Below are 140,673 nucleotides of genomic sequence, written 5' to 3'. Positions count from 1 at the left end.
GCAAAAGATAAGTGTGAGTTTGGGTTACAAGAGTGAAGAGGCAGGCGCCCCTCTAAAGATTAAACCCAGGGGTTCCCTACTTGTTACACAGCAGGGCTGAGCCTAACGTCACCACAGCTCCGCCAAAGACTATCCCTGACTCCTTAATTCACCCCCAGCACAAGAGTCCTATTCTCCCTCAAAGATTGAGGACAAGATGTTTTCCTGGTTTGACTGGCACGAAGGGAACCTAGGTTCAAGTCCCGATAGACCAGTACCTACCAGTGTCATCCTGTGGCTTAGAACCCACTTGCTTTCTGACAACCCTGTGTACAGGGAGGACCCCTACTGTCACTCTCTCACAGGTGCCAGGCACAAAATGTAGAACACACTGGTGTCAACAACCACTCCTCTCAATGTGACCCCCCGGTAGTGTTCCAAATAGATGGGTGGCTGGGCCTGATCACTGGCCACACTTATCAAGTCCTGCCGTATCCTATCTTCAGAGAAGACCCACTGCTGTGGCCCTGCGGGCAGCACTGAACCACACCGGAGGACCACGCCTACCTTAGAAACGACCATGTTCTCCCCAAAATGGCGGATCAAGTCTCCTCGCATCACCAGCTGCAGCTGTTCTTCTGACAGAAGCGGCAGAGAGGCACCCAGGATGCGGAAACACATGTAGCTAAGGAGGGTTGGGGCAGAGCCCAGTCAGAGGCCGTTTTTTTTGGCCAGGTTTCAGAACAGGTCCCACCCGGGCTGGAGGAGAGGGGAACCAGTGTCACACACACCTGCATGTCCAGGATGGCTTCTTCAGCAGCCCCTCCTCCAAAACCTCCTTCCAGAACAGTTCAAATTTGTTCTCCTTAAGTGCCAGGCGGAGCAGGTCCAGAGCCACATCAGGCAGCTTATGTTCCTTCTTTACAGAGTTGGCTGCCACCTTCAGTATGTTCACCAGACTAGAAGGCAGAGGGGATTCAGTAAACAGTACCCAGAAGACTAGAGAGCATGACACCCCCAGTGAGAGCCTATTCACAATCTCTTCAAACCTGGGAATATTTTCTTCTGAGAATAGGTCAACATGGCCGAACAGTGACTCGAGCTTCGCTGGTACCCTCTGCTTAGCCAAGAGGAAGAGTTCCAAGTACTTGGGAGAGCTGAGGATCACTTTCATGTCCCCCTTGAGGACCTTTGGCAGGATTTCCTGGAACATGGACTCTGGGACCTGGAGTGGGGGCACCGGTGGGAAGAGTGGATCTCCCAGCTTCTACCCACGAGCTTATGATACGCTACTGGCTAGCCACCTTACCAAGCATCCCCCAACCCCCAGCATCCTAACTGGCCTGAAGGCTACATTTAAAATTGCTCCTCTTTTTGTTTTTTATGAAGACTAGCCTGTTTCGTATACACAGAGCCCTATGTGGAGAGCTGCAACTTAAATTCTGGTCCATATTCATTTGTGCAGAAAGGACGGATGAGCTAGTCGCGAATGATTCTAGATAAGAACCTGCCCTCTCTCAAGCGGGATAGTGCATTCTCAGGCTTGACCAAACTGGCAAATGTACTCAGATTGCCTTCTACATACTCAGGCATTGACAAGCACTGTTCCAAACCCACACTACCCACGCAAAAGAAACCAGAGAAAGGGTTATCAGTGTCTCAGGTGCCTAATTGGAGATGGGCTGTGACCCTGAAAGACACGCCAGATTTAAGATATTTGGTGACAGAAGGAATAAATAAAGCTTCTTCTACCAGCTGCACGGTCAAGCCATCTGCCCTAGTGTTCCTCAATGTTTCCCAAACCAGACAGCCTGACCTGCAGTTCTCTACCTGGGAGAGGATGTCCACCAGAGCCTTTATTGGCTGCCCCTGTAAGTGGTTGTGGTGATGGGACAGGATCTTCAGCAATCTCACCGATTTCATCAGGGCCTCTTGGTCCTAGTACCCACAGAGAACAGAGGGTGAAGAGCAGGACATGCTACTGTCTGTTCCCCTCCACCCTTAAAGCAGCCCCTGTGCCCGCTGGGCCCGAGCTCCTACCTTCACCAGGCGTCCTGACTGAAAGAGGGCTAGCACTCCAAACAGGTTTGCAAAGAGAGTGGGTCTCATCATTGCCTAGAAAAAGATCCCAAACACAGGTGAAGAGGGTCCCTCCCGTAACTGCTCAGGGGCAGGTTGTCTGTCTGGGAACCAACCACACGAACCTTGTTCACTGCTTGCAGATTGTATTTTTCTTGTATCTGACTCAGAATGTCACACAACTGGATATCTTCAAAGGACTGCAACAGCTGCCAGCAAGACCAAAAAGAGCTCAGGAGTGGCCATCTAACCAGACCAAGGCCAACTTCCCTTCTTCAGCTTTCCCCAATATAATTTTGGTAGCTCCTCCCATCCCTCGTAAGTGCTAAAGTAAGTATGGTCTACTTTTATCAAGGGACCCAATCTTACATAGCTAAGCCCCATCTCCATCAAAGCTTCAGAAGGCCCAGATTGCTTCTGTACCTCTTTGAAAACCCCATCCCATCCACAGTTCCTGTTCTAAGTTGCCTTGAGGCTGACTCTAGGAGTGAGTTAGTTTTCATTGCTTTTTGTTGTACAAATTTCTATGTGGTCTGTCATCAGTTTCGTTTCTAACCTGGAGGGGGCCCCCAACCCTGCAGAAGACAACCTCAAAACTCACTACGTCCAGTAACTATACCTAATACGCCTGATAAACGTATATTGGAAAGAAAATGTTCAACTCTCCCACCTGCCTGGACTTTGTTGTGGATAGACCACGTTTGGGCGCTTCCTCCCACTCATGTAAGGATGCCTGCATTCTCTCAGAAGCCTCTCGGCTCGGATTTCTCCGAGAGGCTACAGGGCCCCTACCCTTACACTCCACTCTTTGCCCAGCGCGATCGTGCCCTTGCCAGACGCACCGCCTTACCTGCGCCAGCGCCAGACTGTAGCAGGGCCTAGCAGCTTCTCGGCCCACCCCAAGCCCAGTGATCAGGCGCTTCAGGGCATATTTCATCTCCGAATCCTACGGGACCAAAAACATCCCTCGAGTTCAACAGTGATCTGAGGGGCCCACCCCTGCCCCCTTGCATCCAGAGCCGCGACTGCGTCCCAGCCCCTCCATCATACACTGGGCCTTGTGCGCAAGTACTCCAACAACTTCTCCGTGGCCTGGAGCCGCGTTTCCTGGTCCGGCTTCGCGATGTCCCAGAAGAAGTCCAAGAACTCGCGGCTGTGCTCCAACAGGCTGCGGCGGTCGCCTTGCGGCGCTTCTGCGGAAGGCGCAGGCTCAGCTTTCGTGGGGCTCTTCATCTCCGCCATGCTGAACCAAGCACGTGGGCTCGGAAGACAGTCGCTTCCAGGTCAGGTCTCGGCGCCTGCGCACTGAGACATCCGATTAGGGGCGGGGCCTAGCGAGTTAGGCGTGGATTCTGTTTGGTCTCGCCTTTTCGCTGTGGCTGTGGGTGGAGCCGAACCCTCTGTTCACACGTGTGTGTAGAGGCTGCGGCTTTGATCTCTTTACGCTGGCGCTGGCGGAGTTTTTGAGGACCACGAAAAAGACGTAGTATGATCTCTTCCCAGACTCGGGTCTGCTCGTGATCCATTCCGAGACACCGGTGCAGCAGCTCTTCTTCTTCTGTGTGCATCGGAACAAAGCCGTGGCTTCTGTGGACTTCCTTTCTAGTGAGAAGAGATGGTTGATGAACAAGAAGCCAAATACATTTAAAACGATAGTTATGAGGAAGATAAGGGAAGTATGTAGAAGAGGGAGCCCTTTAAATGTTAAAATACGTGAAGACATCACCTGTTAAAAAGTAAAGAGAAAATTCAATAGATCCTAAGATACTGTTTAAGAGACCAAGACAAGACTGACATGTGGGCTGACAGCTGAGGAACAAGATGGGCTTAATTGTCCCCCAGGGCAAAAATCTAAGAACAGGCCAAGGACATTTCTTTTACAAAGGCTGTATGCCTCTTAAGGGAATGAGGTCAGTAAGAAGACATAGGTTCTGGGAAGCAAGGTTGTGTAGCGCCCCCCCCCCCCCGCCCCCTGCCAGGCTCTAGAGTTCAGAATTTCTTCTGCGTGTGTGGGGAAGCATTTACATCAGATTTATATTTTTTAAAGGTCAACTGTTGGCTGAGAGCAGACAAGGAATTGGGCTGGAGTGAGACCTTGGCTAATCTAGAGCTGGTCAAGGTGGGTGATGACTTGGGTCAAAGGAGGTGATTAGCTAGAAAGGACACCAAGCTAAAAGCTGAAATAGTTGGATAGATGGTGGAATCGTTTTGCCTAGGGATGTTTTGTTTCAGAAGTGGAGATGGTACAATCTAGAGTTCCGCTAGCGTGGGCTTGGGGATGTGGTTTGGTAGCAGAATAGCAGCCAAGTATGCCAATGCTCTAAGTTCGATCCCTAGACTGACAGAACAAAACCATTGGCCAAGTGTGTTGGTCCTGTAAGCCCAGTGCCTAGGCCAGACTGGATTACATAGGGAGACTCTGCCTTAAAAAACAAAATCATAGAGATCAGGGATACGGTGCACTGGTTAAAAGTACTTACTACTATTACAGAGGGTCAAGGTTCAGTTCCCAGCACCCATATAGCAACTCACATCTGTAACTCCAGTTACAGGGCATCCAAAGCCCGCTTCTGACCTCAGAAGATACATGGGGCACATGCACATATATGTAGTCACCACACGCACAAGATAAAAGCATCTTTGTTTTTAATTTAAAAAAAAAAATTGAACCCTCAAAACCTTAAATCAGAATTGCCTTTTCTTTGTCACATTAGGGGAATTGCTACTGAATGTTCTTGCCCTTGGCCTGAGGAACTATTTCTAAAGGGATCTCAGGGAAGGTCAGGGTCAACCCAGCTCCAGCCCTTCTGTACCCGGGACACTTCCTGCTCATCTTCCCAGCCCTTCTCTGCTCCGCCATCTGTCCCACATGTGAAGAGATTCACCTTGCACAGATGGAACCCCAGAAAGCAGGAGGTGGCTGGAGCAGGGGAAGCTGAAAGAGACTAGCCCAGGCTCCTCCGCCATTTTTCTCATCTGTGCTGCAAAGGTTAACAGGAAAGGTAACCAAAGAGCATGGAAGGCACTTCGTCCCTGGGAGATTTGAACTTTATTAGCTTCCAGTCCAACTGAGAGAGATCAGCAGGGAGTGGTCCAGTGGAAGATGGAGCTGACTACCCTGCCCAAAGACCAGGTAGGGGGCGGTGACCTCCCCTGGACTGACCCATCACCCTCTAGGTCTTTATTTGATTTTTAAAAGGGGCAGAAGTTCCATCAGTGCAGGTACCAGGAAACGTGGTTGGACCAGCCCTGGATGCCAGAGCTAGAACCAGGTAGTATAACAGGATGTGGGGTTGATGGAGCAGCAAACGCACCACAGATACATTCTCTTCCTACATTCATTGCTGCTAGGCCTTCTCTGTCTGGATCTCAGATTCCAGACACCTTTGCCCCTCTGTTAATACCCCTGAAAGGGGCAGCAGCCACTGGGGACACTGGATACATGGGCGTGTTCTGCATGGACTACTACCTGCAGTAGGGCCCCTTGGCCACAAATGCCAGGGCTCTCTGTGGGTCTTTGTTGGGCTTGATGTTGGAGCTGCTGTTGGCTTTGGGGTGCTGCCAGATGATTAAACAAGGTGCAGGTCATGGCTTTGGCCCCTCTGGGGATCCCTGAAGCCACCAGCCCCAACATATCGGCGTCTGTTTCATCCACGTTGCCTCGGAGAATGAGTGGACAGGCCCAGGCACTAGGTTCAGAGCTGGCTTCCAGGTTACTGAGCAGAACACCAGTACTTGGGGACAGACGTCCAGAACCAAAGGAGCTATTGATTGAGGAGGTTAGAAGGAGCATAGAGCCACTGCTGTCTACGGTGGCCAGGGCACTGCTCACTGGGCTTTCGGCAGTTTGCAGGAGTGATGAGCAGGAAGCGGAGCTGGGTGTCCCGGGGTGAAGAGTGGACGCCAGCAGTTCCAGAAGTTCTGGGCCTGCTGAGGGGCCAGGAGTAGTGAACAGGACACCCTGAGGCAGATGAAGCTGCAGCGCAGGCTCTAAGGAAGGCACAGGCTGAGCAGAGGGTAACTCTACCCCCAGGTCTCTGACCAGCAGGTTCAGCAAGGCATTCCCAGCAAGATCTGGGCTGGAGGCCAGGGCTGCGCGGTGCAACACAGCTGCCAGGTTGGGGTTGGTGGCTTGAGCCCCAAGGCCCAGTGGGGTTCCGTTGGTATGGCAGAACAGTGGACAGAGCCCCTTTGTGCCCTGGGCTGCTAGTGCTCTTGCCAGGGGTGCATCTACTTCAAAGCCCCTTTGAGCCAGCATGGCGGGCTTGGCCAGCAGCTGTGGCCAGGGCAGGCGGCCGAAGTGGGCATGAAGCAAATGCAGGGTAGGCAGAGCTGTGGGCAGCCCCAGGCCGGGGGCCAGGATTTGGGTTGGTCCTGCTGTCAGGGCAGTTGACTTTCCTGAGGAGCTATTGTAGAAGAGACCCCAGAATGTAGCACCTGTTGGGAGACAGAGACCATACAGGGATCAGAGGCACTGACCGGAATTGGGGTCAGGACCCTCCAGTGGTCCCACATGGAGAACCACTGTCTTGCTTGCAATAGGGGTCACTGACAACCTGAAATCAAGAGTTGCTGACCAGGGTCAAAGGTTACTCAAGAGTAGGCCTGGTGCTCAGATCCTACATCCTGATCACTAGCTAGTCTTGAGGTAATGTCATTGACTGCCCAAATAAGTTCCAGGTCACTAACTAGGCCCAAGGTTAGAGTCTTGAGGTTTAGATCACACTGACCTAGCCCTGTTGCATGAGGATGTACCACCGCCAGACATAAAGCTGCTCCAACTCCAGCATCCACGACATTGCCCCCAGCGACAAGCAGCTCTCGGCCCAGTTGGGAACATGTGGCTGCAGTAAGGAAAGGTCTATGTGTGACGGGGGAGGTGCCTTGAACCACTGACCCCTATCCCCTTCCCAAACACTGACCTGCAGGGCTGATAATGGCGCTGTGGTGGTACACACCAGGGTGATGGGAGTGTCTGCTGGCTGGAGGGGCCACAGAGCCCAAGTTTTCTTTTGGGCTGTTCCTACTATGCAGTTGCTTCAGAGCCAGGGAGCTGCTAACAGCCAGTAGCAGCAGGCCTGCCAGCAGGCGGGCCCAGGCTCCTGGTAACCCACCAACCTTGTTCCTGCAGAAAGGGGACTCCTGAGCCAGGGATGGGGTAAAGTGGCACCCAAGAATCCCAAGAGGACCCAAGGAATGTTCCCCTAAAGGTTTGATTTTGCAAGAGTATAAATTGGCAAGAAAGAGAATGAGTGTGTTTGTGTGTGTGTGTGGGGGGGGTGGTGGTGGTGATTCCAGGCCCAGGGCACTGCATTGTCAAAGACACAGAGGTAGGGAAAAGTTAGAGAAACTGAAGCTGACTTGGAGGGAGTGTCTACAGAAGAGCTGTGGGAGGGAGGCCAGTCAGTCAGAGGAAGACCTGGAAGGGGCTTGGCACACAGGAGAGAAGGGTTGAGGAACAGGGTTCCTCTAGGTATTGTCAGGTCCTAACCTGTCCAGCAGGTGCTGTGTTATTGGGCTGGGGTGAGGCTGGCAAAGCTGGGACAGGTAAGGGACTGGTTTGATACAAATGTCTCTTCAGATACACAGACATTTCTCTGACTGACTGGCTCAGTCCCAAGTTGGGTCTGCGCCTAGAGTCCCCCTCCCCCTACTCATCTAGAAAGTCCCTGGGGCTCAGCCAAGTGTGGGATTGCCTGACCCAGCTTAGGGGTTCCAGAGAGAGGACCTTTCCAGCCTTGCCAGCCATCCAGCCTGAGTTATGGGGTTCCCAGGCCCTTGCTGACTCACCCGGGGGTATTTTGGAGTCTCCTTAGGGAGAGGACCAGTGGCTCTGCTATTTCTTCCTCTTCTTCCTCCTCTTCTGACTCCATGCCAGGCTCCCAGAGTTGCAGCTTGTGGTAGTACACAGCCCCTGTGGTGGCATCCATGGCTTGTGCTGCCCCAGATCTTTGCTGAGAGCCTTGACAATTCAGACTGACAGGTAGGCAGGCAAGCAGGCTGTGGCTGGTGCTGGGTGGCCTTGGGGAATGGAGGTGGTGAAACAGAGAACAGGTCTGGGCAGGGCGGGGCTGGGGAGGTTACTATGAGCCTGCCTTATTAGGACAAGGGGCTCTTGTAAAGGTTCCCCAAGTGTCTGTCCTACAAGGGTCATAATTTATACAGGTCTAGGAGGATCCCAACACTAGAGATATAGACTAAAGGGTGGGGTGGGTAGAGCCTCTCTTTGTCTTTGAGATCCCTAACCTACTCAGGTCTCTAGGGTCCATGGACATGAATTAGAACTATGGCTATAAAGGGTGTCCTGGGTGGTGGCTTAGCACAGGGTGTGGCTTCCAGGGGTGTGGCTTCCAGGAAGGGTCATGGTCCAATCTTAGGGACCTACCAGATCCTGGTGGTGTGATGTGTCTTTTGTCCAGAAGGCGGCATCAGAAACTCTGTGGGGAAACAGTCCCAACCTTCTCCCTGGAATGCACATCAAGGGCCTGTCCCTACTTGGAACAGTCCCACATTGGAAACTCCACAAACACCATTGTCAGGAAGACCGCACAAGCCACTCTTCAGTCAATGGGGTATCTTCACCAGAAAGGATGAGCAAACTACGGTTCTGTGTAACACTGTCGGTGAATCAGAGGGAACGTGGCGAGTGGAAGAGGCCAGGAGACGGCACCCACTCTGTGTCTTAAGCAAAGCTCAGATCAAGGTAAAACCAGTCAGCTTTTTAAAGAGTCAGAATGCAGCTGGAGTGGGAAATAGAGACAGGGCACCTGGGAACAAGCTGGAGGGTCTTGTTTTCCCTTCCTTCGTTCCTTCCTTCCTTCCTTCGTTCCTTCCTCCCTCCCTCCCTCCCTCCCTTCTTTCTTTCTTTCTTTTTTCCTTGAGACTATAGCCCCGGCTGTCCTGGAACTCTCTATGTACACCAGGATGGTCTTGAACTCACAGAAACCGTCCTGCCTCTGCCTCTCAGTGCTGGCATTAAAGGCATGGGCCACCACACCTGGAGGTCTTCTCTCTCTCTCTCTCTCTCTCTCTCTCTCTCTCTCTAAAAAGTACTACTAATGTTTACAAAATTAAAAGATTTTTTTTTTTTTTTTAGTTTTTCTTTGTTTATTTGAGACAGGGTCTGACTATGTATACTAAATCGGCCTTGAACTCAGAAATCTGTCTTCCTTTGCCGTCTGTATGCTGGGATTAAAGGTGTGTGCCATTATACCCGCCTTTGATTTTTTTATTACATGTATTTCTTTCGTGTGTGTTTGTATGTGTGTGGTGTGTGGCACACGAGTGTCATGACACGCTTGTGGACGTTAGAGGACAGCTGTGGCAGTTGGTTTTCTCCTATCATCTGGATCCAGGGGACCAAGCCTAATTGTCAGGCTTGACAAGGAGCACCCCCACCCCCTGAGCCATCCCAGTGGCCCTTTGCTTGCTTGCTCGTTTGTTTGTTTGTTTTGAAACAAGGTTTTATGTAGCCCAGACTGTCCTCAGACCCCTCACATAGCTGGGGAGTATAGCCTCGAACTTCTAATTCTCCAGCCTTCACCGCTCCTATGCTGATATTATAGGAGAGCATCACCATGCTTGGCTTAATTAAAAGTTTAATATCAGGGCTGGAGAGATGGCTCAGTGGTTAGGAGCACTGGCTGCTCTTCCAGAGGTCCTGAGTTCAATTCCCAGCAACCACACGGTGGTGCACAACCATCTGTAATGGGATCCAATGCACTGTTCTGGTGTGTCTGAGGACAGTGTACCCACATACATGAAATAAATAAATAAATAAATCTTTAAAAAATGAGTTACTTTCATAGTTTTTGTCTTTTGTTTTTTTCTAGACAGGGTAGCTCTGGCTGTCCTGGAGCTTGCTCTGTAGACCAGACTCAAACTCAGAGATTCCTGGATTGCCTCTGCTTCCCAAGTGCTGGGACTAAAGGTGAGACACCATGCCTGGCAATGATAAAGAATATTTTTTTCCAATACAGGGCTTCTCTGTGTAATTTTGACTGTCTTGGAACTCACTCTGTAGATCAGACTGATATCCACACAGAGATTCTCCTGCCTCTGCTTCCAGAGTCTGGGATTAAAGGCTTGCAACTCCATGCCTGACCAAGCCTAAGTTAATTTTTAAAATAGTAAGTACAGGGGCTGGAGCAATGGCCTAGCAGTTTAGAGCACTTGCTGTAGACAATGTGGGTTCGATTCCCAGCACCTAAATGGTGGCTCAGAACTTCATTTCCAGGGAATCTGGTATGTTTCTCTGGCCTCAGTGGGTACCAGACATACACTGCATATGACACATATATACACAGGCAGGAAAAACACTGATACACATTAAAGTTTTTTTTAAGATTTATTTTATGTATGTGAGTACACTGTCAGTCTGTTCAATCACACCAGAAGAGGGAACTGGATGCCAGTACAGATGGCTCTGAGCCACCATGTGGTTGCTGGGAATTAAACTCCGGACCTCTGGAAGAGCAGTCAGTGCTCTTAACCCCTGAGCCATCTCTCCAGCCCCCCACATGAAATTTTTTTAAAAAAGAGATGCTGGGTACAGACCAGTGTCTGCAATCAGAGCACTCGGAAGTTCCTGGCAAGAGAATTACAAGATCAAAGCTAGCCCTGGCTGCTTAGTGAGAAGACTCTTTTAAGAAACAAAACAAGGGGCTCAGCAGTTAAGAGCAGCCAAACACTGCTCTTGCAGAGAACCTGAGTTCAGTTCCCAGCACCCACATCAGGCAGCTCATAACTGCCTGTAACTCCAGCTTTAGGGGATCGACACCCTCTTCTCTTCTCTTTGGGCCTCTGAGGACACATGCACCCACCCACTTGAACCCATATGTGTGTACCCAAATATACATATACACATCATTAAAAAGAAAAAAGAAACCCAGGCGTGGTGGCCCATGCCTTTAATTCCAGCACTCCACTCAGGAGGCAGAGGCAGGTGGATCTCTGAGTTTCAGGCCGGCTTGGTTTACAGAGCGAGTTCCAAGCTGGCCAGGGCTACACAGAGAAACCCTCTCACAAAAATAAAAACAACAGAAATCAAACAAACAATCAAAAAAATAAGAAAGACAGAAGGAAGGGAGGGAGGGTGAGAGGAAGGGAGGGAGAGAAGGAGGGAGGAAAATCAAGCATGACATCATAGGCAAGTAATTAATCTCTGTACTGAGGAGGTGGAGGCAAGAGGAACAGCAGTTCAAGGTTAGCCTGTGTTGTCTGAAACCTTGTCTCAGACAAAACAAGACAAAAGCAAGCTGAGTGCTCTGCCTTACAAGCACAAGGCCCAGGGTTCTATCATGAGCACTGGATAATAAAAACAAAACAGAAAACCTTTCCCCCTGTTTCAGACAAGCCTGTCATTCCAGCACTCAGGAGACTGAAATAGGAAGGCTGTGAACTCACCGACAGTCTGGGCTACATAGTGAAATCTTGGTTCAAAACTCTCTAAATAGCTAACTGTGGCGGTGCACGCCTTTGATCCCAGCTGGGGGAGACAGGTAGGCGCATCTCTGTGAGTTCCAGGCCAGCCTGGTCTACAGAGTGAGTTCCAGGACAGCCAGGGCTAACAGAGAAATTCTGTGGAGGGGTGGGAGTTGGAGTGGGGGTAGGGATGGGGTAAGTTTCCTAGTTACCTCTGGGCACCAGCCTTTTCTTTTCTTTTTAACTTATTTATTTTTTATTATGTACATAGGTACGTGGAATAAATTTGGGGAGGTGCACGTTGCAGCGCAGTGGGGAAGTCAGAAACAATTTTGATCAGATCTGTTCTTTCATATTTACTCGGGTTCTGGGGATTGTACTTAGGTCTCCAGGCATACACTGAGCCTTCTTATCCAAGTATTTATTTATTTATTTAAAATTTGTTTTTATGATTTTGTTTTATGTGTGTGTGTGTGTGTGTGTCTGTGTTTTCACGTTTAAGTACAGGGGCCTGAGGAGGAGTCAGATTGTTCTGCAGTTGGAGTTATCTCGGTGACTGAACTCAGGTCTTCTTTAAGAGGAGTATGGGTTGTTGTTTTTTTTAAACCGCTGAGGCATCTGCCAAGTCTAGTCTTTCGAGGAAGGATCTCACGGTGTTGGCTTAGGCTGGCCTTGAACCTGTGATCCTCTTGCTTCAGTTTCCAAAGGGCTGAGTTCACAGCTGTGCACTACCACACCTGGCTAAAATCTTCTTACTTGTTAGATCTGAGGTATGGAGGTAAATGTTTGTCGAGTTTTCTCTGACAGCGACAAAACCTTTCTACGGGGGTTTATTATATCTCTCTTATCCCAGTGAGGGGAGAAATGTCTAGAAATTGGGAAGCGCAAACATACGAAAATTGGCCACAAGATGGCAGTGGCACACAGCGAGGCTTGGTTTGGGTGGGGCTTGGACCTGCCTGTCAAGAGGAAGTGCCTCCTACGGGCGGGCGTCCTAGAAAAAGCACTTCAGGCCCATCATCCAGAAAGGGAAGAGAGGGACCCGAAGCGGGATTTACACGGCTGGCTGAAGGGGACAAAGAACTCAAGGGCGGCAGCGCCGTCGGCTCTCTAGAACGGTTGTGTGGTTAGAACAGTACACTTTATGCTGTGTATATTTGCCACAATAAAGCATGCCACCACCCCCAAAAGTACAAGGAAATTAAATCATTTAAAAACAAGCCAAGAAATTTCCCACATTTTCTCAAACTTGTGATTACTTAGAGTTAAAAAAGAGTATTCTTTGCAACTCCTTGTTCTGTTTGAGCAGGCAGCAGGTAAAGATGTGTGTGTGTGGGGGCGTGGGGGGGAGACACACGCACAGAAACAGACAGAGAGAAACCGAAAGACAGACAGAGAGGGAATGTATGTATCTGTTCTTGGGTTCTTTTCGGTCCCTACTTGGTGGCTTTTGTTTCCCCCAGAGCTGGAACTAGCTGGAGGAGGAAGGAGCAGGGAAGCCCAAACCCCCGCTGCACAGTGGCTTCTGCTTTGTGAGTCAGTCACGTGGGTTTGGTCCTCCGGAGCCTCTGGCTGCTGTGAAAGCCTACTTTGCCTCCAGGTGGCGCTCTTGGGCAACCTTTACTAAGTCTTTGTCCTTGAGTCCCTCCCTGGCTCAGTTTGTTTTTATGGGATACAGTCACATCTCCGCTCCCTGACAGATTTTAGGGGTGCTAGTTTTCAGTCAGGCAACGTTCTTCATTTTATTGTCAAAACCATTACTAGTTTACAAGTCTCTGACAAGTTGGAGTGTTTGTTTGATTGTTTGTTTTAGATAGTCTCACCATGTAGCCTGTGGAACTCAATCAGTAGTCCAGGTTGATCCTCAAACTCTGCTCTGCCCAAGTGCTGGAGTTAAAGGTGGGTGCCACACCCTGGGTTTTTAAAATCAAATTTATTGAAGTCTACTTTGCATGAGGTAAAATCTAGTGTTCATCTGTATAAGCATCAATCAACTCCACAACCAATTTCAACAACCACGAAGTTACTCACACTCCTTTGCTTGCTTTTTATTAGTATTTCCAACCTTTGGAGACTGTTGGTCTTATTTCTATCTCTGTATGTTTATAGGAATCATATTTTTGAGGACTTAAATATATATTCAGTAGATTTCTGACTTAGCATGAATGAGGCCCCTGGGTAGTGTTATAAATAAATAAATAAATAAAACATCTAACTGAATGGAGAGACATACCATGTTCATGGACCTTGAAACTCAATATTGTTAGCAGGGTATCATCATCTTGATAAACTGTCATCTGAGTAGGCTGTCTCTCTTAAAAACTGATTCTAAAATCCAGTCCCAAGTGTTTCTGAAGAGGCAGTGTGTGGGAAGACCAAAGCTATCCGCTCTCTAAAGACTTGTTACAGTTTCAGGAATCAATAGATTACTGCATTACCGTAGACAGATAATGGTGGGAGATAACAGTACAGAGAGAGGCTCTCTTCCACTCACAGTCAAAGGGTTTCCTTCGGTTGTAATGAAACAGGGTCTTGGTAGTAGCTCTGGTTGACTTGAACCCGTTTTGTAAAAATGTGTTTTCTTTTATTTATGTGCATGTCTGTATATGTGTGTGCACATGCATGTAGGTGCCTGCCGAGGCCTGAAGAGGGCATTGGATCTGCTGAAACTGGAGTTAAAGATGTTTGTGAGCTGTCTGTGGGTCCTGGGATCGGAAGTTAGGCTCTCTGCAAGAACCCTCATCTGCTGAGCCGTCTCTTCAGAGTAATAATTGCATTTTTTTTCCAGGTAATGGGTAAACTTCTTGGTGTGGTTTGGTTCCTTCCTTTTCTTTCCTTCCTTTTTGAGACAGAGACTTTTTACTTTAAAAAATTTATTTATTTATTTTATGTATGTGAGTACACTGTAGCTGTCTTCAGACATACCAGAAGACGACATCAGATCTCATTACAGATGGTTGTGAGCCACTATGTGGTTGCTGGGCATTGAACTTAGGACCTCTGGAAGAGCAGTCAGTGCTCTTAACCACTGAGCCATCTCTCCAGTCCCCCTCTCCCCTCTTTTTAAAGAAAAAAATTTGCCTTTGGGCTTTTTGTTTGAAAATTTATTTATTTTATGTATACAAGTGTTCTATCTGCATGTACACATCCACACCAGAAGAGGGCATCAGATCCCATTACAGATGGTTGTGAGCCACCATGTGGCTGAAAATTGAACTCAGGACCTCTGGAAGAGCAGTGATCTTAACTACTGAGCCATCTCTCTAGGGTCTTCTTCATCCCAGGATGGTATCAAACTCACAATGTAGCCAGACATGACCTTGAATTTTTAATCCAGTTGCTTCCATTTCCTGGTATTACAGACCCTACATTCAGTTGATGAGATGGAGGTGAAATTAATGCATGGCTCTAACTTTTACTTAATGTGTATGTGTGCTTTGACCTGCAGGCATGTCTGTGCACCATGTATGTACCTAATGCCTAGAGAAGCTGGAACTAGAGGCACGGATGGTCATGAGCCACAATGTGGATGGAGGCTAGGAAATGGATCTTGGTCTTCTGTGAGAGCAGCCAGTACTCTTAACTGTTCACCATCTCTCCAGCCTATAATGCAGGGATTTGTGCATGCTAAGGGAGTATTCTAACAACTGAACTACATCCTCAGCCTACCTGGTGATGCTGTAAATTGTATGTTACTGAGTGCTGTATTTTGATATAGCCCTTTGTAGACTGTTGGATTTTGTTCTGGCATGTTGTAAAACACTTGTGAATGTTCTTGATCCATTCAGACTTCCTTTGAAGCCTCATTACGGTAGGAAGTCTTTATTTTGAGATTAATTAATTCTGCTACTAATGTGTGATCTTTCTGAGGACTCAATCCAGTGATTGATGGGTGACAAGAGCTTTTCATTAGACTATTTCTAGTCCTGTGTGAATTCCAGACATTTTTGGCTTAGTACTTTGTGGCAAACCTTTTCCTGGCCTTGGGCAATTCTCTTCTCACACATGAGAGCATCAGTTCACCAAGATTCAACCCTCCTGGAATACTCTTCTGGAGACGTCTGGATATATATATATATATGATGCTGTATTTCCTCAGGACTTTGTCTTGCAAATTGCTTTCCAGCTAGAACTCCAGCCTTTTCCTCCACAGCTCAGTGGGACTTCATGCTGTTTGGGGTCTTTCTCACTGTATTGTCACTGGACATTCCCTGAGGCTCTGAGGCTATGATTTAGGCTGTCACACAATTAGTTTCTCTCTTCTCGGGGGTCTGGGCTACCTATTACTTAATGTCTAAAATTATGGCTTGTATATTTTCTCCACATTTCTTTCCTCTTCTGTTTCTCTTCATTGCTAGCCAGTTTCTTTCAGCTGGAAGATTTCTAAAGCAGTTCATTCTTCAAAACCAGACATGGAAGTCACTTAATAGGTTTTTGAGACAGAAATTAGAGACCAGCATAATGAGTTCTGTAAGCATCAAATAATAATTCCCTCCTGGCTGTTAAGTCCCCAGTCACCTCTATTCTATATTTCCTCTTGTGTAGAGGAAAGTTTAAGTGCATGATGTCCTTGTCTTGTGAAGGTGTAGGAGGGAAGGAAGGGTGCTCCAGGGGTGGAGCTAAGTTCTGCTGAGAGCATGGGTAGCAGTAGGAGGAAGTGGGGTGTTGCTTTTTTTAACAAAATCTTTTTTCTTTCTTCTTCTTCTTCCTCCTCCTCCTCCTCCTCCTTCTTTTTAAATTTATGTGAGTGCACTGTAGCTGTGTTCAGACACACCAGAAGAGGGCATCTGATCCCATTACAGGTGGTTGTGAACCACCATGTGGTTGCTGGGAATTGAACTCAGGACCTTTGGAAGAGCAGTCAGCGCTCTTAACTAGTAAGCCATCTCTCCAGCCCTTTTTAACAAAATCTTAAATGTTCAAGTTTACCAGTAAAAACTGAGGAGCCAGATGCTGGGGTGAAGCCTGCTAACTCAGAGAGGCAGAGAAAGCACCAAGCTGACCTTCCTTCTCAGCCAATGTCTCGACAGGAAGCTCTCCTCTCCATGCTGTCTCAAAACCCTTCAAACTGAATGTCCCTCCCACTTACTTCCTGTGTATCTGTCTATCTATCCTTCTGACTTCCTTTTACATTCTCTGTTTTTCCCCATATTCACTCGCTGTCAACTCTGCCTCTTGACCTAAGGTTAACTTCATTTAATCCTGTTTACAGTAAACAGAACACTCTTGAATTAAGTGAGCGTGCTATAGTGGAGCCACACCACAACTAGAAACAGGTTTTTCCAGTAATAACACAATCTTGGAGTTCACAGTGTGATCATATATCCTGCAACACTGGGGGAACCTGGATGTAATGAAAGGAGTCTAGGGTACTGGGTATGGGGGGGCGGTGAACAAGGCTAGCCCATTTACAAAGCCACATCCTTCTAAGAATGTGAGACCCTCTCTGGTAGACTCCTGAGGCAGAAACCTCACATTCATTCTAGCTGTGTGAGTTACAGCTGCTGAAACCCTTAGTGGTTGTCAGATGGGCTCTTCCTGACTCTACAGTGCTAGCTCACCTGAGGTGGGAGGCGGGAGGGACTGGATGACTACACCTTTCCCTCACCCTGGGTCTAGAGGTGGTAGAGACCTTCTGAAACATTGTCTGTGTAGTGCACATATCTCGCCAGGCATAGGTCTCAATATAACAGACCGCTTGGGAAGCAGGAAAATGTTCTGTGCTATATGATTTGAATGGAAAATGTCCCTAACAGATTCATGTTTTGAACACTTGTTCCCCAGCCAATAGTACTGTTTTTAGAGGTTGTAGAGCCATTAGAAGGTAGACTCTAACTGGCAGAAGTTGCTTAATAAGGGAAGGCCTCAGAAGGTCATAGCTCCCATGGTCAACTATGATCCTAATCACCTTTGCTGTGTGAACATAACCGTGCCTTCTCTGCCATGGAGGACTGCAATCCCATGAAACCATGAGCCAAAATAAACTTTTTGCCTCTTCCAGTGTTTCTTCTAGTTACATCTGTCTACAAACATCCCCTCTTACGCCCTGGATAAAGTAGGCCTCACCTCTCCTGTCACTGTGAACTACAGACCCTGATGCCATCTTGGCATGCCAGTACCTGGCACCTGCAATTAGAGAACAGTGACTTGTGTGTACATAGCCTATCTGTATTGGGATACAAGCTCCTTGAAACCAAGGTGTTTCTTTTGTTTGTTGCTGTTTTTTCAGATCTTGCCACAGTTTCTAGAAGACAGTCGGATTCTGTAAATGGTTGGTGACTAACTTAATGAATACATTCAAACATGCCCATGGTCACAGTGATGCTTTTACAACAGCCAAAGGCCAGGTGTGACCTAAATGCCTATTGATTGATAATAGATAAACTGTGTGGAATGTCACTGGAGTTTAAATAGGAAAGCCATTGATGCAACACGAGAGAATGCTGGGAATATTTCTATTCTAAGGAAGCCAGCCGCAAAACCGTAAATGTCACTGATTCCCTTAAGTGGGGCACCTAGAGGAGTGACATCCCTCTATCAAGGCCTTGTCAGAAATCCTGGAACAGAAAGGGAGAGTGTGCTCTCCTAGAATGTTGGCTGAAGTCAGAAGTAAGGCTGAGACAATATGAGTTAAGACTCAGACAGCATCTGCTACACAGGGACCTGGGCTGTCCTGCCAACCCTACATGCTGTGGTTTTAGTCACAGCAGACAAAAACCAAAAATCAGTCATCAGAGCTGTCAGGTCCTGACAGCTTCTTCTTCATGTTTGCCAGATGTATTCCATTACTGTTGCTTCCTTCTAGATTCTTCTCTTCTCAGTGATGAACAAGAACACATTTAATCAATCATTTGCTCTTGAAACATAAAATTCTAAGTGTGAGGGGTTGTGTTTTTGTTTGTTTGTTTAGTTTTGGTTTTTTGTTTTGTTTTTTGGTTTGTTTCCAATATTGCTGATGAAGACTCAAATGCTAGTTAGAATCTTGCCTTTTACCTTAGGTAACCCCACCCCCAACCTCTGGCACTATGATTTCAATCCCCCCTCACCCCTTTCTGTTCTTAAGTTTTACTAAAATGTGAATCGGGAGTGTATTTTTGTTGTTGTTGAGACATGGTTTCTCTGTGTAGTCCTGCCAGTCCTGGAACTTGCTTTTGGACCAGGTGGGTCTCCAACCTAGAGATCTGCTGGCCTCTGCCTCTTAAATGCTAGCATTACAGTATGAGCGACCACACCAGGACTGTGTTCTATTTTCTTTCTTCCTTCCTTCCTTCCTTCCTTCCTTCCTTCCTTCCTTCTTTCCTTTTTTCTTTCTTTTTTAATTTGTGTGTCATGTATGTGTGTATGTGTGAATGTAAGCTAGAAGTCAACACTGAATGTTTTCTAGCATTATTATTTTTTTGACAGGGTCTTTTATTGAACGATTTTGGCTATCCACAAGTTGTCCTCTGACCTTTGCATGCATTACTGGCATGTGTCTAAGGACACACACACACACACACACACACACACACACACACAAGTGAATGTGATAGTTTTAAAAATAATAATAATAAAGAGGTTTCTGTTTTGGTTTTTTGTTTGTTTGTTTGTTTGTTTTTCAGGAAGTTTTGCTATTACACCCAGACTGACCTCAAATTTGGAGCAATCCTTCTGTTTCTGCTTCCCATATGGTGGAATCAAAGAGGGATCTACCACACCTGGCAAGAGATTTCCTAAAAGGAAAGAGGCAGAAGCTCTCATAGGACAGAAGGCCAAAGACAAGACAACCCCAAGCGCTGGGACTCCTGAAGACACTGGTACAGGCTGTGGTACAAATGGGAAGCAGGCCTGAGGCCTGGGCTTGCCTAGCACTGGGACCTGTGCTGTCACTTGGGGAACATAAAAACCAGAGTAGCCCTCAAACTCACCACAAAAACAAAGCCACGTGCCTGTGGTTAGATCCTCAGCTAAGCCACCAACCTCATCGGGACTGTCTCAGAATTGGATCACTCACAGGAGGTGGAAGCCACAGTAGACACTCTGAGGAAACCCTAGTCTGGAGTCCAGCCCAATAGAGACCAAGCCAAAGCCTCTAGCAGACAGCCTTAAGTTTTATAGACGTCTTGAAAATGAGGAACCAGGGTCAGCAAAATGATTCTCCAAGCAATGGTGAAAACTACTGAGATCTATGGCCTGAGTTCAATCCCCAGGACCCACAAGTTGAAGGCAAGGACTGACTGCTACAGTTGGTCCTCTGATTTCCACATGTGCCTTGTGAAATGATACATCTATACAATGCCTTCATGTGGGCACACACACATACGTACACACAAATCAACCGAAAGTTTAGTTTGCTTGTTTCTTTTTTAATTAAAAAAAAAAAAAAGTTCAGGGGCTAAAGAGATAGCTCAGCAATTAGGTCCAGGAGCTGGAGAGGTGGTTCAGCAGATAAGAGCACTGGCTGCTCTTCCAAAGGACCCTGGTTCAATTCCCAGCACCCACAGGGTGGTTTACAACTGTCTGTAACTCCAGTTCCAAGGGATGCCCTCTTCTCACTTCCTTTGGTTCCAGGGATGTATGTGATACACAAAACACCCAATCACACGTTAAGAAAAAAATATTGCACGCCTTTAATCCCAGCACTCAGGGGGCAGAGGCAGGTGGATCTCTGTGAGTTCAAGACTAGCCTGGTCTACACAGGGAATTCCAGAACACCAGTGCTCCTAACAGCTGAACTATTTCTCCAACCCCTAAAAAAGGTTTTAAAAGGAAAGAAGGGCTTGCAGCTGTGTACACGGTTTTTCCCTGGACTTATTTTGTTGTTTGCTTGCTTGCTTTTGAGACAAGCAGATCTTTGGCTAGCCAGTTTTGCTGGGAATTTGGTTTTCTCCTTCCACAATGGGCCCTGGGGATTGAATTGTATCAGGCTCGGTGGCGAGCACCTTTACCTGCTGAGCCGTCAGCCACCAGGGCCTTTACAGACTTTACTGCATTCGTTCATATGCATCTGAGTGCAAATGTGTCCCTCTCTGGATCACACATGAGTCATTCTTAATTCTTACACTCCCGACAGCTCTAAGGTGGCTTCAATCCCAGACCTGATGTCTCCCCTGCAACGTTTGGTCACTACAACTACTCACCCCAAGCCTGTTTGGACTTGTTGTCTAGGGTCCGGCTTAGCCCCAGGCAACTGTTTTTGGTGGTGCAGGGGGCTGGATCCTGGCTTCAGGTACTTTAGGAAAGTTGTACTGTTGAGTTATACCTTGTCCCCATTTCATATGTATATGGAAGTCCCCTTTTATCTGTACTGGATGTCGTCAGTGGGTGCTTACAAACATAAGGATTGTACTGAATGGGTGCTTAAAAACCTGGATTGTACAGAATTCTAGGTGCTTTCCTTTTAAGATAGGAAAACGTAACACAAACTGGCCTTGGACTCCCAGCATTCCTCCTACCTCAGCCTCCTACGTGTTAGTATTACAGGTATGTGCTACCACACCTGGTATGTTCTATTTCTCTTTTCTTTTTATTTGTGTGTCCTGAATGTGTGCACGTGTGAGTGTAAGCTAGAAGTCAACACTGGGTTTTCTATCACCCTCTACTATTTTTTTAAATTTATTTATTTAATGTATTTGAGTACAGTGTAGCTGTCAGAAGAGAGAAGTCATCAGATTCCATTACAGATGGTTGTGAGCCACCACGTGGTTGCTGGGAATTGAACCGAGGACCTTTGGAAGAGCAGTCAGTGCTCTTAACCACTGAGCCATCTCTCCAGCCCCCCTCTACTATTTTTTTTTTTTTTTTTTTTAGATGGAGTCTTTCACTGAATCATTTTGGCTAGCTTTCACTGAATCATTTGGGGACCATCAAGACCCCAGGATCTGCCTGTCTCTGCCTGCTTCCCCAAGCACTAGCTCTTCATGGATGCTAGCGATCCAAACGTAGGTCCTCCAGTTTGCATGGTAAATACTGTACTCACACTGAACCATCTCCCCAGTCTCTGTGCCCTGTTTTCCTATAATGAAATGTCACTTGTGTCGGACACAGTGACAGATTAATAAAAATGGTTAGTCACAAAATAGAGCAACAGTAAAGTAATAAAACACATTCGAATATAGCCTCTCAAAATATTTTATGATGTTGTTCCTGCTCTTCTTGTTTATTTCTTCCTTGTCTTCATCCTCTGTCGGAGGCCCCCCTCCCAGGGTCTTTCTTCCTTTTTTGTGTGCTTTGCTATGTGTGTTTCTTCATCCCCACTGAAGGTTTGTCTAACAGTGGATGCTGTCTGCTAACAGTGGATGCTGTCTGCTAACAGTGGATGCTGTCTGCTAACAGTGGATGCTCTCTGATAACAGTGGATGCTGTCTGCTAACAGTGGATGCTGTCTGCTAACAGTGGATGCTGTCTGCTAACAGTGGATGCTCTCTGCTAACAGTGGATGCTGTCTGTTAACAGTGGATGCTCTCTGCTAACAGTGGATGCTGTCTGCTAACAGTGGATGCTCTCTGCTAACAGTGGATGCTCTCTGCTAACAGTGGATGCTCTCTGCTAACAGTGGATGCTGTCTGCTGTAACTGAGATCCCCTCCGCTGCTGTCTGTTGTACTTAAGCTGTTTCCTACCTTTGAATTCTTTAGCTGGAAGAGAAAAATGAGCCCCATCAAGATCCCCAGACAGTTAACACTTCTTAAAGATGGTGCCTCTTGAACTCACAACCTTCCTGCCTCAGCTTCTTGGTGCTAGCATTACAGTTGAGTGTCACCACATCCAGCCCCAACCTTCCTATTGATGGTTGGTAGCTGAAACCTTGGAAATTGAAACCATGGATGAGGGGTACTGCGCGTTCAGGAATGAGGCCCTTGTTTGTAAGGGACTCACAGCATGGAGTCCTTTAAGCTTCCAGTCCTAGGATCAGATGCTCTTGCCATGCTCTCCCGTTTACAAAGATTAGTGAGCCATGACTTGGGATCTGAACCAAGAGACCTCTGCTTCTGAGTGGTGTGTGTCTCTGTGTGCATGTACATGTGCCAGCTTGCATGTGGGGACAGCCGTGGAATCAAGCTCTGAGCCAGGCCTGAGGGTTCATGTCTTTAACTCCAGCACTTGGGAGGCAGTGATTAAGTCTCTGTGAGTTTGAGGCTAGCCTGGTCTGCATATTAAGTTCCAGGGCAGCATAGTGAGACCCTGTCTCAAAACCAAACCAAGCCAAACCAAAATGAAAAACCCTAAACCAAAACAAGAACTAACATGAAGGGACCAGGCCCTGACCGAGGGGTGTGAAGGATGGGGGAGGGGGAATCAGGGAACTCATCCAGTAGCATCTGCCTCCTATCCTAAGCTTTGCCTGCATCCAATCTGTCTGCCTGAGGGTGTAAAGGGGTCCTGGGTTCTTCCCCCTCCGTCCTGTCTTGTATACACCTTACCATCTGAAAAAAAATTTTTTTTACAGTGCACAATACAAGGGTACCAGGGCAGGAAAGAGGGGGAGTGTGCACAGAGCTCCTTCCTGAGAAATACACTCATGTTCTGGGTGTAGTTCTGAGCTCAACTGTTTGCCTCCTGTGTGCAGAAGGCCCTCCCCGTCACCTCTCTTCCCCAGTAAAGCCCGTAACCAAAACCAAAACCTTCACCAACAACACAGAAAGGTGTCTGGAGGGTGACTTAGTAGTAAAATTGCCGGGACACTTGGCCAGGAGGTATCAAGGCTCACTCAAGAGGGGATCCACTGCAACACTGAGTCCCCGTGTAAGCCGTCCCTTGTAAGCCGGGGGCTTGGAGTCTGGCTCAGGCCTCCAGTAGAGGATCTCATACCCATTGTGTAGAGATCCCTTTGGGTGCTGGTTGACTGAGAACATAAATGTGCCTGCCCATATCCCTGCGGCAGAGGACAGGTGCCCAGTCTCTCTCTGCCCTCCCCTGTGTGGGGCCAGCTGCTCTCCCCCTCCCCCCACTACCATGCCAGTGTCAGGTTCCGGGCAGTTCCCTGGGGAAACTTTGATCTGGAAAGAATGAGAGTGACCGATCTGGCTGCTGCCCAAGGCCTAGCCGTGTCACTGAGACCTGGCCTGGGCTGCCCCTGTTACCTTTCCACTCGTGGGACACCAAGTCGTTGCCATGGGTTAGGGGGCTAGCAGGGCGGCTTTCTTGCTTTCCTATTCCTCCTTGAACTAATTCATTACTCTTTGCCTCATTCACTCCCTCCCTCCTTCTGCTCTTAAACTTCATTGTCTCATCCCACAAGCACCGACCGATGGGGGTTGGACTGGTGAGGTAGGGTGGTGACCCTTAGGGACATCCTAGTGTGAAGGCCTACCACCACGTCCCTAACAGACTCACTGCTCGGGAGAAACACCACGAGTGGGGAGACAGAACAGTGAGACTACAGGTTAAGTGAGGCTCTAGGGCCCTAGGAGATGGACAGCAATTTGCCACACAGCATGACTGGCAGTAGGGATGCTTCCGCAGGAGGGGCTAGTTCAGAGATAGACGCAGAACAATGGCAGTTCCTCGTGGGCAGCTGAGAGAGGGGCACTTCGGGCTGGTTGGAAAGAGCCTTAAATGGCTTCCTAAGGCCCCTGTAGCCAGAAAGAAACATGGGCCGGGGGGAGGAGTCTTTAAATGGCTGGTGGGGGAGGTAGCTGACTGTGTGGTGGCATTTCTAGGTTTTCCTGAGGAGGGGGTCTGTGTCCTCTAAGACTTTTCTTCCTAATCCCCCACTTCAGCTCCACTGAGCTCCCCAAATGCTTCCCAGCACATCTGCCCTCTATAAAGGGCTCCTAAGGACCGTGCCAGGCTGAGGCCCAGCCCCCTGCCTTGGCTTCCCCACCCCCACTACCCATTCTGACTGACATGGCCTTTTGCTGGGCTGAAAGCAGACACTGGCCGCCCTGCTGGGCCCCTAGGGAAGACCTGGTGAGCTGGAGCCCTGTAGCCTGGCTCCTCTTGTCTTGGAGGCCACTGAGCCAGGCCCTATAAATAACCCCTCCCCGGGCCCCTTCCTTGGGAAGGGGGAGGGGAAGCAGGCTAATGTAGGGCTAGAGGGACCAGGCTTCTTTGTAGGACATTGTGGAGGGGTAGGACAAAGCCGAGAAGATTGGAGCCTAGAGTTTGAGAATCGTCTGATCTCAACCGATGGCCACTTGGCTCTTGGGTCTTGAGTGTCCTCTTGGCCAAGGTATCTAGCCTGGGCTGGCAGGCAGTGTGTATTCTCAGAGATTTTGGTATAAGAAGAGGGTCGAGTCTCATCCCATCTCTGGACAGGTTTGCAGAAGCTCTGGAGTACAGATAGGAGCTGTGGGCCCACTCAGGCTAGGCCTATCCTGTCCTAGAGACCCCATTCCCAGTCCACGGAGGCTCAGGGTGACTTAGAGCAGGTGTGTGCCCCCTGGTTGCTGAGGTTTTAGCTTAAGGCTTGCTTCTTTGCACCTCAGACTCCATTTCTAGTGCTTTCTGCTATTCTCAGGGCACTGCACTGAGGGAGTGAGGTAAAGTCATTACGGGGGACCAAGTGGAGGATCTTGGAAGTGGAAAATGTGAGCCCAACAGCCTTATCTGGGCTGGAAGCAGCTGTCTCTACACCCTTCGTAACCCCTTCCTCTGTGTGTGTGTGTGTGTGTGTGTATGTGTGTGCCGGGTGTGGTGTGTGTAGGTTGACACAATGCTGCAATCCTTACACTTCAGGATGAAATGGGCCACGGTGTGTTTGTCCTCAGTGTAACCCAGGCCTCAGCAGGAAAGGAAATTCCTCCTCCTCCGGGTCAAGAAACCCAGTGTTGGTCCAGGAGGGCAGGAAGCACAATTCTTATTTACCTCCTCCCCAAACCAGGTTTTCCGTCAGAATTCGATATACCAGAATCTCTTTAAAGAAGATCTCACAGAACTTAGAAACTGTGCCTTCCAGAGAGACTTCTGGATCTCAGCCAGAAATAAGATGTGCATGTGGTATGTGAGTATACATACACACACACACACACGTATACATGTCCAAGTACATGATAATATAGGCCACATGTGTCCTCACATCTGATGTTTATTCTGGTTTACGTACTTCAGATCTACCTACATCTGTGTATATATCAGCCTATACTGACCACCCATGAACAAATCTCTCTTACAGTGGCGAGCATGGTAGAACATGCTTGTAATCCTAGCACTTAGGAAGCAAGAACCAGAAGTTCAAATTTTCTTCAGTTGTGCAGAGCATTTGGGGCCAGCTTGGACTACATGAGACCCTGTCTCAAAAGAAAAGAAAAGAAATTCTCTCTGCAAACATGTATCCTTACAAATGTGCACCCACCACAAATATGAGCAGACATACGTGCAAATAGTAGACTCAGTAACTCCCTAATCTTTCCTTATCATGATGCAGGCACAGACAGACACATCCTCAGGTTTGAGTGCATCCTGCTCTTCCAGAGGTCCTGAGTTCAGTTCCCTGCATCCTCATCAGGAAGCTCAGAACTGTCAGATACTTCAGCTCCAGGAGATCGGATACCCTCTTGGGACCTCTGGGAGCACTATACTCATAATGCACAAACCGGTCTGAAGGTTGAACGCGCGCGCGCGCGCGCGCGCGCACACACACACACACACACACACACACACACACACACACACACTTAAAAATAGAAATTAAAAATGCTCAATCAGTGTGTGGCAGAGTGTTCCTCAGGAGAGAGAAGCAGTTTAAGCAGTCTTTGGTGGAAAGGGTGGGGTTTGCTAGGCTGGGAGGATCTTTTCCCGGTCTGCTAGAGTTCTATGGGCTCCAGGCTCAGTCTCCAAGGCTCTGTGTTAGGTAGGTAGAATGGAGGAGAGGGCATGAGTCTTTCTCTCTCCTGGCTAGTGCCTGGGTTCCCCCCGAGGGTGATAAGACCTGGAGACTCCAACATTTTCCCAAGCTGACGCCTCTGCTACTTGAGTCCAACCACATCTCTATCCCCTCCTTATCTATCGAACTCCACTTGGCTCCTGAACCCAGCAGCCTGGCAGGAAAAGATAAATGGAAGCCCCGCCTCCCCATCGGTATGGATTGCATAATAAGTCACGGTTTCCAGCGATTTCCAGCGACTGAGGGTGGATTTGGGGATTCAGGAGGAGTGGGGGTTGTATATTTGCCATGAGTGATGGGCTTAGTCTTGTAGCTGACTGCTTTCCTGATTTGAGCCTTCATAGCTGCAGGCTTCGAGGAGTGGGGATGTCTGACTGCCTGTACCTCCCAGATGAGATGCTGTGGGCTTGCCAGGCTGTTAGCTGTTACACGGGACATAACAGGTCTAGCCTGGCCCATGGCCTTCCAGCTGGAGTGTTCTCTAGCAGTGCACCTTGGGAGGACTCCAGTGAGATGTACGGCAGCCTCGGACCCAGCCTGATGTGGGTCTGAATGTGATGTGGAGATTGGCTCATGGGCTTCTACAGTTCACTGGAGCACACTCCCACCCCCCCCCCCCGAACTCATTTTTGTGACTGGTGCCCCTGTATCCCTAAGGCCAGAATTTGTAAAACACCCTTGCTTTCCTGTCCTATTTCATCCCCCATCCATACCCCCAACAGTCCTGCTGGGTCCCCTCTTCCCAGACAACCAGCCATCCAGTTTAAAGTATTTACTTATGACAGTTGCTACTCCAGGAGTGGAGGCAGAGGAAGACCTGTGCCTTTGCCTTGTGACCTGATGTCCCATGTACACATACATACATCCATGCATATGGAAGTTGGGGTGAATTGCCACCAGGTGGGTGGGCATAGCCTAGGGAACATAAGAGGAGCAACTGCAGGGGATTTGGGTTTTTAGCCAGACTAGAGAGAAGTATTGCTTAGAACCGCTTAGAACTGGCTGCATCAGACTGTGCCCTGGGAGGTGGGAGAAGAGTTCTCCAGTTAGGACAGGGCCCTTCTCAGTTCTGAGTGTGTCTTCAAATGTCTTGTGGAACAATTTGAGCCATTCTCTGCTCTGTTCCTGGCCTCAGTTTCTCCACATCAGATTTGTGCCGTGAACTTCTCTAACTTTGTGTTTGGGCCTGGCATGGATTTGATTGTGTGAGGTGCAGACTAGACCCTGAGCTGAGGGAGGGAACAGCAGGCTGAGGGGGTCAAGGGGCGGAGCCCGAGGGCGGTACCCGAACACTCTGTGGGAGGTCGGCCTCCACTTGCTTACGCTGACATCAGAGCTGGTGAATGCAGAGGAGTTCAGCTTGATTGGTCTGCCCTCATCTCTCTCACAGCCTGGTACAGGCCAGGAGCTGTCCAGGGGAGGGTGAGAGAGGAGTTTCCAAGGAGGGGTTGAGAGGAGCCCAGGGGTGGGAGCAGAACCCCCCCACACCCCCAGTCCCGCTCCCGCACCTGTGTTGGAGTCAGGGTTCAGGTGGTGTTTGTCCTCTGTCCAGGTTCAAGATGCCCATTTCCCTCATTCCCGATTTCCACATCCTCCTCACCTTCTTCATCCTACTACCATCCCAGGCTTATCTCTAATTTAGAGGTGGTTTAAGTGCTGAGGGACAAGACTGGGGGGAGGGGGCGGTTGGAGGACGGTTTGAATCCTGTTCTCTCTAACCTTCTGGCCTCAGAAGTCCTGCAACACCCTCTTAGGTCTTCTCATAATGTCACAGGAAGGACGTAGCTGAGGTTGGAGAGAGTATGGGTCCTTGGCAGATCTCTACATCTTTGACCTCCTACTCCTTAGGATTTCCACCCTAGAGATCCAGCTACCCACTTTCTCCTGGACGGTCAGAGAAGGCTAGACCCCTGATCATTTTCTACTCTGAACACCCACACCCCAACACACATCCTATGCTGCTGCCCAGGGGGCATACCCAGGAGGTCAGGGACTAATCTGTCTGGGTCCTTCTCAGGCATCCTCTGCTTCCCTGGGAAAGGTTGGGCTTCTCTCACTCCAGGGCTCAGACCTGCAGGGTGGGCAGCACTATCTGGGACATAAGCCCTCGCAGGGGCCCCTCTCCAGGGCTCTATCAAAGATTCCACCCGGAGAAAGAATGCAAGGAGTGGTTTGGCTCACCCTGTCCAGACGGCTGCTTGGAACATACACACAGACATGCAACATGCACGCCTTTTGGCACTTGGCTTTCCCATGAAATAATTGCTGGAAAGCTCCTTGGATTAGGTAACCCAGTGTTCCTTCCTGTCCCTACTCGGGGGAGGGGATCTGCCCTTAGCATCTGTTAGGCTAACACAGCTCCTGGGGAAGGAAAGGCCAGTCCAGGAGGGCGTGGGGGCTCCCGGACATCCTTGGAGGCAGAACACCATTTTGAGAACAAGCCCTGATACTATGGACCGTCTCACTAGGCCTGTCCAGTCTTTGAGCCACTTTTCATAGCCCAGGCCCAGAGAAAGATCATTAGGAAAGCCTTTTTGCACAAAGAATGAGATATTTTCATTTTCATTTTAAATGTCTACGGCATCTATCACACTGTTGTCCTAAGCAACAATTACCTCCATCCTTTCTTCTTTGGTGGTGCTTGGGCTTGGAAGGGGAATAAGAGGAGTGCCGGAGAAAAGAAGAGGTTTGAAGGTTGCCAGGTGAGCTTGGGGAGGAGGAGGGGGCGGTGCACATATTCGTTTTTGATCCCAAAGCTGCTCATAGTAAGATTTTTGGAAATTGGGCCCCAACCTTCCTGTTCATCCTCAGCCTCTCCTAGATTTCTTAACAGAGGCCTTTGTCATCCTGAAGTTCTCACTGGCTGATGATGGGAAAGCGCAGCATTTTACCATTTCCTTTACTCTTCCTGACCTCAGAACTGGTGCAAGAAATCCCAGGCAAAAGTGTCACAGGTGGTGGGTGCAGTGCAGCCCAGCAGTTTAGAGCTTCTTGCTCTTGCAGAGAAGCCCCTGAGCTAAGCTCCTAGCATACACGTGATGGCTCACAACTATCGGAAGCTCCAGTTCTAGAGGATCCCAACACCTTCTTGTGATTTCTATGGGCACCAGGCACACATGCTGTAAATACAGACAAGAAGGCAAAACAGTCACACATAAAATCAGGTAATTTTTTTTTTTTAAAGTCTCACAAGTGAGCATTTGCAAACTGGATGGTACTGGTGGCGACTGGAGATGCGTATAAGGTGAGTCAGAGAGCCGTTATGGTGTGTGTGTGTGTGTGTGTGTGTGTGTGTGTATGTGTGTGTGTGTGCAGTTGCTGTAGTTCCCTGAACAGGGGCAAGAGACCCAACCAAAGTGGAATAAGGACCTACAGTTGGTTTTTTTTTTTTTTTAAGATTTATTTATTTATTATTTGTTTATTATATCTAAGTACACTGTAGCTGTCTTCAGACACACCAGAAGAGGACATCAGATCCAGTTACAAATGGTTGTGAGCCACCATGTGGTTGCTGGGATTTGAACTCAGGACCTTTGGAAGAGCAGTCAGTGCTCTTAACCACTGAGCCATCTCTCCAGCCTTTCAAGGGTCTTCTTTCCAGCTCTTTCCCCGGACTGTACACCACTCTTCTCTGGTCAAGGGGGTATGGGACTCCCCGAGGGATCTGCATCCCTGCAAAGGAGAAAGGGAGAGCTCTCCACTAGTGCCTCTATTCAGTGCCTCCAAAGCCAGGCATCCCGCACCAGCCTGGCGAGTCCCCAGGGGCGGGGTGTCCTGGAGCGGGCTGTCCCGCCCCTCGGCCCCGCCTCCTTACGCGGCGCCCAGTCCTGGGGCTCTAGAGGTCTGCCCCGCCCTGCTCCCGCCCCTTCGGCCGCCCCTCAGGCTCAGCTAGCCTTGGCCTGCCAGTCGTCGGAAGGAGCTGTCGATCTCTCGTCGTCTCCCGCGTTCTGCCGTCTGTCTGATCGGTGCTCACCGCTCCGCCATGGAGCCGACCCCCGACGCCGAGGAGGCGCACACAGTGCGCGAGGCGCTGGGCCGCTACGAGGCGGCGCTGGAGGGTGCGGTGCGTGCGCTGCACGAGGACATGCAGGGGCTGCAGCGCGGCGTGGAGCGGCGCGTGGCCGAGGCGCTGCGCCTGGCTGGCCCCTTGGCTCGCACTGTGGCCGAGCTGCAGCGGGACAATCAGCGGCTGCAGGCGCAGCTCGAACGCTTGACGCGCCAGGTGGAGGCGCTGGGCTTGGCGACTGGTGTGTCCCCTGCACCCGGCACGCCCAGTCCACCTCCAGCGGCCACAGTTACAGACCGCGCCCCCCGCCTGGGCACCGCACGCTTCTCTAGTCATGCCACCTTCTCGCTGTCCGGTCGAAGCCCGGTGAGCCCCGTGGGTGCGGCGCGCGGGTTGTGAGTGTCTGGGAGTGTGCCTGGGGGTGTAGGGCTGGGAAGTTGGTGCCGCCCATCTGCTCTGAGTGCGTGCGCTACCGAGCGTCCTCTAGCCAGAGAGCTATACCTCCACCTGCCGCTGGGACTTGGGAACCGGGATTACATTAGCTCTCCAGAGCTGGAAAGGACAGGAGAAACATGGTTTTAGTAGGCCCTCTGCACCTGTCTTTCACCTCTCCCTTCTTTGGATCCGGGTGGTGTTTTTGCCCTGATATCTGCCCTCTCCCATCTGTCCCATGACTTTTAAGAGTTTGGACGCCAGGGTTCAGTCTTTGATAGTTTACTGTCGCCTCACCTCCAAGTTGGGAAGGTCAGCATCCCCTACCTGTCCCCTACACCGGTTCTGTTCACGAGGCCTGTGTTGCAGCTTCACTGAACGCTTGACCGTCCGGTTGTAGATTAACCCTGATTGAGTTGCCTCTGTGTGTGTGTGTGTGTGTGTGTGTGTGTGTGTGTGTGTGTGTGTGTGTGTGTTCGCACGCAGTCTGGTCTGGGCTGCTCAGCAACTGTTTGGGAACTCACATTGTAGAGGGCAGATCCTTTACTGGAAACGGTGAGGGGAAACTGGCCTTAAGCTGTGTCTAGATTTCTGGGGTCAGTGTCTGGGCAGAGGCCGGTGTGGACCAGTCTTGCCACATTGGTCACGGCCTCCTGGGGTGGCAGAGCTTGGTTAGAATGTTCCCAAGGTGTGTGTAGTGGCCCTTAGGTGGGATTTTCCTTCCATCCTGACCCTGAGTTTGCTTGGGATAGAGGTGAGGGTGGAGGGATGGGGTGAGTGGAAGAGGTAGGGTAGGTTCAAGGGCCAGGGTCTGAGTACACCTCACCTGCCCCCTTCCTTGGTGCATTCCCAAGGCCCTTAGATCTGCTATGGGTCTCAGATAAGTCCTTGCCCCTAGAGGTCTCAGCCAGGGTGGAGGTGACCCCAGACTGAGCAGTGCAGACAGATGCCCTGCTCCAGACTTTGGTCCGTTTGCATAGGGTGTCTGAGGAGGGCCTGGTGACAGAGGCTCTGCTCTTGCTGTGTCTGTTGCAAATGGGGGCACTATGCATTGCTGCCTCAGAATGGCCAAAAGTGCTCCCAAGCCAGAGTGCAGCCCTCAGGTGGAGGGGGGGCGCCAGAGCTGTGAAAGGCCCTCAAAGTTAGCAAAGGAAATGGGGCTTCAGGGCTGGGGGCAGAACTCCTGGTGTTCCAGTGTTCCATGTGAATCGTCTAGAAATATTGACATACTTAAATCTGTCCTGTGAGTATGACGATCTTCATGATTGCTACTGGGAGTGTCACACACGTGCCTTATACACTGTGCCATCATTTGCTGCTGAAGTTTTAATATCTATTAGTAACTTGCCAGGGCAGCTGTTCAAGTTTTAAGAAACACAACGTGATTCCCGTGGTGATTTGAGTGTGTGTGTGCGCGCGCGCGCGTGCGGGGGGGGGGGCTTGGTGGGGAGTAGCAGGGTCCTCCTTGATCCTAGTACCTACCCTTCCTCAGGGATAGATGGAGGGTTAGAGGGTGACTGGGGGTGAGTTGTGACTCTTCCCTGGGAGGTGTGAACAAACATCTCTTCACTCCAAAGACAGAACTCACGACTGGCTGGGTGAGCCAATTAGTTTATTGGGGTTATTTACTGGAGCATGAGCAACTCAAAGGCCCTGTAACATCAAAAGCCCACGCTAGCGAGGGTGGTGCCTCCCGAAAGCTGCACAACTTACAGGCAGCTCCACCGTCTGCTTCCTCCATCTGTTATTACTGGTCATCTAACCCCAGGGAAGGACCTGGTGAGTCTCTCATAACTCTCTGAGTTTCCAGGACCCCTGTGTTCAGTGAGTCTCCTGAGTTTTATGAGCCCTCCCCTTCCCTCTAAGAAGGAATGTCTCAATTCTAAGGAATTAGGCCCCGTAGGGAACTTAACCGTGATGGTCCAAGAAGAAGGGATGAGTCAGGTGAGCTGCCCGGGACAGGAGCTAGCAGAAGACAGGGCGCTCGCTGGATATGAAACAGAGGTAGAGACGTAAGCTGGGGGGACTTAGGGAAGAGTCTGGGGTCAGCAAGGATGCTCCAGCCTCTTGTGACTGAGGAAAAGGCTCAGGAGCTTCACAGTAGACCGAGGACCTGAGAAACGTCTCGGGGCAAAGAGTAGCAACTGTAGCTGGACATTCTGGGGTGGAGGATGGACCTTCTCCAGTTGGACCAGAGGGCCTAAGGCTAACTCCTTTGCTTGGCCTCCAGATATACTCCTCACAGGAACACCCACACAGGCTCTGAGCTACTTTGTGGTAGTGAGTACTGCTTGTCTACGAACAAGGACCGGATCCCGGATCCCCTTGGGTGCTTGAAGGAGGGCTGTCTGGTTTCTCATATTCTATGTCTGTGGCAGGGTCTTGGTGTGAGGGCTCCATCCTGTGACTACAAGCCAATATTGGCTGCCCCTCTTGGTTTGTAACCAGATCTTGTGGAGACAGGTATTTTACACCCCCCCCACCCCCCCAGTATATGGGGACTAAAGGTGGGTTATATCCAGCCTGGAAATGTTCAGAAGGGGTTGATCAGTTCACTTACTTTTGAACACAGCATGTGCCTAGGAGGCAGCAAGGTGGTCCCAGAAGCCTTGGAGGAGGAAGAGGGACAAGTACTTTGCTTAGAGCGGACAGGAGATACTTTGAGACATCTGCTGTTAGCTGGGCCTCAGTTTCCCTGCACTTAAACCAAAGCGTGTGGAGGCTGGGGTGATGGTGGTGGTGATGTAGAGGAGGAGGGGTTGCTCAGTGATTGAGGGTGCATGCTGCTCATGCAAAGGCCCTGATTTCCATTTTCAGCACCCAGGCCAGGCAACTCACCATTGCCTGTAACTCTAGCTCTGGGAGCGGGGTGGGGGGGGGGTGGCAAGGCCTCTGTCCTCTGCAGGCACCTGCACCTCACTTCATGCATATAATTAAAAGTAAAGTAATAAACCAAGGGAGGATTGTCTTGGCTCCTTTGGACCCAGTGCAGTGAGCAGGCTAGGCAATTAGTGTCCCGCTGATCTGGTTAACAAAACTGCCTGAAGAATCACTGTTGTTGTTGTCTGTCAGAGAGAAGGGAACTAGGAGGCTGGGGTCTGGGGGTGGATGGCTTCAGCCTGAGGTCAGACCTGGGCCCTGGAGTCTGGCAGTGCTTTGCTCCCTGGAGATGTCATCCTCAGCTAAGCTGGAGCTGCTGTCTCCCCACAGTCAAAGCAATACAGTCCCTCAGTAATAACTGCCAAGAGCCAAATGTCAGAGGCCCTGTGGTGAGAGAAAGCAGACTCACCTTATCTGCTTGCCTTTCCCGGAGCCAGTGTGATAAGGGGGCTTAATGCTTTGGGGAGAAGTTTGGATCGTGTACTCAAAAGCTGTGGTGTGAATGGAGATGGGCTGTGGCAGCAATTTTAACCATCCTAAATAGGGGTTCTGCCCCTTGTGGGTTGTGTAGCGCCCATGTATGGGCTCCTGTGTCCCTGAGGATCAGTCTTGTCATGCTATTTCTACCCCTCCCCCCAGGGGAAAAAACACTTTCCAATAAGAAGGTCTCATCTCCCAAAGCCACATTTATCTCACCCCCTGCCTCCCCCTACCCCAGGCCAACCCTCACCCTGCCTATTTCCCAGGCCTTGGCTCCCTCATAGAGCACCTCCCCTTCTCTAAAACAGAGCTGAGACAGGAGACTGACTGAGAGAGCAGGAGGACCCATCCCCAACCCTGGGGCTCTACTGTGATTTCTGCTCTGATGCAAACACAGAGTGGGCTCCTCCAGTCATACAGGGGAAGACAGTGGCTACCTGGGGAACAGATCAGCAGCCTCAGGGTGGGCAAGGGCTTAAGACAAGATCTTGCTCCAGCTCAGCTGGGCTCAGCCTTTCCTTTTGTGGCTTTGCCATCTGTGAAGGTCCCACTGGGCGTTCATCTCGGTCTTTATGCCTTTTCCTTCCTGCCATCTGGCTGAGATGCTTCCAGGGTCCAGTGAGGATTATCCCCTGAGATATAACAGTTGCTATGAGTTATCCCCTGCAGGGACAAGGTGCTTTGTAGACAGAGCCCTGGATAGCAGGAAGAAATCCCTGGCCTCAAATGTTAACTTGATCACTGTCTTCAGCCATTGTTTAAGTTTGAGAACCTCCTTCTACTATGCCAGGCTCGGTTCCCTCTCTATTTTGTGATAGGTTAGAGGTCATTTTAGAATAGCTCCTTGGCCTAAAACATAGCCAAGCCCTTTTTCAAGGCTAGTAGTGGTTGCAGTTTGGGGCTGGAGGAGTCGGAGGCAGAGGAACCTGGGAATTCTGGCACAGTTCTATACTTGACCCTCTGCTTTGTAGAGACCCCTTAGCAGGAATCTGGCCAATCCTGAGATGTAGGAGCTACTTCTTTCTGGTCCCCTGGGGTACTGTGGGGGGTAGAGACTTGTAAAGTTCAGGGACAGGTGTCTATGGGGTGTGTGTTGTAGATACTTACATTCCTGGGAAAATGATTTCACCATCAGTTTGCCCTTTGAGGCCCTTGTCTAGACCTGTGGAACCTGTTGGACAGGAATTGGGTGGGTCAGGGGTAGGAGGGGGGGATACAGAGACCCCAGAGCTGCTGCTTGGCCTCTGTGACAGTGGAGGATGGGCTTCTAGCTGGAAAGGCTGGGTCACTTTCTGCTGCTGACTTGGCACTTAGGCTTCTAGAGGTGCCCCTCCCTGCAAGTTCTGGAGTACAAGAGGCATCAGATATCAAATATCTGAGAGTGGGCTTGACGCTCCAGTCTCCCCTCTTAGATCAGAAATTGAGGGAGTGTCCTGTCCAAACCTCGGGGGGGGGGCGCTCTGGGTTCTGTCCTCTGTTGCCTCCCCAGGACACTACCTCACGTCTCCAGAGTCTGTTAGCCTGTTGGTGTGACACTGCCTCTTCATCCTGGAAAAAGTGGGGTCCCCTTCCCTGGCGCCTCACATGATCAGGACTTAGCAGTTGGAGAGGAGTCTGCATGGGAGGCTCATAGATTCCCTCTCCAGCTTGTCTCTTGCCCTGCCCTCCATACCTCTGATCTGGTTTCTGCCATCAGCACCAGTGACCTCTCCTTGGCTAAACACAAAGGGCACATTTTTCTCATCTTGACTTTCTTTTCCTTGACCTCAGGATCCCTTTGGACACGCTTCCTTCCCTGGCTCCTTCAGCCTTCTGCTGGGTTTCTTCCCACCTCCCTGGCTGCTCTGCTCTCCTGGCCAACAGCCTTCTCGGCTCCCTGAGATGCAGGTGCTTATCTGCAAGGCTCCCAGGAGGTGGTGGAGGCCACTGATGTTTCCTTGTTTTACACTAGGTCTCAGATATGCCACCTGATGTCCCTGGTGCCCCTTACACCATCTTTCCAAAATCAAAAACTTGGCCTACCCCTCCCCAGTTCTCCTTCAGGGGCTGTGGGCTTGACTTGTTATCTGTCTCCTCTAATGCCACCTTTGCTGGCTTCTGAAATATGTTCCTAAATCCTGCTTCAGGCTCCTTGTTTAAGTCCAGACTGGCAGGCATCTTGAGCTGCAGGATCGTGTGGGATCACAACACTGAGGCCTTTATGCCTCTCTGTTCTTGTTGTCACCAGTCGTTCTCCTGGGAATAGCTTCTGTCACTGGGTACCTAGCACACCGAGGACCCGATTTGGGTGCATTACTCGGAGAACTCTTTGCCCCTGGGGGGCAGACTGCCCGAGGTATCACAAGCTGACTCAACACCATCTGTGTAACTTTTTGCCCAGGTCTCACCTTGGGTGGGTGTACCGGAACCTCCAGACCTGGCTATAGGAGGACCTGATTCACCTGTAGTTGGGGACAAACTGTCCTCTGGGAAGCTTGTAGATCAGAGAAGTAGCCTGGGTTGATCTGGGACAGGCACAGCCAACCAACCAACCAAACTACCCAGGATGGAATTCTAACAGAACTCCAGGTTAGGGACAGCTCTGTCTCCCTTTGCTAGGCCGATTTCCCTAACTTTAGCATCATAGATGCTCTAAGCCTGTCACACCTTTGCTGGGAAGTGGGAGGGCTCATTCTCCTCTGGCTACATGTTCTGGCTGCCCTCCTTTCCCCTCATCATTTTCATAGGCAGTGAGTACCTTCTTCGAGCCCCGAGGAGAACATCTGGATGGGCCCAATGTTTGTGTGATGACCAAATTCCATTTGCACAGCTTGCCCCTACTCTTGACCTGAGATCCAGAGGAGATGGTCTGTGACCCAGGCCACTAGGTGGGTTGGCAGCTCAGCCAAGATCCCAGGATTTCCCCTGACACCCCCTCTTGTGTTTGTTCCTGTACCCCAGACCTCTGGAGGGTGTGCAGAGCCAGCCAGATCAGCACACACTGTCTGGGGAACTCTTGTGTTGGTTTGTATAGCAGAAAAGCCTCAGAGTAACTTGGCTCCATGTCCCTTTTTGTCTCCAAAAGACACTGTACCTCACCCTATCTGTTTCTTCCATGTGGACAGTCCTAGCTGTGGGGAACAGGAGCCTAGCCCTCCCACACATCATCTGATGTATGTGGTGTGTGTGTGTGTGTGTGTGTGTGTGTGTTCAGAACTTGCTAATTTGATCTTTATCCTCAGCCTTCCTGGTCTCTGGGATGAGCCTCTCAGGGTTGAGAGTCCCTAGAGTTTACCATTGTACCTTCCGTATGACCCTTTCTTCCAAATGAGTGAAGCTTTTGCCACCAGAACCAGCAGGGGTTTGGGGAAATGTCTTTAGGGTGGGCGGCTGATGGGGCTTTGGGATGGGCATCTGGCTTCCACTGACAGGGTTCATTAGTGTTCGTGCCTCTGCAGAGCGTGGAACACGATGAAGCCAGTGACCTCGAGGTGAGACGAACTTCAAACTCATGCATCATGGAGAATGGGCACCAGCTGGATACAGGTAGGAGCCATTGGCAGAAGGGAGGTCGCTGGGCAGATCTGAGGTTCAGGTCTTCAGCAGGCATCTGTGCCAACCATCCCTTGGCTTTGAGGGCAGGTGATTGAGAATGAACTCTACCAGGAAGAGACTGCAGGGGAGCATCCACATGCAGTATGTAGTAGGATTCTGAAGATACAGAGAGGTGTGCACAAGCCTTTAATCCCAGCACTAAGGAGGCAGAGGCAGGCAGATTTCTGTGAGTTTAGAGGCCAGCCTGGTCTACATAGTGAGTTCCAGGGCAGCCAGAGGTACACAGTGAGACCCTTCCTTGAGAAAACAAAACAAATAAAATACACAAAGAAATGGGAGTTCAAGGAGGTGATCTTCCCTGTCTCTGGAAGAAAGCAAGCAGAAGCTGAGAAATTGTCCGTTCATAGACGTGGGTAGAACATTCTGAGCTGGTGACGGGAAGTTGAGGAGAATCAGGTCTGAGTGGTGGAGTTAGATATATGTGGTGATGGGGATAACGGAGGCTGAAGTGGAGTTCAGAAGGAACTGGAAGCAATGATCAGAGAGGCAGGAGTCCTCTTGGACTGAATGTGGGGGGAATCGGAGGCGGCTGTGGCTGCCATAGCTGATGTACCCTGGTTGGTCATGTATTTCAGGTCCAGCCAATGGATCCTCTGAGGTCCAAACCTCATCAGTCCAGGAGCCCCCTAGGCCACGCCCTGTGAGCCTCTCCTTGAGGCTGCCCCACCAGCCGGTCACAGCTGTCACCCGAGTCTCCGAGAAATTCTCTGGGGAGACCTCAGCTTCAGCCCTGTCACCCACATCTGCTGCTATTGTAGGGGCCTTCACTCCAAGCCCTAGCGAGGCCATCAGCCCTTGGACTCCTAGTCCCACTGGTATGATGAAGGGGTTCGTGTATGGGGGCTGACCCCACTTCAGCATGGGTGAGAGAGGACAGGGCCTGGGTGGGGGTTGGCAGGAGACTCAGGACACCCAGGTCAGACCCCAGTCCACCATATTCTCTGTCCTTACCACATTCCTTTCCAGAGATGCCATTAAGTGGGAAGTTTATGGCAGGTTGAGACCATGGTTACCTTGTGTATTCGACATAGTCCCCAAAGCACTAGCAGGTCTTTATTGGGCCTGTGTCTTATCCTAGTGTGTGACTTGAGCTGGTGCTGTCCTGGCTTCCGAAGGAGGGGCTTGGCCACACAGTGTTGAAGACCCTGGGCTTTGTGCTCTCGAGATCAGGGAGAGGACAGTTGGAAGGACTTCTTAGATGTCACTGTCCTGAGATACTGAGGGCTAGATCTTGCTGGTCTACGAAGTGATGCTTCGTCGGGCCAAGTCTGTTGTTTCTGTCTTTCCTTGGTCTTGTAGAGAAAAGTTCCTCTTTCACACGGTCTTTGTCTGGCTCTGGGTATGGAGCGGTGACAGCTGGCAATCGCAAAGACAGGTGAGTCTGTGGCTCCCTGCTCTGCCTGGGACCCGAGCTGCAGGGGTTCTCTCTGGGCCGAGACGCCGCCGTAGAACTGTGGGCTGGCAGGCAGAGTTGGTGCTGGGGAGGGAGGTGACCAAGGTTGGTATGTGGAGGCTTGGTTGCTGCTTGGCTTCTTTGACCTTCAAAACAAGTCCATTAAAATGTTGCTAGTGTGTGTTGGGCTGTGATGGGGTGGTGTAGGGAGTTGGGGAGTCTCAACCTCTTTTGGAGGAAGGTGGACAGATTGATAGTTGACTTTGTTTTCCTTTCTGGCTGGGGGACCTCTGAGTGAGGTATTTGCTGCCATAGAAAGAGCAAGTGCCTAGAGAGGCTCAGGGTTAAAAGCTAACTTTGGATAAGTAGATGTGAGGATGGGGGAGGGGTAGCAAGATGGATTTTTTTCTTTTTTTTTTTTTAATAATAAAAGGGGGATTGTGACTTCCTGGCAGATTGTTCCAGGGGGAGAACAAAGAGGGTCCTATTTAGAGTGGTGGAGGAGGGGGCCTGGTCTGGCTCTAGATATACCCCTTGTCCTTCCCAGGCATTGACACTTACCACGGGGTGGTAGTTGGGCCTTGAGAGGGGGCCACTCTCCTTCCCCTCTCCCCCTGCCAAGTTGGGCGCACTAGCCAGGTGTGCTACCAACTGCAGTTCAGTTCAGAAAACCTGCAAAACCAGTTGGGACTTGAGCAGGTGGGACTTGCTCCCCCCACTGCTTCTCCAAGGTCTAGGGGGTCCCTGATAGGTAGGTATGAGCTGTCTACCTCACTGTCTCATGCACACTCACTCAAGATGGGCGTTCCACCTAGGACCCAGGGGAGTGCCTAGCGAAGGCTGATTGGTTCTGTGTTCCTGACCTCATGATTTTCTTCTCAGCCCTCCACTGGTGACCCCACCACAGTCACCCCCATCCTCACAGCCTCCAGCTATGACTCAGGCCCCTCGCCAGGGAGAGCGTCGCAGGGAATTGGTGAGGTCGCAGACGCTGCCTCGGACTTCAGGGGCACAGGCTCGGAAGGCGCTGTTTGAGAAGTGGGAGCAGGACACAGCAAGCAAGTACGGATATTTCACCCCTAAACTAGCCCAATAAGCTCCCAGAGCAGGCCCAAGCATGGCCACAATATAGCATAGTGAGGCTGGGCCCTATTTCCCAGTAGGATATTCCCAAGATCAGATCTCTCAGGCAGAAGTCAAGGGCTGTTTTACAGAGCTGATGGGTCGAGGAGTTCCTTTTGTAGGGAGAAGAGGGCTGTGGGGCTCGGGACTGGGCCAGGCTACTGAGAGACACTTCCCTGCACTTGCAGGTACCCTAGTCTTCTGTTCCCTCAGTTCCTAGGCCATGTTTGCATCTGAATAACGGCTTCTTCATTTTCTGGGCATGACACGGGAATCTGAGAGGGGAGGCCCAGCAGTGGGGCTGGTCTTGCTTGAGGATGGAAGACCCAGGGGCTCACTGGTCACTCCCTATTAGAGACCAGGCCCTTAAATTGCAGCCTCCTTTGCAGATTTATTTGGGGCTCTTGTCATGCGTGGCACTGATGCCTGCTGAATGCAGGTTACTGCTCATTGCCTCTGTGACGCTGTTCAGCTCTAGTGAAAGAATCAGGTCCAGGAAGCTCTCTCACTGCCCCATCAGCTTACTCTCCAGTAGTATGGAAGCCAAGAAGGAAGGCAGGATGAAGAGAATGGTAAGGGTGCTCAGGAAGAGGGTTAGGGATCCATGCCACCTAGGTCCTTCGTCTCAGGATTAGCCGTGATCTCTCCTTCCTGAAGGGATACTCACGGGGGTGCTAGAAAGCTGGGGGTGTGGAGAAGAGGCTGTGTGACTGATGTGTGGCGCTGTGCCGTGACCACGGCTATAGCACGTGGGTTGAGTACTGACCAGAAGGTGTAGGAATGTTCTCTTTGTTGGCTTCCACAGCAGGCTTGCCCTCTCTCCACAGGGGCAAAGGTGAAACCAGGGCCAAGCTAAAGAGGTCGCAGAGTTTTGGCGTGGCCAGCGCCAGCAGCATCAAGCAGATCCTCCTAGAGTGGTGCCGTAGCAAGACTGTGGGCTATCAGGTGAGCGGGCTAAGATGAGCCATGTCTGTTGCCTACCCTCGACTCGCTGGCAGGGCAAGATCCCACCAGGGTGGGGAAAGGATGGGAGCAGGGAGCTGTGTCCTTGGAGCAGTACCCAAGCTACTCACAACACAGGCTTAGAAATTCAACCGGAGCAGACTGGGTGCAGTGCACCTTCAGAGGAGAGTTCCGGCACGGTTTGCTGTTCAGTGAATTGGGGCTGTGGAATCGACGCTGAATTGAATTAGGTGTCAGGAGTGGGGTTCCTGTTGACCTCCGCTTGCTCTGCTTGCAGCATGTGGACCTGCAGAACTTCTCCTCCAGCTGGAGTGATGGGATGGCCTTCTGTGCCCTGGTGCACTCTTTCTTCCCCGATGCCTTCGACTACAATGCCCTGAGTCCCACACAAAGGCAGAAGAACTTTGAACTGGCCTTCACCATGGCTGAGTAAGTATGGCAGGTCCTAGCTGGCTACTGGTCCCAGCCTAGACCCTGAATATAACTTCTGCCCTGGTTAAGACCAGGACGCACAGACAGCTTTCCAGTGAGCTTAGGGACCTTGAGGCCATCCAAGGTCTGTCTTTCTCTTATCTGAATGAGAAGACTGAGGCTGATGAAGGATGTGCCCGGAGTCACACATTGCTCAGTGATGGAGCTGTCCCTGCTCTTCCTGTCTCCTTGCTGGGTGCTCAGCCTTTCCTGTAAAGTCTGGGAAAGCAGCCACCGACAGAGCCCAAGGGACAGTGGGGCAGGGGCACTGTGTCTACCCTCTGAGGCTGGTGTCAAGCCCCTCAGAGGGAAGCTGGGATTGCCTGGAGTATTTTAAATGTAGATTATGTTTCCCTAAATACTGTCATAGCACTGGTTGTGGAATTACCTCTGGCTTTAGGCTTGTTTTCTGTTATTGTAACAGTACATTAGAGGCTAGGTGAGTCATAAAGAGGTTTATTTTGGCTCCTGGTTCTGTAGGCTGGACATTCAGGGGCAAGGTGTTAGGGTCTGCTTGGCTTCTGATGAGGATTGCATGCATGAAGTGTTCATGATGGAAAGTTGAAGACCAAGTGTCGCCTGTGTCAGCGAGTGGGGAGGCAAAGGGGCCTTTATAACAACCTATTCCTGGGATAACTCACCCACTCTTATGAGAAGCACATTAATCCCTTCCTAAGGGTGGATAATGATGATCTAAATGACTCTTAAAGCCCCACTACCTTTCAACACTATCATAGCAGGGATCAGGCCTCAACATGTGTCTGGGTGGGGGCAAGTCGTATCCAAACCATGACACTTGTCTTATATGTCCCACTCATAGGGAGAGGATCTGGGGGAGGAGAGCACAGTTCTGGGACCAGGACATGCTTGGAAAACCCGTTTGGGATCTGGTTTTTGGCTAAGAGCAACCCTGAGAGTTGTTAGGATCTTGTGGGTCACAGGTGTGTATTCCAGCTGGGCAGGGCGTATATTCCAGGTGGGCAGGGTGTGTATTAATTGCTCTTTTTTATTGCTATGACAAAATATCTGATAAAAGCAGCCAAGGAAGGAAGGTTTTAAAGGGATTTGTGTGTGTGTGTGTGTGTGTGTGTGTGTGTGTATGTGTGTGTGTGACTGAAGGGAACAAGGCAAAGGAAGAATATCAGGTGGTTGGTCATGGTGTACCACAGGCAGGAAGCAGAGACAGGTAGATGGTTGAATGGGCGGAGAGAAAGAGAGAGAGAGAGAAGAAAAGAAGGAGGGAGGGAGGGAGGGAGAGAGAGAGAGATTTTCATTTGGTACAGGGACCTTAGCCCTTAAGACGAGCCATCCACTCAGGATGGGCCCTTCTCTTCTCACCTAAACCTCTGGAAACATTCTCACAGACACACCGAGAGGTGTACTTCCATGCTGATTCTAAACCCAGTCAAGTGAAGGACAGAAAAGAACAGTCAGGGGGTGTGTTTCTATAAAGACTCATTCTGAGGGTATGGACAGGAATATGAGATGGGGCAGGCCGCGGTCGGACAGCACCCTCTCAATAGCCTCACTCCCTTTCAGTACCGTTACATTAAGGACTGTGCCTCAGCACAGTTTGGGTGAGTTTGGGTAAATACAAGCCATATTGAAACCTGGCCCCTTCCTTCTTTGTGTCTTCTCTGGGGGGTACATTGAGGGAGAGTGTTACAGGCCCTGGGCCGGCTGTTGCTGGGGAGCTGGGTTTGCCTGAGAGGACCTAAGTCATGGAGTCGGATGCAGCCAGCTCAGTGTGACCTGGCAGGGAGAGGCCTGCCCTGATAAGTGCTCTGACTTCATTGCCCCTCCTTGTTCTTGACCTAGGGCCTCTTGTTGGTTAACCCTAGTTAGAGGGTCAGGGAGTCACCACAGGGTGGCACATCACAGTGCCTGAAGAGGAGAGCAGGACACAGACAGTAATACTCAGGGCTTCCTGTGCTTTCTCAAGAGTAGAGAGAAGGAAGGGCAGCTCCAGAGTTGCTGTTGTTTGTGTTTGCTCTTGCAGCTTCTGAGGGACTATGTTTGTCTTGACCTCAGTGACTGGGCTGCGGGAGGTGCAACCCCAGGTTTTCCTCGATATCTTCATTCTATTTCCTGCCCAAGCACCCAGTCCAGGTCCTCCACACTAGGACCCAAGCCTGGACAGAGAAGGAGGGGATGGAGACAAAGGGTCTCATAACCCAAGCTTGGTATTGGAAGCCTGCCTGGAGCCATAGCCACTGTTCTCTGAGGCAGAAGGGCTTCCTAGGGGCAGCATAGGAGCTCTGGCTTGCAACTCCTCAACCTGAGGCTTGGGGATAGGGGTCCATGCCTGTTGTGTTGATTTGAATTCTGGGTCCCTCTGGGGTCAGAGGAACGCCTTGTGTACTTTCAAAGCCTTCCCTTTCTTGGCTGCTTGGGATTAGCTGTCATCCTAATAGCAGAAACAGCTTGGAGGAGTGTGTTATGCAACTGAATCCAGACGATGGTGGACGCGGGCCAAGTGTCGCGGCATGATGTCGGGAGGGGTGGTTCATAGGAAGAGACCCAGCTGCTTGAAACTCAGGAATGACGGCTGTCAAAAATCAGACTAGAATGTGTGGGATGAGGGTTCCCAATTCTGTAACCCCCAAACTTACCCAAGTCAAAGAGCTTACAGAATTCTTTGTCATAAAGCCTAGAGGGCTAAACAGTGCCAGTTTATATACCCTGGCCACCTTGGTCACCTATAGTCAATGATCCAATGCGGTTGTAGCAGGGAGAGGGACAGTCTTAGGCAATGTGGTGGTGGCCCTGTGCCCCATGTTCTGAGGACCATAGGTTCCCTAGGCAATTGAGGCTAGAGTTACTCCAGGATGTGATTTCCCAGCAGAGAGAGAGAGAGAGAGAGAGAGAGAGAGAGAGAGAGAGCAGTCTCCAGACTCCACACAGATGTTTGTTCTATTCTCAACCTGGGGGGAGGGTGGTGGCTGGGCCAGGCTTTGGCTCCCTTTCCTCCCCAAGCAAGCAGCAGGATAGGACCTTGGTCCCACCTCCCTGTGGCCCCAGTCTGCTCCCAGCTGGGGAGGGGGCAGGGTGTGTGATGGGGTCTCTGAGTTGACTTCTGGCTTTTTCGCTGACTGCAAAGAGTAGGGAGGGCCATCCGAGGCAGGTCTGTGTGGGAAACTTACTCAGAGCCTGGGAAGATACTTCCCTTTGTGAGTCATCTGTGGAATTATCTCTCAGGTACAAGGGAGAGAGGGCTGTGGAGGTGGGCTTGCTTCCCAGGGCTTTCTGGGAAGGCAGTGCGTTTAGATCTCTGGTTTCTTGGACAGTAGCTGGCTAGAAAAGCTGCATGGGACACTTGCCTGAGGATATTGGAGCCAAAGTCAGCATCTTAGATGAGCCAGCAACAACTGACTGGATATGTGGTACCCTTGAAAGTCATTGGGAGCCACCAATGCAGAGGGTGTCTCAAAGAGACAGGTTTGACCTTTGGAAGGAAAAGTACCCACTGATAGTGTTCTCAAACTATTCATCCAGGAAAGGAGTGCTTCCAGAACTTTCCATGAGCAAGTGTCTCTTGGACATAAAATGTACTAGGAACCTTGGGAGCAAATGTGTATACTGCCCCCACTCTCTAATTTCTGGGCCCAGAGGTTCCTTGTCTCCTAATCTGTGTGAGTGATGTCTTGCTGACAGGGAAAGAGCCCCTCGCCTGACAGGTGTTTAGGGCCTGGAACAAGGGCAGACCAGCTCCTTTTATGGAAAGGGCAATGTCGGGTGGGTGCCTGACCCTTCTGATCCTTTCCTTCCCGCCCCAGGCTTTCCACTTGCCCTGCGCAGAATGCGCCTGCTCTCCAGTTACACGCAGCAGAAGGGGCTCGAGCGCTATTTGTAGCGCCCATGTGTCTCTGTCTAAAACCAGATGGGAGGCAGTGGTCCCACCCCTGGTCTGCTTTTAGGACAGTCCCTGCTCCACGGCCTGGGGTAGGTGAAGATACAATTTAAGAGTAAAATGTGTGTTGTAGTAAGCCAGTGGCACCCCTGCTTCAGGCTGTGGGTGACACTTGAAGCCATCTGAGCTCTGTGGACTTCTCCATGTAGTTTTCATTCTTTAAAACAAGCTTAGATCACCGTAAGAGAAGCACATTCTTTAAAATGTAAGGGCCAACTGGGGCCTCTAGTGTACTGAGACGTATCTATTTTAATAAAAGTCAGCAGTAGCTGTCACTGTCCTGTATTCTGTGTCGCAGGAGATAGGTGGCTGCAGACCACTCAAGCAAGTGTCCCTGAGCTTTCCTGTTCGGTCGTTCGAGGAATGTTGCCGATGTAGCTGGCACCGTAGTGTCTCCGAAGGAACATATTCTATCTGCAGGGACGAGATGGGATGAAAGGAAAGTGTCCCTAAGGGTCATCTATGAGCCAGACAATGGCATCAAGGGCAGGGATACTGTTGGGCCTGTAGGCTGGAGAAATTGGAGCTCCTAAGAGATGAGATTGAGTGAAGGACAGAGGTGGTCAAGGAAAGAGAGTGCTCAGAGATGTGGGCTGCATGGTGTGTTGTGACTCTGTCAGAAACTGCACTCACCCCAACTGCTCAGCTTAGGAACAACACCTTGAAGGGTGGGAACCAGTTCTCTGTCCTCCTGCAGGGACCACCAGCACCTTGTCCATGACTTGCTGTCAGGGCAGTGGAGGGTGGCATGAATGTAAGGCCTTCCATCTTTGAGGCTACCCTTCTCTGGAAGGCTTGCTTCCTGGGCAGGACATGGAAGGTGTTGCTGGAGCATGTTTGAAGCCTCTAGAAGGAAGGAGGGTTTGCTTGATGTCTTCTGCACAGGTCAGGGACATGTGAGACAAGCCAGCAATCCTGAATAAACCTGAAGTGTCCTAGAGAGGAGTCAGGATGCACTCGGGGGACCGTATCCTCTCTACCCTTTGAGAGGACAACTATGAAAGCAGATTTCGGTTTAGGGAGAGACCCAGGTACAAAGGTTTATTCCAACAGGAGAAGGGCTTTCTTGTTGAGGGGAAGTTAGCTGAGAATCTTGGGAGTGAGAGGTGAACTGTACCAGGAAGCTGAGGAACATCTGTGACTGGAGGAACAGTTTCCTGGTGGCCAGAGCCTGCAGAGGGGTCAGAACAGTCCTGGGCCTGGGGGAAGAAAAGACAAGTGGAGAGCCTTCATGGGGACAAGGTAGTGTCTGAGTCTCTTCCAAAACTGGAGTCCCAGGCTTCTAGTTCTGTCCTTTGATGAAGCCACCACTGTCAGCAATGACCCTATAGGCTCATGCAGCTGGTTTGCATACACCTGGGGGTTTTTGAAATAGCAGGCATGAGAGAGAGAGGCTGTGGGATCTGGGGTTTCCCCTGCAGTGCTGGTGGGGGACCACATGACAGCGATAAGGTCTCAATGTGAACTCAGGTCCTCAGCCTCCGAAGGACTGTAGAATTTTCAAATCTTGGCTACAGAGCACCTTTGTATGCTGACATCTCTGACACCAAGCGCTGCCTTGGTCTGCTTTAGGGGAGAAAGGGTTGCCAAACTCACTTGTCACTATCCTGTAACCTCTGGGTTCCCTTACAGGTCGACCTCTGCAGCCCCAGGGGGAGACGGGAGGCAGGAACGGGATCCGGGACAAATGTCTCCATTTCGCCTTGACATTTGGTTTCTGGCCAGCTCTCCAGAGCAGAGCCCAGCTGGTGCCAATGTTACAGTCTTTGTCTGGGGAGCAGGCAGCCCAGGGAGCTGTCCTGTGAAAGTGTTACTCGAGCTGGCTACAAACTCTGGGATGGGATGGAGGATCCCTGGCTTGCCTGCTGGGTCTCCCATCTGGCTGGGCTCTGAGGAATAAAGCAAGGTGTATAAAAGACAATATGGAGGGATAGCTGCTTTTCGGCAAGCCTGCTGGGCGTCAGGGTGAGCAGAGGTGGATTCTGACCGACTGTCCAGATGACAGGTGACAGGATTGTCAGTGTTTGGTTTCTGAGCTGGCAGTTTTTATTTTCTGTCCAGGTGCTCCTCCCCACCCCCATTCTCTGCCCTGCTCTGTGTGTGCTTTGCATGGGTGTATGCACATGAGTGTGTGGGTGTGTCTACCCACGAGTATGCTTGCAGAAGCCAAAGGAAGATAATGTGTGACTTCCTCTATTGCTTTCTGACTTGGTGACTTGAGGCCTCACAGAACTTGGTGACTTGGGGCCTCACAGAACTGGCAGCTCACCGTTTCAGCTAGGCTGGTTAGCCATCGAACTCCTGGGATCTGCTTGTCTTTGTTCCTGTGGTGTTGGGGTTAAAGGCTTGTGTAGCCTTGCTCACCTTTCTTCCTTCCTTCCTTCCTTCCTTCCTTCCTTCCTTCCTTCCTTCCTTCCTTCCTTCCTTCCTTCCTTCTTTTCTTGAGACAGCATTTCTCAGTGTAGTCCTATCCGCGCACTTGTTTTGTAGACCAGGCTGGCTCCAAACTCACAGAGATCTTCCCGCCTCTGCCTCCGGAGTGCTGGGATTAAAGGGGTGCACTACCATGCGTGGCCATGCTCAGCTTTTTATGTGGGTGCTGAGGATTTGAACTCAGATTCTTGTAGCAAACGCTGTTACCCACTGAGCCATCTCCCCAGGAGAGCCGTTCTAAAGGGCTCATATTTTTTTTAGTTCTGATACACTTTTCCCAGAGGACTGAAGAGGGCAACAGGTCTTTAGTATTTTTGATAGAAGGGTTGTTGAATACATGAATGCAGAGGCTGTGGTTACAGAGGGTCGATAGCATGTATGTGTTTGCTGAATCATGGTTAAACTCACCGTCCTTACTGTGGGTCATGTGTGTAGGTCAAAGGGCAACTCAGGTGCCTGGAGCTCATCAAGCAGGCTAAACTGGCCTGTCAGTGAGCCCTAGGGATTTGCTTGTCTCGGACTGTCCCCTCCCCCCAAGTGCTGGGATACAAGCAACACTAGGCCAGGCTCTCTTTTTAAAAGCAACAACAACAACAACAACCTTTTTGGATTTTTGGGAATTTTACCAGGTCTTTGTGTTTGCAGGTCAGGCACTGAATGAACTGTCTCCAGCCCTATGAGTCATGGTTTTACTTTTGTTTTGTTTTGTTTTTAAGGGTTTCATTGTGTAACTCTGGATGGCCTAGAATTCACTAGGTAGACTAGGCCTGCCTCTGACTTAGAGATCCGCTTGTCTGCCTCCCAAGTGCTAGGATTAAAGCCAGTGCCTGGCTAGATCATGGTTTTTGCTCATTTGTTTCTTTGTTTTATTATGTATAGATGTATTTATCTACATGTCTACACAGGACTATGTTCCCATGAGTTCCAGTGCCCCAGAACTGGTCAGATACCCTGGAGTTACATACAATTACGGGTCATTTGATGTGGGCCCTCGGGAACTGAGCACGGGACCTCTGGATAGCAATAAATGCTCTTAACTGTTGAGCCTTTTCTCCAGCTCCTGGATTGTCTGTCTGTCTGTTTGTTTGTTTTTTAAGCTTTAAAATAATTTCAGAGCTGGGCATGAAGGTACATGTTCATAATCCCACCATTTATGAGGCCGAGTCAGGGAAACATGAGTTTAGGACTATGTTGGGCTACACTACAAGCTTCCATCTCAAAAAAAAAAAAAAAAAAACAAAAAAAAAAGCTGGGCTGTGGTAGTGCAGGCCTTTAATCCCAGCACTGGGAAGCAGAGGCAGGCATATCTATGTGAGTTTGAGGCCAGGCTGGTCGACAGAGCACGTACCAGGACAGACAAAGCTACACACAGAACCACCAAATAAAAACAGGCGTACTGTTTGAGGAAGCAGATGGGTGAATTTAGTCATTTTTGCCTCAATTTTACAAGAGCTTTCACAGTTCTTGCCAATTTGCCACGTGATACCGATGTGTCGTTTTCCTTACTTCTATATGGACTGGATAGGTGGTTTTGGTCTGTGGGACTCTGGGGCATGCCCCATGGACTCAGCAGCTCCCAGGGTTCTCCTGAGACCTTGAGTTCCCTTCTGGTATGCACTTGAGCACCTCAGGCTCAAGGCAAATTCTGTTGGGGACGGTGATAAGAATAGCTCAGTTGTGGCGCTGTTGTTCACGGGACCAGGCACTGATGGAGCTTCTGTGTTTCAGGAATCTGGCCAACTGTGAGCGTCTCATTGAAGTGGAGGACATGATGGTGATGGGCCGCAAGCCGGACCCCATGTGCGTCTTCACCTACGTGCAGTCGCTCTACAACCACCTGCGTCGCTTTGAGTAAGGCCGGCAGCCTGGAGCGGCCAGGAAGAGACTCTGAGGTCCTTCGCATTCCCCCATGGCAGCATGACCCACACGGGGGGAGCTGTCTCTGTGCTGTGAGCTGTGATTTGTTTGTTCTCTGGCGTGTGACCACGTGCCCCTCACACTCAGTTACTGATGAAAAGGATTGATGAGGCTAAGCTGAGCCCCACAGCCCCTCACAGCCAAGGGCTGGAAGGAGAAGGAAAAACTCAAGAGTCAAAGACATTGGTGCTAAAGTAATGATCTTCCTGCAGGGAGTGCTCACGGCTTCCCCTCTGGTGAATTTGATATATTGGCCGGACAGGGTTCTATAGATTATCAAGTTTTCTTTCTTTCTTTCTTTTTCTATCAAAATACCCAGAGGTGTGTTTTGTTTTGTTTTGTTTTAAACTTCCTCACACTCTTGTTGGTCCCTCTCTCCTCTCCCTCTGGGCCACTGCCAGGAAACAGGTTAGTCAGCCCCTGGTCCTGGGTAGCTGATATTCTTCCTATCCTCTCTTCTCTGTGGGGAGGTGGCAAGGTTTCTACCTAGACCCAGGAGACCCCACGAGTGTCCAGCTAAGGAATGGTTACCTGGGCAGTACCAGGGAGGAAGGATAGATCTTAGGAACGAGAGAGTTCCCATTTGCTCCAGGTATTTATAAAAAAGGGTTGCATCTATACCACTGACCTGTTTGTACACAAAAGATGTGTCAGTCTTTGCTTGGGTTTGTTATTTCTGTTTGGGAATTGGGGAGGAGGGTCAGGCAATAAGAGACTGACTGTCCCTCAGCCATCTCAATGTTGTTGAAGGACTGTGAACAGAAAATGTACCCCCTGCCTGTCTGTTGCTTAGATATTCGAAAATATATTATGATAAAAAGTGGCCCAAAGTTGATAGTTTTGTGTGATCATTGGTTTTTTGGGTTTGTTTTTGTGAATGTGTCTGTATTTCTTTCATTTTTGGGAGGTTTACGGGTAGAACCCATGTTCATGCAAGCTCTCACCACTGAGCCCCACCTCCTGCCCCTGCCCCTGGGATGGTCTCTTTTATGGAAGCCCATCAAGGAGTGCTGGTTTTATTTCACAGATGTTTGGCAGTGGGATTTGGATAGAAAAACCATTAGATTCCATAAGGTTGCAGCCCTTAGCCTGTTCTTCCCCAAGACCGAAGATTCATTTTATAATTGAATTGGATGTTAGCAAGAGACTTTTAAAAACCTCCCTTGAAGGACCTAACATGGGGTCTTCATTTCATGCAACCCTCTCTGAGAGGGGTCACTCCTGTGTCCGAGGTGTTGGGTACTTAGGGCACAATGTCCTCAGGGACCCTGGGCTCTGTGGCAGAGCTTGCAGGTGGTTTGATCATTTTCAGTGGCTCTATTTCCTCAGACTGTGGCCTTGGTCCATCTTTTGGGTTTCCCCACAGAGGGAACCATTCCGTTCCTGACGCTCAGCATTTGTAGGCTTGGAGAGTCCTATTCTTAGCAGAGACACACATACTGGGGCTTAGAGTTTCAAACATAAAACCAACAAGGGCACACTAGGGTCCTATAAACTGCATGTACTGGGACGAGAAACTGCTTCTTTTATACTGCAGGCACAGTGTCCTGCCTTCAGAATATTACAGACTAGCTGTTCTTAGGGTTGGCTCCATGATTTTCTTGTTTACAGTTGTGTTTGTGTGTGTGTGTGATATAGAATTAAGTGTGCTGCTACATATTTCTTTCTTTCTTTCTTTTTATACAGCATACACCTTTTTTTCCCCCTAAGTTTTTTTATTATATCTAAGTACACTGTAGCTGTCTTCAGACACACCAGCAGAGGGCATCAGATCCCATTACAGATGCTTGTGAGCCACCATGTGGTTGCTGGAATTTGAACTCAGGACCTCTGAAAGAGCAGTCAGTGCTTTTAACCGCTGAGCCATCTCTCCAGCTCTGGTGGTATACATTTGTAATTCAGCAGTAAGGAGATGGAGAAAGAAAATTCTCATCTCAGTCAAGCTTGGGCTAAGAACATGTCTCAAAGAAGGGAAGAGACATTTTGAAGTTGATTACATCTAAGACCAAATGTGAAGTGTCAGGGGACGGAGGGAAGTGGAAAGTCTTTCAGCCTCGAGACATTCTGAGATTCTGTTTCTATACAGTATGTTTCTATTGCTGTATGTTGGATACATACATACACATACATGCATACTTATATATTCTACTTCCTTTTCTTCCCCTTCTCCATCACACAGAGTCTCTCTTCTACTTTCATTTAACATGTACATATATGGTTTTATGTGACTCCATAAAACTCAGTAAACACAAATGAGAGAAAACAGGATACTCCAGCCAGACATCTTCCGACCGGATTACACGACAGTTCTCCATTTGTGGAGTCTGAATCCTGGTTGCTTTTTACTGTGGTGGTGTAAGGCTTTGTATCCTTTTCCCTTTCCTGAGTGATTTCCTGGAGCCGTTCATAAGAATCTTCTGTTTTCTCCCCAGATAGAGCCCCTCACCTGGATTTAGTTAAAACTTATTAAATCTCATCTAATAGTCTTATGCGTTTCCCTGATGGGACCATTTCTCCAGAGCCAAGATGGGGTTTCATTTTTCTGTCAGCTGCTGGTGTTTTTCCATGCAATGGGAGCCTATAAGCACTTTCTGAACATGATATAGCATGGTCAGAGGAGACCATGCAGGCCAGGTGTGTGGGGGAACAGTTTGTTAAAGCCAATGCGTTTCACAAATGTGTTCCGTGATGAAAGGTTCTCAGCTTTCTCATTGGCGGTGGTCAGACTCCGTAACCGGAGGAGAGCGGAGTGAAAGAACACTTTATTTCTGCCATTATGATCTGTTGATGTGACTGCAAGCAACCGGAGAGAGGGTGAAAATGCTGACTTGGCAGGCCTGTTCAGGGTGCTGCTTCTTTCTGCAGATGGGTTTCTCCAGTTGGTGACAGTCTGGCTTCATCCTGGTGACGTCATAGCCATTAGATTCCCACCCTTCCTCTCAAAGCTCTACTTTTGGTATCTTTGAGATCTGCTTCTGCCCGGTGATCGATGTCTCTGATGTGGTTCTTTCTGATCTTTCTTGTTTTTCTTTAATGTTTGGCTTGGACTTGCCTTTAGAGTCTCTGATGGCTTATCTCTTGCTGCTTGAATACCAAATAACCCTTGACCCTCTTTGAAAGAGCACGCTAAAAATCCTAAGGCTGAGGTTGAAGGGATGGCACAGTGGTTGGGAGCACTGGCTGCTCTTATAGAGATCCTGGGTTCAGTTCTCAGGACCCATATGCCAGCTCACCATTGTAACTCCAAGATCTGACACCCTTACACAGACACGCAGACAAAACACTAATGCACATAAAATAAACCAATTGTATTTTAAAAGACCCTAATACCTGCTTTTTCTCTGGAAAGCTGCAGTTGGGGAAAAGCACCTGGGAAGAAGGAAACCAGGAGTCCTCTTCTGTGCTCCCCAGGGCACGTGGGAGGAGAGCCAAATAGAGTGGGGACTGGCGGGACCATTGCTGTGGTTGGCAGTACCAGGGACATGTCAGACATGTCTATGCTGGGATCTGGGTGATCCCTTGTCACCTGGGCATTTTGGTTATGTCCTGAGGCAGGTCACATTCTCTCTTCCCTCCCCTAAGTTATTCAGCTTCCCACTGCCACATGGTAGAAGTAAAGTCTGTATTTCCTCATCACATTTCTCTCTTGGTTTAACTTTTTTTTTTTTTTTTTTTTTTTTTTTTTTTTTAATCACATCTGAGAAAGGAGGGTAGTCAGAGAAGATCCATGGGAGTCAGTTCTCTCCTTCCATCATGTGAGTCCCAGGGATCAAACTCAGGCCATCGGGCTTGGCAGCAAGCTCCTTTACCCACTGAGCTGTCTTGCTGACCCCTAAGCTTATGTTTCTCTAACATTAAGCTGATGGCTCAGACTTTGGGAATTTGTGGGTGTCTGAATTGAATATTTTACCTTCTTCCCTACTACCCTACCTAAAACCTGGCTTCTCCAAGGGGTCACAGTTTCCGCCAATGGCAGCACCATCGCTGCCTGGGTGTCCGTGATGGAACCCGTGTCACCTGGGCCTCTTGGTCCTGCTCCCAGGACAGTCCACGTCTTCGCCTCTCTGCACTGTGAAGCCCTGAATTATCCAAGCTACCTGTGGTTTTTAAGGCTTCATGGTGACATTTACAATCTGTTGGATCATGTCACAAACATCTCTGTCCATTGTTCAAGTTTGTTCACAGAGTTGTGTTCTGTTTCTCAATATATGATTGTTTTGTCTGTTGTTTTCTGAACTGTTTGGAGGTAAGATAGAAACATTGTGAAATCCACCTCTGGATGTCAGCAAAGATAACCTGAATTCTCAGGATGGGGACATAGCTCAGAGCTTGTCTTACATGTACAAGGCCTTGGCTTTAATCTCTAGTCACACACACACACACACACACACACACACACACACACACCTAGCTCCCATGCCAGTGATCTGTCCTCATGTTTAAGAAACTGAACATCCAGGTTTTTTTTTTAAAAAAAAAAAAAACAAAAACAAAAAACTATGGTTTCCTTTTAACTTAAGCAGTCGTATTTTTAGCTATGAGTATATGCATGGGTGTATGGTGGCCTCTGGAAGCCAGAGGAGGGTAGGATCCCTTGGTTGTAAGCTACCTGAAGTGGGTACTGGGGTTTGAACTCAGGTCTTCTGACAGAATAGTGAGCATTCTTAACATCCCATTTTCATCTTTTTAATGTTTATATTTTGTATGTATGTGTGTGTTTTCACATGCATGGAGTGTTCATGGAGGGCAGAAGAGGGTGTTGCCCTTCATGGGACATGAAGATGCTTGTGAGCCACCATGTGGATCCTGGAGATGGAGTAGTAAACAGAATAAAATACAGAGAAGCCCATGGTATTGGGTGTTTTTTGCCACTGGTTCATAATGCTCGAAGTCTCTTCATGTAAAACGTCTTAGCTCAGTGGGTAAGAGTGCTTGCTGCCAAGCGGGGCAGCCTGAGTTCGATCCCTAAGACTGGTAGGGTGGAAGAACTGACTCCCATTGCTTTTCTCTGACCAACCTTTGTCTCAGACATGATTTAAGAGAAAGAAAAAAAAAATGCTCTTAACCACTGAGCCATCTCTTCAGCCCAACACTCTGTCTTTGAATGTGCCAACTTCTCCAGTTATTCCTATTCTCACATACACCTATGGCTGTTAGAATTTCCAGGATCCACGTAGAGGGTACAGGACCTGTTGGTTGTGGTAAGTATGTAGTTATTTTTGATCTGGATTAGATCTTTTAGTTGTGGGGGGTGGGGATACAGTGTCTCACTATGTGACCCTGCCTGGTTTAGAACTCAGAGTGCTGGGATTAAAGGTATGTGACATCGTGTTGGAGCTCACTGGACTCTTGTACGACTCCTCCAGCCTGGTACCCTGCAGACTGTCCCACGTTGTATTTGTCTCCTCAGATCAAATGGATTTAGGTGACCATGTTGGACACCAGTACTATACAGACCGTGGGTGTTTCTGTGACAGCACATGAGGGACAGACTGGGTGGATATGCCTGCTGCCTGTTCACTTGACTGAGCCATGCCTCCATGTACCCTTCCTACTGTGACCCTGTGGGTCTGAGACGCTGTACCGTTTCTCCAAAACCTTTCACACAGAACCTGTACTTCTGATTATCTGCCTGAATCTATAGTTATACTGGGGATTGAAAAGAACGATTTAAAAATTATGTACTTTTTCTCATGTGCTTATTATTATTGTTATGGGGGTGTTTGTGTGTGCCGTGACATACATGTGGAGGTCAGAGGTCAGAGGTCAACCCTGTAGAGTTAGCTCTCTCCCATTTTTCTGTGGGCTCAGGTCAGCGGGCTCCCACAGAAAGAGCTTTTCTTTGCAGGAGAACTGTTTTGCTCGTCCCATAGATTTACTTTCATTCACCATGTTGTATTTACTTATAGTCAGCTCTTTGGATGCTTAAACATGTCCGAAGTTTGTCCAATGAGAGAAGACAGCTCATGCGCTTGCCGTGCTCTTTTGACTCTATGAGCTCTTCTAAGATGTTTCAGGCTGGCTTTCTCCTTGTCCTCTCGCTGGAACAAGCCACACCATCAAGTAATTCTAATGTCTTGTACTGGGAATTAAGACCCAAGACTTAGGTGAGCTCATTCCTACTGGGTTTTATGCTCTTGGGAGAGAGAATAGAGCTAAGACATTTTATATGAAGAGGCTTCAAGTGTATAAATCAGCGGCAACAACACCCAATACCATGGGCTTCCTCTGTATTTTATTCTGTTTACTGTTGTATTTCTATATTGAATTCCCCCAAATGTTAATATATTTATGAATTTCTGTTATAATATGCAACAGTGGTATTAGAATTTTTATTCAGTGGTATCAGAGTATGGAGCCTAGGGCAGGCCTATACTGCCTAGGTAAATACTCTCTCACTGAGCCACATAGTCAGACCTTTAAAATGTCTTTATTTTTTATGTTTAAGTGTGTGTTTGTGCAGATGCATGCATATGCACATGTGCCCACAACTAGCCACAGTACACATGTGGAGGGTCAGAGGACGATTTGCAAGGATTGGCTCTCCTTCCACAGTTTTAGAGGTCACACTCAGGTCACCAGGCATGGTGGCAAGTACCCTTACCCTCTGAACCTTCTCACTGGTCTGAAATTATTTTAAAATTCGAGATAGGGTCTTGATAAATGGCCCAGGCTGGTTTTCAACTTATTTGGTAGCCCAGGCAAGACTTGAACTCATAGTCTTCCTGCCTGAGTCTCCCAAGTCTCTGATTTATAGATCTGTACCAACACACCTACTATGTGAAGTCAGAGGCTTCTTTGCAACCTCCCGACTCCCTTAGACTACTTAAGGGTTCACAGGATAGTGGATTTAAACATACTTTTCTTTCTCTTGGAAGTCATGAGTTTGGTATGCAGTTGAGTTTGTTTGTGTCTATGTATTCTGCTGATGGATTGTCTGTATCATTTATTTTGTGTATGTTTAAATTCTTTACTCCCTCCAAAGTCTAAGTGCTATCAGAAATAGTCGCTCACATTCCTGAGTCTGTTCCCACCCTCTGCCTTTTCTCTGCTTTATTCTTTCTGTGTCTTTCTCTTCTCTCTCTCCCTCTCCCTTCCTCCTTCCCTCCCTCCTTCCCTCTCTCTCTCTCTCTCTCTCTCTCTCTCTCTCTCTCTCTCTCTTTCTCTCACCTTATTAAAAAAAAACAGTGTAGCAATGCAGTTGGCCACACTGGTGAGACCTACATTCATGTATTTAAACAAACATAGGTGGCAAATATTTTTTTTTAATTTCATCTGTATCAAACATTTTTGAGCCTTTTTTCCCTTGCTGTTCACTGAACAATGGAGTATAACTACTTGTGTAGCATTAACATGATAGTAGGTAGTACAAGGGATCTAGAGATAACTTAAAGTACATATGTCATAGGCGAATACTACCCCATTTTATATAAGGAATTGTAGATCTGTGGATTTTGAGGATCTGAAGAGAACAGATTCAACCCCCAGAGTCACCAAGGTGCGACTGGTCTGTTTTATTTTTAATGTATGTATAAGTATGTATCTGCATGTGAGTATATGCTCATTAGAGTGGTTGCACTAGCCAACCAGGTCAGGTCACTTTATCCCATGGAGCCTGAGTTAGGCAGTTGTGAGCTTCCTGACATGGATGTTGGGAACATGCTCTTAAACACAGAGCCATCTCTCCAGCCCCGACAACTGAATTCGCATAGTTGTATTTGTCAGAGAGAAATGAACTTATAAATCCAAAGGGATAGTTTCCCTCACAGTTTAGGAGTTCTAGCCCATGGCTAGACAGCTTATCACAGCAGGGATGCCTTGAAGGAGAAGAGCCCTTCATCTCAGAGACAGCAACGGCCAGCTGTATGGCTCTCATCCAGGTACAACATCATAACCAAAGGATCTGCTAGCCCCATCTTTTAAAGGTCTGTCATCTCCTATTAGCGTCACAGGATGGGACTGTGCCTTTGACCCATGGGCCTTCAGGGACATGCGATCCCAACCATGACAACCATCCCTTTATCTTTTATGCTTACTTACCAGTGAGGTCTCTTATCACCACAATAACATCTCATTTCTAGACAGTGTTCATAGTACTGTGGTGTGTGATTGGCAGTTTGTCCATCCGGACCCCAGTGGACAGTCTTTAGGTTGGTTGTTTTCTGTTTTTTTGTTTGTTTTTGTTTTTTGTTTTTGTTTTGTTTTGTTTTGTTTTTTGGTATGGCTGTTATGTCTGTGCACAAGTCTGGTTATAGAGACCAGAGAAAGGCACCAGACCCCTTGGAACTGGAGTTAGACTTGCAGGCCACCATGTGGGCGCCTGGAATATGAACTCCAGGTCCTCTGGAAGAACCGCAAGTGCTCTTACCACTGAGCCATCTCTCCAACCCCTGCTTCCAATTTAAATCAAAGTTCTGAGCTGAGCAGCCCCCTGCATTTGTTGTTTTGCATTTGTGGGAGAAGCCTTCAGGTTTAGCTTCCAAAATTGAGTAGTTAGTTAGATATTGTCACATTCCTCTCCACAGGAGTTGGAGTGCTTTGGGCCCTCACCAATAGTGTAGAGTCTATTTTTCTCTGTGGGCACTGTTTCAGGCCTGCTGCTAACAGGTGGTTCAGCATACTCATTTGTGTTTCTCCTCTGTGTGTTTTTATTGTTATGTTATTTCTTCACTGGTGAAAGTGAGCCAACTGAAGCCAGACTAAATACATACACTATACACACATACATACTTACATACATACATACATACATACATGGGCTGGAGAGATGGCTCAGTGTTTAAGAGCACTGGCTTTTCCAGAAGAAGACTTGGGTTCAGTTCCTAGCACCCACATGGCAGCTCACAACTGCCTGTAGCTCCAGTTCCAGAGGATCCAACACACTCACACATGCAGGCAAAACACTAATGCACATAAAATAAATTTATAAATATTTATAAATATATAAATAATATATACACATTTGTAGGTTTATTGGGCGAGTTCACTGGTCCTATGACTGAGGCCAGGAAAGTTGCCATGGGAAGGGAGACAGAAGGGAGGAGGAAGAGAAGGAAAGAGGGTACATAAAGAGATGGGGGAAGAGAGAAGAAAAAAGGGGAGGAGAGAGAGATCAAAATGCCTGGATTATGTAGGGAAGCATGTCTGGGGGAAGGGCTGCCCAGCCCCTGGGCTGGAAAGTTCGGAGTTTGGGGCAGGGTATGCCGGGCAGGGACTGAGGGGTGCTGGGAAAACCTGGAGTCCTGGTCTGCTTTGATATGTAAAATATGCGTCTCAGATCCTTGTTCTGGAGCAGAAACCAACATTCATGCATATTTGTGGGTTTTGTTTTGTTTTAAAATGACTCATAGGCTTTTTTGTCCACAGTTTTGATGTTCAAGGCTCTTTTATATTTGGAAAGTTCTGTACTTGTGGAGTTCAGCTCCCTCCCCCTATGCTGCCTGTCCTAGTCAGCTTCACTTAACTTGATAAAAACCTGTGGTCACTTGGGCAGAAGGAGTCTCAGCTGAGGGGTTTCCTCTGTCCCTGGCCTGTGGGCATGTCTCTGGGAGCACTTTTCTGATTGCTGGCAGGTGTGGGAGTGCCCTGCCCACTGTGGGTGGTACCATTCCCAGGCAGATAGGTCTGGGCTGTGTAAGGAAGTCTGAGTGGAAGCAGGCTGGTCAGCAACATTCCTAACTGGTCTCTGCTCTGGTTGCTGCCTTCACTTTCCCACCTGGAGTTCTCGCCTTGCCTTTCTTGAGTGATACAACTGAGCCAGATAGCCCTCTCCTCACTCAACCTGCTTGGTTAGTGTTTTATCACAGCAACAGAGAGCCAAGAAAGACACTGCTTGTCACCTGATCTAGTCCATACCACCCATGGAGAAGACTGGAGAAGAATTATCTTCTCCCCTTGGCCTCCTGCCCTTTGTGTGACCTTGGCCCCTTGTTTGTGTTAGGGTTATGGTAAGTGATATTATTATTATTATGTTTCTAACACTTTATTTGGGAGGGGATGCTCAGGTTAGAGGACAGCTGTGGGAGTCCCTTGTATCTTCCCACCAGGTGGGTCCCAGCGATTGAACTTAGTCTGTCAGGTTTGAAGACAAGTGTCTTTACCTGCTGGTCCATGTCAATATTGTCACAGATGATCTCAAGATGCTAGTCTGTGTGCCATTTCCACTGGAGAGATGCCCACTGTCCTGGGAGTAAGGAATTCTTTAGCAGGGTGTTGAAAGTCCCCTCACTAAGCCAGAAGTCTCCAGTCCCTAACTCCCACCCACCCCGTTTTTTCAGTCCTCCCTAGACTCAGTCCTGTCCAAACATCTCGTCCATGGGACAGTCTTTGTTGCTATCTCTCTCACTTGTTTCTGGGCGCCATGGGCTTTGTTTTATCCCAGGACTGGAAGCTTCATGAGGGCACAATGTGGCCTAGTTCTCTACAAAGTCTAGCAAGGGATTCCAAGATTTCTTTTTCTCAGATTTAAAAAATTACACTTATTTTTTAAAATTATAGTTAGTCTAGGTGTGGTGGTATCCCCTTCAATCCTAACCAACACTTTGGAGGCAGAGACAGCGTGATCTCTGTGAGTTTGAGGTCAGCCTGACCTACATAGTGAGTTCTAGAACAGGCAGGACATGGAGAGATCCCATCTTAAAATAAAATACAAGAGGCTGGAGAGATGGCTCAGTGGTTAAAAGCACTGGATCTTCTAGAGAACTCTGGTTTAATTCCCAGCACCCACTTGATGGCTCACAACCATCTGTAACTCCAGTTCCGGGAGATCACTTTCTTTTGGCGAGGCATGCATGAACATATATTTAGACAAAACAACTCAAATATGAAAAAAATAAAAATGTCAAAAATGACATTTATTTGTTTGTGTTTGCACATGTGTGTGTCTATGTATGTATCACAATGCTCATGTAGAGGCCAGAGGACAGCCTGAGGGAGTCAGTTTTCTAACGTGTGGGGTCTAGGAATTTAAGGTCATCAAACTCAGCAGCAGCCTTTACCCCACTGAGCAATCTTGCTGGCCTTGTAAGCACTCGTCATTCATTCATTCATTCATTCATTCATTCACACCCCCCCGTGTGTGTGTGTGTGTGTGTGTGTGTGTGTGTGTGAGGTCATCTGGAGGTCAGAGGACAACCTGTGGAAATAGCTCTTTCCTCCTACCATGTGGGTCCTGGGGATCTAATTTAGATCATCATGCTTGATAGCAAGACCTATTCTTGCTTAGTTCTCTAACCTGTGGGTAATGGATAGTCAGTGCTTTTCCCTCCTCGGATCGTTGGGCATCAGGCAACAGCAGGAGGTCGGGTGAATGACTAGGGTGTTTGACCATTCCGGAACCCAGCTGGTATTTCTGAAAGTTAAATGCTCATTTTCAGAGCTGATCAGGTGCCACCTAGTGTCTTTTCCATGTGACTGTCTTGTTTAATGTCGCTTTCTTCCAATCTCCGGAGAGTTTTGAGACGCTCCTCGGATCAGAGTGATGGTGGAGTTGAGGGTATCTGTGACTTAGTTTGGGCAGAAGCCCCACTGGCTGAGTGGTTCAGATTTCAGCTCCAAAGTGCAGCATCACTGCTGTGGACAGGAGGCACAATTAATGTCACCATAGAAACCACCAGTCCTGCTCCCATCAATCATTATTATGAGGTTGGATGTGGGAATGAGAATCAAATTCAGTTTAGAACAGAAGCCTGGTAAGAGATCATTCTGAAAACCACCTAAGTCTGCCAGAAAACAGACCCCATACACCTTAAGGACCACAGAATGTCCACCCTTCTCTCTTTTTTCCTTCCTTCCTTCCTTCCTTCCTTCCTTCCTTTTTTCCTTCCTTCCTTCCTTCCCTTCCTTCCTTCCTTCCCTTACATTTTTTGAGACTCTATTTTTATTTCATGTATATGAGTGTTTGCCTGAATGTTTGCCCAAGCACCACATGCCTGCAGTCTCTGAGGAGACCAGAAAATGGCATCAGACCCCAGAGACTGGAGTTGCCGATGATTGTGAGCTGTCATGTGGGTGCTGGGAATTGAACCAAGGTCTTCTTAGAAGAGCAGCCACTGCTTTCAACCCTTGAGCCATCTCTTTAGCCCCAGTGTTTTCTCACGAACAAAACATTGCCTCGCCCAGTAAATGGCACACAAGCTGGGTCACGTGACAGACTCAGGGCACACACCTGGAACCGCTGCCCTATGGATGTCACCTTATCCTATAGAGTCCACAGATTGTGGAGAGGGCATGTGGAGTCTGCCCACAGTTTGTTCAGAGGGTCTGCTTAGTGGATCCCAGGGTCCGCCCTATAGTGTGATTGTCTCATCTACCTATAAGACTACCCCGCCTGGCAACAGTGAGACACCATTTGCTAGGCCACTGAAGTCACTTTAAATGGGCTTTGTCAGAACTAGAACATGGGGCACGGGGCACAGCTAACTATAAATCAGAGAATGAGTTGGCTCAGTGGTGTGGATCCTGGTCTCTAAAGGGTTAATGGCACTGGGCTAATCTTGTCTCTTTCCCTTCTGCCTCCCCCTGGCTACTCCCATTAGCATCTGGTTCTCTAGGCCTCAGAGCTGTGTCACACTGAGGGCAAGAGAAAATCTCTGGGCTCTGCCCAGATCCTACCCACTTGCACCCCGCCCCTCCCAAAGTCCCCCTTAGCCAAGGCCCTTCATTCCTCAGGACATCTGTCGGGTTCTGTCTGTTACTTTATCCAGCAGGCTTATGCTGCTTGGACAGGGTGACTAAGGGAAACGGGAGTATTTTCAGCCAGGGGCCATCATCGGTGCTAGATCAAGTGTCTTTTTGGTGCCCTGGATTTCAGGACAGGTGTGTTTTTATTCAGGAGAAACAGGACACTGAAATTAGAAGGCTAGATTTCCCTTCCAAAACATTACCCTCCACCCTCCTGGCCTGTCCCACGGGTGATGACAGCCACCATTTCGTTTGTAGGAGAACCGTAAAACCCTAAACCAGGAGGCCAGGCTTCTGATCTCTTCCTCAGCTTTTAATGGGGGTGTAAACTCATGGAGCCAATGTTCCCTCCTCTTTGTGATGAGCCTCAGCCCTACCTTACCAGGCTGGAACCTCAGCCCCCCATGACCAGATGGAGCCTCAGCCCTGCCTGACCAGCCTCCAGGACTGGCTGGAGGTGTTGGTGAGATGCTCAAGGGCTTGGAAAAGCAGCGGTCCTCACTGGGAGATCACATAGGTATTGGGTCCCTGGTGTGTCCCTCCTGGTGTTCTGAACCCTCTTTCAGGCCAGAGTTGCCAAGACAAGCACAGAGTTGGAAAGGAGGCCAAGCTAGGCTGTCTCCAAACATCACCCCTGTCCAGTGGGAAGGGCATCTTTTCCCCATATGCTTTTTTCCCCCTTGTGCTGGGAATCAAGTCCAGGGCCTCACACATGCCTTGTGCTCTACCCCTAAAACTTTCACCCAACTACAGCCATGCATAGACAAAATTTACAGTCTTTCAAAAACTAATTAACTGGGGACTGGAGAGATGTCCCAGGGGTTGCTTTTCCAGAGGTCCAGGTTTCAATTCTCGGTACCCATACAATGGTTCTCAACCACCTGTAACTCCTTCTGAGTCCTTTCTGACCTTTTTTGGTCGCCAGGCATACATGTGGAGATGTAGGTAAAACACCCATACGTATAAAACGAAATAAATGGCTCTTTGATCAAAGTTACAGTGAGTGTAGATGAAGTCAGATAGTACCAGAAGACACTGAACAATACCAATTTATTCTCTTCACCTCACCTTCTCCCATCTTGGTCCCAGAAGCACCTTTTCTCTGTGTTTTCCTTTGTAGTTAATCATGTGTCCTGCTCATGTTGTTTTATTGGTGTTTCTCGGTTTTCCTTTTGTAGCCGCCCATTGGTTTCCTGCTGTGGGGGATGAGAATTTGGCTCTGCTACACTGTGACCCCATCACTTCCTTCCGTTCAGCTTTCCACAGTGAGGTCCTATTGGGACACTGGTTCGGTTGATAGTGTTTGCTTTATCCCGAGTTTGCAGAATGTCCCACAACTGAACTCTTATCTTCTTCCCCAAACCTGCTGTTGCTGGTTTAAAAAACACATCCGAATATTCTGTGCCTGCTCTCCATCTGGAGGGGGAATCCGGTCCACTCCTTTCAACAGAGCCACCGGATTCTGAGGGACTGGATCTCACTGAAGTAATGCTGTTCTGATGGGCGCCAAGTCAAAAAAGGTTTGGAGTTTTGAGCCAATGTGAAGAAGTCCCGTTCTCTGGAAGCCATCAGACTGGAGACGTGATGGTGGCAATCACTCAAAGATACTGAGATGCTCTAGGAGCCTGACCTGCCTTTGGCTCTCAGACTCTCTAGTGGAGGCACCGGATATGGGATTGAGAAAGGGTCTGAGAGCTCCCAGCCCCACTTCCTCTGACAAGTGCCTAGCTGAACTTCATCATCTGGCATGAGTGCTGGGCCTAACCGCCATTACTTCTTCCATTACGTGCCACCCAGTTTCGATTGGTTCATCCACAGGTAACAGGATCAGCGGGTCTAACCAAGGCCTCTCAGTTGCACTTGACCGAGGTGTCACCCTTCCTTTCCTCATACCCTCTTTGGTTTCTTTCTTTCATACACTTCCTCATTTCTCCCTTTTCTTTCATACTCTTCCCTCATTCGATGCATTAAGACATACTCTGGTTCTGACTTTGATGCCAATCGACAATTGACTGTTCTCACTTCCTCTGATGCTAGCCAGTCTGAGGCGGCCATCATCCGACTGAGATACCCTTACCGCCTTTCCTCTAATTGCAGCAGTAGGCCCGCTGCATCCCAGACCCACTTAGAGTTCATCCTAAACACACCAGGAATACTATCCTGCTAACAGGTGAGTTATATATGCTGGCCCTCTGAACACAGCAGCGGCAGCTTCCATCCAAGAGAAAATGTCTGCAAGGCCTCCACATCTGGCCCCTCAGATCTCTGACCTTACTGCCCCCTTCCCTTCCACGGTCATCCCAGCCTCTCCTCTTTGATAGTCTTCCAATGCCTTAGGCCTGTTTCATTAAGTTGTATGTATGAGTAAATCTCAGCCTGTTCTTCCCAAATTATTGCTTTAAAAATTTACCTAGAAATCTATTGTCAGTGGTTCATTCTTCCCCCAGGGCTATTGAAACATTTCTGGATACAACTTTCTAATACCTCAAACAGGTCATTTTCTTGGGCCCCTTGGGCACTTCCCTCCTAGCATTTGCTATCTTCTTGCCCCTCTGGACCCGCTGATTTGCTGTCATCCTAGGACGACAAGGCTCTCTGGTGTGATAGCCCAGAAGTCCTTAATCCATCTAATCTTTCTTAGTTTACGTTCTCCTTCTGTTGGTGCGTGTCCTTGGGGAACTTTTTAAAATTTATTAATATATGTGTATATGCTTAGTTGTACGTACGCCACGTGCATGCGATGCCTGTAAGGCCAGGAGGGAGCATCAGATCCCCACCGGAAATGGAGTTTGCGGCAGTTGTGAGCTGCCTAACATTGGTGCTGGGAATTGATCCTAGGTCTTTTGCTAGAGTAGCAATTTTCATGGTCACTGAGCCACATTCCTAAAAATGCCTTATTCCTTCATGAGAAAACACCCACGCTTAGCACTCGGCCATGGTGCACACTTCACAGTACGCTGGTCATTTGGTTAAAAGCATTCTAAGCTTGAACGCCTTTTCACACCTGAGTTTCTTGTAAGGATACATTTCTAACTCCTGCGTGACCACTGAGAAGAGTCGCACCACCCGGTTCCCAGTTGTTTGTTGACGCCTTTTCTCTGGGTGCTCTGACATCTTTTCTGCATTCTGAGTGCTCTGAAGGTTGTGCTGATGCCTCTCAGCCTTTCAGTCTCCATTTAGATGTGTCAGACACATAGTGGGGCCTTTCAATCTGTAGGTGTTTTTTTGTTTTCAGTTTTGAGAAATCCTTTAATAGGCCTTCAGTCCTTGGCACAGCTCATGCCATGTTGGATGTACCATTCTGATCAGACCCTAGCATACAGACCCAGTAACTATGGGAGCAAGGACTGAATCCATCCAATCTAGTCCATAGGACCCAGGGAAGTCCCTTAATGTACCATCTTTACCTTTTGTCTTCTGCCGCTCTGCTTCCTACTAATCAAAGTGTGTCGATCAAGATGTGGGTTTTGTGTGTGAGGACAGTGAGGATCCAGGCTTTGTGATTTGGGCAAGTTCCCTGTGCAAATTCACTAGCCAGCAATACAGACTCTCTGTTTACCTTTAAGAGTGTCTGTGTGTTCTTTGGCGGAATAATGCTCTTTTTATTATAACTTCTTTCATTTTTTTTCTGCTCATTCTTTATTAAAATATTTTTTAGTAAAAAACTGGACTTTTGGGAGGCAGCTCCTTATGTTTATTTTTTCTTCAGCTGTAACAAGTTGAATATCCCTAACCTGAAAGTCTCAAATCTGGCAGTAGAGACCCTGTGACACTTTAAAGTGATTCTGATATTGGAGCATTTCATAATTTAGAAATTCAGATTAGGGATGTTTAGTTAACAAGTCAGTGTAAATATTCCAAAACAGAAAAGGCCCCACCCTGGAACACTCAGTCTAAGCATGTCAGATAGTAACAACTCCACTATGAGATGCTGCCACTGTGTTGATCAGATATCTGTCCTTATGACAAAATCCTAGAGATAATCACTTATAATGAGCAAAGGTTTATTTTGATTCACTGTATCAAAGGTGTTCAGTCTGGGAGGGGGAGAGGGGATGGGAGTGGAGGGAAAGGGGATAACATTTGAAATGTAAATACAGAGAATATCCAATGAAAATAAAGGAAAGGAAAAGGTTTCAGTCTGTGGTCATTGGGCCTTGTTACTCTGGGCCTGGAGCAGCGCAGTGTAGTGTGACAGCAACACACGGAGGGTCACACAGTGTATTCCGACGGGGACGCATGATGAGGGTGCTCGGAGGAGTGGAGCAGAGGGACATGTTTCCAGTGACTCATTTTCTTCCATGAAATCCCACCTCCTAGAGGTCTCATGTCTCTCAACAGCACCACAGATTAGTCTTTGAGGTGGGGTGGGGCGTTAAGAATCAAACCCAGGGTTGAAAACTTGCTTTTCAATTTTTTTTCTTTTACTTTCTGAGATGATAATATCATATCATTTACCCCTTCCATTTCTACCCTCCAACCCTTCCCATCTCAAATTCATGGCCTCTTCTTTTGTTTGTTTGTTTTGTTGTTGTTGTTTTTACAAATGTGTGTGTATTTATTCCTAAACAAATAAATAAATACGGCTGTCTTAGTTCCTATGTGCTACTTACAGTATATTTTCAGGGATGTTCATTGGGTATTAGTAACCAGTGGTGTGCTCTTCCCTGGTCACCCATTCACAACATTCTTCATTTGTGCTTACACACACACACACACACACACACACATACTCACACACACACACACACACACACACTCACACACACACACACACTCACACACACACACACACACACACACACACACACACACACACACACACCACTTCCCTCATTTCATTCTCTCTCATGGGTTCATATTTCCTTCACACCTTTATTTTCCACTTCTCAGGGTTCTAAAGGATTCTAGCCAGTGAGCAGCCCACCAGGCTAACTCCGGCAGAGTTGCATTTTAAAAGCAGATTTGACTGTCTTACTCCCACTCAAGTCTGCACATGCCTTCCATGGTAAAGCTCCCAGGAGATGGGTCAAGCCATCGACACTCCCAGGGATAGACACCGCACCACGACACAGAGTTGTCTCAAACGAATCCAAATGAAATGCTTTGTATAGCTCCTGCATCTGATGGTTCCAGTGACAGTAATTGTAATGATTGTTATTCTGGGATGAACATATTCACTCTGGGACTTGGACAAAATTCTGCGAGTCCTAAACTCAGCCCTGAAGCCAGAAGCAGCCTTTTGAAGGGTTGTTTTGTTTTTGTTTTTTTTAAATTGTTGTTGTTGTTTGTTTGTTTTGGAAGTCCATCAGTCAGTGAAACTGAGGGCTCTGAGGATTCCTTGGTGAGGGAGAAAGTCCTTTCTCCTTGGGTATTGGCTGTGGATTACATTGTTTCACTTGCTAATTGGCTTAAGCTTCACCTGCAATGTTCCCACTGCTGACCTGATCCTGGTCTCTGCAAATCCTCAGTTAGTGTCCTTCCCAATTTCGCCCTGAAAGTTTTCTCCTATTCATTTCAGCTGATCTTTTTACCTGGTTAAAAAATCTCTCTAACCTGTAGCAAAGGTAACCAGGCTACTCCTTCTTTGTTACTAATTGCCTAGAAATATTTACAGTTCATCCAGCCAGGCTCTCCAACCCTCCCGTTCTTCTCCAGAGTTTCTTTGTGTAGCCCTGGCTATCCTGGAACTCACTAGGTAGACCAGGCTGGCCTCAAACTCGAAGTTCTGCCTGCCTCTGCCTCGTGAGCCACCACACCTAGCTTTATCCTGCTGGTTAAGAAAAAATATTTTCTTAATTGTGTGTGTATCAGTGAGTGCAAATATTCATGGTGATCAGGGTAGGCACTGGATTCTGTAGGAGTTGGAGTTCCAGGAGGCTCTTGATGTGGAGGATTGAAATCGAATTCTGGTGTTTTGCAAGAATAGTATGTGTTCTTAACTGCTGAGTCATTTCTTTACCTCCCAATAGACCAGTTTAAATCTCAACCTTGCCACCAAAGAGCTCTGTGTCCAGCAAACAGTCCTCTAGGGGCTCAGTTTCCTTATCTGTCCTTATCCAAATGAAGATGACACTAATATCAGCTCACTGAGCTGTTCTGAGGATTGACGAGGTAACCTGTCCTGTACAGGGTTCAAGAAAGCGGACAATCACCGACGTCTTCTTTCCCAATTTAAACCCCTTGCAAACCTTAGAGCTCCAAGCTCCACAGGAGATGATGCTCCCTACGTGTGGGAAGCTCTTCCAAAGGCTGAGGCAGAGGAAATATGATCTTGATTTTGTTTGTAGCATAGCAACAGAGCAACAACCAAATACAGCTGGCCTGCCTTCAGAGGCTGGCAGCTCGCTTAAAAAAAAAAAAAAAAAGAAAGAAAGAAAAAAAACCTATCATAGAGATTTAAAAACCATTCCTGAAACATCTAGTTTCATACCACATTGAGACGACACCTGTTGTAGTTAGGATGCTATCTGATGCTTGTTTTTCTGAGTGGCTTTCATCACAAAAATACTGATTACAGATTTCCTTCCTCCGAGCTCCTGAAAGGGCATCAGAAACTAGTCACCATAGTGCCCTCTAGTGAATCTTGATTTTCTTGCATTTGGAAGTGGCATCCGTCCCCACATTCTCTTCTGGATCATTAATTAGCACAACCAGCCTGAAGCAATCTTGGTTGGCACAAAAGGATGGTTTGGGGGCATTTTTTGTTGGTGCTTACAGTAACCCTTAAATGGGCTTCTTTCTTCACACTTGAGTGTTGGAAACAATGAGGAAGCATGGGAATGACCAGGACTCAGTTCACTATCTGTTATTCATATTATCAGGCTCATTGGAAGATACAGCTTTGCTACATATCGAGACTCTTTAAAAAGGATCTCATTTTCAGCTGCTGGAACTATGAGGTATGAGTGTCACTAGTTTTCTGTTCTTATAGAAGTAGCTCTTCCATCTGAAGAGTTCATGGGCTTCCTCATTCTAGTTTCCTGCAGGCTCACAAGCGAAGAGAGCTGCCTCTCTAAGAGTTACTGTCAGCACCAACAAAAATGTCTCCCGAACCTTCTTCTTCTTCTTCATTTTTAGAATTATTTTATTTTATGTATGATACACTGTAGCTGTCTTCAGATACACCAGAAGAGGTGTACCAGAAGAGGGCATTAGATCTCATTACAGATGGTTGTGAGCCACCATGTGGTTGCTGGGATTTGAACTCAGGACCTCTGGAAGAGCAGCCAGTGCTCTTAACCGCTGAGCCATGTCTCCAGCCCCAAGTCCAGCCTTTTCAAGCTGGATGTGCTCAAGTTCCAGAAGACAGTCAGGATCCACCCTCACCTCAATACACCACCATGGTAGATTGTTTTGAGTCACCAGCTGTGGAGGAACTGTAGCACAGGTCACTTCATGTCTCTCTTCTCTGCCTGATGACAGGAGGGTTTGTCCTCACCAGCCAGTCAGAACTCTTCCTGCCCGTTGCAGGGAAGTCATTCTGAGATGTGTCTGCATAAACAGAGCCAAATGACAGAGCTCTTGTCTTCATACTTTCCCCAGTATGTCTCCCAGAACGTCCAAAGGTCCCTATCCCTTTCCCTGTGGCGAGTCACTTCATAACAATGCCTTCTGTGAAAAAGCTATATGAGCTCCCCATAGCCTGAGTCTGACTGCTATTTGCTAAAGTGTGTGTGTGTGTGTGAGAGAGAGAGAGAGAGAGAGAGAGAGAGAGAGAGAGAGAGAGAGAGAGAGAGAGAGAAGAGAGAGAGAGAGAAAGAGAGAGAGAGGGAGAGGGAGAGAGAGTGTGTGTGTCAAGGTCTTGACTCATTGATTTAATTTTCAAGACAAGTGTCATTATGTAGTTATGAATGGGAGCTTGCTATGTAGTCTAGGCAGGCCTTGAACTCGGGATTCTCCTGCTTCAGTCTCTTGGGTGCTGAGATTCATGTTTGGCTTTGACTTTGTGTGTTTGAAGCTTCCAGGCATACCAACATTATATTAACATTAATACCAACAAATTATACGATTTCTCCTTTTACTAATGTGATTTCCAGGTTCCCCAGTCACCGAGGGAGGGAAATAGACTTCCTTCTCCATGATCCCATGTGTGGAGCTGACTATGGGAGGGGCAGTGGCCTCTGCTCTCTAGGGAAGCTTCTCTCCGTGAGTTCTGCCTTTTGGCTGTTTGTACTTTATCAGCCTCAGCTCTGTGCTCCATAAACCGCAAAAGACAAACAAACCATACAAACAGCCCAATGCGTCCTTACCCTGCCTCATCTTGACTTTCAGGCAGCTTTATGTGCCTCCTAGATGTCAATCCCTGAGGCTGAAATCCAAGCTGGTTTCCCCTCAGAGCTGCCAGGACCAGCGGTGATGATGAGCAACCAGGCACCGTGTTTCTTCTAGAACACAAGGGATCTATTCACCGGGCACTCCGTCACAGCACAAAACACCATTCTTGAATCCCATCAGCAAAGGAAATGGGTCTAAGTGCAAAGACAACCTTAGACTCGTGTTCTGTTCCCTGCTGCAAAGGGAAACCCAAGGTAAGGGAGGCCACAGGAAGGAGAGCTCGAGCATCCATCTGGAGCTCGCCTGGGCAGGTGTGCAGTGGAGTCTGAGATGTACCTTTTGCAAGCAGCCTGGGGCTGGGATGCGGATCTCCCGCCTCCTTTCAGAGAGATGCTGCCAAGGTTCCACAGCAGGCCCTTCGACGCTGTCAGGAGACACAAGACTGAGCCAAATAGCACAAAAAGATGCATATTTGTATTTTCCATGGTCTGGACCCCAGACTGCCAGGAGACAAGTATTTACTAAGAGCATGTGTTCAACATCCTGAGCAGTACTTTAAAATAGAACATCACAAACAGTCCTGATTTACGCAGCCAGTGCATCTGTAATTAGAGTTTAAGATGAGTGGTAATAATTACTATGTAACCTTGACTATCAAATTCCAATTTTAAAATGTCTTTCACAACTCTAGAGACCACACTGTGGTTCAACCTTTGGAGGAGAACCTGACCCACACAGGATTCACTACCATCTTGATCTGTTGGAAACCTGGTCTTTGGGTCTGGTCAATGTGCCAGAGAGAATTTCTTCATAAAGAATGAGGACAATTCTATCTCCAGATGCACTTTTGAGTGTGGATTTTTTTTTTTAAAGAATTGTTAGATACAAATTTTATGTGGAAAAATTCTTTTAAAGGGGAGAAAAGGCTCTCAAAATTTCTTTTCCTAGAAGATTTAAGTATCTGCATTATAAAATTCAGCCCAGAACCAGATATGGTAGCACATACCTGAAATCCTAGTACTGGAGAGGTAGAGGCAGGTGGATTTCTCTGAGTTTGAGACCATCCTGATAATACACTGAAAGCTTCAGGCCAATCAAGGAAGCATAATGAGACTCTGTCTTAAAAAATAACAAAGAGGTGGGCTGGAGAGATAGCTCAGTGCTTAAGAATACTGACTGCGTTTGCAGAGGTCTTGGGCTTCATCCCCAGGATACACATTAAACAATTCATAATTGCTTGTGCCCCCAGTTCTACAGGATCTCTGATGCCCTCTTCTGGCCTCCAAGGGTACCTTCCCAATCATGGCGCATGTAAAGTCTCTCTCTCTCTCTCTCTCTCTCTCTCTCTCTCTCTCTCTCTCACACACACACACACACACACACACACACACAAACACACACACTTACACATTAAAAAAGTCTTTAGCCAGGAAGTGGTGGCCCATGTCTTTAATACCATCACACAGAAGGCAGAGGCAGGCAGATCTCCGAGTTAGAGGACAGTCTGATTTACAGATGCAGTTACAGGACAGCTAGGGCCACACATACAAGCCTTGTCTCAAAAACAAACAAACAAACAAATAAATAAGCAAAAGTCCCTGAATAGGGCTGGAGAGATGGCTCAGCAGCCTCTCTTCCAGAGGACTGGAGTTCAGTTCCCAGTACTACATCAGGTGGCCGAGAACCACCTATAACTCCAGCTCCAGTGGCAACATTATTGGTTTCTCTCAGCATCTGCATCCAGATATACATACCCACAGATATTCATACATATAATTTAAATAAAATTAAAACAGCTCCAAATACAGTTGTTTAACTCTGTGTGTGCATAAAATCAGCTCATTACTAAATCATTATTATCACGTATTAAAACATTACAAATTGTCTATTTTATGCCAGGCACTCTACTCAATGTTGGCCTAACAACTGTCTCTAAGGCAATGTTCCGCGAGTATAATGATTTATTAATGCATTAAACAATTGGTTAGATTTAATAAATTAATTTTATAGGTTTATTAACCAATATATTTAATACTGTTATAGAAATTGTTTATATAAAATAATAATATATTAACATTATGTGATATAGTTTCCTATGAGTAATAAAAGGTGAATTCATTTCAGAAGAAATCTCCCACTATTCTCAAGACAGAGTTTCTCTGTGGAGCCCTGGCTGTCCTGGAACTTGCTCTGTAGATCAGGCTGGCCTTGAACTCAGAGATCTACCTGCCGCTGCCTCCCAAGTGTTGGGATTAACAGTGTGTGCCACCACCACTACTCTAGGCCTTAGAAGGAATTCTTTGCCTTTCTTTTCTTTCCTCTTCCTCTATAGAACAAGAAAGGAAAGTTCTTTGCCTTGCGCTGGAGAGTTGGCTCAGTGGTTAAGAGCTCCAGGTTCAGTGAGAGATCCCATCTCAGAAATTAAGATGAGGTTCTCAACGGCACCACTCGAAGCCAGCCAGCGTTTCCCTCGCGTTATTTCTGTTTCCTACCATCGATCTTTCACTCTTGCATGTGTCATGGTTTTGCTCTTGTATGTTGCCCAGCTAGATGTCAGAATCTGTCTGTCCCTTATGTGTCTTTCCTGCAACACATTCTTCTCTCTGCTCAACCCCATCTTACTCATTCCCCCATCTTATTTGATTTTTTGAAACCTTTTTCTTCTTTGTGTGTGTGGGTGTTTGGCCTGTGTGTATGTCTGAGCACCATCTGTATGCAGAGCCTATGGAGGCCTGAGCATCAGATTCCCTGGTACTATAGTTACAGAGAGTTGTGAGCTGCTGTGTGGGTGCTGGGAATCGAACCTGGATCTTCTAAAAGAATGGCCAGTGCTCTTAACTGCTGAACCATCTTTCCAGGTCCACTACCCACTTCTTATTATTGTGTCTTTTCTTTCTCTCATCCATATACCCTCATAGTTTCCCTTCTTAATTATAAATTTCCATAGGTTTAACAATCTCTAAAATCTGTGGGCCATAACAGTATCCCTCCCACCCCACCCCTCATCTACATCATTACTTTAATTATTTGCTTTTCAAATTTCATCAGATGCCTCATACTTCTTCCCCACTCTTCTTCCTTCCACTTTGTCTTAGTCAGGGTTTCTATTCCTACACAAAACATCATGACCAAGAAGCAAGTTGGGAAGGAAAGGGTTTATTCAGCTTACACTTTCCACATAGCTGCTCATCATCAAATGAAGTCAGGACCGGAACTCAAGCAGGCCAGGAAACAGGAGCTGATGCAGAGGCCATGGAAGGATGTTACTCACTGGCTTGCTCCCCCTATCTTGCTCAGCTTGCTTTCTTATAGAACCTAAGACCATCAGCCCAGAAATGGAACCACTCACAATGGGCTGGGCCCTCCCCCCTTGATCATTAGTTGAGAAAATGCTTTATAGCTGGATCTCACAGAGGCATTTCCTCAACTGAGGCTCCTTTCTGTGATAACTCCAGCTTGTGTCAAGTTGACACACAAAACCAGCCAGCACACATTCCTAACCATATTAAATAAAATCTGAGCATAAGCCATCTTTCTTATCCTTGTTTGTTTATCCTGCAACAGTTATTTGGGGAGCTGACGTTATTAACTTGGTAGTATAACATTTGCATAGTGTTGTTGCTTTCACAGCCAATATCCTACTCAGGGAACAAATGTAGAGCTTGCAACAAGCACCCCGAGCTTCCAGATTGGAGGACTATTCTCTGAACTACATATCCCAATTCTACCACATTCAAATCCCATTTGTACACTGCAAATACTTGAACTGAAAGACAATAGCTAACCCTAACTCTTTCTTATTCCTTGTAAGTTTAGGGAAGCAGCCTAAGAGCGAGTCTATTCCCTCTGTCAGCAAGTCTCTAGTAAGTGTCACTGTGCATGGTCTAGCCCCAGATCTGTCTGCTGCTGCTTCGGGTTGATGCCACCTCCGAATCTCTTACTCAAGATTTCCCAGAAACAAAGCTCAGATAAGAATGATAAATAACCACGCCTACTCTCCGAGTCAGAGGCAGAGTAGGGCTAATGGTCGGGGCCCCCTTCGTTTCCCAGCACTTCTGACTCAAGTTATGAAATCCATGAAGAACCGAGAGTTGAGAAATCCTTAGCCAAGCATTTGGAAAGTAAGTGTTCCCACCGGCATAGAGTCTAGTGGGCACTTGGAATCACCTCAGCGGCCCTAGCATTCAGTTTCAAAGACAGCCTTTCTGATTTCTTATTTTCTCTTCAGATTGAGAGGATTGTTTAGGATTTCAAGTGTACAAAGCAGAAGGAAAGAAAACTAGGAACACCCATCCCAGTATGTCGTGTGTGTGTGTGTGTGTGTGTGTGTGTGTATGTGTGTGTGTGTGTGTGTGTGTGTGTGTGTGTGTGAGATAGAGTGCCCGTGTGTGTATGTGGAGGCCTGAAGTTGATATCTGGTCTTTTCCTTTTTGGAGGTAGAGTTGCAGCTGAGCACAGAACTTGTTGACTGGGCTTGTCTGGCCAGCCATCTTGCTGCGGAGTTCCCCCATCTTCACCTTTGGATGGTGGGAATTACAGGCTCACTTCTGTGCCCTCCTTGTACTTATGTGGGTCCAGGGATCTGAACTTAGGTCCTCATGCGTGTGTGGTAAACACTTTATCCATGGATCCATCTCCTTCCTTAGCTTAGGAACGTTTCTCCAACTTCTGAAGGCCACAAGATGAAGGGCTAGGCAATGCAAGAGCAACAGACTTCAGTGGGTCCGGTCATCATTCGATAGACTTAGATCATTTCAGTGTTGCTCAATAGCCATCCCAGCATTTCCCACTAGACTGATGCAATCGGCTGGTTTGAGGTCTTCCTTAAACATGAGGCGACGAGAGGTCTGCTCCTGGTCCAGTGCCAACTTGCCTGCAAGACTGTGGGCATGGTACAGTCAGCTCTCACTCCTCTAAGGAAGCTGGCACTTAAACGATGCACTTTCGAGCCTTGCTTTTCTTCTCTTCTCTTTATTTCTGAGCAGAATTCAATATGGTGGCTCCCAGGGCTGAAAAGAATTTCTTCTAATAGCAAAACAAACGTCCCTTTGTTAGCTATATAGGTTCTGAACAAGACCATGGGAGAGCCCAATATTCTGAGCCCTGGAGATTTCTTCCCAGAACCTGAACCTTAGATACTTCTTGGGGTGGGGAGCAGAGCTTGTTAACTTCACACAGTAGGGCTAACCCAAGCTTTCTGATGCAGTGGGCCTGGGCAGGGCTCAGGAATCTGTATTTTCAACAAGTTTTCGGGGGATGCCAAGTTGCTAGTGGTGGAGGGTTTGAACACTCATGGATGCAAATGTCTCTGAGCTCAGTCACCTGAACAGAAAGGAAAGATGGTGTCCTGGAATTAGACATAGCAGGAAATCTGGGTGTCAAATCAATGTTCTGCTACCACAACCCTGTTTTTGGTTATTATCATTATTTTTGCAAATAAACCTTTTTCAGTTTTACATTATTATTATTTATGTTTCCCCCTCATCCTTCTCCCCTCTGCATCTCTCTCTCTCTCTCTCTCTCTCTCTCTGCCTGTGTATGTGTGTGTGTGTGTGTGTGTGTGAGAGAGAGAGAGAGAGAGAGTTCTTTCTTCTAAAGAAGCACTTTTACTTGCTGAGCCACCTTGCCTACCTCAATCTTTAAATTAAGATAATAACTAATATTAATACCAGAAATTAAGGTACATGAAAGTTGAGCGTTAATTTCTAATAGGTCTTTCAAATTTGAGTCCTCAGCTTAAGGGCCTTTCTCTGGCATGCTGAGATGACAGGGGTAAGCCTATACACCCAGTTGCTAACTGCTCTCCTCCTCCTTCTTTTAAAGATTTATTTATGCATTTATTTTATGACTAGGATTGCTCTGTTTTCATGCATACCAGAAGAGGGCATCAGATCTCATTACAGATGGTTGTGAGCCACCATGTGGGTGCTTAGCATTGAATTCAGGACCTCTGGAAGAGAAATCGCTGCTCTTAACTGCCATCTCTCCAGCCCCTCATCACTGCTTTTACATTGTTTTAAATTTGTTTCCTTTGAAACTGCCTTTGTTTCATCGATTTCATCTTTATGATTGCTCTCTACCACATAGACAGCTCTAATTTCCCATCTCCAGTAGTAATTCAACGTTGTTGGTTTTATCTTATTATTATTATTTTTAAATAAACGTGCTGCCTGTAAAACGAACGTGTTTGAAGATGGTGTATGGCTGTGTTAAACTCATGACCTTGGCACCGAATGGCTGGAGTCCCGAAATTTTAACCCAATCCACAACAGTTTCAAGATCACTTAGCAGTGCGATCTTAACTGAGGAAAAGCTCATTGCTTGGTGAATTTTACGCCTTGGGAGAAGATACCTGGCTGAAAACCCATTCTTGCCTCCCCCTGTCTGGAGCTACCATGCATTGTGTCGCTAGTTTTGCAGATCCTTCTATCCGGGTTTGGAGCAGCGACCATACGCGGAACGCAGTGTGTATAGCTCGGTGGTCCCGGGCCATCTGTGGCTCAGGACAGCGCTGAGACCAACCCGCAGCACACTTCTGGAGTCACAGACTCTGGGGCCGGGAACCCGAGTAACCCAATCTCCTGCTCCGTGTTTTGACGCTTTTCCGGCAGGATCAGTCCTCGGACCACCCACTTTCTTTGTCTCTCCTTTGCCCGGGTTCATCCTTTCGTGTAGCCCCTCGCTTATTCGCGCTTGCGCAGTCTTCTAAGGCAACGTTGCGTCTGGTTGCCATAGAGACCGCAGTTTTTCCTCCTGGTTCTCCCAGAACCAGGAGCTCCAGTTGGGGTACGGTGTGCCCTACAGAAGCTTGTGTTTCTTTGATGTACTGAGGTAAGTAAGCCCCGATCCACCTCACCGACCCCCTTCTCCCTGCCAACAGCGGCGTGTCTTTTGGATCAGCCGTTAGCCCTGATCTCGGTTCCCTCTCCGAAACTATTTACACTTGTTCAAAATTATATCTCGGAAGAGACCATAGGAGGTACTAAACTGGGGAGCTCTTGAGTGTCTGAGAGGTTTACATGGGTCCTGGCTAGAGATATAGGGTCCAGAGCAGGAGCCCCTTAGAGTTCAGCTTTGCCTATGGAAGGCAGATGTGGCAGTCATTCAGAGCTAGGGGACTATGTATGTATATATATATATATATTTTTTCTGTGACTGTCTACAGAGGCTGACTTCTCCCATGTTCCTCCTCTTTATCACATAGCCACAATGCCCAGATGTTGGCTTACAGACGCCACACCTGTTTGTTTCTTACACAACATGCCTGGGATCATATATTTGGAAGACTACTGCTTGTCTTAGGGTTTTTATTGCTGTGACAAGGCACTGTGACTAAAAAGCAAGTTGTAGAGGAAAGGGCCTTATTTGGCTTACACTTTTTTCTTTCTTTTAAAACTTCATTCATACTTATTTTTTAAAGATTGATTGATTGTGTACACAATACTCTCCCTGCATGTATGCCTGTACACCAGAAGAGGGCACCAGATCTCATTACAGGTGGTTGTGAGCCACCATGTGGTTTCTGGAAATTGAACTCCGGACCTCTGGAAGAGCAGTTGGTCCTCTTAAACTCTGAGCCATCTCTCCAGTCCTGGCTTACGCTTTCATATTGCTTGATCATCACTGAGGGAAGTCAGGACAGGAACTCAAACAGGGCAGGGATCTAGAGGCAGGAGCTGAGGCAGAGGCCATGGAGGGGCATTGCTTCCTGTTTTGCTCATCGTGGCCTGCCCGTTCTTTCTTTCTTTCTTTCTTTCTTTCTTTCTTTCTTTCTTTCTTCCTTCCTTCCTTCCTTCCTTCCTTCCTTCCTTTTCTTCTTCCTTTTTTCCCTCCTTTCTTCCTTCCTCCCTCTCCCCCACCCCACCCCCATTTTCCAAGGCAGGGTTTCTCTGTATAGCCCTGGATTTCCTGGAACTCACTCTGCAGATCAGGCTGGTCTCAAACTCACAGAGATCCACTTGCCTCTGCCTTCCTAGTGCTAGGATTAAAGGCACACACCACCACTGCCCAGCTTAATCCGCTTTCTTGCAGAACCCGGAACCATCAACTCAGGATTAGCACCACCCACAGTGGGCTGGGTCCTCCCCATCAATCACTAATAAAGAAAATACTACACAGCCAGACCTCATGGAGTCATTTTCTCAAGCTAGGCTCCCTTCTTTCAAATAACTCCAGCTTGTGTCAAGCTGACATAAGACCAGCCAGTACACTGCTCTATAATTCATGTAGTGCAACAAGAACTCCACATCTCTAAAGGATGCACAGGAGAATATTAGTACCATTCTTGTGATAGCCCCAAGTGAGAATAGTCATAATGTTCATAAGCAATAGAAAAAGGTTGATTTTTACATAGTCACCTTTTCACATTACATAGCAATGAGAATGTTCAAGCTACATTATAAACAGTAAGACCACTGCTATGAACACAATGTTAAATAAAAGCCACCGGATGTCAAAGAATACACGATATATTGTCAAAAGCCAAAGGAGCTTATAGGTAGCATTAAAGATGGGGTTAACGGCCACTTGTGTTGCTAGGAGTGGCAACTAGAGACTAGAAAAAGGTTTGGCATGTTGGTAACATTGTTTCTTGATCTGGCTACCCGGACAAGTTTGGTTCAGATGATGATCTGTGCATGCTTCAGTATGAGCGCCACAAATGGATGATAACGATGACGGCAGAAATGGTTGCTTTCATTTCATTGCAAAATGGTCTGTATTTGATCAGGACTTTGGAAATTCTAAATGGCCAAGCTACTGCAATCTCCACCTAAGTTTCTTCCTGCGGAGTGGTATATTGCTAACAAAAGCCAGTACCATAGAGCAGAGGCCCAAAGGTCCCGATCTGAACGCCTGGTGGCAGAGAGCCAGAGGCTTGTGGAGGAAATTGAGAAGACCACCAGGAAGTCTCAGAGCGATGTGAACAAGAAACTTGGTAAGACAACAACATACTTAGTATGAATGTGATCTAATCCTGATGAAGCCATTGGGGGCTAGCTTTAACGTCCTGTTCACTGTGGTAATGTGTCATTTTTGAAGTAATGGGGGCAGGCAGAACATGTTCTTTTTGTAGGTTATGTGTCTAAGGCCAGTAGAACAAGACAGATGTAACAATACCACCTGATTTTCAGCCACCTATCATTCATTTATCAATTTGATTCCCAATCCTTGATAGCATGTATGGCTCACACACTGGAGCCACCCCAGGGGGATGAGCAGAGTCTGTGCTTTCATGGGTCCCCCGTTTGAAAGGAGAAAGATACGAAAATCACTTACCAGTACAGAGTCGGATATGTGCTGAGTGAGAAGAGCTAAGCTGGGGGTGGAGCAGGTACTGGAGAGCAGGGCAAGTTCCTTGACAGAAACACTGGAGCTGGGCTTTACAGGGGGAACAACCAGGTCTTAACCACTTCATGCCGAGAAACAACATGTAAAGCACCTTGATCGAAACAAACACCAAGTGAAACAATGAAGCTAAAATAAAGTGGACAGCGATCAGCTGGACACTCAAAACGAACAAGCCAGAGGCAGGAACTTGTCTAATGGGCAGGGAGGTGACAAAGGGGGTGAAGGTAAGACAAGAGGGAGTGCTGAGGACTGATTTTCAAAAATGGGAATCTTACTGTCATGGATTCATTGAGCAATTTAAAACTAGGTGTTTGTAATGGCATTAAAAAAAAAAAAAGTTAAGTTCAAGATCAGCCTGTTCTACACACTGAGTTCTAGAACAACCAGGGCCATATTTTTGTCTCAAAAAGCAAAACAGAACAAAATAACAACAACTACACAAATAAAAAGCATCAAGGGGCCATCAAGGTGGCTTGGCTGGCGACCTGAGTGTGAGCCCCAGAACCCAGGCAAAAATGGAAGGAAAGCACCAACTTTATAAACTTGTCCTCTGACCTCCACACACACACTACACACACCGTGTATACATGCAGATACCGCCAGTAACAACAGATAGAATAAATCAAAGGCTGGGGTATAGATCAGTGACACAGCTTAAGTTTGTCAGGCCTACGCTCTGTCCCAGCACCGACACAGAACAAAGCGCACAAAGCTAGCAACGTGTGCACAAGTTTGCCACTGGAAACTACAGCCGTTACTGCAACAAGTCACAGAGGCCTTAAATAAATGCAAGGTGTGGACGTGAGTGGGTGGAAGAGTCCGGTATTTCAGTCAACCCATGGGATGGCCACTAACCCGATTTTTAACGCTAAAAGTAATCTGTAGATTCAATACAATGCCAATAAAAACATCACCTGGCTTCCCGGTGAAACTGGCCAAGCTGCTTCTAAGGAGCTAGAGGCCTGGCTGGCTTGAAGGAAGAGTTATACCCCAACCTCTACCTCAACATACATACAATCTAGGTGAGATGTGCATCTAATGGGAAAGGTAAAAGCATGGCCTTTCAGAGATAGCTTTTTATTCTTTTTAGACAACTTTCTATGCTGGGCTAGCCTTGAACTCACAGGAATCTTCCTGTCCCAGCCGATTATAGGAAGGAGCTACAGTCAAGAGGGGATCACACACTCACCAGGATGGAGAGGGGGGGGAGGAAGAGAGGAAGGGGAAGGGAGAGGGGAAGAGGGTGGGGGGGAGAGGGAGAGGGGAGAGAGAGAGAAGAGGCTCAGGGATTTTTGGGGATTCAAGATTGGTGAAGGAGAAGAGGAGAAGAAATTATCCATGAAAAGAATACATTTTCTCCAAGTGATACTTGTTGTCTGGCACAGTGACAGAATTAACCTCAAGCCTGAGGTTCTAGAGCACAAGGAAAATGGAGGAATTCATAAAAGCCACCAGAGAAGAAGCAGAGTTCACATTAATAAAAAAAATAAAATAAAATAAAACAGGGGATGAGAATCATTTCATTCTTGTCCACAAAAGCTCTGGAAGCCAGAAGGAAGCAGAGAGCGATCAGAAATCAGCATGAAAAGGGATTTACAGGCTACAAACCAGCACACAGCTGAGTAACACAGGCCGGGGTAGAAGAAAGCGGCACCCGGGCGTGCAGCTTGGTTTCAGCCCCTGTGCATGCATGTATTAGCATGTGCCTGGAGTTGTGCATCTGTGCAATAAAGGTATGAATTGAGGAGAAGGAAAACACGTGACTCAGGAAATGGGACTCCAGCACCTGAGATACACACAGAGTTCCCCAGAAACAAGACCAAAGGGTGATGGGCTGAGGCAGCATTACAGAGCAGGTCGCTGGTTACAGCAGGAGGAGAGGCCCAGTGAGAGATTCCCGGAAGAGATCCATCATCAATGGGTCACTTGACCTGTCGAGATTGATTGACAGGATGCTGGCTACTCTGTCAGAAAGTTTGAAGAAGCATTAGTAATTAATTCAGATAAAGTGAAGAGGCTACCTTGATCGTTTTTCTTTTATGTGTTATTTGTTCCTGTGTATGCGCATGTGAGTGCAGATGCCTGCGGAGGCCAGAGGAGGGCATCGGTCCTCAGAACTGGAGTTCCAGGTGGTTTAGAGCCACCTAACATGGGTCTGGCAAGAGCAGCAAGTGCTCCTACCCCAAGCTGTTTCTCTAGCCCCTGTAGTGGTTGCTATAGTAACCATTTTCCTATTTTCGAAATCTAATCTCCAAAAAAGATGTCAGTTGGCCTGGGGAGATGGCTCATTGTGTAAGATGGCTTACTGTGCAAACCTGAGGACCTGAGTTCAGATCCCAGCACCCACGTGAATGCCAAGCATTGCTTACAAATCCAGCACTGTGGGGGACAGATAAAGGAGAATCATTAGGGCTTGCTGGTCACCATGTTTAGTAAGAAGAGCCAGCCTCCCCCCCCCTTCTCTCTCCCCCTCTCTCCCTCCTTCCCTCCCCTGTCCTCCACAGCATAATACAATGCACACACGCTAATGCTTCTGTTATTTTAAGGAGAGGAAATCGATAATTACACGGTCAGTACCTCACTAGTTTAAGATTCGGTTGTGAAGCTGCCCATTCTGATTCGTGAGCTTGTATGCAGCTTGCTTTTATGATCAGCCACCTTTTACTTGTGCTGCTCAGGTAAATTTGCCTTTAGTCAGGGGTGGCGGCGTACTTCAGAATCCCAGCACCCAAGGAGCTGAGGACTGAAAATTCAAGGCCTCGAGTCAGGAGTCGGTGATGCACGTTTTTACCGCAGCACCCAGGAGGAGGCAGGTGGTAGATTTCTGTGAGTTCAAGACCAGCTTGGTCTACAGAATGAGTTCCAAGGTAGCCAGGGCTTGAAAAACCAAAAGGAAAAAAGAAAGAAAGAAAGAAAGAAAGAAAGGAAGAAAGAAAGAAAGGAAGGAAGGAAGGAAGGAAGGAAGGAAGGAAGGAAGAAAGGTTAAAGGCCAGTCCAAATTAGAGAGGGATATTGTCTAAACAAAGAAGCAAATTCCTATTTTGGTTTATCAAGAAAATAAAATGAAGCAATGATGTAATTATGATCATGTCAAAAAAGAAAGCCATTCAAGAAAATTACCAAAATATGCTATGGGAACTGTGTAAACGACGTTACATATTCAAAAATAGAAGTAGATTGCAGGTTAGTTTTTGATGAAATGTTGATACACATATATCGGGAAATGGAAGGACCAGGAGGCCGTTGTTTTGAGTTGGTTAAAAGCAATCAAGAGGTGAAGAACACAGCTCAGCATTACAGAGCCTGCCTAGCATGTTAAAGGGTCTAGGTTCAAACCTCATCCCTGAAACAAAACAAAACCAACCAAACAAACAAACAGTCGAGCAAAAAAGAGTGAGTGTTGAAATCAGTGCTCTAAGCAGAGGCCAGGGAGGAGGGCATCAGACTCACCAGGTCATGTAAGCTGCTGACTTCCCAAGCAACACACATTTCTATCTTCCATACAATGTCAAGGTTACAGGATTACAGTGATAACCCCATAGTTAAGAGTACACAATACTCTTGCAGAGGACCCAAGTTCAGTCCCTAGTGCCTCCCAACCACTTATGACTCCAGATCCGAGGTGCCCAGACCCCTCTGGCCTCTGCAGACACCAGAACTCATGTGCACAGAAATGCACACGTACACACACACACTTAAAACATTATAATAAATCTTTTTAAAAAAATTAAAGAGCTATCAGCCAGGTGGTGCACACCTATAATTCTAGTACTCAGGCTGAGACAAGAGGAAGGAAAGTTCAAAGCCAGCCTGGACTACATAGCAAGACTGCATCGTGAATGAATGAATGAATGAGTGAACAAATTATTTGAAATAGAGGGCAGTCAAAGAACTAGAGTTTAGAGTGATTAATACTATTTTGAGTGTAAGAAAAATCTCTCCCTTCCCTTTTGCTAATAAACATTTACACACACACACACACAATTTTTTTGAGGCAGGGTCTCAATGTAACTCAGGCTGGTTTGTACTTACTATATAGGAGAGAGAGAGAGAGAGAGAGAGAGAGAGAGAGAGAGAGAGAGAGAGAGACTTGAATTTTTGATTCTTCTACCCTTCAGTACTGGGATCACAGCCTTGTGCCAACATGCCCAGTTTGTTGGGTACTGGTGGATACTAGAAATTGAATTGCGAAGGTTGCCTGCATGTTAGGCAAACTCTTTACCAACTGAGCTACATTGCTCACCCTTCCTGATCAGCATGTATAAAAACATCACAAAGGCTGGTTGACGTAAAGTACATCTTTAATCCCAACACACAGGGGGCACAGGCAGGTGGATGTCTGTGAGTTCTAGGCCATACTGGTCTACATAGCAAGCTCCAGGGCTACATAGTGAGACTCTGTATCAAAAAGATGGTGGTGGTGGTGGTGGTTGTTGTTGTTGGTGGTGGTGGTGCACAGCTTCAAGAAAAGAGAAAATCTCAAGTAGTGTCACAAAAGTCTTGAAAAGTCATCTAGGCTTAGAGGGGGACTCAGCTGTGAACAAGCCAGGGGCCTAATCTCAATTCCTGGCACCACAGCAAACACACACACATACATATAACCGGCTCCTCTAGGAGCAGACAGATCAGGTTGTGACTTTTCTGTGTGCTTCAGAGCAGAGACTTGAGGAGGTCAAGTTCTGGAAGAAGGAATTAGATGACAAACTCGAACAGCTTGTGTACCAGACAGATGATCTGCTCACATACAAGACTCGCCTGCAGAAATCCTTGGAGAGTTTCAAGGAGCCCCTGCGTATCACGGAGAAGTGCCTGGCCTACAGGTAATTAGCCAGTGCAGGTGACTCTGCCTGCATTAGATGGCAGGTTGAGCTGAACTGAGTGAGACCTGTCTTGTCTGGGACCTCCGTGGGAGAGCACCACTTTTGGTTCATGCCTAGACTCTGTCAAAAAATTACAAAATCACATTAATCTTAAAATAGTTTCTTTTCTGGTCACAGAGTTTTGAGGTTTATTTTTACTGTATGTGTATGTGGTTTTGCTTGCATGTCTGTGTACCGGGTGTGTGGAGTGCCAGAGGAGTCCAGAAGGGGGCGCTAGATCCAGGTAGACCTGGAGTTAGGCATTTTTAACCATCATGTGGGTGCTGGGAATTGAAGTCAAGTTCTCAGGAAAAGCAGCTGGTGCTTTTAACTTCTGAGCCATCTCTCTAGCCTCCTTTCCCATCACTTTTAAGCAGTCTAGAAGTGTCCAGTTCCCATTGGCATAGTGTGCTGTAGTATTAGGGTTCCAGGCTTTTGCTTTTTGTTGCCTCATAGAACACAGGTTTTGATCTCTAGGCCACCTCATGAGTTGAGATGGTGGCCTAAGCTGTAGCCAGTTTATGTCCCCAGCAAGTAACAGTAAGTGAGGCTTGGCAGTCACCATTTCTTTGTACTTGCATTCCATTGGCCAGAACACAATCACATGACTACAGCAACAGAAGCTAGGAAATGGTTGTCTTTAGTTGGTGGCATCCGAGTGCTCAGCTGAAGTATCAGGGATTCCATTTCCGGAGAAGCTGGTGAGAAAGAGCACTGTAGCTTCTGGGAGACACAGGCCTGCTGAGATGCTCACAGCACCCTGCTTTCCAGAGAGGGGATGACACTCCTCTGTAAACCCAGGATTAGCACCTTACCCTCCCCTCCCCTCTCCTCCTCTTCTCTGGCAATGCCAATTTCTAAATCTGTTTGTTTTTTTTAGTCTAGTTGGAGAGTCATGATTAACTGGCGAGTCTGGCTTGTTTGTTTGCTTGTTTTGGTAGAGTCTTACTATGTAGACCAGGCTGGCCTAGAACAACTTAACATGCAAACCGAGAAAGTCTAGAACTCCACATCCTCCTGCCTCAACCCTCCTCCTCGGTGCTGTCCCTCTGAGTCTGTCTCTCACAAGTGCTTTTGCTCCAGCAGAGCCCTTTCCAATCCGGCATATTGTCCATACTGACTTTTATAGTTTTGACTTTTGAGATAGAGGCTTTTGTAGCCCAGGCTGGCCTCACATTCACTAGCTGAGAATGACTTTGCCCACACCTTCCCAGTGCTGGTGTAACTGGCGTGGATCTACATGTCTGGTTTATGTGAAACCCTGAGGGATCAAACCCAGGGCTTCAAGAGCGCTAGGCAAGCATTCGGCTGAGCTTTCTGTATTCCAGCCCTACACTGGCTTTGGAGTGAATGTGTCCAATTCTTGAGTTTTACAGGTCACCTCAAGCTTAAAACTTGTAATTACAACTTTGTGTCTGAACAGCTTGTGGCAAAGTTCAAGGTCCTTAGCGGGAGTCTGTCGTAACTGGACCCCAGCGAACTCTCTAGGCCCTTATCTCATCCCGCCCCCTGGGGAGGTTTTGGGGAGTCGTGTAGTGTGTCGGTTGGAAGCATGTGTAACGTTCAGCGTGTGACATGGAGTACTTCCTTCACGTCTTTGAGACTTAGTTCTCCCGTAGGCATTTTAAAAGTTGGGTGGAGGTCTGGGGTTCAGTGGTAGAGCCGTTGGCTGGTATGCTCCAGGGCCTGGGTTCCATCCCCAGATTGGGGGAAAATGGTTAAGAGGAGATATTTACACAAAAGCAAAACACAATAGCACAGAGCCTGTCACACGGTGGGTAATATCGATATTGGTACCATTGGTAGCAGAACCTTTTTTTTTTTTTTTTTTTTTCCTGGATTCAATTTCTTGTCTAAAGCCATGACTAGGACTAAGGAAAGAACTAGCTGTCTCTGAAATTCTGAGTCAAAAGATGGTTGTTTCTAATGAGTAAGAATGAAGGGGAGGGCTCCAGAGCAGATGGCCAAACTGAACAGTAGGCAGCAAGTGCCATGAAATCCAAGCGCTCAGGGGCTGAGGCAGGAGATCAGCCTGGGGTACAAACAAATTAAAGGGCAGGGGGTGTCATGTGGGGTTTTCAGGCCCGGTGTCTGCATATGTTTGGGATATTTTGAAGAGCCACTGGCACCAAGCAGTGTCCCCCGCCCCTGCCCCTCCCTGCCAGGGAGAAGCGCGTGGGCATCGATCTGGTGCACGATGTGGTGGAGCAGGAGCTGCAGAAGGAGGCCGATATCATCCACGGGGTTATGAACCTGCTTGTGCGGACGCTGGAGGAGACTTCAGAACAGATCAGGTACTGGCAGACCCACCCAAGTCTGGGGAAACCTGTATGGCGCTCCCCACAGATGGTGTGCGCCCCCTGGTGGAGCACACGTGTAGAGGCCGAATTCCTGCCTCCTCCCCAGTTGCCCGCTGGTGGCAGGGGCAGATAGTGGCAGCACCTCACCAAGGTGACTCACTGGGGCACTCTGCGAGCACTCTGATCCCTCAGTTCAGTTTGGCAGAGAGGCTTGGTCTCCAAGCATCAATTGGCACGTGTGTGCACTGGTCACATGGAAGCGGGGCTCATGCTCAAAGGACCGAGTTTCAGCTTCATTTGTTAGGGTCTCCCACGATCCTGCAAGTGCCATCAGATCTTTGCCGTGGGAGAAACCCGGCTCGCCTTCTTCCTTCCCTTCAGGCTGAACCGCTCTGCCAAGTACAATTTGGAAAAGGATTTGAAGGATAAGTTCATGGCCATAACTATCGACGACGTCTGCTTCTCCCTCAACAATAACTCACCAAATATCAAGTATTCTGAGAATGTTGTGAGAATCGAGCCCAAGTGAGTGGGGTGCTGCCGCTGGGAATACCCCGGGTCCTATCAGCCCGACAGAGCCAGGGGAAGCATCCTAGAGCCCCGCAGAGCCAGGAGGCTTGGTACGAGGCCTCTGCTGAGCAGTTTTATCCTGCCCTGCCAGAGTCCTCTCTCATTTTAAGAAAGACTGGCGCAGTATGTCCAAAGACTTACACTGTACTCCTTTATCTATTTATAGTTTAACAAGTGGAAGACTATAAGAGCTATAGTAATGGGTGAGTTACTAATACTCTCAATCTGTCCTTTTCCGAGATAATTAGTGAACTGTTGGCCCATGCAAACAAACGCACATCCAACACTCAGGTCTGTTTTGTTTAGTTTGCAAAAGATATGTACCTTTTTTTATAACATCTAATTTGTATTTAAAAAATATTCATTATTTATTCTCAGTTTATTTCATTTTTATGTATGAGTTCTCTCTGTCTGCATGTACACCTGCATGTCAGAAGAGGGCATAGGATCCTATTACAGCTGTCTATGAGCCACCATGTGGTTGCTGGGGATTGAACTCAGGACCTCTGGAAGAGCAGCCAGTGCTCTTCACTGCTGAGCCATCTCTCTCTCCACACCCTCATTTGGATATTTAAATAAAAAGCATTAATTTATGTATTTGTGCGGATGGGTGGGTACAATTGTGCACATGTGGAGGTCAGAGAACACCTGGTGGGAGTTGGCTCCCACATGGAAATTCTCCCATGTGGGTCCTGGGGACACACTCAGGTGGGCAGGCTAGGTCACAGGCAGTTTTACCTGCTGCATTATCCCACTGGACCCCTTACCTGCATCTTCAGATAGTTTTATAACGTAGAGCTAACTTATTCAATATTAAACACACACACATAAAATACATACAGCAAATACTCAATACACACACTTCAATGATCATCAATAATGCATCACTTTTTATAATTTTTAAATTTTTATTTAATGTGCGTTGGCGTTTTGCTTACCTGTATGTCTGTGAGAGGGTGCTGGAATCCATGGACACCACAGTTGTGACAATTGTAAGCAGTCATGTGGGTAATGGAATTGAACCCCGGGCCTTTGGAAGAACTGCCTGTGCTTTTAACCACTAAGCCATCTTCCTCCTCCTTCTTGGATATTTTCTTTACTTACATTTCAAATGTTATCCCCTTTCCCAGTTTCCCCTCTGGAATCCTCCTATCCTATCCCCCTCCCCCTACCTCTGTGAGCATGTTCCCCCACCCACACACTCCCTCACACCTCTTCGCCCTGGCATTTTCCTACACTGGGGTACTGAGCCTTTCATTGATAAGGCCATCCTCTGCTCTCTATGTGGCTGGAGTCATGGGTCACTCCATGTGTGCTCTTTGGCTGGTGGTTTAGTCTCTGGGAACTCTGGGGTGTCTGGTTGCCCGAGGGTCACCCACTCCAGACTATATTGTGGATGTCAAGAAGGGCATGCTGACAGGTGCCTGATATAGCTGTCTCCTGAGAGGCTCTGTCAAATCCTGAGAAATACAGAGTCAGATGCTCTCAACCACCCATTGGACTGAGAACGAGGTCCCCAGTGGAGGAGTTAGAAAAAGAACTGAAGGAGCTGAAGGGGTTTTCAACCCCACAGGAAGAACTACAATATCAACCAACCAGACCCCCAGAGCCATCTTTGATGTTAGTATCTTTTGAATGTATAAAAGAATAGAAAGATAATGCACCCCCATCTTAGCATCTCAGAATTATAATGATCAAGAATATCTCATGATCTTGGGTGTGTTGAGAGGCCAGACAGTGTCTAGCTGGTGACCTGGCTCAGGGTGTCCTTGGGTGGAAAACAAACTGAGGCAGGGACTACAGCCATCAGAAGGCTGGAGGAGGGATGGGCTTCCAAAGTAACCCATGTTCCCAGCTTTTGAACTTCTCCATGCACAGTTTCAAGGCACAGAACCTGGCTTCTCCCATCCCAAGTGATGGAAGAGAAAGAAAAGGAAAAGGGTGGAGGGAGAGGGGAATCTACGAGAAGCTACGGTGCTTTTTAACATTCCTGTCTCAGAACTGGCCTCTTGTAAGAAACAAGTTGGCAGTTTGTTTTTTATCATCTAGGCAAAGGGGACGGGGATCTCTGGGGACTAGTCACAGAGTGGAGTCCAGGCGTGGAGGGAAAGAACACCCTAACACCCTCTACCTGCTACCATGGAACCGTTCTGGCCCCTCATTCTCCCCCTTTCCTTTTATTTTGAGATGAAACTTTTGATGTAATTAAGGTCCAGTCATCATCATGGTGGGAAGCATGGCAGCATCCAGGCAGACATGGTGCCGGAGAAGGAACTGAGAGTTCTACATCCTGATCCCCCGCAGCAGAAGGGGACTATATGTAACACTGCTGTAGCTCAAGCACATGCAACACCTCAAAGCCCGCCTCCACAGTGACACACTTCTGCCAACAAGGCCACACCCACTTTAATAAGGCCATACCCACATTAATAAGGCCACTCCTCTAGTGATGCCACTCCCTGTGGGCCAAGCAATCAAACACACGGATCTATAGGGGCTATTCCTGTGAAACCACCACCGTTGGCATTTCCTCACCAAGCCATCAATCTCTTTAACTCCTGGCTTTCTAGTATTTCGTGAGCTAGGTTAGAACTATTGTCACATGCTTGTGTTTTGTGTTGTCTCCAGCTGTGTGATCCTGACTAAATTCATTTATCCCTCTGAGACCGTTTTCTCTGTGAAGTTAGGGTCATAAAAGTAGCTTAGTGGGCTTCCTGGGGATAAGAGGTTATATCTTTCACAGCCTGACATCCAGTACAGACATGAGGGGTTTCCAAAGATATTATCCTATTGTTGGCTCTGGCCAGTGGTGGGAAAACACCCTAGGTGTTTGTGGGGTGGAGGTAGCTTAGTGTCCAGTAATTCTCAGGCGTTTCCCCTGCCACCCCAGCCCGGATGTGCTGTGAACAAGTGAGAAACTTGTGTTTCAGCTCAGTGAGTCTGGAGGACTGGCTGGACTTCTCCAATGCCAATGTGGAGAAGGCAGACAAACAGCTGAACAACTCGATGACGATGAAGACCCTGGTGGACCAGATCCTGTCCCAGACAGCTAATGACCTGCGCAGACAGTGCGAGGTGGTAGACACGGCATTCGTAAATGGGCTGAAGGAGACCAAGGATGCCAGGAACAAGCTGGCTGATCATCTGGCCAAGGTGAGGTCCCAGGGACACCGTGTATTCATGAGGCCTTACTGTGGACACATAAACGTCTGTGTGTGCTGGGCCTCTGTGTGCACACACTCTGCAGAAACCCGAGCTGCAAGGAGACAGAGCCCGAGGGTGGGAGAAAGGAGGCTGGGATCTGGACACAGCCTTACATCTTCCTCATGTGATATGAGGAGAGGGACCCTGAACTCAGACAAGCTGAAGCACCCAGTTTCTCCAAACCTAGCTCTGGCTCTCTGGTCAACTGTTCCTGATGTACCCTATTGGTACACTGGCAAATGGTTTCTGGAAGTAAAACAAAAAACAAACAAAAACAAACAAAAAAACAAAAAAACCAAAGAAACAAACAAAACAAACAAAACAACAAACAAAAAACAAACAAACAAATGTAACCATCAGAGCCCACGGGAGCTAATTCCCACACACCTCTCTTACTTCAGGACCTGGGGACCTGAGCACACATGGCCAGTCCGTAGCCCGAGCTCAGAGATGTGCAGAAGTGGAGTCTAGTGGGACAGGACTGCATTTTGAACTTTAAAGATGGAGACCCACATTCCAATCTTGTAGCAGTGACCTGAAGGACTTAAATGGATCCCTCAAGCTCTCTGCACCCCTTGCCCCAGCTGTAACATGGGGACCAGGACGTGGCTTCTTCAGCTGAGAGACTCTGAGGCTTCAGAGCAGCCGTGGCTGGGGCTGGGGCTGGGGAATACAGTGCCGGCCTTGTCCATCACCTATGGTGGGCCTCCTCTTCCTCCTCCTCTTTCTCCTCCTCCTTTCCCTCCTCCCCATCTCCTTTTCCTTCTTCAAGATAGGAATTTTCAGTGTCGCCCTGGCTGTTCTGGACCTTGTCTGTAGACCAGGCTGGCTTCAGACTCAGAGATCCACCTGCCTCTGTCTATTGCCACTGCCGCCGGCTTCACTTACATCTTGTAGCTACTTCTAAGACAGAAGTATGTGAAATTGACTTTATAATAGTTTACTTAGCTTTCAATATAATTTATTTCAGCACATTATTTGTATTTTTTTAGCATGTATTTTATAGTTAACGCTTTGGGGCTGGGAGTGGCTCTGTGGGTGAAGTGTGAGCATAAGGGGGACCCTGAGCTTTGATCCCCAGCAGCCATGATAAAGGTAGGGTATGGAGGCACACACTGTGATGGATGATAGTGGTGGCACAGCTGGGTGTGGGTTGGAGACATATGGCTCCTGAGGGCTTCTGACCAGCTAGTGTAGCTGGAGTAGTGAGGACCAGATTCACAGAGAGACCCTGCTTTAAAAAAGAAGGTAGGAACAATAGGGGAATATACTCAACATTGACCTCTGGAGTCCACACATTCGCACATGGGTATGTGCACCTGCCACACATGCACAGGCACACAAACACTCATGCACACACATGCACACACAAACACATTCACACACTCTCCACAGGCACACACACTTATGCGCGCACACACACACACACACACACACACACACACATAACTCCTCACCCACTCCCACACACCTTTAAAATCTAATAATTTGATGCACACAGACCCCTGTGTGGCAGCATATGCCATTAGTCTTAGTACTTGTGAGGCAGAGACAGAGGTCTGTGACTTTGAGGCCAGTCTAGTGCACACAGCAAGATCCCAGCCAGTAAGGGATACATAGTGAGACTCTTAACATACACAGTCTCTAAGAACGCTGTTAATAGTAGTCCAAGTTCAAAGGCATTAAGAGTTTGCGGGAAACCATTTTCTGTTTTTAGAGTCTCACATTTCAAGATCTATTACAGACACAGCTACCTGAGCTTGGGTAAAGTTCTGTGGACAGACGAATAAGCAAGCTTGGGCTTCGCATGGCTCTGGGGAAACTATGGACTTAGGCCCCACGAGGAAGGGACAGAGTTGGCTTTCTTCTGACAGAGGGCTCCCTGGTCGGGAAGAGGCTTTGCAAGCAGAAAGGACAACCTCCTGCTCTCTTTTTATAAGGAGACTGTAGGGAGCCGTTGGTGCCAATACATGGCGCCGGCTTCCCGCCGGCAGGAAAAGGCATGCAACCACAGGATTCTTCTGCGAACAACCTTTATTGTATAGCACTCTTGAGCAGGGGACTCCCTGAGTAGGGGACTTCTCCTGAGTAGGGGATTTCTCCTGAGCAGGAGACTTCTCCACGTGGGACTTCCCTCCAGCAGGGGTCTTTTCTCTGTGTAGGGGACTCCTCTTTCGCAGGGGTCTTCTCTGCGGCAGGGGTCTTCCCTAGCACTGGGGACTTCTCTCCGTGGGAGAGAAATGCACTGCTTATATATGCCTAAGAGACTTGTCTTGCTACCTGATTGGTGCATCCTCCAGTAGCTCATTAGTGTGCCCCGAGAGTGGGCTATGAAGTATGTGGCGCTTGCGCTCTAAGTCTCTTGGCTGGGCAACAGCTCTGTTTGCTGAGTCCTCGGAGGGAAGCCGGCACCATGTATTGGCACCAACGGCTCCCTACAGGAGACAACTGTTTACTCAGTGAGCTTTCCCCTGAAAGCTTTACGATTAAGTAATACAGTGTTTAAAATAATCAAATGCACAAGTCAGAAAATATTTTTATATATAAAAAAATCAAGTAGTAAATATTGCAGGCATTACGGGCCAAGAGGCACTGGCCAGTGGTGTTATGTTAGTGTTTCTGCAGCAAGAAAGACAACACATTTCCAAAAAGTCTTCATTGTTGGAAAAATTTGGCAACAAAACAACAACAATAATAATCATAACAACAGAGTATAGTTTTTAAACATGGTCTACTTATAAGAAGAGAGAAGTTCTGTTGTGGGGAGGTAGGATCTTGCTTTGTTCTGGTGTAGAGTTAGTGGGTCCTATAAAGCCCTTCGCAAGCGTTCATTTGCCAACACAGGTCTGTAATGAACGGCTACACAGTCCAACCAAAATGTAATTTCACTCGGATCCGCACTGCCAGCGGACGACAGAACGTTCAAGCAAATGACCTGAGTTGGCTGTGCTCGTTCCTTGGAAAGCCCTGGTGGGCGGCTGTCAGATGATCCCCCCGATAGTTGCCTCTTAGCACGGACATCCCTTCTAGCTGAAGTTGAGGCAGACGCTCCTTCAATGCTGTCCAGTGAGGTCTGAAATCTGGACATTGCCTTTGGCTTGCTTTGAGGTCAGAACCCACTGCTGGGAGGCTAGCGGTGACGTTTGCAAATTTTCGCAGGGAGGAAGTCTTCCTTCTTGGTTATACACTGAGGTGTGGAGGGCAGCTTGACAAGTCAGCTGGCTGCATCCTCAGCTGTGTGCCTCGGGCTGTCTTGCCTCCACATTGCAGGCCAGGTCCAAGGAGGAAGATTTTTGTGTCTGCATCGAAAACTAATTTCCAAAGAGACAGCACAGCACTGGTTAGCAACAGCTGAGGGTGCTGCTGCTTATTCCGGAAAATTCCAATCCTAGCCCTGGGCTAACATAAACCACAAGAAAATGTGAGCGTGGTAAAGCCACAGAGCTGGTGGGCCGAGGAGCACCCAGAACCGTTGAGCTCTGTTCCTATGAAACGGCGTGGTGTCGGGTCTGAGAGTCAGTGTAGCACCAGCGGCCAGACGCTCTGTGCACAGTACATTTAAGAATGACGTGTGTGTGTGTGTGTGTGTGTGTGTGTGTGTGTAGGTAGCATATGTGCTAAAGTCACAGGGTTGTGGGGCATCTGATGTGGGTGCCGAGAACCAACTGCAGTCCTCGGAAGCACCAGCAAGGGCCCTTAACCTCTAAGCCAGTTCTCTGACCCTGAATTTAAGGAATTTTAAGGAGAAGTTTAAGAAATTCTAGTACAAATCTCATAGAATTTGTCTGTGTTCTAATCTGAATAAGTCAGCTTTCAAAATACAGACGAGTGGAAATCAAAACAGTAGGTAGCCATGCTAGGGAAGGAGCCACTCGACAGTGGGGGTGCTAAACAACAACAAAAAACAAACAAACAAACAAACAAACAAACAAAAAACCCTGAATCCTTATGGTTTAGAAACACACTAAAATATATGATGCTGAAATAAGATAATATTGCATGAGATTTACTTTAAAATAACCAGGCTGCAGCTGAGTGGTGGCACATGCCTTTTAGTCCCAGCACTCAGGAGGCAGAGGCAGGAGGATCTCTGTTTTGCGGTCGACCTAATCTACAGAGCAAGTTCCAGGACAGCCAGGGCTACACAGAGAAACCCTGTCTCAAAAAATCAAAACAAAAATAATAAAATAAATCAATCAGACTGATGGGTAGGGAAAAATATGGATAAAACAAGATGAGGTATTTTCGTTTGGTGGTTTTGTTGTTCTTGCTGTTGATTTTGTCTTGTTTGAGGCAGGATTTCTCTGTGAAGCTCTGGTTGTCCTGGGACTTGCTTTGTAGACCAGGCTATCCTTGAACTCACAGAGATCCACCAGCCCCTGTCTCTCAAGAGCTGGGATTAAAGGTGTGATCCACTACAGCCGCCTTTGTTTTTTGTTTTTTTTTTTTTGTGAGACATGATCTCACAGTGTAGTACTGCCTGTCCTGGAACTTACAGTATTTATTAGGTTAGTCTCAAATTCAGAGATCTGCCTGCCTCTGCCTCCTGAGTGCTGGGACTAAGGATGTGCACCACGCTGAGCCTGAGACTCATCAGTCTGCCTACTCATCAGTGTGTGTGGAATTTTTCATGATGCAAAACCACCAACAAAAAACAACTCAAGGAGAGTTTTGCAGGGCACAGTGCTAGTGATTGAACCCATGGCCTATGCACGGCAGGCAGGTCTTCTGCCTCAGTCTACCCTCATGACCCCGATACTAATGTAAGAGAACTGAGTAGCTTACAAGTGTCTTTCTGTGCACAAAGCCAATCTCGAACACACTCACCGTGCTGGAGAGGTGGCTCGTTCCACACAAGGACCCACATTTGGTCACCAGAACTCATGTTTTCCTTTTTTATTTTAAAGGGTCAGTATGTAAAATAGCCAGGTGTGGGGGCCTGTGCTTGGAATCTCAGAACTGGGAGGGATGGAGGAAGGTGGAGGGGAAGTGAGACAAGCAGGTCTCTGGAGCTTGCTCGTCTGCCAGACTGGCCTGCTGTGAGCTCTGGGCCAATGAGAGACTGTTAAAAAAACAAAAAGGGTGGCCAGCACCTGAAGAACAGTACCCAGGGCTGGCCTTTGGTTTCCATGTTTATACCTGAACGTACACACATGCACTAACAACAAAGCTTGGGCGACATTATCATTCTTCCCCCCAGAATTCTAGGTGACAGAACGGGCACTGGTACTAGTGTGTGTGTGTGTGTGTGTGTGTGTGTGTGTGTGTGTGTGTGTGTGTGTGTGTATTCAAGGAAATATCAACTTTCTGTTCCTGATGTGAAGGAACGGGCACTGGTACTAGTGTGTGTGTGTGTGTGTGTGTGTGTGTGTGTGTGTGTGTGTGTATTCAAGGAAATATCAACTTTCTGTTCCTGATGCGAAGGTACGTTTAACCAGGTAGGCAAGAAGCCTTGAGCAATAGCGTGGGGGCATAGCCGGCTGCGTTAGCTACTTTATTGTTGTTGTGATAGAACACCCCAGCAAAAGCAACTTAGGGAAGAAAAGTTTAGAGGAATAGAGCCCCTCTTGTCAGGGAATTCTTGGTTTGATGACAGGGCCAAGAGACTAGTTGTTCAGGTTTTCATCCGTACAGAGGAAGTAGAAAGAGAAAGAGAAGGAAGCGGAATAAGACCATAACCCTTCAAAGCCCGCCCTCCATCAAGCCTGTACCAACTCAAAGATTCATATCCACCCCAAGACCACCAACAACTGGGGCCAAATGCCCACACACACGAGTCTATGAGAGATACTTCTCACTGAAACCACTACAGTGACCGGGCCTTGGCTGGGTTGTTCTCCAGGGAAGTCACACCATCTGTGTGGGTGCTGAGGAAACGCTCAGCCAGGTGGATCTGCTGTGTCTGGGTTCCACAGTCGCTTGAGCATCTCTGCTTTGGGGGCAAGCGATCAGATTGTCTGGGCTTCTGCTTATGTGGGGATGTGAGGTTGGGCCTTAACGTTCGTGGTCACACCAGATCTGTCCATGCTGTTGATTTCCAACTGGCACAGCGAAAACCTCCTCACCTACTCCAATACTTTCCGCCAGGTTATGGAAGAAATTGCTTCCCAGGAAAAAAACATCATGGTTCTTGAAAATGCCATCACGCAGCAAGAAGGGCCAGCTAAGGTCGCACACACACGCCTGGAGACCAGGACGCACCGGCCTAACGTGGAGCTGTGTCGAGATGTGGCTCAGTATCGGCTGATCAAGGAGGTTCAGGAGATCAACCACAATGTTGCCAGGTGGGCCGGCCCCTGCTGGGGCGTGACCTCAGCCTGCTGTGTAAATCTCAGTGTAGGCACAGCAAAGGGTGCTGCTGGCTCTGTAACGCTGGAAGGATGCCTTCCTAGATGCCAGGTCTGCTAACTCCAACCAGAGCAGCTGCCATTGATGAAGCAGAGCTCAGTGTCAAGACATTCTGTTATAACAAATGTTATATGTTATAATCCAGATGTTTAGGTAATACCTGCCGTTTTAAATGTCAGCTATTTAGTTTTCCAGTGCTGGAAAGAAAGCCCAGGGCCTTGGGCTCACTATGTAAGATCTCTGCCACTGAGCACGATCCCCCAACTCTTGCTTTGAGACAGTTCTTGCTAAGTAGGTTGGGGTGACCTTGAACTTTGTATGTAGCCCAGGCTGGCTTTTCAATCATGACCCCATCCCCTAAGTGCTAGGTGTATACCGCTGCTTCTACCAACATGTGTCTCAAGCCTGGCCGTAGCCAGCAGACAGAGAGCACTGCCAGGAGAAGCAAGGGGAATAACACCATCGGTCTGAACGAATAGCCAAGCACATCCCATCCCCCTGGAACAAAGGATGCAGAACAGGTGATTATCCCCCATGCTCTTCTTCTCCCAGGTTAAAGGAAACCTTGGCCCAGGCTCAGACACAGCTGAAGGCACTGTGCCGCAGGCAGCTGGCCCTGCAGGAGGAAATCCAGGTTAAGGAGAACACCATCTACATTGACCAGGTGTTGTGTATGGAGATGAGGAAGTCCATCCCGCCCCGAGACGGCGACGACCATGGGTCCTGGGAGGGGGGCATCCGTGCGGAGGCCATCTGCTGATAGGAGTCATTCAGAGTCTTAATAAACTGTGTCATCAGACAAGGGTAGCCCAGAGCTCTCATTTCAGGTGGCCAGAACTTTGGGCAGCCTGCCACAGCCTCTTGGTAGGATATCTCAGGCCTGCTGGGGTCTGTGGCTTGGGGACAAGGTTCTGTTCTACCATGGTTGTTGATGAGGTAAATGTTTCACAATTTAACGCTATGTGTCAGCATCAGTCCTAGGGATCTCAGAGGTCTTGGGATCAGGGGGTGGAGCCATTAGAGAGCCATTCCACTCACATGCTGGGGCTGGGTTTTCTATGCAAGGGATGCCCTTCTTTCTCATGGAATGGGATGCAATCCATTTGCCCTAGGAAGCTTAGATGTCTCCTCCCACCTCCTGGCAGCTCATCCCGAGTCCTTGCAAGTGTCACAGAATCAGATAAAGGAGAAGGTTGTTAGGAGAAGATAGGATGGGGCCAAGGGGACTCTCACTTGTTGAAAGTTGAATCTAGCGGGCTGGGAGGAGCAACGGAAAACCAGAATTACTTGTGTCTGTGGTTGTGAAGCCAGAAAGGAAATGTCCCTGGCTCGAAGGCGAGGGGAAGGTTCTGAAAGCAGTGGTCACGTGTGTTTGCTTTAGGAGTCTGAAAGAGCTGCAGTTTCTGATTGACAGCTGGGAAAGAGCAGTCAGGGCGGGGTTAGGGCAGCTCTCTAACCAGCCTCTATCCTTCAGCGCCCCCATGTGGTGGCAAGAAGTCTTACTCTTTAAATATTTCCTTCCTGAAGAGAAACTCAGTTTTGTGTTTGATTCTAGACTGTTTAGTAGTCATTGCAGGTTTTTATTTTGTTATATTTTTCATTTTAAAAAAGATTAGCGGAAGGTTCCGTGCACTCGAGCACGTTTAGGTGATCTTCTGTGTTGTCCTTTGACCTCACTGCCGAGTACTGAGGGAAGCTTCCGCAAGCGCTGAAGTTGCAACAGGGCCAGGATATGCTCACAGCCCAAAATGGCAGTGACCTATAAGGATGTACTTGTGAACTTTACTCCAGAAGAACGGGTTTTTCTGGATTCTTCTCAGAAGAGTCTCTACAGAGATGTGATGCTGGCGACCTACAGGAACCTCAGCGCTCTAGGCTGTGACTGGGAAGACCACAGTTTTGAAGAAAACAGTCTAAATTCTAGAAGACATGGAAGGTTATGGATAGTAACCAACGTCCTTGGGTGGCTGATGCTATGCAGGAAGAGGTGCAAAGCTTCATCAAGGCAAAGAACACTGTCAACAGGACAAAATGACGAACAACAGATTGGGAAAAGATCTTTAGTAATCCTCCATCTAATTCAAGGCTAATATCCAAAATATAGAAAGAACATAAGGAGGTGGACTCCAGAAAAACAAATGATACTGTTTAAAAAATGGAGTACAAAGCCAAACCAAGAATTCTCAATGGAGCAACACTGAATGGGGCAGAATCACCTAAAGAAAAGTTCAACATTCTTAGTCATCAGGGAAATGCAAATCAAAAACACCTTAGATTCCAACTCACATCAGCCAGAATGACTAAAATAAAAACTCACACAACAGCAGATGTTGGAAAGGATGTGGAGAAAGAGGAACACTCCTCCATTGTTGGCGTGGTTGCAAGTTGGTACAATCATTCTGGAAATCAGTCTGGCAGTTCCTCAGAAAATTGGAGATAGTACTACCTGAGGATCCAGCTCTTGGGCCTATACCCAAAAGATACTCCAACATATAACAAGGACACATGTACCACTATGTTCATAGCAGCCCTATATTAGCCAGATTCTGGAAGGAAAGATGTACCTCAGGAGAGGAATGGATACAGAAAATGTGGCACTTTTATACAATGGAGTACTACTCATTTATTAAAAACAATGGCTTCATGACATTTTGAGGCAAATGAATGGAACTAGAAAATATCATCGTGAGTGAAATGACCCAATCACAAAAGAACACACATGGTATGTACGTACTGATAAGTTAATAATAGCCCAAAGCTTGGATCACTCAAAATAAAATTCACAGATCACATGAAGCTCAAGAAATTGGACTACCAAATAGGGGATGATTTCTTCCTTCTTTAAAGGGGAATAAAATATGCACAGGAAGAAATACAGAGACAAAGTTTGGAGTGGAGACTAAAGGCAAGGCCATTCAGAGGACTGCCCCTCCCAGGGATTCATTCTATATGGTGTCACCAAACACAGACACTATTGTGGATACCAAGAAGTGCATGCTGACAGTTACATGATATAGCTGTCACCTGAGAGGCTCTGCCAGAGCCTGAGAAATACAGAGTCAGATGTTCTCAACCACTGGACTGAGAATGGGGTCCCAATGGAGAAGTTAGAAAAATGACTGAAGGAGCTGAAGGGGTTTGCAACCCCACAGGAAGAACAATATCAACCAACCAGACCCCCCCAGAGCTCCCAGAGAATTAACTACCATCCAAAGAGTACACATGGAAGGTTCCATGGCTCCAGTAACATATATAGCAAAGGATGGCCTGTTCAGGCATCACTGAGAGGAGCCCTGTGAAGGCTCAATGCCCCAGTGCAGGAAATGCCAGGGTGGGGAGATGGGAGGGAGTGGGTGGGTGAAGGACTTTTGCACAGAGGCAGGGGGAGGGAGGATGGGATCGGGGGATTCCAGAGGGAAAACAGGATAGGGGATAACATTTGAAATGTAAGCAAAAAAAATCCAATTAAAAAAAAAGATTATCGGTAATAAAAAGAAGATTTTAATCCATACTACAGATTCAAATTCATGCTACGGATTTGAATCTCTTAACAGTGGTAAAGAGTAAGGGTGTCAAAGAACAGGCAAGCTGGCTCACGGGGTAAAGGCACCTGTGGCCGAGCTCGAAGACCCGAGTTTGATTCCTGAGACCCACATGGTGGGAGAAGAGAACTGACTCCCACAAGTTGTTTTCTAACTTCTACCCTTTTGTCATGGCCACTCCCCTCCACCCCAAACACACAATGGGTGTATGTGTGTATGTAATAAACAATAATTTATAAAGACTATGTGTTGGGGGAGGTTGGGGAGACAGCTCAGTGGGTAGAGTGTGGGTATAAGGACCTGAATTTGGATCCTGAATGCCCATATGAAAAAACGTGTGTAATCCCAGTGCTGAGAGATGGAGACAGGAGAACTCTGTCACTGGACAGCTGTTCTAGCCACGCCATTGAGCTTCAGATTTAGCCAGAGACTACATCTTAAAAAACAAAACAAAACAACAACAACAAAAAAAAAACACACAAAAAAAAAAAAAAAAAAAAAAGAAAAGAAAAAAAGAAAAAGAAAAAACAAGGCGGGGCTGGAGAGATGGCTCAGTGGTTAGGGCACTGACTACTCTTCCAGAGGTCCTGAGTTCAATTCCCGGCAACCACATAGTGGCTCACAACCATCTGTAATGCGATCCAATGCCCTCTTCTGGTGTCTGAAGACAGCTACAGTGTATTCACACATACAAATAAATCTTAAAAATCAAAACAGGGTGGACAGCAATAGAGGAAGAGCTCTGATGTTGACCTATGACCTCTACATGCCTGCATGGGTTCTTTCCACACAGCCCCCCCACACGTGTGCTCACACACACAGCATACACACCTCAAAGGATTTTGGTTTGAGCTTGTATCTCAGTAGTAGAGCTCGTTTAACACATGAGAATCCTTGTAGTTCACACAAACATGCAAGCATGCATATACACGTGTATGTTGTGAAGTCAGCCGTCCCTGATCAGAAGTCTCCGATGGTGCTTGGCACTACCGTAGATGGAGTGAGATAGCCTGTGTCTAGGGCCCCGGGCTCAGCCAGTCTCAGAAGGAAGCAAATTCTTAATAACGACTAGCCATCTGGAACTCAATCCCCACGTTGCCACAACTCCAACCGCAAAGCAGTAGTCTCTGTTTCTAAAATAATTGTTTTCCTCCCGATTGTGTGCGGCACCCACGCCCCACATTGCCGCAACATTACCGCAACAATTATACACCTCCTAAAAGGTCTGATTAAGCCACTTTCCACCGTGGTCGCCATTTCTCTTCCGTGAGAGCCCCGGCTGTAGCAGCGGCTAGTACTGAGCCCCAGCGCCGCCTCTGCCCTCTACGTTAACTTTGCTATCCTGACACCTAGCGGACAGTAGGTGGCGAGCACACAGCCCCAGCCAGAAAACCAGGAGACCTGGATTCTAGACCTGGATTTCCGGCCAGGAATGTGTCTCTCCCTCTTAGAACCACCTACAGTGTGAGAGGATTGAGAGGGGAGCCTAGAGCCCCCTCCCACCTCTGACAGTCCCCAGATCTGGGGCATTTCATGGGGGGCATGAAGCCATCTCAGGATATGGACCCAGTGCCCAGGAGTTTAGGAGCTGGGTGTTTATTCTCTGCTACCTGAAAGTGGCTAAGCTGAGATGGAAAAGCCCTTTCAGAACCCTAATGCCTATTTGTGTTCTGTGACTCAACCACTCAGGGTCTCAACACTACCTTTCTGCATTCCTTCTCACACCCTGAGTAAGGTGTGAACTCCCTGCTCCAGGGCCCAGTGGAAAGTCTGTGGGTGCTCTGCTGCTCTGGTTCAGAAAAGCAAAACTATCGTTTTTTCCAGCTTGGAGGGCAGACCTCAGAACGTCTGCCGACTCAACACCGCGATGCGGCCCTACAGCAGCACTCTAGGAAAAGGCCAGCAAGGGTCTGGGAAAACCATCTCCAGGCTTTGAACTCGTGCAGAGCAGATCCATCAGTCAGCCTGCAGAGGACCCAGAACACGCTTCACGGCTTCCTGAGCCTCAGTTTCTCCATCTGTGAAGAGATAATAAAAGCCAGGCCAGTGAAATAAAAAGGTCACTCAGTGTCACTCAATGCAGTATGAAGCAGGCACTGTGGGGACATTATTTCCATTGTGGCAGAAACCATCTCTCAATATAGAAACATGAAATCCAGGAACACCACAATTTCAAGAGGGCTTGCCTATTTTACAGGGAACATCTGCTGTAGCCTGGGGCTGTCAAAATCCTGCTTCAATCTTGCTAAGCAACCTGCTTCGGTCCTCTCTACCCATTCAAACCAGACGTCCTTTCAAGATACCACAAGCCTTATTCTTGACAGGTACAAAGAGATACACCTGTTGAGGTAGAGGCAGGAACTTCAGGAGCCCATAGCTAGCCTGGGCTACATAGTGAGTCAAAGGCCAGCCTAGGCTACAAAGTGAGGCACTACATAGAAAACAAACAAGAACGTTATCTGTAGGCAATAAAAAATTTAGGTGCTATCCTTTAAGTCAGGTGTCATTTCGACCTTAACTTTTGTTAAATAGAGCTAAAATTGAAGCTGTCCGTAATCAATACGAAATAAAGTTTCATCTTTTCATGGTTCAGTTAGCACCGCAGGGAGTAGAGCAGGGTAGGAAGTGGGCGCTTTGGGAGGGGACAGGTTGAGCTTTGGGAGGGGACAGGTTGAGCTTTGAGAGGGGACAGGATGAGCTTTGGGAGGGGACAGGTTGCGCTGAACACGGTGTGTGTGTGTGGGGGGGGCAGAGATTTCCCTCATGGGATTAGTGACTTTAAGAGTGTTCTGAGAGCTTCCTGCTTCTTTCAGTCCAGTTGGGACAGCTCCTGTGAATCTGAAATGGGCTTCCATCATCACCTCGCCGACGGCTCCTTAACCTTGCAGTTCAAATATTCCCAAAGTGTGAGAAAAAAAAAAGTTTACTCTTAATTTTTCTGTTTGTTGTTGTTTTTGGAGACAGTGTTCCTCTGTGTAGCCCTGGCTGTGCTGGAACTCACCAAATGGCTGACCCTTTCTGACCGACAGCCATCCAGCGCCAAGGTCTTGTGTTCTAACCCAGCCATGAGACACTTTCAAACACGTTCATTTTTCAGGCAGCACATTTACATTGGAAATGGGCAACTAGAGCTGTCTGTGTGGTTGGAAGCACCCACGAAGGCAAATACGGTGAAAACAAGGGCATAAAGTTTAATGTCAATTAAAAACAACGTAGAAGCAGCAGCATTGTGAGCTGTGCGTCAGCTCAGCACCCAGAGAAAGACCCTCAAGCTGAGGACTCACATCTGAAAGGCCTGTTTGATAGCTTGTTTGGAGGTTGTAGCAGGGAGCACAGCTACCCGTGACTGAAGACTGGCCTTCCTGTGCTCAGGGAAGGTTGTGATGAGCATGAAGGTATGAGGGAGGAGGGGGATACCCGCCTACCATCTAGATCACCCGAGCGACAGATGTTGCAGCCAGATCTCGCTCAGGTCCAGAAAGATCTATTCAAAATTAACACTCACCTTTCATGTTGGGGTCCACAAATCACAGGAGCACTGATCTCAGCCCCACAGGACAGTTTATTGAGCTTTGCCTCAGGAGTGATCGATCAGGGCCGTAGACCAGACTCGGGAGCTGACTGAGACTCCGAGCCAGGATCCTACAGAGCTTTTAAACCTGAAATCCACAAACATCTGTGCCAAGTTATTCCACCAACCTGGATCTAGGGATAGGGGATTTCATTAGGAACATGTCTTTGCTGTACATTTATCCTGTTCCCATTGATTGGGGTATTCAACTGTGACAGGGTTTCATGTCTTAATTTGCCATCCATGATGACAGTTACCCAAGTACATGACTCTTTCTGCCAAGTAGGACATCAGCTCCCAGAGAGGTCTTGGGAACTTAAAACGTGACACCTACTCAAAATGGAAGTCTTATTGAAATGGCTTCTTATACTGGTGCAGGTGTCTCTCTTATGGTGGGGTCCATCCCAGGGGTAGCTTATAAAAACAAAAATCATAAAAGCTCATACACAGGTGCAGGAAGTGCTGCTGGGCGGTTGGTTCGAGTCCAAGCTTATTGTGGCTAACTTTACAAAGCAGTTCTAACTGACCTATAGTGTGATTGGTTTCCAAGAACACAAAAGCACAGAACACAACAGAACATGCAACCAGCTCGGGCATGAGAAAGTCTCTTAGCAACAGCAGTGCCAGCATCAGACGGTGGGTTACACAGGCAGCAGTTACCCAGGCCTGAACATTCCACATATCCATTTTACTGTCGTTGTTTTGTTTTGAGACAGGGTTTCTCTGTGTAGTCCTGGCTGTCCAGGAAGTTGCTCTGTAGATTAGGCTGGCCTTGAACTCAGAGCTTCACCCATCTCTGCCTCCCAAGGACTGGGATTAAAGGTGTGCCTCCAACATTCTGCTCCAAGTGTTTATTTTTAAGATACCCAGTAAAGGATATTGTTGGCTTGAGCCAAACAGAGGTTTAGAGAGGAGTGGGGGACAGAGAGCTTCATAATCCTTGTCTTCCCCCTCCCCGACCCCCAAGTTCCCAGACAACTGTCCCTGAGGTCACTTTCCAGCTCCCAGAGGTTTCTTCTCTAGGAACCGTGTAGAACGCACAGAAGGTTGCTCAGCCACATTCGTGTGGCGAAGTCTGCCCTTCCTGGAGCAAGCTGTTCATGGTCTGTGTCTTAGGAGTTTGAAATTGAAACACACAGAGGAAGGAAACACCCAAAGGACTCAGGAGAGAAGTAAGCTGCTCTTCTCCTCTTGTGCAGAGTTCAACACCAGTCCTTTCTGTAAATACTCTTAGTTGAAGTTTCTAGAAAATTCTATCCTTTTCTCCTAAGTGTTGGAGGGAACACAGCGAATGGCCCTGCTGAGATCAGACAGTATGGGGGACATTGCTGCTTATCTGAAGCAGTCACCTTGGAAACAGCAGGTCTGTTTCCTGCTGTGGGGAGTCTCCTCCTCCTCCACATGACCCAGCAGCCCCCAGCCTCTCTCCTCTTTTCTTCCCACCACAGTTGATTGGGCCAAGCAGTGGCTGCTAATGAATGCTGGGTCAAGACACCCCTCTCCTGAGGAATTTGGACCTGGGAAAGAAAGCCTTCGTTCCATCTGGCTGCTCTTTTGGGTAGAGGTTCTGGAGCGTGGATGACAGCTGTTGTCTGCTATGTGAACCGGAAACAGAAATCCAGTTAATGAGAGAGAGAAAGTGACAGCCAGTGTGTACCAAGAAAGTGACAAGAGCGGACCACACCCCCACCTCTACAGCCCCTCGTCCTCTCATCTCTAGGTATTTTTTGAAGCCAGTGAGTGAGTTCTGAGAGACCCTCAGTCCCCTCATGCCGGCCCCTCCTCCCATCATTGACTCTTAGTGAATTTTCATGGCTCTGACACAATGAGCTGTCACAGGCCATGGCTGCCTGACTGGGTGGGGGAAGGGGAAGGGGGTGGGGGGGGGAGGCAGGCCACTCTTGAGTATGATCTTGATAAGTAGATGTAACTTGGTAGAAATGGAGAGGACACTCCACACAGTGGTACGACAGACGCAAAGTCAAAGGGTTAGGAAGGGCTGAATCTGTTACTAGACTGCAGAAGAGTTGGGTGTTTTGGGGTCCTTAGGGAGTATTTCATAATCTCAAATCTAAACCGAGTAGGGTGTATGATAGGCTTATAGGTATAGGGTTGCAAATGTGGCCCCTAACTTGGAGACATGCTTGCTGTGTGTGGTAGTGCAGTCTGTGATTTCCATTTTATGGGAAAACTGAGACCTGGAAACGTACCCACACAGGATTCAAACTCAGGCTGCTGGCCCTTTATCACCATAGCAGAACTTCATAGCAAGGGGTGATGCCGTGTGGGAAAAGTGTGGCATGGTTGGTAATTGGCGCCTTGTGACTCAGGTCTCAGATTTAGAGTCTGAGTTTAAAGTTTCCAGATCCCACCTGAGACTTTAATACCTTAATCCTGGGGAGTGACCTGAAGCTCTAATATCTTAATCCTGGGGAGGCTGTTTCCCAAGATGACTGAGCAGCCACAGGCCCCAGGTGGGTGAAGAGCAGGCCTTTTGTACGGAGGAGCTACAATCGGTGACTTAGCTTTTCCGATGCAGAAGAAAACCGGTAAGGGAATTCAGTACAAACTCCGTTCTGTGCCCTGGCTGGTTTGTGGGCTCTCTAATCACCTCAAATCTTCTTTCATTTGACTGTGGCTTGGCACACACACTCCACCATGAGCATCACCTCCCTGCTCTGGATGATCAGCTGCACACGGAGCGCTGGGATAGAGGAGACAGATCCCGCTGTTGGCTGACTAGCCCAACAATTGTTTGTACCCACAGGTTTCCCAGGATCCGTGAACGAAATGTGTTTTCCTTCTTGTAGGCAGTGACTCTATGAGACTCAGTTCTAACCAAGGGGCAACAGAACCTGGCTGGTGATTCTGGAAAAGCCTTCTCTTCATCCCCCACCCCCACCTTGACATTGGTTGTATGTATAAGGCTGCTGCAGCCTCCAGAAGCCATAGGCAAAGGTCAGAAGAAGCACTGATGGACTAGTGAGATCCCAAAGCAAACCAGCAGCCAACTGACTCCAGCCTATGTGCTTGGAGTACAGTTGAGTCTATTCATCCTTAGTTGACGGTGTGGCCACTGTGATCACCCCATCTTCGATGTGAAGTGTGGATCCTAAAACCAACCAGCTATGCCAGTTATCCCAGAGATATTTGAGGAATTATGGGGCAATAGTGCTGAAGTCAAATTTGTCAAGTTTGGAAGGAGACTTTTTGGGGCTGAAGCAGAGCTTCTGGTAAGTGAGGTCACCAGAGGTCTTGTTTGACTTCCCCACTGTCCAGATGGGAAACCCAAGGTCTGGCACAGGACAGAAGTGTTCCTGCCAAGACTGGGGCAGGTCAAGGGGGGCAGGGAGAGATGGCAGGCTCATTTCCTATCTATATCCTGAATCCTCATGATGCACTTTCTAAACACCACAAATGAGGAGCCAGCCTGAGGTTCTGCAGCTAATGGTGACAGGTTGGGTCATGGGCCATCAGATCCTGAAATTAGCATCCCTGTCCCCAAAGTATTTCTCAAGCAAAATTCCTTTTTAAAATGTTGGTATGCATTTAAAAAAAAAAAAAAAAAAAAAAAAAAAAAAAAAAAAAAAAAACTAAAGATTTGGAAAACTCTCCTTGGGTCTTAAGGTTCCCTGAGGGGAAGGTAATGCTGGTCCAAAGCTTTGTTCAGTTCTCTCAGCAAAGTGAGCTCACACCATTCAGACAGTGGGCTTGTGACACTGGAGCTGCTGCAGCTTAGAGATTTTTAAACATTTTTTTCCTTAAGATTTATTTATTTTATGTATGTGAGTTCATGGTCACTGTCTTTAGACACACCAGAAGAGGACATCAGATCCATTACAGATGGCTGTGAGCCACCATGGTTCCTGGGAATTGAACTCAGGACCTCTGGAAGAACAATCAGTGCTCTTAACCGCTGAGCCATCTCTCCAATCCAAAACGTTTTTACTAACATTTCTTTGTTACATGTAGCAGTAGGTTTCATTATTGCCTTTCATAGATGTATATAATGTATTTAAAAATTTTAAATGTATGAATGATAGAGTTGCTCCGGGGAGGAGGCATAAATACTATCCTTCAGGGGTCGTTTCTCAGACTCAAGTTAGAAGTGGGAGTTCAGCTAAGTGAGGCTGACATTGATGCTTTGAACACCTCGGAAGGGGAGAATGGATTTATCAGGAGTGAAAAAGAAGAGTTTGCTAGGAGTCAAAGAGAACAATACAAGGTCCAGCGATCGAATTCCTTCTCCTACCAAAATAATGCAAGGGCCGCTCTGACGGTAGGAGAAGTCCAAGGATCACTTTAAAGATAAAGGGGCTGCTGAAGAGTCAAGTGAGAAGGACAGTGGCAGAGATGAGAGTCGGAAGAGATGGATGCTTCACGCGGAAGCAGCAGCCCTAGGGTCTAGGTCCAGCTCAACCTCCAGTCCGGCTCCCTCACCAGCACAGGCTCAAGAAGTGGCTCTAGTTCCTCTGCATCCAGCCGCTCTGGAAGCTCCAGCCTGTCCCGAAGCTCCATTTTCAGCAGCTCCCCCCAAACCCCTCTGGGCGGCGTACGCATGACAATTAGGCAGTGCTTGGCTCCAAATCCAAACCACCTGAAGAAATAAAAAAGAGAGAAGGCGGAGCCCTTCACCTAAACCCACCCAATGTGCACTTTGGGAGACTCACCAGGAATGCTACCAAGGATCATATCATGGAAATATTTTCTATTTACGAGAAAATTAAAATGATTGACATGCCGGTAGGAAGGACGCATCCTCGTCTACTCAAAGGCTATGCAAATGTGGAATTTGGGAGTCCTGGTGAAGCGGAGAAGGCGGAGAAGGCGCTGAAACACATGGATAAAGGACACATTGATGCCAAGAGATCCCTGCGACTGCTGTGTTGGCACCCTGGCCTCGGCCACCCCTCGGCGATTCAGCCGGCCCAGGAGAATGTTTCCACCACTTCCCATGTGGTGTAGGTCACCCCCACGGGAGAGGTCTTTCTCCCTAAGACGCACGTCCTCGTGCATAGGAGGTCTCGATGCTGTCGCTAACAGAACCCGACCCAGGTCCAAGTCCTCCCGATGGGCAGGGACATCGATTCGTACCTCTGTCTTATGTTCCCCGGGCTCAGCTTTGTCCTTTTGTCTAGCCAAATGAGGATCTGTAGGGAAGGATGCCTTACCAGGGTAGGCTTTGAAGACAGCAGTTGAGATATCTCCTCTGCAGGAGGGTTCTGGCTTCTAGAGGTACTGTTGATTCATGACTGTGCCCATAGAGGTACCCTGCAGTTTTCTGGCTAGAGAGCTCACCCCTTCAGTTCTTGATAGTGTCTTTGGTAGCAGAGCCAACCGGGACAAGCAAGCCTCCATATGGTAATACACCATTTCCACAGACGACCTAGGACCAGCCAGACAACCTGGTCAAGCCCAGGACCAGTCAGACAACCTGGTCAAGCTCTTGCTGTCGCAGTGCCGCACCTGTGGAAAGGACCAAGCTGGGGCTGTTCTCTTAGGCCTGACCATGCCTCCTGCTGAGTACTCCTCACTATCTAGGGTTAAAACCTTTGCAAGATTCCTCCACAAATGGTTGTCTTTTTCTGTCCGCATGTTTCTGTTACTTTCTAAAATTGGCGAGCCAGTTCTGCAGGTAAACCTACCTCACCCCCATTGTCACCTGCCATTCATGGTGATGTCGCAGGTTAACCTTGGCAAAGTGTACATTGCCTCTTTTTTGCTTTAATTATACAGTAAGTACCATAAAATGTGTTTTGAGTTTGTAGCATCTTAGATAAGGTTGTGTTTGTACTTGTGTAGCATGAAAGGGCTGTGTTGAATAAACCTAGGGTTAGAATGCAAAAAAAAAAAAAAAAAAAAAAAAGACAAAATTAAAATCTATGTATGTGTGGGTGGTATGCATGTGTGATGTGTGTGTATGTGTGTATGTGTATATGTGTGTGTGTGTTTGATACTTTTTTTTTACTGGTCCATTTTACTTTTAATTAATGAATTCACATAAAATTATAATGCTTTATAAAAAAAGATATAGATATACTATGATTAAACTGATTGATAAAAACAAACTAGGAATACAGAAGACAAAGAAAGCTAAATTATTGCACCAGCTAGTTTTACATCAACTTGACACAAACTAGAGTCATTTGGAAGGAGGGAATCCTTAAGTGAGGAAATGTTTCCGCCAGCTTAGCTTGTGGACCAGACTATGTGGCACTTTCTTGATTGGTGGTTGATGGCGGGAGGGCCATGGTTGTTGGAAGCTCAGTGTGAGTGATGACAATCTGTTTAGTGGTCTACAGTGAGATAAGTAAGCTGTGCAGCTAAGCCACAGGAGCAAGCCAGCAAGCAGTGTGCCATCTTGGCATCTCTGTTCCAGTTCAGGCCTTTAGTACCTTCCTTCAGTCACTGCATGCAATCTGGGAATTCAAGTGGAAATAGCCTCTTTCCTCCTTAAGCTGTTTTTGATTTTGGTGGGTTTTGATATGTTTTATATGTGGTGTGTGTGATATGTGTATATGTTTGATATGTGGTATGGATGTGATGTGTGTGCATATATGTGTGTATGTTTGATAGGTAGCATGTATGTGGTGTGTGTATATATGTGTGTATGTTTGATATGTGGTATGTGTGAGAGATGTCTACACAGAGAAGAGAACTTTATAGACTCAAATTTCTTCTTCCATCTTTTCATAGATCCAAGGGATTGAGCTCAGGTTATCAGGCTTGTAATGGTGAGCCCCTTTACCCTCCGAGCAATCCTGCTAGCCCCTGGATAATGTATTTTGAACACATTCACCCCATTTCTCTCTTCCTACCCCCCACTGATCTTATTTCTCTTCCCAACTGTCTCCCCTTCTCCTCCTCCGGTGACTCAGTGAGTTTCATTAGTGTTGCCTACAGAAGTGTGATGGGATTTTTAATTTAGTAGTGGCTAAGCCACTGAAGGAAATGCTGCTCTCTCCCCGTGGATCCTCAGGGTGGGTGGGGCTAATGAGCTCCTCCACACTTCCATTACAAGGTACCAACAGGCACTTGTCTTGAGCAGGTCTTGCATAATCAAAGCTGCTATGAGTTCAAGGTTGCGATAGCCACATCATGCCCAGAAGACAATGTTCCACAACATCTATCCGGTCCTTGGCTCTTATGTTCTTTTCAGTTCCTCTTCCATGATATTCCTGAGCCTTGGGGGGGGGGGGGAGATACAGCAATCTCATTAGGGCTGAGTTTTCGATAGTCACTTATTTCTTAGCACCTTGAGTAGTTCCGAGTCTCCGTGCTATTGCTTTTCCAAAGAGAAGTTGCTCTGACCAATGCTAACAGCAGCATCTACAGACATAAACATAATTATCCAGAAGACAATTTGATGGGCACATCATTCAGAAAAACCACAACGATAGCTTCCTTAATAGGGCCCGTGACATCAAAGCCACAAAACTTTGACCAGGTTTATAGTATCAGCTGGGACTTCCCCTCAGTGGAGTTGGCCACTAATTCAATCAGAAAATAATTGGTTAGCTCCATAATAGACTTACCACTGTTGTACGGGGGGGGGGGGGTATATATTGCCTGGCTGGCAGTGTAACATGGAAATATAGCTGATTAAGAGTGTTGGTGATAATTTTTCTCCAGCCGCCTTCACAGTACTTCCTGGTACCATGAAGGCTAGCCAGCAGGAAGTATAGGTTACATCCTGATTATTTCTCAAAGGCCCATGAGTTAAAGGGATTGATTGATCTCACTATTGGAAAGTGTTAAAAATACTCTACAGAGGTAGAGTTTAGTGGGGGTCTTTAGGTCAGTGGGGGTGAGCCCTGGAAAGGATAGTGTGACCCAGCTTTCCCCTGCTTTTTCTTTTTTTCTCCCCCCCTACCCCGTCCCCTTTAATTTTTTTTTTTTTTTTTTTTTTTTTTTTGAGTCAGGGTTTCTTTGTGTGGCCCTGATTTTCCTGGAAATCACTCTGTAGACCAGGCTGGCCTCAAAGTCAAAGATTCTCTGCCTCTGCTTCCCACGTGCTGGGATTAAAAGTGTGCTCCCTCACCACCTGGCTGGCTCCCTTTTGTTTCCTGATCATGAGATGAATGATCCCATACGCTGCCTCATCCAATGGAAGACAGCTGACTCATAGGCTCTAAGTTGATAAAGTCAGGTATTATAACAGAAAGCTAACAGAAGGATTGTGGGTGGGGCTGCTTGCTTATTCATCCCCACAGCAAACATTAGCTGGGCTATTTCTGACTCAGACTCTATGCTGAGTGCCAGTATCAGAGATACACAAGATGAAGTGCCTTGTCCTTTGGAACTCAACACAGAGGCAGACAGTATCCGAAACAGCCACTTCAGGCAGCGAACAGGGGATACAATAGTGACTCTCTGGATGAATGCTCACCTAAGAATGGTTGGTTAGAGAAAGGCTTTCTGATGGGCTGATTCTAGAGCTGGAAAAGGCAAATATAAATTTGGCATTTTGTGAGTGCCCAAGGGAAATCTCTTGATTTCTTAGTAAATAATCAGCATCTAGTGAAAGGGGCAATGGGATACAAACTGAGATCAAGGAATACTGGGGTCGAATTGTGGAGGCCACAGCAAAGTCCAAGCCTGGTGAGAGTCCTGGATTGGGCAGGGTTGACCAGGATTGAGGATTTTGGAAGATAGGTAGAGAGATATGTGGGGTCTTTAGTCTGCTTTCCCTGGGGAGGTTGTGGGTGTGTCCAGAGGTCAGCACAGGTTCTCTGCCTCCCTAGCCTCTCATATCTCTCTATGCCGACTACCACCTGCTCTGGAAGGTAGAGCTTTGGAACTTGGGGAATTTATTTTTTTGTGTCCTCAACAAAAAGAGAGACGTCTTTCAGGGTTCATCCCTTGTTTCTAGGGAAAGGGAGGAGTGGTCATTAAGCATGTTTACTGTTTATCATCTGTTCAGATCACATTCTCTTGTGGTATCTGGGAGGTGGGTTGCAGAGATGGCCAGAAGGTAGGATGGAGGTCATGGCAGAGGCAGCAAACTGAGAAGAATCTGAAGTGCTGAAGGAGCTCCGGCTGCCTGATCTTGTTGGGAGGGTCAAGTATTAAAAATAACTCTGTAGAAAAAAAATAAGCATATAGCACCCTCTCAGAGTGTGGTACGCCTAGACCTTAAATCATCAACAATTCAAAAGCTAAGAACATAGCCTTGTGGCAATTCTTGGTATTTAAAAATCATTGTTTAGTCTTTACACACCAAGAAAACTTTGACTATTTCCATGTTAAGGTTTGTTTTACACGTACTTTCTGCTCATTGTAACTAGTAAGATTTCAATGCATACTATCAAGCCTTTAAAAAAAAATCAAGTACTGACAAAAATATATTCATATAGTTTTATGCAAAAAAAGCTTTTAAAAATCTGTGCATTTATCTTTGTTTTTTTAAAAAATAAAGTTGTTTGAAAAACTCTGAATAATAATAATGAATGAAATAATAATAATGAAATAATTAATGAATAATCGGAAATACTGAATGACGTAGCCAGCACAGGGGAGGCTGATCTCTGGAACTTTGGCTTAGTCGAGGCCCTCGACATATAGTGCTTCAGAGAGTGTTCAAAAAGATAGACTCACTGAAGATGTTTTGGCTTTTCACACTTAGGGTCTTGAGGGATGCTCATATCAAGACACGAAGCTTATCCTTAGCCATTACATTGTCAACATGACTGGCGGATTTCTAGTATCGATTTCTAGTCACTTCATTATCCAGTTGATGGACATTTTACTTGGAGATAGTTTTCTCTCTGTAACAGCCTCGTTAGAATTCAGCTTTGGCCTGCTTCTCTGAGTCTGCATTTCTATGAGGTGGTTTTTATTTTTCAGCCACGGGCAGCCACTGACAGGCTTGTGGGCGCCCTGCAAGTTCTGATGTGGACAGAGGGAAAGGAGGGATTGGATACACTCTCTAGGGACGGCACTGACAAAGCAGCTTTGGGGTCACCTCTAGTTTTCTTCGTCTTGACTGCTCAGTAACTTCTCATGGGATGGAGGCGAGTCCCTGTGTCTCTGGCTTTACTTCTCTCGTGTAAAAGTGGGAAGCTGGGTTCCTGTGATGGGCTGCTGTGGGGATCTGTAAGGTGTCTTCTCACCTTCCTTACATTGCCAGCCCCTGCTAGAATCCTACAGAACACTCTCGTCTAAACTAATTCCACTGTCATGTCAGCCTCGTGAGCTCCGTGCTCCGAACAGCTGCTTTCAATGGTGCATTTGTCTTAATGCCCAGGAAGGTGGCTCAGAACAAAATACTGTGAAACAGTTACTTGCTGTAAACTAAGGTGAAATGATCCCCAAATCAGACCTTATTTTATTCTTTCAGGAACAGCTAGGGTTGCTTCTGACTCTAACATGGCACTGGGGATTCACGATGATCGATTCACATTCTTCACATGCTCAAGAACTTTGCAACCCTTGAACATTTAGGGCTCTCTCTCTCTCTCTCTCTCTCTCTCTCTCTCTCTTCCTCTCTCTCTCTCTCTCTCTCTCTCTCTTCCTCTCTCTCTCTCTCTCTCTCTCTCTCTCTCTCTCTCTGTGTGTGTGTGTGTGTGTGTGTGTGTGTGTGTGTGTGATTACGCTTTCAAAATATGTGTTTTTGTAAATGTAGAAAAGCACGAGTCATCTTGAATAAATTGTTTTTTTAGGCACCACCCCAGGAAGTTGTGCAGATGCTCTCCCTGTGTCATTCGGCCAGCGAATTCCCAGGATTCTGTGGCTTCAGACAGCAAATCAGAAAGAATGTCTGTGTATCCCTCTCTTGAATGGCTGTTTGGGTGATGACCTATTGAAGAAGAGGGGTATTTTATGTGTACAAAGGATTGCTTGTATGGGGAGAAATTTATTTTAAAGGTTTTTGTCGCTGTTGGTATACAAAACAATGTGTTTCCTGCTCACATTTTCATGCACACATATCATTGTATTTTGTTTTTATTCATCCCCTGCTACCCTCCTTGTCCCTCTCTGTTTCTGCTGGCCCCTTTCTACTCTAGCCACTCTGTCACATCATCTGTGAATGTCATATATCTGCACATTTGCATATATGTAGTCTTGCTTCCTTTGAATTATATAGTTGGTGACCTTTCCCTCTGAAACAGTGACATTCATTATTCTAAAGGCATTACAATTGTTGGCAGAAATTGTTGGAAATGGAGGATATTGTGTTAAGTGGAATGAATGTCTTAGGGTTTTCATTGCTGTGCAGAGACACTGTGACCAAGGCAACTCTTATAAAGGACATTTATTTGGGGCCAGCTTACAGTTTTCTGAGGTTCAGTTCATTGTCATCACAGCAGCGTCCAGGCAGGCATAGCACTGGAGGAGCTGAAAGTTCTACATCTTGTTCGGAAGGCAAAAAGGAGACTGGCAATTCTGTTCTGGGCCGAGCTTAATTATAGGACTTTAAAACCCACCCCCACAATGCTGTACTTCCTCCAACAAGGCCACACCTACTCCAAAAGGCCACACCTCCTAAAAGTGCAAATTCAAACCACCACATGAAAGAAACCAGTCACAGAAAGATAAACACTGCATGCTCTCATTTAAATGTAAAAACTGGAAAAGTTGGTCTTAAAGAAAAAGGGAGTATTAGGAATTTTGAGAGACTAGGAGAGGTGGAGGCAAATGGAAGTTGGATAGTGGGTACTGAAATAAGGTTGGATAAGACAGATGAGTCTTACATGATCTTCTACCATAAGATGAGACGGTAAGGTGCTGGTGGTCTGTCACAACTGATCAGATATTTGTCAGAAGAATGAGAAATAAGGACATGGCAGTAGTCTGTGTCTTGACTTGGCCGTCACAGACTATGCACATTGACTGGGTCATCACTCTGTGCTCCATAATCGTGGGTGGTCACCAGTCAGCTAAACAAGGAAAGAATGTAACAAAGCAGCAAACATAGAAAGATACAGTCGCATCTTTGATCTCACTCAGAATACTTTACCTGAGCTTCATTGCTTAAGAAGGGTCTTTGAGACTGTTGAGTAATTACAGATGCCACAGGTGAAAGACTAGATTCTGGGACAAGTTCCTACGGCCGCTGGCATGGGGATAAAATGCAGCTGGAGAAAAAGCCCATTGGACTTGGCACTAAGAACTTTTTGTTGTGTCATTTGTTTTGGAAACTATGTAACTCAGTGTGGCCTTGAACTCCTGGAGCCCCCTGTCCCAGCCTCTTGAGTGCTGGGATGACAGTTTGATGCCATTCCTGGGTTAAATTTGGTTGTGTTTTCTGGGTTGAGGGTGGAACCCAGGACCTCATGCAGACTAAGCGAGCGTTTTACCACCGAGCCCGAGCTAAGAACATTCTAATCGCAGAGTTGGAGAAGAAAAGCATGAACTGTTTGCATTGCGACTCCACTCCACTGGCTAGAGTTATGAGGGACAGGATAATGGAGAGAGGCAAGCTTAGGCTAGGGAGGCAGGTTATAGGGAGCACTGTTCTCTAGGCACAGTGAATGCTGGATGGGGGTTTTAATGTTAAGCCTTTAACGTACATTCTGGTGTTGTGAAACTGTCTCTATTGGATCAGATCACAGACACTCATGGAATAAGTTTCTCTAACTCCCCTCCCCCAGTCTTCAGCCCTTGCAATGGAGAAGTTGTAACTTTTTTTTTTTTTTTTTTTTTTAATGCAGGTGGATATTTTACTTGAATGCATGTCTGTGTATCACCTGTGTGCCTGGCACTTCAGGAGGCCAGAAGATGGCACCAGATGCCCTGGGACTGGAGTTACCATGTAGGAACCATGGGGCAGAGCTGCAATGTAGGCACTGGGAATCAAACCCAGGTCCTCTGGGAAAAAAACAGTGCTCTCAACTGCTGAGCCATCTCTCCACGCCATTCCGACAATTGCTCAACCATGTTGTTTTTATCTTACGCAGCATTTCTAGGCTAAACCAAGCACCTCAGAAGTTTCCATTGATCTCTTCATTAGTTAAAGGACAGAATATGGCTTTCAAATCTTCAGGGTGTGGGAGAGCACTGGTGTGGGAGAACACTGGTGTGGGAGAGCATTGGTGTGGGAGAGCATTGGTGTGGGAAAGCATTGGTGTGGGAGAGCATTGGTGTGGGAGAGCATTGGTGTGGGAGAGCATTGGTGTGGGAGAGCATTGGTGTGGGAGAGCATTGGTGTGGGAGAGCATTGGTGTGGGAGAGCATTGGTGTGGGAGAGCATTGGTGTGGGAGAGCATTGGTGTGGGAGAGCATTGGTGTGGAAGAGCATTGCTCTAGAGACGGACTAGGTTTGACCCTTTCAGCATTTTCTAAGTGACCTAGGTAAGTCATTCTCTCCTTTCTAGAGTTGTGGGGCTGTGGAACCTTGTGAATTCATTCTTCACAGATGCATTCTGGTGTCTGTCCATCATGAGCCCGTGTTGGGGGAAGGGACAGGGATGGATCCTTCCTATTTTATTGCTTACCTGGAAGACAGCGACCTGGGCTTTAAATCTGGAAACTATGGTCTTGAGTCTGTCACCAACAAGCTGGTGACTCTGGGCAGGGTGCCTTTCTTTATATGAGTCTATTTCCTCATTGATTGAATAGAAAAGTGAGTACTTATTGGAAATCTAAGCCAGGTTCATGTATTTTATTTGTTTAATCTGAGAAGCTGGCACACATGGTTGGCAGACCCATGCCATTTAGCTTCCAAGGCCAGGTGTTTAGGGGCAATGTGACCATTCATGTTTATGCTCAGCACCACAGATCTGAGTCCCAAGATTTGCATCCTAAGATCCTTAGGAATATGGTATTTCCCAATGTCCTCTCACGTTACAAATGTCTAAAACTTAAGGCTTAAATAGGGTAAGCAACTTACCCAGGATCGCACAAATTAGTGGCCTAAACTGAGAGTACAGGCCTCAGGGACCCTGGAACTCAGCCCTGAGCGTCTTCCCAACAGAAAACCTGCTTTTGTTTCATTGGCTTGCATCAACAAGAGTGATGGCTTGCTTGCATCTTAGCTTAAGCCTATGTAGCACAACTTTAGGTACTTGTGTGTTAGTTGTGGAACCATAGGGCACATGGCCTAGTAGCAGTAGAATGTTGTCATTAGAAAAGATACTTAAAAACATATGCACTGAGAATGTCTCTGGCTCCACATTTTCCTACGGGTTCTCCTGATCTTGATTCTATTTCAATTTTCAGGGGAACCAGAAAATTTTTGCAGTAGCTCTCCTTGTGGTCAAGGGATCTGGTGAATACTAAAAATAAATCTGCTGCTACTGGTCCAATGGAGCCGTGTGCCCAGTCTCTTTCTCTACAATGCAGTCCCCTAGGTGGTTAGTTACCATGTCTGGCACACACATATCTCATTCCTTGGGACCTGAGCTGAATCTGCATGCTCCAGCTGCCTCTCCACCATTGCTTTTGCACACTTTCCTCCACAGCCCAGTAAAATCATGACTCAACAATCAACAATTTATCAAACAGATTTATATGTTAAGTTCTCAACCCACAATCCATCCATACAATAAGCTTATGATCAGTTGACAAAGATATAAACCACACAATAAGCTTACAACCAGTTGACAAAGATATAAACCACCCAGCTAGATAAGATGAACTGACCTATAGAAATCCATCCCTAGAAAGTATACATATCTACCCACGGCTATTCAGAGCCTCATCTTCCATGTTGATTCTTCTCCTTTCTTCTCTTCCTCACCTTAAAAAAAAGTTGTCCCCGCTCCATTCTCTACAGTCCAATCATGTATATCCTTGACATCAGACCACAAAAGATGGGGGAGAGGGAGACAAAGACTCAAAGGAGCCTCTCAGTAAGGAAATTACATACTGTAGCTATCCAAAGCTGTTAAAAAGGAGAGCAGGATGTGACTTTATGCACAAAAGTCTTAAAGGATAGACAAACAGGCCAATGAAATCAATAGTTTCCAAAAGAAGAAATGCAAATGGCCAATACTTTTTTTTTTCTCAAAATGTGTTCAACACCTTTAGCAACTAGGAAGATGCAAATTAAAACTACTTTGGGATACCGCGTCATCCCAGTCAGAATGGCTTTCATCAAGAAATCGGAGGGGGCTGGCAAGAATGTGTGTGGCAAGTGGAACCCTTGTTCAGTACTGGTGGGGAATGCAAACTGGGACAGCTGTTATGGAAATCAGTGTAGAGGTTTCTCAAAAAATCGAAACTAGGACTACCATGTGCATGTGGTCCACGTATACCACTTCTGGGCATAAGTCCAAAAGACGCAATATCCTTCCATACTTATCGCTGCTCACACTCAATGAAGCCCATCTCTCGGGCCGTCACCAGATGAATGAAAAATGAAAATGTGGCTGTCTTAGTCAGGGTCACTATTGCTGTGATAAAAACACCATGGCCAAAAACAACTCAGGGAGGAAAAGGTTTATTTTGTTCACAATTCCATACAACAGTTCGGCATTGAAGGAAGTCAGGACAGGAACTCACACAGGGCAGGAACCTGGAGTCAGGAGCTAATGCAGAGGCTACGGAGGGGTGTTGCTTACCGGGTTGCTCTTCATGGCTTGCTCAGCCTGCTTTCTTGTAGAACCCAGGACCACCATCCCAGGATGAAACCACCCACAATGGGCTGGATCCACCCCCATCACTAATTAAGAACATGTCTTACAGCCAGATCTTATGGAGGCATTTTCTCAACTGAGGCTCCTTAATCTCTGACAATTCTAGCTTTTGTCAGGTTGACATAAAACTAGCCACTTCAGGCTCATATACACAAAGCTATAATGAAAACTAAAGGTACGAAATATGCAGGAAATGAATCTGGAAAATATAGTAGTAAGTAAGGTGACCCAAACTCAGAAAGTCTGGAGCCACATGCTCTCATATATTTGTAATGTATACATGATTATATGCAAATGAGAGTAAATATGGGTAAACTTAAGGTACTAGAAAGGAGACTAAGAGAGAGTTAAGAGAGCTAAGGGAGGATGTGTGACAATGGGGATGAGGGGTCTTAAAGAACACTGAAGGGATTTACAAGGGGACAGTGAGTAGGGAAGGGAGAGGAAGGAGAATTATCAAATGCTTTGTTTGACAACGCCATAATGAAGTTAACACTTTATGGTTGATCTTAACAATGAAGAAGCTTTAAAAGACATCAAAGGACCACAAGAAAGACTCCTGGTAATCCAGTCCCAGGACTTAGTTGTCATCCATGACTAGAGACACACTAGGTTGTGTTCTTAGTTCTAAAAATGATATGGTCACTGTAGAGAACTAGAAAGATAAAGGAAACATAAAAAAGACAAAAACACCCACCAAAATTCTACCCCCAATCAACTTCTGTTACATCTCTTATTTGCTTTAAACTTGTCTTTAGATGTGTTTTATATGATAGATATAATTCTAAATATAGAGTTTTGTGGGTTTTTCCCTCTCTTCACATAGCATTAGGTCACACTACATTACAGATTCTTTATAAACATGGTTGTAAAATGGCCACCTCTAATCTGTCTTTAAGTCTGAGGTCTGAGCGTCCAGACAGAAAACTAAAAGCACTAGTCAGGCCAGGGCAGGGGTCTTTCACAGGGTTGATAACCCAGCACCTGAGGTCCCTCTATGGGCTGCTCCATCCCCAAGTGGCTCCTTCTGAGAGTGGGAATGGTCCTGCTTCGTCCAAGGAAATAGTGGTGGGTTCTGATTGTGTGTGATCATACCCAGGGAACCTCAAGGTCAGGCGGCTTTGACTCGAAGGTCGGCCAGGATACATAGCATTTTTTGTGTCATTATTTTATTTTTCAAGACAGGGCTTCTCTGTGTAGCCTTGGCTGTCCTGGAACTTGCCCTGTAGACAAGGCTGACTTCTCACTCAGAGATCCACTTGCTCTGCCTCCCATGTGCTGGGATTGGAGGTGTGCACCACCACCTCAGTACAAAGCATTTGTAAATGGGTAGAATTGGTTGGCAGAAGGTTTGTTCACTGACTGCTCACACCTGTCCGGGTAAGTAGAGTCCAGACTCTCTTAGAAAACTTACTTTGAGTTTGCGCTGTAGCTGAGTGGGTGTGCCCACCCAAATTAAACAAACAAAGAACAAACAAACAAATAAACAAAACAAAAGCCCAAACCCAACCCAAACCAAACCACCACCATCAAAAAACAAAACAAAACAAAAAACCAACAAAACAAAACAAATCCCCCCAAAACTGTACCAAATGACAAAAAGAAGCCAACTGGGATTGTTGGTAAAGATAGCACTTTAAAGATGCTTGCGGCCTGACCATAACCAACAGTCCAGCCTTCGCAAGGCTGGTCATGATGGTGTGCAACTGGCTAAAGGAGAGAGAAGAAAAAGGGATGAGGGTATGGGAGCCCCAAATGTAATTCACTGAGAACCAGGCTCTCAGGTTCAAAGTGCATCTAGATGTCTTCCTTTGGAGAGCACTCTTTACATCATGGGGTAAGCGATGACAAAATAGTTAAGATCTGAGTCGATCAGCTTTCTGTATTTCCTGTAAATTTCCCGAAGGGTCTTGTCCTCTTCATTTGTCTCATATCGGTTTGTATAAATTCTCACCTGTGCCAATAAAGAAACACATGCACACATGTGTACGTGCACATGTGCGAGTGTGCTCACACACTGTGACGACATCACTTAGGATCTGACAACTATCCAAATGCATCTATACACACAAAATTAGTGACAGAATCAGAAAACAAACAAACAAACAAACAAAACACCAAGCAAATTTCCCTTGGTATCCACAGGGATTGATGCCAGGCCCTCTTTGGATACCAAGATGCATGCATGGATATTTGAGTCCCTTATGTAAAATAGAACAGTGCCTGCAGATTATCTCTAGGTTGCTTAGAATGCCAACTATAATTCAGATATTGTGTTTAGTGAATAGCAACAAAAACAACAACAAAAAGCCTATACATTCTCAGTAAAGACATACAGTTGGCTAGATTCACGGATGTAGAACCCAGAGGAGATGAAGAAGAGACATAAAGATCCTGTGTGTGGTACTCATTATCTCCCATGGACAGACTCAGGGGCAGCACCCGTCTCATATCTGCCCCTGTCCCAGTTTCCAACGGGTATCAGAGAAAAAGTGCCAAGTCCAGATGTCCCTGCTTCAAGCCATGAGAGCACTTGAGGGTCCTTACCTTCAGTGTTCGCAGGGAGCACTGCCCCTTTTCCTGGCTCTTCAGGATCCGCTCCACAAACCTGACGTCCAGGAAAGCCCAGATTTTGAAGTAATACAGCTTCCGACAGGCCAGGATGAGGAGATGCAGTTGCTCATCTAGAGACTCGTGATTATTGTTGAACTCGAATGTTAACTTCTAGAAAAGCATAGGGGGTTAGGGGTGGGGGACAGAGGTGCTGGGACAGGCCAGGGGAGGTTTCTTCCCATTTCACAGTTGGTACTGACCACAGGAACCACAGGGCCACCTGTGCGCTGCTGGGAGCCAGTGGGAAGCTGGGGAGCTGTCTGTCCCCAGCAAGGCATTTCCTGGCTCCAGCATCACAGTTCTACACTAAGGATAAGGGAGCTTTTCTTGGTCGACAGCCAGCCAGTGTACCATGGTTTTCTCATCTGCTGTGGTCTCAAGAGTGTGTGGGAGGCTGGAGAATATGCTTAGTAACATCTAGAACTTTGAGAAAGAATTAAGGGAGGATGTAGAAGCCTAGCCTAGAACAGGCAGTAGGCTTTCCTGCAAACAAGAACTCCTCGCAAGCTCCTGGGAGTCAGACTTGCCACTCACCTGCAGAGTGTTCCGGAAGGTGGGCAGGAGGTCTGTCAGAGTAGGTTTCATGGACCAGTCTGGGTCACTGAAATAGCAGCTTCTCAGGCTGATGCTCCTGACTGGAATCTCCTGCAGCAAGATCCGGGCTAGGCGTTCGTATTTCATCACCCGCTCAAAGAAGAAGTTCACCTTCAGGTTGCTGGCCTGCCTGGCCAGCTTGGCCCAGGACATACCCCAGACTACCTGACCGTGAGGGTCATGAACATGGCATTTGATGTTCATGGTCCGGAGGGTACCAGCATTGTTATCACTCAAGGTATCGAGCAGCTCGTCAGAGATACAGTTGTAGTTGAGTGTTAGGAACGTCAAGTTATGGAACGTGGCCATGGCCTTGTTGAACTGGGAGCTGCCGTAGACAGCCAGGTGGTGGCTGAAGAAGTCCTCAATGTTGAGCTCTGAGGCCATGTTCTCATTCCGCATGTAGCTCAAGGAGTTGAGGATGTGGCAGCCTTGCTCCACTGTCAGCCGGGCTCCTTTCAGGCTGAGATGGTCCAGGTGTTTGCCCATCTTCTTTAAGAAAAAGCTCAGGCTCTTGATGAGCGAACCCCTGATGCTGCTTCTCCAGACCAGCCGGTCCAGCTCCAGGTGCTGGATAGAGAATGACCGCAGGCGGTTGTTACTCTTGCCCAGGCACGACAGGAGGCCTCGCATGGTGACCTGGAACTTCTTGGTCAAGACCGCATTGTAAGGGTTCAGGAATTTGATTTCCAAGTGTTCCAGGTATCGGCCAAATTTCTTAACGTACCAGAGTGCTGACTCGAATTCAGATGCGTGTACCCTGGACGGCCTTCCGCTGAACGTGATGGTCCTGTATCGCCAGAGGTCAGCTGAGTACATAATCTGGTTCCACTTTCTGCAGACGAGGGCTGCCCTGGACCTGTCCCTGTCTCCCAGCCACCAGAAAACGCGCCGCAGGCACACATCTGGCAGAGTGGCCCAGCAGCTCTGTTCTTGGAGCTGGGTTACTTCGTCTTCATTCATCAGAGGACCCAGATGTACCGTGTAGTGGCGTGGTGAGCAGGGCTTCCCGAAATGGGGAAAGAATACAATCGAGTGTTCTCTGTGAGGGGTTAGAAAGGAAGCCTTGTTACCCGCCGGGTAGACATCAAATGCAATTGAACAAACTTTTGCTGCTTTTACTGCACTGTATCAGGCACTTGGCCAGATGTAAGTTGTTCACTGGTGAACCCAGGACACACCCCGCCCCTGTGAAGATGGCTTAATTTCATCTAGGGTCACAGACCAGTACCCGGTTTCAGCACACTGAGAAGTGGCCACGTGGTGGCATATTTCGGTAATCCCAGGACTCGGGAGGCTGAGGCAGAAGGAAAACAAACTCAGAGCTCGCCTAGGCCACCACAGTGAGTCCCAGTCACCCTGGACTATGTGGCAAGATCCTGTCTCCAACAAAACATCTAAGGGGTGTCAGCACAGTGAGAGAAGGGAGGAGGTCCAGCAGTGCTCACGATGCTGTGGGGTAGCACAAGTGAGCGGCTGATTTCCATGTAAGGAGAAGGTGTCCAGGGCTTCAGACAGACCAGCCTGGCCCAGTGACAGAGGAGAAAGTGACTATATTTACAGGTGGAGGGGACAGCCTGTACAAAACCCCAGAAGCACGAATTCATGTGATGTGCTCACACTGGTGGTGTAATAAGTGCTTGCACATCTTAGACTTGTAAATTCTGTTTAAAAAACCAAACCAGCCCTCCCGGGCCCCCTATCAAAAAACAAACAAACAAACAAACAAACAAAAAAAACCTTTGATTATAGGTAAACAAATTGTCCAAGGTTATGAGCCTCTACTAGGGATAGCATGGGTCGAGAGGCAAGAAGTTAATCTGGGAAAATAAAAACAATTTAAAAAGTCAAATTAAGAGCTGGGATTTAGCCGGGGAACAGTGTGTACAGCATATGCTTAGGGTCAATCCTTAGAACTGTATCAGCTGGGCATGTGCTTCCCAGAACAGTGTGTGTGTGTGTGTGTGTGTGTGTGTGTGAGAGAGAGAGAGAGAGAGAGAGAGAGAGAGAGAGAGAGAGAGAGAGAGAGAGAGAGTGTGTGTGGTATAGAAAGTTTTCTCCTTCTACCCTGTGTGAGACAGGATCTCATTTGTCATTAGATAGTGCAGGAGCCTCTGAGCTCTCTTCTGTTTACAATTCCTCTCTTGTAGGACAGCCAGGGTCACAGCTACAACCTTATATAAGTCCTGGGGATTCAAACTCATGTCCTTATGCCTCCATGGCAGGGGCTTTACCCCTTGAGCCTTCCCCCCGCCCCCCGACTGTGAGGGTTTTTGTTTGTTTGGTTTTTAGTTTGTTTTTGTGTGTGTGTTTTTTTTTTTTAACAAGGATCCTCCAAATAAAGGATAATAGCATTTTTACTGACAGGAGACATGGGAACTTAATGGTCTGTCAGTTGCTACTGTGATCTTAGTAAAAATTTTTTGTGTGCCTCAGTCTAACAACAGAATAGTAATTCCTTTCTTCTAATTTAAAAATCGAAATAAGCTGATCCAGGGAATACACCCAGGAGGTAGAAAGTTCTCTGTAAGAGCAAGCTGTCATCAGTAAGCTGGGGCCAAGGTACTTCTGCATTTTCCTTACGAAGAGAAGGACACGCCCATTTTGCAAAAAGAATCTAGAGGGTGTTGGGAGTTTAATGGGGTTTCCTAGTGAGACGGTGTTCTAAGTGTAGGGTGTGGGATCCGAACCCATGCTAGTAATCCCAAACCTGGGCTTGGTCTACCATAACATGACACAGCTGCCAACCAGCGAGGGAAACTTAAGTCTGTCCTGTCACCAGGGCGGCGCGCCCCTCCCACGCGGGCCTAGCGGCTGCGCAGGGCCACCACTGCCCTCCGGGTATGTGGGTGCCTCGGGCCACCCGTTACCGGCTCGCTGCGCCCGGCTCGGGCTGCAGGGACGCCGAGCGCGCCTGCCCCTCCGCCCGCGCTGCTGCTCCCACGCCGACTCCGAGAGCAACAGGGGTGGCGCCCTGCGCTTGCCTCGGCCAAGGCCCCCCCGGCGCCTTTGTGACGCGCAGCCACCCACTGGCTCTGTTAGCCCTCTGCCGGTCACTGAGTCCCAAACCCGGGAGTTGCCAGATCGACTGAAGGCGAAGGAGAGGGCACTGCAGAACCCCCAGGAAAGCGCGCAGAGGCAGGAGGCTGGAGGAGGATCACCAGGCGCTCTGCCCATTCCCCTGCGCATAGCCGCGAGAGGTCTGAACGCACCACCGTGTTCAGGTCGGATCCCTCCAGTTTTGACCTCCAGGACCTCTGAGACTCAGTTCAACGCCCAGATGAGGCCTCCTCCCATCCCACACTAGCCATGGCCTTCCACTGTCTTATCCTCAAATGAAGTAACACCTCGCCCCCAAAGGATGGGTGACAGGACTTGAAACTTGCAAAAGCTGAGGTCAGTCTCCCTTCCTGGCTTTCAGAAGGTGGTGCACACCTAATCCTTGGCCCTACCGACCCTGGTGGGTAGCCTTTGTGCTGAAGCCCAGGGCTAAAGGTTGAATATTGTGTCTGTCCCCAGATTGGCAGATACCTTCCCGGAGGGGGACTTCACCTTGTCACCCTCTCCATCACCGTCGTGAAAAACACAGTTCACAGGAAATGAAGAGATAGTTTATTTTGGACAAATGAGTGACCATGATCCAGAAATACAGACCCAGTTTGCCTCAGATATCCGTGTTCTGACTTTGGCAACAATTTCTGTGAAGTTTTAAAATAACAGAACTGAGAATGTCACTTTACAAATTCTGGCGATACAAGTAGGTGGTCACAGTAAAGCAGGGAGACTTTGCTAAAGGCACCAGATGCATGTGACGACCTTCCTAGCAGTTGGGATCTGCTCATATGTTCCAAAACGCTACCTAGGAGTCACAGGATGTTAGGTCACACACAGATGTGGACAATTAGCAGCTTTTTAAAGGGCTAAGATAGCTCAAGATGGACCTGCCTCATGCCAACCTCCCCACAACCCTTCTAACAATCAGCCTTTTTAGAACGCTCAGTTCAACTACTTTCTGGGAACGTCTCACTGTCCTTTCCTCCCCTCCCTTCACCTCCTTTCTTTCCCTCCTTCTCTTTCCCTTCCTTTCCATTTTCCCCTCCTTCCCTCCTTCCTTTCTCCTGCTGTATCCTCCCCTCCAGGCCTCATTTTCCTAACCTGTCCTGTCCACAAGAACCAATGAGGAAAGTAAAGAAAAAGGACAGAGAGACACTTAGGATAAAGCAGGGGGGCTCTTGAGCAACCCAGCAGTTAAACCTAGGTGCTTAGGAGTTCAGTGCAAGAAGTGAAAGCCTTTTCTCCCAGTCATCTGTAGCTCAGAAGAAGGAAAAGTCATCTTCTGAAGCCCAAAGATGAAAGCCTGTCTCTTTTCCTAAAGACTACCTTGCCCTGAGCCCAAGATGAAACAAGCCCAGGGGACATTGTGGAAGATGGGGCCAAAAGCCGGTGAGAACCAAAGGATTAGGGGCCAGGTGGAGTGCTAGCAAATGCTCTCCCAGATTTGGCATGGCCATGGCTGTTGCAAACAGGCACACATCAGCTGTGTTTAGCTACACAAGACCTGGATGAGCATGTGTGTGCTAGCATGTGTGTGTGCACACACACAAGCACCAACAAACATGGACTCAAGATATGAAAGCAGGGAACTGTTGGAAAGAAGGGGTTCATAGGAGGTGGCAGAAGGCAATATGGATAAGTATGACCAGAATACATTGTAAACGGGTATGAAACTTAGAAATTAAAGGGGAAAAAATTGGTTGCAGAGACTGATAAGGAAAACAAAGTCGTGACCACTAGGAGAGGAAGCTGGGAAGCTAGTGTGAACTGGGAAGCTAGTGTGAACTGGTGCTCTTCAGAATCCAGCTGGCCCTCCTCTTCTTTTGATGAGCTAACCTCAGGCACTTCTCCTAAAGAAATGAAAAGAGATGTTAAAAAGCTTCAAGTGGGAGGCAAGTTATTAAGCTCTTTCTTGGCTTTTCTGTCATCAGTCTTCCCCACCAACATGGACTGTCAAAGCCAGGGCTTTCCGAATGCTACACCAGCCCTTTGGCACATGGCCACACCCCTCCCATGCTGCTAGTTTCTGAACCACCACCTCTGGATGTTGCTGTCCCTTATTCTGAAACATGGGGTGGTGGTACCCTGTGACTGAGACAGAACTGCATAGAAGAGACTGAGCAGGGAGGGTGACCGGAGACTTGGGGTAGTGCCTAGTGGAGGTGGGCATCATGGGTAAATGGGGAGAAACACATGCACATCTTCTGCGCGGCCACTGCGATTAGAGAGCCATGTTGTTTACTTGGTTAGTGTGCCAAGTCACAGAACGGAGGGATGGAGGAATGTGCATGTCAACAGTCCCAAACGTTCGTGTTTGTATATGGGTACTATCAGGGTAAAATACAGATAACCCATTGACTTTCAACTTCAGAGACCCAAAGAATCACTGTGTGAGAGACAGCTATTCTCCCTACATAATAGATTCAGAGTTGGGAAACAGAAGCAAGCCAGTGAAGCGGTTTACAACCTTGTACTGTCTCTGAAGAAAGGCGCAACTGGTTAGCGCTCCCATTTGGTACATGTGGACTTTATAGTTCTCAAGTGTGAAAACCTTCTGCCCACCTTTTCCCATAGGTTCTCCAGGTGGTGGCGGTGGCGGTGGTGGTGATGGTGATCGTGGTGATGGTGGTGATGGTGATGGTGGTGATGGTGGTGGTTGTGGTGGTGATGGTGGTGGTGATGGTGATGGTGGTGGTGATGGTGGTGGTGGTGGTGGTGGTGGTGATGGTGGTGGTTGTGGTGGTGATGGTGGTGGTGGTGGTGATGGTGGTGGTGATGGTGGTGGTGGTGATGGTGTGATGGTGATGGTGATGGTGGTGGTGGTGATGGTGGTGGTGGTGGTGGTGGTGGCACTTTGAGAGCCTCCTCTATCCTAGTGCAGGGGCTCAGATGTGAAACGTTTCAACCCAGATGTAGACTAAGAAGCAACCAGGCAGATGCATGCCAGTCACAAGCCACAGAGGACAAGGGCAGAGCCCCTCCTGCTTACCTGGGATCAGTAATGAGCTCTAAATGCACTCTCACACTGAAATGCATTTTCATATTAAAAATAGACCACAACGGTAGATTTCTGCGGACACACTTAGATTAAAAATGGTCTCAATTTCTTGGAAATTCAAATTTGATCCGGCATGTTGTATTTTTTACTTGCTAAGTCTAACAAAGATGGAGAAAAGTGTGGAAGCGACCCACTGAGGATGAAATTAGTTCATGTTTATAAATGCATAAGTAAATTTGAAAAAAGGATTTAGATCTCCTGTTTTAAAGGACTGCACCTCTTAAAAAAACAAAGGCCAACGACAGAGTAATGAATATACTTAGCACACGGGCCACAGACAGTTGAGCCCAGTGTTTGTTGAAGGGGTTCATGCTGAGAAGATTAAGCTTTGAAAGGGCACCCACAGGCTGCTGATGTTGCTTTCTCAGTGACTGGAGACTGGAGGAGAATTAGCTTGTGTGCTTGTGTGATGCTGAAGACTGCCCCTAAGGCCTTCTGCATGCATGATGGACAAATGCTCTACCACTGAACCATTTACCTAGTCTTCCTTCTCCATTTATTTATTTCCTTAATTTTTGACACAGGGTCTTACTATTTAACTTAGTTGGCCTTGAATTCACTACATAGCCTAGGCTGCCCTCAAATTCAGGGTCCTCCGGTCTTATCCTTCCTTTTTAGAAATCTGTGTGGCGTGCAAATATGAGTGTGAAGGTCTGTGCTTCCCCACGTAAAGGCCAGAGATTGCCATCTTGGTATTTTTTCTTGACGTGTTTCTGCCTTGTTTGGGATAAGGTCTCTTGCTGGTCTTAACCACCATTTTGTCTAGACTGGCTGGCCAGTGAGTCCCTGGGACCCACCTGTCTCGTTTCCCCTAGCACACTGAGGTTTCCAGAATGAGTCATTGTACCTGGCTTTTGATGGTATCTGCAGATTTGAACTCATATCCTCAGGCTTGCACAGCAAGCTCTTTTAACCCTTAGTCACCCCTTTAGCCCCTGCCTCCTTCACTTTTCCTGAGTGTTAGGATTACAGGAATTCACCACTACACCTGAGTGTGCTGGTTAGGTATTTTTTTGTTTTTTGTTAACACAAACTATGGTCATCTGGAAAGAGGGACCTCAAGATAAGAAAAACGTCTTTATCACTTTGGCCTGTAGCAAATCCATGTGGCTTTTTTTTTTTTTTTGATTGATAATTGCTGAGAGGAGGTTTTTTGTAGGCAGTACCACTGGTGGGCTGGTGGTCATGGGCACTATAAGAAAATAGGCTGAGCAATCCATGAGGAGGAAGCAAGCCAGTAAGCAGCATTCCTTCATGACCTCTGCACCACTTCCTGCCACCAGGTTCCTGTCCTAACTTTCCCAGCAGTAAGGTGAAATACACACTTTTCCTTTCCAAATGTCTTAGACAAACAAAGAAGCAATAATTTGGAACAACCATCTGGTAGAGCAGTGGTAGTGAATGTCTTTAATCCCAGCACTGGGGAGGCAGAGGCAGGTGGAGCTCTCTAAGTTCAATACCAGCCTGGTCTATAAAGCAGAGTTCCAGGACAGCCAGGAATACACAGAGAAACCCGGTTTTGGAAAAAATACAAAAAGTCCCAAAGCAAACCAAACAAAGAAAACCTAACTAACTAACCAACCAAACAAAACCCCACAGTAAAAGAAGATTGCCTTGGATGGAAAACTCAGGGCGAGAAGGCCAGCTTCTGGAGATAAGCCGCCAACTGCCTTCACACCTGGAGCCAGGGCCTTCTGCAATATCTCCATCTGGAGCGAGGTTGCTGACGCCCCTGGGCTTCACTCTATAGCCTTGGGGTATAGGGCCTGATATAGGTGCAGACACAGAAGAGGGCCAGTTCTATCTTCACCGGTCACCCAGTGGCTGGGAGGTGACACAAACCAGGTAGCCAGAGAGAATGCCAGGACACACAGAAGCAGGAGGCAGGGGAGGAGCTGGCCAGTCACAACACTGAGAAGCTACCCCAACCCCAAGGCTGGAGAGCTTTAAGACACTGTGCAACCGGTTCCCAGCCAGAAGAGGAAGCAGTTAGGGGTGCGGGGAGAATACGGTACCTGGTGCTCCTTTAGAATGGGCACAGGAAGTAAGATTCGGCACTGACAACAGTTCCGGAGGATGTCATAGGCGGTTTCATCTCCTTTAGGAAGAGAAGCCCTTTGCTGAAGCCCAGACATCAAAGGCAGATCCACAGCGCCATTTTGGTCCTTTGTCTCTCGCTTTGTTGAACTGTTTCTAATTTTTGTCTTTGGACGAACATCTTTACTCACTGTGGATGTTCCATTTCTAGTGTCCATGGATGCAAGGGCTGGAGGAATGACTATGGTTCTTCCATCCCGAAGATATACCACATTTCTTGGGGCTGAACATTGTTTCTGCAAATGTGAATAATGCGCGAAGTTAAACAAGCATCAGTTCAGCCACAAAAGTTGGACAGTGCAGCTAAGATAACCTGAAAGGTTTCCTCCTATAGACACTTAGAAATGATGGGTAAAGACTAGTGAGGTTCTGTGCGCAAGGGGGCTTGTTGTCAAGCCTGAAGACCTGAATTTGAACCTTGGAACTCCAACAGTAGAAAGAACCCATCCCTACAAGACCTTCACTCAGCAAACACACATGCACGCACACGTTCCCACACAGAGTGATTTTTTTTTTTTTAATCCTGGATAATTTAAGGCAGACATTCAATTTTACAGCTAACTTTGCTAGAAGAGAGATGACTTACAATAACCTGTAAGTCCAGTTTTCGGGGATATGACAGCTTCTGGCCTCCAGAGACACTGTATGCGTGTGTTGCTCACACAGACAAGTAGGCACAAACATATACAAATAAATAAACATTAATTTGAAAACAAATAAAGCATGATTGCACAAGCCTTTAATCCCAGCACTTGGGAGGTAGAGGCAGGTGGATGTCTGGGAATTCAGGGCCAGCACGGTCTTCATAGCAAGTTCCAGGATAGCCAATGCTATATAGAGAAATTTTGTCTCTTTTTGTCCCCTAAAATAAAATCCAAATGTTACTCCTGCTAATAGGGGGCTGTGGTGGTCGTGATGGCTCCTTTCCTTGCACACTCAAGGGATTATAAACGAGGCTTCAAACAGCCTACCTGGCTGCTGGCCTGCTCTTTTGCTGTTCGAGGCAGCAAGGCTCTCCCTAGGCTCCTGATGCCAACACTCTGAACTTGGCTTTTGAGGCTTCAGAACAGTGAGAAATACATTTCTGTTATATACTGGGCTGTGGTCTTCTTTTACATTGCAAATGGACTGGAAGACATGGGTGGTCAATCTTGTAACTAGGGGCTTGGGCAAGAGGAAAATCCTACTTGTAAAGATGAGAAGAAAGGGAAAGCCCCCTCCCCTGCACCACACTGCCAGGAATAGCATGTTTCTGGTGCTGTAATATCAAAAGGCTAGGTCACCTCGAAGACCCCTTACTCCCGCTGTTCCATAGTGTTTTTATTATTATTATTATTATTATTATTATTCTTTCTTTTCTTTTTGACAGTGTCTCACTATATAACCCTGCCTGGCCTCAAATTCAGGGATCTGCCTGTCTCTGCCTCCCCAGTGCTGAGACATTCTATTTTTTTTTAATAGATAATTGTTTAGAAAGGTAAACAGCCTTCTGTCCATGGGCAGGGCAGGGTGTGTGAGTATGTGAGGGACAAGAAGTTTCTGGGAGAGAAGCTATGGGATCCTTCTCAGGAGGAGAAGGCTCATAAGACAAGAGCACAACTTGCCAGTGTTCTAAAAGGCATTTAAGGCTATGGAAGAATCACTCCAGTAAAACCAGTCAACCAGCTACGTCATCTGCCATCGTTAGAGTCCCCTTTTATACCCAGTATGCTGTGAGTGTTATTATAAGGAAGGTGGGGAAAGCCCTTTTAGTCTCCTGGGGGAGGTCACAGCCCAAATGCAGGCAGAAAGCCTGAGAGGGCAGGTCCTGTTGAGGACCATATTGCAATGTCCCGGCCTGAAGGTTGGTGATGCTCAGAGGTGGTCAGAGGCAGGGGAAGTGGCCAGAGCTGCTCTTTGATGAGCCAGGCAGAAATGAAAACTATGCAACTAGTGGGATTTCAATGCATGCTATCAAACCTCTAAAAGAATTAAGTACTGACAAAAATATATTCATATAGTGTTATGCCAAAATGCCTTTAAAAATCTGTACATATATCCCTCTTTTTTAAAAAAATAAAGTTGTAAGAGAAAAAAAAAAGTAAAGCCCCCCTCCAAAAAAAACAAAACAAACAAACAAAAAAAAAAAAAACCCAACTATGCAAGTCTGTCCGAAGGAAACCTTGGAACAAAGCAAAACAAAACAAAATGAAAACAACAGCAGCAGCAGTAAACAAAGGTCAGAACCTTTGATAACTGTGCTCTGCAAGATGTGTTGAGAATCTGCTGCCGTACTTTGCTCTTTGGAATATGAACTGCCTCCTGGCAGAGCTAGAAAGTGGATAATTGCTACTCACCATATGGGAGGCATACTTATTTTCTGGAATCATTTGTTTGCAAATATCACAAAGGGTTTTTCTTCTAGGAGATGATACAATTTTCTTCCCTGAGTAAACAAACATCACAAATGACTGCTCTTGACAATGGGTGGCCCATCTTTCCCCCGGTTTCTCCCATGGCCTGTACTCATGGACATTAACCATTCCTAGGTCTTGGGTTTGCTACCCTGCCAGTTGCCTTAGCCACACAGGAAAGGCTAACTGGATGGCTGTTTGTATTACAGTGATACTCAGGACAAAAGATGACCCAGACGAAGAGAAAACTTCCTGGAGCACAGCTTTTTTAGTCAATTGAAAGGGGCTGAAGATAGCTGCCCAGCCTGCCTAATTGAGCTATTCTACCCAGCTCCCAGTTCTACAATTCAACCAGGTGTTGGTTGTAACATCGTGGTGTTAAAGTTGTGTTGTATTGAAGCTGTCAATGACCTTGTGTTGCGGACTGTTGGTTGTGTAGGAGCCCAGGCAGGCACAACATTATGAGGGAAAAGTACATGAATCTCATACATCCTGCCTTTCCACCAGCCAATTTTGACCTTGGGTAAAGCGTTGACCTGGTGGGATTTACTAAGGGGTTTCACATTTTCTCTGCATGTTATCACATTATCAAAACAACCAATGAAGTCAAGGAAAGATGTGTCACATTGACATCTGTGCTTTTGGTAAACTCTCCTATAAAGAGGTCGGTGGTAGAGCATGTGTGAGGTTCTAGCTTCAAATGCCTAGTATTGGAACTGGAGATACAGATGGGGGGAGGAGAGAAGGAAGAGGAAGGGGAGGAAGAGGGAGTAAGGGAGAGAGAGAGGGGGAGAGGGAGGGGAGAGGGAGGGGAGGAAGAGAAGAAGAGCAAGGAGGAAGAGAATGAGGTTATCCTAGAAAGCTAATATACAAACCTAGTCTTGTAGCAGCAGCCTCCCATCTGGCCATCCCTAACTGCTGTGGTTTGAAGGAAAACACCCGCCCTCCTTGCAAGCTCATGTGTTTGAACACCTGGGCCTTAGCTACTACTAATGCTACTTCAGAAAGCTGTGGATCTTTATGAGTTAGAGCCTCACTGGAAGAAGTTGGGCGCTAGGTGCAGGCTTCTTAGCCCAGCCCTGTAGATTTATGTTAAGGCAATACATGATTAAGGAGAGGAGGTGGGAGAAAGGAGAGGAAACGGAAGAGGAGGAGTGAAGGAGTAAAATGGAAGAGGAGGAGTCAGAAGAGAAGGAGGGAGGACTGAACCGGAACAAGAGCACTGTTCACGGCAAGCGAGAGGGATTTCTTAGGAGGGGAATAGAGAGGGTGGTGGTAAATCTGCCCAGAATAGACCACAGTTTGTTTTCCTAATTACTGAGTCCTGTTTTCATTGAATGGGGTTATTTGGGTTGAAGAGGAAAATGCAACAAATGGGTGATTGGGTTGAAAAGGATATTGCAACACAGTCCCACATCTTGAACTCTCTGATTCCTGACTGTAGTTTCAGTGAGACAGAAAGGAGCGCCTCATATTCCTGTGGTCATATCTTTCCCCAACACATCAAGGCTGTTATATCCTCAAAGTGTGAGCGACTTCCTTCCTTCCTCAAGCTGTTTCTGCTTGTCTTTTTTGTTTTTTAATCACAGAATGATAAAAATGTGCAGTAGCCTAGGATTTAGCTCAGAGCCGGAAGCTGGAGTGTCCAGTCTTGTTTCCTTTTTTTATTTAAAGATTTATTTATTATATGTAACTACTCTGTAGCTGTCTTCAGACACACCAGAAGAGGGCATCAGATTTATTACAGATGGTTGTGAGCCGCCATGTTGTTGCTGGGATTTGAACTCAGGACCTCTGGAAGAGCAGTCAGTGCCCTTAACCACTAAGCATCTCTCCAGCCCTTGTTTGTTTCCTGATCTCTCTACATTTTCATCTACAGGATGATTCAGGTGCACCTTACCAGGCTAGTGTTGTGTCTTATGGAATGTAAAGAAAGCCCAACATGTTTAGGATTTCCTGTGGCTTTCTCTCACTCTTCAGTGTGAGTTCTTACGCCACCATCCCTGGCCTCTTGTTTTCCCTGATTCAGTCATTGAAGGCTACTACAGACACACAAGAAGGCTACTCCGGTTTAGTGGAAACACACAGAATGGACACTTTCCTGTGCTGACAAGGGTTCTACTTCTTGCATCCTGCCCAGGAGACTGTCTGGCTGCCCTCTCCCTCTCCAGCTTCTCCCTGCTGCTCACCTTCTTCAGGCCTGTTCTTTGTGCTCAGACACACGTTTTTGTGCTGGGCCAGTACTCCGCGTGGGATGGGCTGGTTGCAGTGTGGACAGTTCTCTGTCTGGCTGCCACAGTGGGACTCGTGGACATCCAGATTGCTGAGTTGCACGGCCAGCTCACAGAACTTGCACTTGGCAGGGTGCTGTTGGCTTTCCTTGGTCTGTGGGAAGATGGAGGACATAGGCCCAACCTAGGGAGTTGAAGCCATCAGTGAGGGAAGACAGGACAGGAACTCAAGGAAGGATCCCAGAGTCAGGAATTGAAGCAGAGGCCACAGAGGAAGGTTGCTTACTGGGTTGTTTGGCTCACTTTCTTTACAATCCAGGACCACCTGCACGGTGGGCTGGGATTTCTCACATCAGTCATTAATCAGGAAATTGCCAGTATACACATCCACAGGCCAATCTGATGGAATTCTTCAACTGAGATTTCTTCTTCCTAGGTGGCCACAGCCCATGTTAAGCTAACAAAAACTAACTACTAACTCATGGATGGTGGAAATCTCTTCTGTTAAGCATGCATGTATGTATGTATGTATGTATGTATGTATGTATGTATGTATATATATATATATATATATATATATATGTACATATGCAGATAAATCTGCATCTCTGGGATGGGATTGTTCTCTTTCTCCTAGCCACTCAGGTGGGAAAGTAGTGGTGGTGGAAATTTTTATAACTAGCTTCTTCTCTCCCTTCTCCCAGGTTATCCTGCTTTCCTATAGATGAGAATTCACTCCAACTTCAGCAAGGGAGGGCTTGCATATGCTGCTGACATAAGTCCAGACTATTCAAACTGTTCTGGCTAGTTTTATGTCAACTTGACTGAAGCCAGAGTTATCTGAAAGGAGGGAACCTCAACTGAGAAAATGCCTCAGTAAGATCTGGCTGTGAGATATTTCTTACATAGTGATTGATGGGGGAGGGCCCATCCCATCCCTGGGCTGGCAGTCTTGGGTTCTATTAAAAAAAGAAAAGAAAGAAAAAGAAAGCAGGCTGAGCAAGCCATGGGGGAAGCAAGCCAATAAGCAGCATCCCTCCTTGGCCTCTGCATCAGCTCCTGCCTCTACGTTCCTATTTTGGTATCCTTTGAGGATGAACAGTGATACAGACATGTAAACCAAACAAAAACCCTTTCCTCCCCAAGTTGCTTTCATGGAGTTTCATCAAAGCAGTAACCTTAACTAGGACACAAAAACCAGTACAGAGAGATGTGGGTTCAGCCCCAGCCTCTGGCCTCTCCTTACACTAGTTGGCCTCGCTGTGCTTCACATTTGGGTCCATGAGATCCTAGAGGGCAGAGACCAAAAGTGGCTGCTCCAGTTTTCCTCTAGTGCCTAGCCCAGGGCTCAAGAAGTATTTGTTGGATGAGTTTGAATCTAAACGGTTGCCTCAGCTTGATTCTCAGAAAGAAAAAAGCCCCAAGAGACCGACTCAAAAAGGTAGGAAAGAAGACTGAGCTGGGCCCTCCTGCCTCTTTCTCACAAGCCTCTAAGAACAGTTAGCCTTTCTTGAAAAGGGTCCCTTGTTCTGCTGGATCCATAGTCCTGCAGTAGCGAGTAGAAAGGGAGAAACTGGGGACAGCCTCGGGGTAGAACAAAACAAAAACCGCTTTTCACTTCCAAAATGGAGGCCAAACATGGAGGAGCTAAATAAGTCATGCACCAGGCCAAGGAAGGCTGGACTGCAGTTGCCGACGCCCCCTCTGTCCCACCTGCTCACCTGCTGGTGCATAGCTTCCACGTGCTCCTGCATCTTTGCCTTCAGGATGGGCTCCTCACATTCTGGGCAAAGGACCAGGAAGCGCAGGCAGTGGGCCTCATGGAGCTTGAAGTGGAGAGAGGCCACACTTCTTTTGCTTCAGGAGGAAGTCGGGGGAGGAAGAAAGGTGCAGTATCTTAGTATAAAGCACGAAGCCTTGTTGTATATCTGGGGTAAGCTTTTTCCAAAAGAAACGTGATGCTGACGATGCGCTCCTGCCCTGCTAGTGCTGGTGAGTCAGAAAAATTCACTATCATAAAACAAGTGTGAGGGCCGTCTGCAGAATACCACCCTGCCTAGGAGAGTGTGGGGAAGATGTTACCAGGGCAACAGGCAACTTTCAAGGGTGATGATAGATTTCATTTCCTAGATTCTAGGATGGTTTCATGGATATGTACTATGTGTCAAGGTGTGTACTTCAAACATGTCCAAGTTAGCTAGGGCTGTTGGCACAGGTGTTCATGAGACTGAGACAGGAAGATGGCTAGTTTAAGGCCTACCTAAGCTATAGGAGTGAGTTCAGGATCAGCCCGGGGCAACTTAGTGATACCCTGTGTCAAAAGGAAAAGGAAAAACAGAACTGGGGATAATGCAACTCAGAGTGCTTGCCTGCTTTGTGAAATGTCCTAGGCTCAGTGCCCAGGACCACTCTCCAGCATCCTCTCCCATCCTCCCGCAGAGATGGGGTGGGGAGCTTTATCCTTGTCCAGTTATCTCCTAGGAAGGCCATCACAAATAAGTACAGCGTTTGGCACTACAGCCCTGCCCTGCTCGCACTTCAGAACCTCCAAGGGTTTCCCAACTCTCAAAAGCAAAAGTCCATCCACCCAGCTGTCTCCTGTCCCTAGGCTCCTCTGCAGCTATCCAGAAAGCTGCTGAGACCCAGTGGAGTCTCCCATTTGCAGGGCAGGGTATCCTCTGACATGCTCATCACTACGAATACTGCCTGCTCATTCCACCAGCTCTTGCTGATGGCAGCTCAGGAGAAAGGAAACACAGGCTATATCCCTAAAGAACCAGGTGTTGAGGGGAGGTGTCCCCAGGGTCCCGGGATCTGGCTCATGGCCTCACTGCTGTTAGCCTGATCCAGCTGTACCCACAGTAGCACAGAATGACATCTCTTACTCTGTCTGCCCTCTCTGTTCTGACTGCCTACATACTCCATAGTCCAGAGGTCCTGAAAGGTAAAGTGGAACGAAGGTCTTTGGGGGAGTTTTACCCTAGTTACTGCAACAGGTGGGATCTGCTGAGAGACCAGCTTTCTTTCCTTGCAGGTACGGTCATTGCCTCCTCCTCAGTCCTTCATGTTCTTCCTCCCACCTCCCTTGTCAGGCAGGGGACAGGAATAACCCTGGAACATCTCTTAAGGTTCCTCTCACCGATGGGTGGGAAGACCATGCTGCTGGGGCCCCACAGTAGGGACCTAAGCTCTCACAGGAATAACTAGCCTGCTAGGGACCAGTCCCTCCATATTTCATGGCTGACCAGCCAGCCTGAAACTCCCAAGCTAAGGGTGAACAGTGATACTGAGGTACCACAGAGCACTCATCCAGAGATCTGGAACCTCTTAGGTTCCAGTTCCCTTTGGCTTGCCCTCAGGTGCTGTACTTCATCCTCCCCACTTCAGAATTTGTATGCTCTGCTCTGCCCCTCTCTTGAGCCAGCCCTGGAGAAAATGCCTTCTTACCAGTTACTGCACACTTGGAAGTCATCCTCCATGATCCGCTCCTTAGAGTACTTGTGTGGAGTTTCAGTTTCTTTGCACCCAAGGAAACAAAACTGAAAGTGTTTCCCCAGCCTGACTCATAGCGGCAGGGAGGAGGAGGAGGAGACTTCCTGGATTCTCAGCCCAGGGCAGTTCCCCGATCTTGGCAGCTAGACACTCCCAGAAGGCCATCCTGCAGCACGGGCTTGCCTTCTGCCATGCCCCTAGTCCTGTGCTGCTCTGTGCTACTGTGACTGTGACCCCAGGGTTTTCTCTGGGCAGCACAACAGCTCCTCCCTTTCTTCCCCTCCCTCCCTGACTGGCTTTGCCTTCATCTGGATCCCGCCCCCTTCTCAACCTGTGACTCTTCCCCTCTGCTTCTCTCTGGTCTCTCCTTTGATGCTAAGCTTGAGTCTCTTCCCTGAAAAATCAGCTCCTATATGCCCTGTACCCCTGTGTGTGGGTTCCTGTTTGTGGTAACTTTGAAAATAAAGTCTGTGAGGAAATAGATTCGGGGTGCTGGATGCTCAGGCTGCAGGATTTGGGGCAAGTCTTAAGGGGAGGGGCCAGGGATGACTGTGTGTCTCCTTGACTTGTTCTCTGCTGGGTAACAAAAGAAAACCAACAAACAATGGCAAACAATAAGGTAAGTCCAAGGTGGCGGCACCATTAAGAGGTCTTGCTATCCCATCCACAGCTGGTAAAACTGAGGCACCAAGGGACTGAATAGCAAGTAGCCAGGCAATGTGGACCAAGGTGTGACTCTTCTGCACAGCCACCATGCTGGAGGAGCTGCACTCAAGTCCAGACAACTGGAAGCCTGGGTCACCTCAGCCTTCTGCAAGCTGTCTTCTGGCTGACTGGATTACACTGGGGCTCCCGGGTGACATTAAGGTCCAGGTGCTCCTAGAAACTGCATGCAGAATCGCTGCTGGGTCAGTATATGTTTGTCCCAAGGAGGTGCCACAGCCACAGGCAGTTGCCCGACAAGACTAGCTGACCC

The 140,673-nt window shown here is 47.6% G+C and overlaps 6 protein-coding genes and 1 pseudogene across 9 annotated transcripts in view; 3 read left to right on the top strand and 4 right to left on the bottom strand.

Annotated features, from left to right (window-relative positions):
- Nucleotides 1-3,310, bottom strand: part of MYBBP1A (MYB binding protein 1a) — a 10,332-nt gene extending 7,022 nt beyond the window's left edge. Inside the window, exons 1-8 of the mRNA XM_080923461.1 lie at nt 3,109-3,310; nt 2,909-3,004; nt 2,184-2,267; nt 2,020-2,094; nt 1,810-1,917; nt 1,029-1,204; nt 771-938; nt 547-664 (exon numbers count right to left, since the gene is read on the bottom strand). Of these exons, the coding sequence (XP_080779587.1) occupies nt 547-664; nt 771-938; nt 1,029-1,204; nt 1,810-1,917; nt 2,020-2,094; nt 2,184-2,267; nt 2,909-3,004; nt 3,109-3,300 (1,017 nt within the window). The 5' untranslated portion in view covers nt 3,301-3,310. The remainder of the gene's footprint in view (nt 1-546; nt 665-770; nt 939-1,028; nt 1,205-1,809; nt 1,918-2,019; nt 2,095-2,183; nt 2,268-2,908; nt 3,005-3,108) is intronic.
- A 2,145-nt stretch (nt 3,311-5,455) lies between these two features.
- On the bottom strand, nt 5,456-7,988 carry GGT6 (gamma-glutamyltransferase 6; the record flags this gene model as incomplete). 3 transcript variants are annotated; one of them, XM_080922263.1, is made up of 5 exons in its annotated part: nt 5,887-5,985; nt 6,293-6,495; nt 6,789-6,902; nt 6,981-7,183; nt 7,849-7,988. In XM_080922263.1, the coding sequence occupies 5 exons, from the start codon at nt 7,986-7,988 to the stop codon at nt 5,887-5,889; spliced, it is 759 nt and encodes a 252-aa protein (XP_080778389.1). The 3 variants fall into 3 exon arrangements, with proteins under 3 accessions (XP_080778388.1, XP_080778389.1, XP_080778390.1); XM_080922262.1 differs by having other exon boundaries at nt 5,456-6,495; XM_080922264.1 differs by lacking the exons at nt 5,887-5,985; nt 6,789-6,902; nt 6,981-7,183 and having other exon boundaries at nt 6,465-6,495.
- A 22,195-nt stretch (nt 7,989-30,183) lies between these two features.
- SMTNL2 (smoothelin like 2) lies at nt 30,184-50,717 on the top strand. Its single transcript, XM_080922895.1, has 8 exons — nt 30,184-30,658; nt 37,522-37,609; nt 38,254-38,493; nt 38,978-39,053; nt 39,954-40,133; nt 41,021-41,138; nt 41,434-41,585; nt 49,699-50,717. The coding sequence occupies exons 1-8, from the start codon at nt 30,269-30,271 to the stop codon at nt 49,823-49,825; spliced, it is 1,371 nt and encodes a 456-aa protein (XP_080779021.1). The 5' UTR covers nt 30,184-30,268; the 3' UTR covers nt 49,826-50,717.
- An 8,846-nt stretch (nt 50,718-59,563) lies between these two features.
- TEKT1 (tektin 1) lies at nt 59,564-98,234 on the top strand (the record flags this gene model as incomplete). The annotated part of the gene is made up of 8 exons (XM_080924508.1): nt 59,564-59,834; nt 79,574-79,780; nt 84,848-85,013; nt 87,218-87,346; nt 87,734-87,877; nt 90,853-91,075; nt 97,214-97,410; nt 98,027-98,234. Exons 2-8 carry the CDS (start codon nt 79,591-79,593, stop codon nt 98,232-98,234), a joined length of 1,257 nt encoding a protein of 418 aa, XP_080780634.1. The 5' UTR covers nt 59,564-59,834; nt 79,574-79,590.
- A 10,519-nt stretch (nt 98,235-108,753) lies between these two features.
- On the top strand, nt 108,754-109,733 carry LOC308425161 (annotated as a pseudogene). Its single transcript has one exon. The product of its transcript is annotated as an uncharacterized misc_RNA (transcript).
- Nucleotides 109,734-121,990: 12,257 nt separating this feature from the next.
- Nucleotides 121,991-124,335, bottom strand: FBXO39 (F-box protein 39; the record flags this gene model as incomplete). The annotated part of the gene is made up of 3 exons (XM_080922946.1): nt 121,991-122,119; nt 122,713-122,889; nt 123,313-124,335. 3 exons carry the CDS (start codon nt 124,333-124,335, stop codon nt 121,991-121,993), a joined length of 1,329 nt encoding a protein of 442 aa, XP_080779072.1.
- A 3,351-nt stretch (nt 124,336-127,686) lies between these two features.
- On the bottom strand, nt 127,687-139,718 carry XAF1 (XIAP associated factor 1). Its single transcript, XM_080922928.1, has 6 exons — nt 139,653-139,718; nt 137,927-138,062; nt 136,164-136,359; nt 133,918-134,006; nt 131,500-131,817; nt 127,687-128,276 (listed from the first exon to the last, which is right to left on the bottom strand). The coding sequence occupies exons 1-6, from the start codon at nt 139,682-139,684 to the stop codon at nt 128,202-128,204; spliced, it is 846 nt and encodes a 281-aa protein (XP_080779054.1). The 5' UTR covers nt 139,685-139,718; the 3' UTR covers nt 127,687-128,201.
- Nucleotides 139,719-140,673: the final 955 nt, after the last annotated feature.

Source organism: Micromys minutus (assembly GCF_963924665.1).
Source record: "Micromys minutus genome assembly, chromosome: 10".
Taxonomy (NCBI): domain Eukaryota; kingdom Metazoa; phylum Chordata; class Mammalia; order Rodentia; family Muridae; genus Micromys; species Micromys minutus.
The sequence above is the reverse complement of the archived record's forward strand: the minus strand, read 5'-3'. Positions and strand labels throughout refer to the sequence as shown.

Bases quoted from the DNA above. Each gene is read 5' to 3' on its own strand.
- SMTNL2 (XM_080922895.1), top strand. From the start codon at position 30,269: ATGGAGCCGACCCCCGACGCCGAGGAGGCGCACACAGTGCGCGAGGCG. The intron at 40,134-41,020 runs GTACGGATATTT...CTCTCTCCACAG, and splicing joins GAGCAGGACACAGCAAGCAA to GGGCAAAGGTGAAACCAGGG. The intron at 41,139-41,433 runs GTGAGCGGGCTA...CTCTGCTTGCAG, and splicing joins GCAAGACTGTGGGCTATCAG to CATGTGGACCTGCAGAACTT.
- XAF1 (XM_080922928.1), bottom strand. From the start codon at position 139,684: ATGGAGGATGACTTCCAAGTGTGCAGTAACTG. The intron at 136,360-137,926 runs GTGAGCAGGTGG...ATCTTCCCACAG, and splicing joins TGGAAGCTATGCACCAGCAG to ACCAAGGAAAGCCAACAGCA. The intron at 128,277-131,499 runs GTACCGTATTCT...TCATTTCTTTAG, and splicing joins CCATTCTAAAGGAGCACCAG to GAGAAGTGCCTGAGGTTAGC.